Consider the following 112,942-nt stretch of genomic DNA (forward strand, 5'->3'; position numbering starts at 1 on the left):
GAAGAAGAAACAATGACCAATTCAATAGCAATAAACAACTCCAACATCCAAATGGTGGTCTTGGAACCCACAGAGTGGGAGAAAATCTTCACAATCTATACATCTGACAAAGGACTAATATCCAAAATCTACAGTGAACTCAAACAAATTAGCAAGAAGAAAACAAACAATCCCATCAAAAATTGGGCTAAGGACATGAATAGACAATTCTCAAAAGAAGATATACAAATGGCCAACAAACATATGAAAAAATGTTCAACATCACTAACGATCAGGGAAATGCAGACCAAAACCACAATGCGATACCACCTCACTCATGCAGGAATTGCCATAATCAAAAATCAAAAAATAACAGATGATGATGTGGATGCGGCGAACAGGGAACTTCTACACTGCTGGTGGGAATGTAAACTAGTACAACCGCTATGGAAAACAGTGTGGAGATTCCTTAAAGAACTGAAAGTAGAACTACCATTTGACCCAGCAATCTCACTACTGGGTATCTACCCAGAGGAAAAGAAGTCATTATAAGAAAAAGATACTTGCACACGCATGTTTATAGCAGCACAATTAACAATTGCAAAAATATAGAACCAACCCAAATGCCCATCAATCGAGTGGATAAAGAAACTGTAACTGTAATATATATATATATATATATATATATATATATATATGATGGAATACCACTCAGCCATAAAAAGGAATGAATTAATGGCATTTGCAGCAACCTAGATGAGATTGCAGACTATTATTCTAAGTGAAGCAACTCAGGAATGGAAAACCAAACATCATATATCATCATATGTTCTCACTCATAAGTAGGAGCTAAGCCATGAGGATGTGAAGGCATGTGAATGACACGATGGACTTTGGGGACTTAGGGGGGAAGGGTGGGAAGGAGTTGAGGGATAAGACTACAAATTGGGTGCAGTGTATACTGCTCAGGTGATGGGTGCACCAAAATCTCACAAATCACCACTAAAGAACTTATTCATGTAACCAAACCTGTTCCCAAATAACCTATGGAAATAAAAAAATTAAAAAAAACAAAACAAAACTATGGTCTTGGAATACCATTTCCCACTGAAAGAACATAAAACTTGGCCGGGCGTGGTGGCTCACGCCTGTAATCCCAGCACTTTGGGAGGCTGAGGTGAGTGGATCACAAGGTCAAGAGATCAAGACCATCCTGGCCAATATGGTGAAACCCCGTCTCTACTAAAAATACAAAAGTTAGCTGGGTGTGGTGGCACGCACCTGTATTCCCAGCTATTCGGGAGGCTGAGGCAGGAGAATTGCTTGAATCCGGGAGGTGGAGGTTGCAGTGAGCTGAGATCGTACCCCTGCACTCCAGCCTGCCAATAGAGCAAGACTCCATCTCAAAAAAAAAAAAAAAAAAAAAAAAGAACATAAAATTTTTTGGGGAAAAAAAGGCTGAGGATCAAGGCAGAAACTGTATAAGATGAATCATGTCATACCAGAAAAGGGGAAAAAAATCTACTAAAAACTGATAGACGCTGGGTGTGATAGCTCGTGCCTATAATCCCAGCACTTTGGGAGGCTGAGGCAAGAGGATTACTTGAGGCCAGGTGTTTGAGACAAGCCTGGTCAACATAGGAGAGCTGTCTCATTATAAAGAAACAAAATAAAAAATGGGTAGGATGATGTTAAAAGGATTTGGGATCAATGGCAGACTAGATAAAGAAAATGTGGTACATATACATCATGGACTGCTATGCAGCCTTAAAAAATAATGAGATCATGTGCTTTGCAGCAATAGGATAGAGCTGGAGGCCATTATCATAAGCAAACTAACACAGACACAGAAAACCAAATATCACATGCTCTCACTCATAAGTGGTAGCTAAATAACAAGAACACGTGGGTATTAGGAGGGGAACAACAGACACTAGGGCCTCCTTGAGGGTGGAGGGTGGGAGCAGGGAGAGGATCAGAAAAAATATCTATTGGGTACTATGCTTATTACCTGGGTGACTAAATTATCTGAACATCAAACACCTGTGACATGCAGTTTACCTATATAATAAACCTGCACATGTACCCCTGAACCTAAAATAAAACTTTAAATAAAAAAGGATTTGGTAGCTAATTTGAAGATGTTGCCATTGGCCATTGATGAAACAACTTGACTGTCAATAAAAATTAAAATATGGCCAGGCGTGGTGGCTCACACCTGAAATCTCAGCACTGTGGGAGGCTGAGGCAGGCAGAGCACTTGAGGTCAGGAGTTCAACACCAGCCTGGCCAACATGGTGAAACCCTATCTCTACTAAAAATCCAAAAATTAGTCAGATGTGGTGGTGGGCACCTGTAATCCCAGGTACTTGGGAGGCTGAGGCAGGAGAATCGCTTGAACCCAGGAGGTGGAGGTTGAAATGAGCCAAGATTGAACCACTGCACTTCGGCCTGGGCTACAGAGTGAGACTCTGTCTCAAAAAAAAAAAAAAAAGTTTAAGTTCATATGTTCATAATTATATCAAGGAAAAATTCGATCTTCATGGCAGGATGTTTGGGAATCAACTCTATATTTTGAAAACTGGTAAATGAAAGACTCAATAATTTATCTTGCCTTTCCTATGAATATACCATGGAGTAGTCAAGTAACTGATGAGGGGAAGTTTCTTCTTATGGAAGCATTCCAACAATAAATGAAGAAGGATTGATAGAATTGGAATATCATCATTTTGCAACCGTGATTAATTGCACTACAATGGAAGCTAGCAACACAAAAAGAGAACCAGCCAGATATTATATGCTTCTCGAAGAAGAAGACAACACCTACACAGGAGTCTTCTTTTCAAAAAAATCAAACCTGAATCTGATAGAACCTCTGGATTCTATTATCAATTTGTAGGAAGTACAGCAGGCAGAGAATAATGATAAACAAACTATATTATAAGGTTGCAATTAAGCTGGGCACAGTGGCGCAGGCTTGTAATCCCAGCACTTCAGGAGGCCAAGGCAGGTGGATCCTTTGAGTCCAGGAGTTTAAGACCAGCCTGGGCAACATGGGTGAAACCCTGTCTCTACTAAAAATAGAGAAAAAAAGTAGCCAGGCGTGGTGGTGGACACCTGTAGTCCTAGCTACGGGAGAGGCTGAGGCAGGAGAATGGTGTGAACCCGGGAGGTGGTGCTTGTAGTGAGTGGAGATCATGCCACTGCACTCCAACCTGGGCGACAGAGCGAGACGCCGTCTCAAAAAAAAAAAAAAAAAGAAAGAAAGAAAGAAGGTAACAATGAACATAAAAGTCAGGACAGCAAATAGTTTTTGTGGTGAGGGGATTTGTGTTTGGGATAGGTATATGAAAATACGAATGGCTTCTGGAGTGACTGGCAAGATTCTGTCTTCTTTCATGTAGAAAGAAAGAAGAAAACTAACATACGGCTTAATAAATTATATAAAGCAAAGTGTTTGCCTTATTTCTGTATTTGTGTTATGTTTTAAAAATTAAAAATCAGGGCCAGGCGCAGTGGCTCACGCCTGTAATCCCAACACTTTGGGAGCCTGAGGCGGGCAGATCATCTGAGATCGGGAGTTCAAGACTAGCCTGACCAACATGGAGAAAACCCATCTCTACTAAAAATACAAAATTAGCTGGGCGTGGTGGCGCATGCCTGTAATCCCAGCTTCTCAGGAGGCAGAGGCAAGAGAATCGCTTGAACCCAGGAGGCTGAAGTTGCAGTGAGCTGAGATCGCACCACTGCACTCCAGCCTGGGCAACAAGAGCGAAACTCCACCTCAAAAAACCCAAAACCAAACCAAAACCAAACCCAAAACAAACAAACAAAACAGGTTTAATACGTCTCCCAAAATGTAAAATGATACAACCACTTCAGAAAACTGGCAATTCCTAATGAATTTAAATGTATACCCTATGACGCAGCAATTCTACTCATCAGGTAATTTTCCAAGACAAAATAAAATGTACATCTATGAAAAGAGTTGTACACAAATGTTTATAGTAGCTTTATTCATAACAGCCTGAAAAAAATCTGGAAACAATCTAAATGTCCATCCATATGAAAATTAATAAGCAAATTGTGGTATATCCATACCGTAGAATACTATTCATTAGTAAAAAGAACTATTACATGCAACCAGGTGGATAAATCTCAAAAACTTGCTAAACAAAAGAAGCCAGACACAAAAAAACATATATTATATGATTCCATTTATATGAAGTTCAACATCAGGCAAATCTGATCTATGGTAATAGTACTCAGGATAGTGGTTAACTCTGGATGGCAAAAAATTTATGCTTCCCACGAAGTTTGGGGGCTTGGAAAATTACATTATAAATCCCTTAGTTTGAGTCATTTTTATTAATAGAAAACTAGTTTCTCTTCACCCTCACTAAGCAAATGTTGAACAAACACTGACAGTATAGTTGTTAACTAGAAGGGGTATCAAATTTTCAATCTGGGGCCAGGCACTGGGGCTCACACATGTAATCCCAAAACTTTGGGAGGTCTAGGTGGGTGGATCACCTGAGGTCAGGAGTGAGAGACCAGCCTGGCCAACATGGTGGAACCCTGTCTCTACTAGAACTATAAAAATTAGCTGGGTGTGGTGACGGGCTCCTGTAATCTCAGCTACTTGGGAGACTGAGGCAGGAGAATTGCTTGAACCCTGGAGGTGGAGGTTGCAGTGAGCTGGGGTCATGCCACTGCACTCCAGCCTGGGCGACAAAGTGAGACTCTGTCTCATAAAAAACAAAAAACAAAAAAATTTATGCCGGGCACGGTGGCTCACGCTTGTAATCCCAGCACTTTGGGAGGCCAAGGCAGGAGGATCACGAGGTCAGGAGATCGAGACCATCCTGGCTAACACGTTGAAACCCCGTTTCTACTAAAAATACAAAAAATTAGCCGGGTGAGGTGGCGGGGCCTGTAGTCCCAGCTACTCGGGAGGCTGAAGCAGGAGAATGGCCTGAACCCAGGAGGCAGAGCTTGCAGTGAGCCAAGATCGCACCACTGCACTCCAGCCTGGGCGACAGCGAGACTCCATCTCAAAAAAAAAAAAAAAAAAAAAAATTCTGTCTGTCCCTGGGAGTATCTGTCGTGAACACAGGCTATGGAGAAAAGAAAGGAACATACCGTTGAGGGGGTGAGGTGGTGGAGAGTGTCGTTTGAATGCAGAAATACCTTGCCTTCACCATGCCACAGTTCTCTTTCTAGCCAGTCCTCCTGAACTCCCTGGAGTTAAGAGACTGTCCACCATTTAAGTTCCTCCTGAAAGGGTAGCCAAGGAAGGAGGGAGCTGCTAGGCGAGTGCCGTCTTTCCAGTCAGAGATGCGTCTTACCGTATTATTTAACTTAATTAATTATTATTTTTTATTGTTATTATTATTATTATTTTGGGATGGAGTCTTGCTCTGTCGCCTAGGCTGGAGTGCAGTGGTGTGACTCGGCTCACTGAAACCTCTGCCCCGTGGGTTCAAGCCATTCTCCTGCCTCAGCCTCTGGAGTAGCTGAGATTACAGGCATGCACCACCATGCCTGGCTAATTTTGTATTTTTAGTAGAGACGGGGTTCCACCATATCAGCCAGGCTGGTCTCAAACTCCTGATCTCGTGATCCACCCGCCTCAGCCACCCAAAGTGCTGGGATTACAGGCGTGAGCCACCGCGCACAGCAATTATTATTATTATTAGAGACAGAGCCTCACTCCAGTTGTCTATTATGGAGTGCAGTGGTATGGTCTCAGCTCACTGTGGCCTCGACTTTCCCAGTTCAAGCGATCCTTTGACCTCAGCCTCCCAAGTAGCTAGGACTACAGGCGTGCACCACCACACCCGGCGAATTTTTTAAACTTTTTGTCGAGACCGGGTTTCACCATGTTGCCCAGGCTGGTCTCGAACTGCTGGGCTTAAGCAATCCTCCGGCCTCCGCCTCCCGGCGTGAGCCCCCACGACCGGCCATGTTTATTGTTATTATTTTTAGAGACAGGGTCTCCCTCTGTCGTCCAGGCTGGAGTGCAGTGGCGTAGTCACGGCTCACTGCAGCCTCGACCTGCTGGGCTCAAGCGATCCTCCTGCCTCAGCCTCCGAAATAGCTGAGATGATGGCTCCTATAGCGGCTGGCTCAGACACGTGCGTTTCCAGTTTCAGCTACTAGAGGGCAGAATTGTGGCAGCAGCAACTGTGAAATGTTTCCAGAAATGGAGACGCTGGAGGTTGAATTAGGCATCTCGCCAACTAAAAAGCAAGAAAAAATACGGGCCAGAAAAGGTACGGGAAGCAAGGGCTGGGCACAGCTGGTAGGCGGAATAAGGGTGTGGACAGACAGGGAGCATAGCGCTGAGGTGGCAGCAGGCTACTGAAAACTGCTGAGCTGCCGCATGAAAGAAACTCAGCCCCCACTCCCACTTCCCCCACACCCTCCCCACCCCCGACCCTGACTTTGCCTCTGACAAGGATATCCAAGGTGTGGCTACTGCAAAATAGGATCTGTAAGCCTGGACGTTTACATATCTCTTGGAGAGAGCCGGGTGAATCCACCCAGTGAAGAACAGTCTACGGAGGGATCCTCCCAGGAAAGTTGGAGGGAGCCCAGAAGCAAGTACAGACAGAAAATGGGGGTGGCTTGTAGAGATGGAGGTATGATTTTTCAGGGGAGTGGTGGAGAAATTCTCCTCAGTCAGTAAATTAATGTTCAAAATCTTACCAGCCTGCGCTTTCCTTACCTTAAAGCTTTGATCCCAGTTAAAATGAAATGCCCAAGAAAAATGGAACACTGGCCGGGCACGGTGGCTCACGCCTGTAATCCCAGCACTCTGGGAGGCCGAGTGGATCACCTAAGGTCAGGAGTTCGAGACCAGCCTGACCAACATGAAGAAACCCCGTCTCTACTAAAAATACAAAATTAGCCGGGCGTGGTGGCGCATGCCTGTAATTCCAGCTACTCAGGAGGCTGAGGCAGGAGAATCGCTTGAACTCGGGAGGCAGAGATTGCAGTGAGCCGAGATCACGCCATTGCACTCCAGCCTGGGCAACAAGAGCGAAACTCTGTCTCAAAAAAAAAAAAGAAAAGAAAAGAAAAATGGAATACTTGGAGTCACGTATGCTGTGGTGTGAATGACTGATTTATTAAATACATGTTAATAGAGCATGTGCTTTGTGGAGATGGGGTTTGATGCTAGTGGGGCTAGACCAACAATAAACAAGCAAACAAATACATAAGTAAAAAATCTCCGGCCAGGCGCAGTGGCTCACGCCTGTAATCCCAGCACTTTGGGAGGCAGAGGCGGGCGGATCACGAGGTCAGGAGATCGAGACCAACCTGGCTAACACAGTGAAACCCCATCTCTACTAAAAATACAAAAAATGAGCCGGGCGTGGTGGCAGGCGCTTGTAGTCCCAGCTACTTGGGAGGCTGAGGCAGGAGAATGGCCTGAACCTGGGAGGCGGAGCTTGCAGTGAGCCGAGATTGTGCCACTGCACTCCAGCCTGGGCGACAGAGCGAGATTCGGTCTCAAAAAAAAAAAAAAAAAAAGTCTCATAGTGAAAGGGCAATGAAGAAAATAAATCAGGTAACAAGAAAGAAGAGAGTCTTTCTTGTTGGTTGGAGGACTCTTCGGATTAGAGCTCAGGAAGTCTCTCTCAGGAAGGGTGATGTTTGAGCCAAGGCTAGACAACCTTGAAATGCCACGGAGTCTGCAATGCAATGATCTGTGGGAAGAGGAGCCAGCATTGTAGGGGCTCAGAGATACATTGTTTAGACTTTGTAGGCTTCAAAATAAGGGGCTGGGTTGGGCACAATGGCTCATGCCTGTAATCTCAGTACTTTGGGAGGCTGAGGCTAGAGGAGTGCTTGAGCCCAGGAGTTCAAGACCAGCCTGGGCAACATAGCCAGACCTTGTCTCTATGAAAAGAATTTTTTTTAATTTAAAATAAAAAATAAAAACAAAATAAGGGGCTGTATCTTATTCTATTTGCTATGAAAAGTCATTAGAGGGTTTTAAACAAGAGAGTGGTCTGACCTAATTTATATTTTTTTCCTTTTTTAAGAGACAGTGTGTTGCTCTGCCTACTCAGCTTGAAATGCAGTGGCACAATCATGGTTCACTGCAGTCTCCATCTCTCTGGCTCAAGCAATCCTCCTGTCTCAGCCTCCTGAGTGGCTGGGACTACAGATAGGCACCACTACACCCTGCTAATTTTTTGTAGAGACAAGGTCTTGCTTTGTTGCCCAGGCTGGTCTTGAACTCCTTGCTTCAAGCAGTCCCCCTCTTTGGCCTTCCAAAGTGCTGAGATTACAGGTATGAGCCACCACACCCAGACTGCATTTTAAATAGTGCTCAGTGGAGCATCAGCTCTAAGGAGGCAAGAATGGAAGCAGAGAAACTGATTAGGGAACAGTTGCAATAGTTTTAATGAAAGATGATGGTGGCATGGACTTGAGAAGTAGCAGAAAGATGGTGACAAGTGGAAGGAAGATAAAAGCTACGTTTTTCTCTTGAACAACTGCCTGGATGGTGGCGCTGTTCAATTAAATGAGGAAAACTGTAGAACCAGGCTGGTGGTATCGATGGGGGAAACAAGAGTTCTATTTTTGGGCCGGGCCTAGTGCCTCATGCCTGTAATTCCAGCATTTTGGGAGGCCAAGGAGGGAGGATCGCTTGAGGCCAGTAGTTCAATACCAGCCTGGGCAACATAGCAAAATCCTGTCTCTTAAAAAAAAAAAAGAAGTTCTATTTTTGTTGTTGTGGTTTTTTGTTGTTGTCTTTTGTGTGTGTGTGTGTGTGTGTGTGTGTGTCTTTTTTCTTGAGACAGAGTCTCACTCTGTCATCCTAGCTTGAGTGCAGTGGTGGGATTAGGGTTGACTGCAGCCTTGACCTCCCAGGTTCAAGCAATCCTCCCACCTCAGCCTCCCAAGTAACTGTGACTACAGGCGCGTGCCAACATGCCTGCTAATTTTGTTGGTTTTAGTAGAGATGGTGTTTCACAATGTTGCCAGGGCTGGTCTCGAACTCCTGGGCTCAAGCAATCCATTTGCCTCAGCCTCCCAACATGCTAGGATTATAGCACTTTGCCAGAAGCCACCATACCTGGCCAAGGGTTCTATTTTGAACTTGTTGAATTTGAAATGCTGAGTAGATATCCAAGGGAGATGTCAAGCAGGCAGCTCTGGAAGAGGTAGAACTGTAAATGCTGTTAGCATATGGATAGTATTTAAAGCCAACTACCTAAACAGGAGCACCTAGGAACAGAGTACAGACAAAGCAGAAGAGAGACCAGCCAGGGCTCCAGGATCCAGGACCCTGAAGAGTGAGGCAGGGGAGGTGGGGCCAGTAAAGGAGCTGAGAAAAAAGAATTTGAGAGGTAGGAGAGTCTAACATTTCAGAAATAAGGGTTGAAGGTATTTCAGGTCAAGAGGATATGCTCAACAAAGTCAAATGCTGCTGCGCTGTTAAGAGGAGAGAGAGAAGTGATCATGACCTTGACAAAGGTGGTTCCAGGGGAGGAAGGAAGTTGAAAACCCAATGGAACTAGGTTTTGATAGAAAGGAAAACTTCCATAAGGACAGATTTTACAGGAAAGAGAAATACCCACATATGTCAGGAAAAGTCCATGAGAGGGCACTGAAGAAAAATCTCAAATAGAAGCTTCCAACCTGGCCGACATCAGAATGACCCAATGAACTTTAAAAAAAAAAAACAACAAAAAACAGCAAAAAAAAAAAAACAGTTTCCTGGTCCTATGCCAAACCTATTAAATTAGTAGGAGAGGAAATTGGAATCTATATTGGAATTCTCAGATAATTCTGGTTTACCTGAATTCGAGCAGAAGACGAACCCATGAGGCAGAGGTTGCAGTGAGCTGAGATCACGCCACTGCATTCCAGCCTGGGCAATAGAGTGAGGCTCAGTCTCAGAAAAAAAAAGATGAACTGGGCAGAAACATTCCCACCAGTACCTTCTCCTTGTTTGAGAAAAGAAAAAAAGGTTAATAAGTAGAATTTTCTGATTTTGAGTTTATCTCCCTAAATTTTTTCTTCAATCTTTTGAACTTATCATTTGTCTTCTAGTGAGCTCTAGTAGGACATAAAATGAATATTTACAGAAAAACTCAAAAACAGATAACCACACTTAGACATCCTACTCTTTTTCATGGATATGTGTATTTGTGAATGTGATTTTAGGCTGCACACACAGAATTAGAGGGATTATTTTTTCTGCCTTATAAATTGGTTTTGTATGTAATAATGGAGTTGTTTTGATCAATTTGGATGCTGTTGTGCAAATCACACAGAGTATCCTGCAATCGGAATGGGTTTGAGAATAATTGAAAAGAGCCCTGAAAGCTTCATGCTTTCTCTCTCTCTCTGCGGCAAGTAAGCAGTTTCCTCAAGGGAGCCCTGAAAGTCAAATCCCTATTCCCCTTCGGTTTAGCTGGCTGGAAGAAAATCCCAAAATGGGAGTAATTTGATATGTCTGGAAGAAGCAGGGAAAACAAAATTTAAAACAGGAGCTTCCTTTATGGGAGGACCCATAATAAGGCCATTATCATAACATTCTACATGTGTTGTGCACAGTTCACAACGCATCATTATGCTTATCATCTCATTTGATCTTTATATCAATCCTGGGGAAAACTATACTATTGTCAATTTCCCATCATTAAAACAACAACGGCCGGGTGCAATGGCTCATGCCTGTAACACTTTGGGAGGCTGAGGCAAGTGAATCACTTGACGTCAAGAGTTCCAGATCAGCCTGGCCAACATGGTAGAATTCTGTCTCTATCAAAAATACAAAAATTAGCCAGGCGCAGTGGCTCACGCCTGTAATCCCAGCACTTTGGGAGGCTGAGGCGGGCGGATCACCTGAGGTTGGGAGTTCGAGACCACCCTGACTGACCAACATGGAGAAACCCCGTCTCTACTAAATACAAAATTAGCCGGTTGTGGTGGCACGCGCCTGTAATCCCAGCTGCTCGGGAAGCTGAGGCAGAAGAATCGCTTGAACCCAGGAGGCAGAGGTTGCAGTGAGCTGGAAATTGTGCCATTGCACTCCAGCCTGGGCAACAAGAGCAAATCTCTGTCTCAAAAAAAAAAAAAAAAAAAAAAAAAATTAGCCAGGCATGGTGGTGCATGCCTGTAGTCTCAGCTACTCAGGAGGCTGAGGCAGGAAAATCACTTAAACTCAGGAGGTGGAGGTTTCAGTGAGCCAAGATTGCACTACTGCACTCCAGCCTGGGATACAGCCTCCGTCTCAAAACAAAACAAAACAAAAAAACAACAAACAGATGAATAAATGGAGGCTTAGGTGGGTTAAGGTAATTTCAAAGGCCCTACAAGTAGAAAAGCACAAACTCCAAAGGTAGTTGTTTACAATCACAGAATAAAAAAGTGAATGAGGGCCAGGCACCATGGCTCACGCCTGTAATCCCTACACTTTGGGAGGCTGAGGTGGGAAGATCACTTGAGCTCAGGAGCCCAGCCTGGGCAACATGGCAAAAACCCATCTCTACTAAAAATACAAAAATTAGCAGGGTATGGTGACACACCCATAGTCTCATCTACTCATGGGGGGCTGAGGTGGGAGGATTGCTCTGGCCCAGGAGGTTGAGGCTACAGTGATCTGTGATCACACCACTGCACTCCAGCCTGGTCAACAGAGCTAGACCCTGTCTCAAAAAAAAAGCAAATGAACTCAGCAATGAGATGAAACAAGCTATCCATACATGCAGCAATTTGGATGACTCTCCAGGAAATTATGCTGAGTAGAAAAAGCCAACGCCAAAAGGTTACATACGCTATGATTATTATATGTATATACAATTTTTAAAGTGACAAAATTTTAGAACTTGAACGTGGTTGCCAGGTGTTAGGTATGGCGGGAGGAAGTGGGGCAGGAGGGAGATTCGTATGGTTATGATAGGGCAGCATGAAGAATCTTTATAGTGATGTAACTGTTCAGTATCTGGACTTGATGGATACGTGGACCTTCACTTGTGATAAAAGTGCATAGATCTGAATAAACACATACATGCAAATGAGTACAAATAAAACTGGAGAAGCCTGAATAATGGATTATATCAATATTAATAGCTGCTATGATACTGTATGACAGTTTTGCAAAATGTTACCACTGAGGAAACCTGGATAAAAAGTACACTGGATTTCTTTTTTTTTTCTTTTTTTTTGAGACAGAGTCTCGCTCTATTGCCCAGGCTGGAGTGCAGTGGCTCGATCTCGGCTCACTGCAAGCTCCGCCTCCCAGGTTCACGCCATTCTCCTGCCTCAGCCTCCTGAGTAGCTGGGACTACAGGTGCCCGCCACCATGCCCAGCTAATTTTTTGTATTTTTAGTAGAGATGGGGTTTCACTGTGTTAGCCAGGATGGTCTCGATCTCCTGACCTTGTGATCCGCCCACCTTGGCCTCCCAAAGTGCTGGGATTATAGGCGTGAGCCACCGCGCCCAGCCCAAAGTACACTGGATTTCTTTGTATAACTTCTTACAACTGCATATGAATCTGTAATTATCTCAGTAAAAAATTCTATTAAAAAAATGAATAAGTCAGGTTGTATCTCTGGCTCCTGGTTCTTGCCTGTGCATTATAAACTTTCCAAAGGCGATATGGTTTGGCTGTGTCCCCACACAAATCTCAACTTGAATTGTTTCTCCCACAATTCCCACATGTTGTGAGAGGCACCCAGGGGGAGGTAATTGAATCCTGGCGGCCAGTCTTTCCTGTGCTATTCTTGTGATAGTGAATAAGTCTCATGAGATCTGATGGGTTTATCAAGGGTTTCCGCTTTTGCTTCTTTCTCATTTTCTCTTGCTGCCGCCATGTAAGAAGTGCCTTTCACCGCCTGCCAAGATTCTGAGACCTCTCCAGCCATGTGGAACTGTAAATCCAATTAAACCTCTTATTCTTCCCAGTCTTGGGTATGTCTTTATCAGCAATGTGTGTGAAAACAAACTAATGCAAGAGGGTAATGAAAAGAGATCTGGCCTTGCTCTAACAGTCCACAGGTTGACTCACTGTGCTTTGAGTGAGTTAGAAATGGAGTATATCTATATTTGACCCTGGAAGGTTTAATTAAATCAGCCAAGCAACGCATTCCCCAAAATAAAATCTCAAGAGTGTCTCCTACCTTGACAGGCAGTAGAACCTAAATTCTACACTGAACTTTGCAACATTTTTATATTTCTGAGCCAACAGTTCCAACACAGACCACCATGAGTTTTCCCTGACTCTTTTGGACTAGCTATTGATGGGGGACAGTATTAAAGAGAGGCGGGCTGGGCTTGGTGGCTCATGCCTGTAATCCCAGCATTTTGGGAGGCTGAGGCGGGTGGATAACTTGAGGTCAGGAGTTTGAGACCAGCCTGGCCAACATGGTGTAACCCCATCTCTACTAAAAATACAAAATTTAGCTGGGCATGGTGGTGCATGCCTGTAATCCCAGCTACTCTGAAGGTTGAGGCAGGAGAATCGCTTGAACCAGGGAGGTTGCAGTGAGCTGAGATCACGCCACTGCACTCCAGCCTGGGTGACAGAGCAAGACTGCATCTCAAAAACAAAAAGGTGGGGAAGGAAAGGAGTGAAGAGTACTGGTGCCTTAGGTCTGTGGGGTGGGGCAATTGGGATTAATGGTGGGTATGGTGATGCTCTCCACATGATTATGGCTGCAACAGAACCAGATGGTAAGGGTGGCCTTTGACCAACAAGGCTGATACACAACGCTTATGCATTCCACACCTCAGATTTTATTGCCCTTTTCCTTCTCTCTTCTTGTCACATACTTTTGGTTGCTTCTCTCCCACCTTCTTTTCTGTCCCTTTCTCTTGATTTTTCTTCTTTTTAAAAAAATTTTATTTTTACTTTTGAGATTGAGTCTTACTCTGTTGCCCAGGCTTAGTGCAGTGGCAAATCATGGCTCACTGCAACCTCCACCTCCCAGGCTCAAGGGATCCTTCCACCTAGGCCTCCCGAGTAGCTGGGACTACAGGCACATACCACCACGCCCAGCTAATTTTTGTATTTTGAATAGAGCTGACGTTTCGCCATGTTGCCCAGACTGGTCTCTTACTCCTGAGCTCAAGAAATCTGGCTGCCTCAGCCTCCCAAAGTGCTGGGATTACAGGCATGAGCCACAATGCCCAGCCCCTTTTCTTCTTTTTCTATATGTTCCTACTATGATCACATTTTAATTAATACACAATCTTTTTATTTTATTCTATTTTATTTATTTATTTATTTAGAGATGGAGTCTCACTCTGTCATCCAGGCTGGAGTGCGGTACCTCAATCTTGGCTCACAGCAACCTCTGCCTCCTGGGTTCAAGCGATTCTTCTGCCTCAGCCTCCTGAGTAGCTAGGATTACAGGCACGCACCACCACACCACCCCTGGCTAATTTTTGTTTGTTTGTTTGTTTTTGTTTTTTTGAGATGGAGTCTCGCTCTATCACCCAGGCTGGAGTGCACTGGCGTGACCTCGGCTCACTGCAACCTCCACTTCCTGGGTTCAAGCAATTCTCCTGCCTCAGCCTCCTGAGTAGCTGGGACTACAGGCACATGCCACCATGCCTGGCTAATTTTTGTATTTTTAGTAGAGACAGGGTTTCACCATGTTGGCCAGGCTAGTCTTGAACTCCTGAGCTCAGGTGATCCACCCACCTTGGCCTTCCAAAGTGCTGGGATTACAGGTGAGAGCCACCGTGCCCAGCCTATTTTTGTAATTTTTAGTAGAAACAGAGTCTCAATATGTTGGCCAGGCTGGTCTCAAACTCCTGACCTCAAATGATCTGCCTGCCTTGGCCTCCCAAAGTGTTGGGATTATAGGCATGAACCACTGCAACCGGACAGTTTTATTTTATTTTTTAAGAAATGAGGTCTTGGCTGGGCACAGTGGCTCACGCCTGTAATTTCAGCACTTTAGGGGGCCGAGACGGGCCAATCACCTGAGGTCGGGAGTTTGAGACCACCCTGACCAACATGGAGAAACCCCGTCTCTACTAAAAATACAAAATTAGCTGGGCGTGGTGGCGCATGCCTGTAATCCCAGCTACTCAGGAGGCTGAGGCAGAAGAATCGCTTGAACCTGGGAGGCAGAGGTTACAGTGAGCCGAGATCATGCCATTGCACTCTAGCCTGGGAAACGAGCAAAACTCCATCTCAAAAGAAAAAAAAAGAAAAAAGAAATGAGGTCTTACTATGTTGTCCAGGCTTGTCTGGAAAACCTGAGCTCAAGCAATCCAGCCACCCCAGCCTCCCAAAGTGCAGGGATCACAGGCATGAACTACCACACTCAGGCCAATATGCAATTATTTATTTATTTATATGTTTATTTTTGAGACAGAGTCTCGCTCTGTTGCTCAGGCTGGAGTGCAGTGGTGTGATCTCGGCTCACTGCAACCTGTGCCTCCTGGGTTCAAGCTATTCTCCTGCCTCGGTCTCCCGAATAGCTGGAATTACAGGCGCCCACCACCATGCCCAGCTAATTTTTGTATTTTTAGCAGAGACGGGGTTTCACCATTTTGGTCAGGCTGGTCTCAAACCCCTGACCTGAAGGGATCTGCCCGCCTTGGCCTCCCAAAGTGCTTGGATTACAGGTGTGAGCCACTGGGCCTGGCCAATACACAATTTCTAAATATTAACAAAAATAGGCTGGGCATGGGGGCTTATGCCTGTAATTCCATCATTTTGGGAGGCTGAGGTGGGAGGATCACTGGGGCCCAGGAATTCTAGACCAGCCTGAACAACATAGCAAGACTGAGTCTCTAATAAAATTAAAAAATATATATATCAAGAAAGTCACTGAGGCCCAAAGAGACTCGTAAGTTGAAGACTAAAATAGATCTTGCTTTAAGGTTCCATGAACACCATACAAGACTGCAACTCTAGTCCAGGGCTGTCTCCACCGTGAAACAGCTTCCTGATGCAAGAGGGCTTTGTAGAAGGTAAGAAAACCTGTCTTATAGTCTGGACTCCATCAGCAACTTGCCAGTTAACCTAGAGCTATTTGCTTCCTCATGTACAAAACGAAAGGCATGGGTACAAAATTCCCTCTCTAGGCTGGCATGGTGGCTCACACCTGTAATTCCAGCACTTTGGGAGGCTGAAGTGGGCGGATCGCTTGAGGCCGGGAGTTCAAGACCAGCCTGGCCAACATGGTGAACCCTGTCTCTACTAAAAATACAAAAATTAGCCAGGCAGGCCTGGTGGTGCTTGCCTGTAATCCCAGCTATTTGGGAGGCTGAGGCACAAGAATCACTTGAACCTGGGAGGTAGAGGTTGTAGTGAGCCGAGATTGCACAACTGTACTCCAGTCTGGGCAACAGAGTGAGACCCCCTTCTCAAAAAAAAAAAAAAATCCCTTTCTAAAGTTCCTTTAAGTTTTATCTGAGTCTGGAGAAACAAGCCTTTCTAGCCAGGAGTGGTAGGATGCTGAAAAAGAGGCTGGTTAATCTAGGTGGAGAATGAGAAGTTAGAGAGTCACTTCATTTGGACCCTTTCCTTGAGGCTGGGAGTTTATTTTTGAGACAGGGTCTCCAAAAACAAACAAACAAACAAACAAACAAAAACCATCCAGTAGACATAGTGGTCATATGATCCAGGAGGTTATTACCACAACATCTGCCATCAACCCAAGACTGTGCAGGCCAACCCTGTAATTACACTTAGGCCTTAAGGGTAGGCAAGACCTGTAGGTGATGGACCACAAGAGGGGGTGGTTAGTGAGGTGAGGAAGACGGATCTGACCTAATCAGGAGAGGAGGAGGAGGGATTTGGCAGAAGGACTGTCAAACTAGAAAAGGGAGGTGATTCATTTCATGCATCTAAGCAAAGGCTTGGGTGGGGCTGACTCAAACAGCAACAGGGAGGGAAGGAAGTATTGGCTCTTACTAGGGACTGAATTAGGACTAGAAAATGGAAATAGAGTCAACTACTAGAAAACACTGATGAACAGAGACGTTAATACTCCCAAGTTTCATTCTCACAGCAATCACCACCACAACCCTTAGGCCCTAACAGGCTGGGCTAAAGTGGGATTGGAATTTATTGTTGGCTAGGGATATACAAACATTTATTGTGTGCTTAGTACATGCCAGACATTTCCATGGGTGTTATCTCATTTACTTTTCACAGCAATTCCACAAAGTAAGTATTGTTATCTTCGTTTTATATCTGAGGAAACTGAGGCTCATGAAGGGTAAGTCACAGAGGAGGGCCTTGGGCAGAGGCAGCAGTAAGGGCAGGTTTGCCTGAGTTTTGAGCCTGAGCTCTTCTACCAGGAGAGCTGAATGCTTCTTTTTCCGCAAACCTCCTCTGAAGCCTCTGGGCTCACATTGCCACTGACCATTCTTGCTCATACCATAATGATAGCTCTAAGACTCTGTATTATCTGACAGCGAGTGAGCTGTGGCCCAGACTTTGAGTCAGAAAATCTTGAATTTGAATCCTGGCTTTCCTAACTCAGTGCCTACAGGCAAGATGCAAAACATTGCTAAACCTCAATATTGATTTGTGTAGAATGGGAAGAATAATGCCAAAGTCCTATATGGAAATGCTAATAAGGAAGTTCAGTGTTTGGCACATTTTAAGTGCTTTATAAATAATAGCTATTAAGGCCGGGCGTGGTGGCTCACGCCTTTAATCCCAACACTTTGGGAGCCCGAGGCGGGCGAATCACAAGGTCAGGAGATCGAGACCATCCTGGCTAACATGGTGAAACCCTGTCTCTACTAAAAATACAAAAATTAGCCAGGAGTGGTGGCGTGCACCTGTAGCCCCAACTGTGGGGAGGCTGAGGCAGGAGAATGGCGTGAACTCGAGAGGCAGAGCTTGCAGTGAGCCAAGATCGTGCCACTGCACTCCAGCCTGGGCGACAGAGCGAGACTCTGTCTCAAAAAAAAATAATAATAAAATAAATAAATAATAGCTATTACATTACCTTAGCTTGAGCCTAAGCGGTGGTTCTCTGTCTTGGGTGCACATTGGAATCACCTGGGGTGCTCTGAAAAACATTGGGGCCTGGGCTCCACCCCAGATTTTGGTTTAATAGGTATGCCTGCCGGCTGGGCATGGGGAAATTGCAGAAACTCTCCAGGTGATTCTAATTTAGTTCTGTATACTTCTGAAGTCTTGAGAGTCATGCTTCAGAATCATCCAGAATACTGGTTAAAACTCAATTCACTGCCGGGCATGGTGGCTCATTCCTGTAATCCCGCACCCGGCTAATTTTTGTATTTTTAGTAGAGACGGGTTTTGTCATGCTGGCCAGGCTAGTCTCGAACTCCTAGCCTCGAGTGATTTCCCCCCACCTTGGCATCCCAAGGTGTTGGGATTACAGGCGTGAGCCACTGCGCCCGGCAGAGGTAATTTGGTTTTCAGATTTGACGAAGAATTGATAGATAAGCTTAGTAAGTCACCTAAGGTCACCTGTCTAGTGGTTGGTAGAATCAGGATTGAAGCCCAGCCTCTGAACTAGAGGGTCTTAGCACTGGGAAGACAGGTCTGTACTGATGACCAGGGACTTGGAAGTCGTCAGCAAATGAAGCCAGACAGTGGACAAGAGAAAGATGGTGCAGTGAGATGGGCATTCAGAGGAGGAGACACAGAAACGGCCACTACTAAAAAGGCCCAGCTTGAGAGGTAGAAAAAGAACCAGGACAGACTGTTTCCTTAAAAACTGGCCAGGCGCGTTGGCTGGCGCCTGAAATGCCAGCACTTTTGGAAGGCCAAGGCGGGCAGATCACTTTGAGCTCAGGAGTTCGAGTATTTTTTACCAGCCTGGACAACATGGTGAAACCCCGTCTCTACAAAAAACACAAAAATTAGCTGGGCATTGGTGGCAAGCGCCTGTAATCCCAGCTACTGGGGAGGCTGAGGCAAGAAAATTGCTTGAACCCAGGAGGCAGAGGTTGCAGTGAACCGAGATTGTGCCACTGCATTCCAGCCTGGGCTATAAAGCGAGACTGTCTCAAAAAAAAAAATTCATATTTAAACCTTCTTTAGTAAAAAATATCTAAATTACAGTTGCTGTGTCAAATGGCAGCCACAAAAACAAAATCTTGACATTTCTAAATGTTGCTCCAGAAGACTTCTACCTCTTTTCTTTTTATATATATTTTTATTAAAAGATAATATATTCTTATTTGTTAAAAATAAATAGAGATGGGGGGGGTCTCACTATGTTGACCAGGCTGGTCTCGAACTCCTGGCCTCTAGCGATCCTCCCATCTCGGCCTCCCAAAATGCTGGGATTACAGGCCTGAGTGACCGTGCCCTTCTTCCCCTTTCCACTTCCAGAAATAGTGGATAAAATGGTGGGTTGTTGCTGTTGTTCTATTACTCATTTCATAAGTAACTATTTCTCTCTCTATTGTATGTATCTTCATGGTTTCTCTCCAGCTGCCTTGAGTGTAGTATCCTTACACTATTATAAGCAGTTATCCTCTTCCATTTCTTTAACATATTTTATAAGCTTATAGCTTAAAATAACATTTTGTCATTAAAATATGTTTGAGTTATATTGGCTTTTCTCTGTCCATGATTTTGTTAATTGGAATTTTCCTTTTATTTTACTAAGCTAGTGATTTCTCATTTTTTCCCCAAGCCAGCTGTTAATTTGTTCATTGGTTATATAAGATAAAAACCAAAAATAGAATTGATAAGCAAACCAATGCAGCTCTTTAAAAATTAACAAAACTGGCCTTGTACCGTGGCTCATGCCTGTAATCCCAGCATTTTGGGAGGCCTAGGCGGGCAGAGCCCAGGATTTCCAGACCAGCCTGGGCAACATAGTGAGACCGCATGTCTCTTAAGAAAAAAATTAACAAAACTGATTTTTCAAGTCCCTAATTTTACATACAATGTGGCAAAATTTTAAGATATGGCAAAACTGGGTTGTAAAATAAGGAGATACTTTGTTTCTTTTTACAGTATTTAGAAAGATACTTAATTCATTATGCTTTAACAAAACTTATTACTACAAGTATCTAAGTGCAAAGAAATTTTCCTTTAGATAGTGATTTAACAGGATTTAATTTATATCTTATATTTTAATTTTTGTTGTTCACAAAACTGATGATGTGACCCAGATTCGCTTTATGATTTAGGTTTTAAGAGACTATATGTATATATACATATATATGTGCCACACATACACATACATACATATGCTTATTTATTTTTAAAGACATTGCATTGAAACACATTAAAATTTTTGTTTTGTTATAGTCTAAGAATGCCATATATAGAAATAATAACTTGAAGTATTAACTGTGTATATCTTTGTCCTACAATACAGGATGAAATTATGTGAATGTTACAACTGCACTTAGAATGTGTTCCTACATTCTATGAATAAGATCTTTTCACCTATAAATGCTACCGTAAGCTTTCCACTTCCGTAATCTCTTAAATTTTTTCAGTGTTATAGAAGTGACATTAACGTTTCTTTTCTTTTTCTTTTAGATGGAGTTTCCCTCTTTTGCCTAGGCTGGAGTGAAGTGGCGCAATCTTGGCTCACTGCAACCTCCAACCCCTGGGTTCCAGTGATTCTCCTGCCTCAGCCTCATGAGTAGCCGGATTATAGGCACCCGCCACAACAGCTGGCTAATTTTTTTGTATTTTTAGTAGAGACAGGGTTTCGCCATGTTGGCCCGGCTGGTCTCAAACTCCTGACCTCAGGTGATCCACCCGCCTCGGCCTCCCAAAGTGCTGGGATTACAGGCATGAGCCATTGCGCCCGGCCAATGTTTCAAATATACTGTATACTACTATGGCTCATTTTCATCTTTCACTTGGCCAGATTTGCAAATGAGTTTGGTGGCTCTGTGATTGGCTCATCCAGGTAGTGGGAACATGTGTGCAAAGGTAAAGAGATGCCACACCACACACCAGGGGGTACCTGTGAGTGGTCTGGCATGGTAGGAGGATAGAGAGGGAAGGAGAGGCGATGGCTGAGAGACTGGAGAAAACAGAGGCCAAGGTTTGGAGGTCTCGGTAAGATCAGAGAACATTGCATTAGGAGAAAAACAGGCCATACAGGGTCACAATTAAGAGGATGCACTTAGGAGCCCAAGTTGGCTCTTCCCACTTCTTGGCGGTGGGACCTGGAACAAGTCATTTAACCTCCCTGAGCCTCAGATTCCTGATCTGTAAAATGAAAAAAAATAAATTAATAAGGTTGTTATGAAGATTAAATGAGATACACTACCTGTAAAGCAGTTAGCATAATGTCCACTGCATCATAAATATTAAATAAAAATGTTATTTATTTTCATTAAGGAAACTGGAAAGCTTAGAGATGGAAAGATTTACGATTTCAGATGTAGAATTATAAAGTAATGTTTACTACATGTAAGTGCTTCCTCACCTTATTTTTTAGAAAAACTTCTACATCGTTAGAGCACTTGCCCATTATGAGATGTATTCGTTGTTTTTTGTTTGTGTGTTTTGTTTTGTTTGAGACAGGGTCTCACTCTGTTGCCCAGGCTGGGGTGCAGTGGCATGATCATGGCTCACTGCAGCCTCAACCTCATGGGCTCAAGTGATCCTCCTGCTTCAGCCTCCCAAGTATCTGGGAGTACAGGCATGCGCCACCAGGCCTGGCTAATTTTTTGTTTTTTGTCAAGACAGGGTCTCACCATGTTGCCCAAGCTGGTCTCAAATACCAGGGCTCAAGTGATCCACCCACCTTGGCTTCCCAAAGTGCTAGGATTACAAGCTTGAGCCACCATGCCCACATTGGTTTTATTTTGTTGTGTGTGTGGTGGGTTTTTTTTGGGGGGGGGGTGTTTTGTTTTGTTTTTGAGATGGGTTCTTGCTCTCTCAGCCAGGCTAGGGTGCACTGGCACCAATATGGCTCACTACAGTCTTGACCTCTCCCGACCTCTCCTGGGCTCAAGCCATCCTCCCACGTTAGCCCCCGCAGGCGTTCTCTTCCACACCTGGCTAATTTCTTATTTTTTGTAGAGACAGTTTCTCCCTATGTTGCCCAGGTTGATCTCAAACTCCTGTGCTTAAACAGCACACATTGTATTTTAATTATTTGTTTTCCTAATGCAGCCTGGGAGCTCTGAAACCTGAGGTGAGCTTCATTCTTGTTTATATTCTGAGTGCACGGGACATTCTGTAGGCCATTGATTCAACACCTGTTGAAGTGAATTTGGAAATCATTCACACAGAGGCTCACAGCTGAGGTAAATGAGAAGGATCTCCAGGAGAGAGTTCTGGGTGGCCCCCACCAGTCAGGAACTACATCTTTTGCTAAAAATTTGATTTCTGTTCTCACTAACTGTGCACTTACAAGTCTCACAGAAACATATTTTCACAATGTCCCTATCTGCTGGGTTCATTACTTTGCTTCTTGATGGTTGCTTATTAAATTGATAATAAAGACAGTGATGCTTTATTAAAAATTTAAAAAGAGCAAACCCAACAGTCTTTTGCTGCCTTATTGTTTACACACAGACAGAGGCAGCTGCCTCCTAAGAAGTCGGACCTTCTGGTCTCCATAAGGGGTAACGGGAAAAGCAACCAATTAGAAGTCGCAGCTGGGTTCCCAAGCAGGCTTCGCTGTTTACTAGCTGTGTGAACTTGAAGGAATCATTTAACCTATCTAAATCTCATTGGCCTCATCTGCAAAATGAAGACAATACCTGCCCTCCCTTCTTTTTTTAAAATAGATTTGAGTATCAAATGGAATATTGCATGTGAAATCCTTGAGTAGTTATATTCAAATATAAGGTAGTGTTCTCGCAAGAAGTCCACTAGAGAGGGTTTTGAGGCTCTTTCTAAACCGATGCTACTAATAGCCAAATAGAAATGCCTCAACTCAACAATGACTACTATGACATATATTGACAGCAAAGTTGACTTACTTGCTGCCATATCCCATGCCTCACATAATCCCTGGCAAAAAGCAGGTGTTCAACAAATGTTTGTTCAATTAATGAAAGAAGGAAGGACTCTGGGAAGGTAGGAGCAAACAGCAGGTTTCTGGCTTTGAACTGTGTGAAATTAGGGCCAAGTAGCCGGGTGAATGGCACATGAGGATCACCATGGGCTTCTAAAGCAGAAGGCCCAGGGGAGCAGAGCTGGCCAGGGCCCATCAGAGATGAAACTTTTACTTCTTGTTTTGTTCCAATTGGCACAGTCTCACTTGTAGCTTTTTTTTTTTTTTTGAGATGGATCTCGCTCTGTTGCCCAGGTTGGAGTACAGGGGCACAGTCTCGGCTCTCTGCAACCTCCGCCTCCCGGGTTTAAGTGATTCTCCTGCCTCAGCCTCCCAAGCAGCTGACAGTACAGGCGCATGCCACCACCTCGGCTAATTTTCATATTTTTAGTAGAGATGAGGTTTCTCCATGTTGGCCAGGCTGGTCTCAAACTCCTGACCTCAAGTGATCCGCCTGCCTCGGCCTCCCAAAGTGCGGGGATTACAGGCGTTAGGCACCACACCCAGCCTCACTTGTAGCTTTTGATTACACTAAGGAGACAGGAAAAAGTGCAGGGGAAAGAGACTGAATCTCTTCCTCACACCACACAGAAAAATGAATTAAAAATAAATGTCCATTACAAACCAGGCTATTGATAAAATAAAAATAAAAAATAAATAAAATGATGGACCAAAATGTAAGAGCTAAATCTATAAAGTGGGAAAAATGGAGTACATCTTCATGATTTTCTATCAGGCAATGGCTTCTTAAATATGACTTCAGAAGAACAAGCAACAAAAGAAAAAAAGGATGAATTGAAATTCATCAAAATTAAAAGCTTTAGTACATCAAAGGACATGATCAGGAAAATGAAAAGACACCCCACAGAATGGGAGAAAATATTTGTAAATCATATATCCAATAAGGGTTATAAGATTATTCTCTGCAAAGGCAGTGGCTGAGCACAGAGAAGGAAGGGCAGTAGGCTTGAGCAGCCAGCAGTTCTTGATTGGCTAGGAGAAGCAGGGAAGGAAGCAGTACAGGTAAGGGTGTTAAGGGCTGTGCTACCTACTAAATTTGCTCCATATTTAATTGTTGTTAAATATTGTTAATTCATAGTGTTTGGCTGACTAAAAGTATTTTCAGAGAAAATGACGATTCTGCCTTTGCAGAGAATAATCTTCCCTTCCAACTGCCTGTTAATGTCTTAAACTTATTGGATATATGATTTACAAATATTTTCTCCCATTCTGTGGGGTGTCTTTTCATTTTCCTGATCATGTCCTTTGATGTACTAAAGCTTTTAATTTTGATGAATTTCAATTCATCCTTTTTTTCTTTTGTTGCTTGTTCTTCTGGAGTCATATTTAAGAAGCCATTGCCTGATAGAAAATCATGAAGATGTACTCCATTTTTCCCATTTTATAGATTTAACTCTTACATTTTGGTCCATCATGTTATTTATTTTTCATTTTTATTTTATCAGTAGCCTGGTTTGTAATGGACATTTATTTTTAATTCATTTTTCTGTGTGGTGTGAGGAAGAGATTCAACTTTTTTTTTTTTTTTTTTTTTGAGATGGAGTCTGGCTCTGTCACCCAGGCTGGAGTGCAGTGGCACAATCTCAGCTCACTGCAAGCTCCACCTCCTGGGTTCACGCCATTCTCCTGCCTCAGCCTCCCGAGTAGCTGGGACTACAGGCGCCCGCCACCATGCCCGGCTAATTTTTTTGTATTTTTAGTAGAGACGGGGTTTCACCATGTTAGCCAGGATGGTCTCGATCTCCTGACCTTGTGATCCACCCGCCTCGGCCTCCCAAAGTGCTGGGATTACAGGCATGAGCCACCGTGCCCAGCCTTTTTTTTGAGACAGGGTCTGGCTCTGCCACCCAGGCTAGAGTGCAGTGGCGCAGTCTCACCTCACTGCAACCTCTGCCTCCTGGGCTCAGGCAATCCTCCCACCTCAGCTTCCTGAGTAGCTGGGACCACAGGTGAGTGCCACAAAGCCCTGTGAATTTTTGTATTTTTTATAGAGATGTTGTCTCACTATGTTGCCCAGGCTGCTCTTGCACTCCTTGAGCTCAAGCGATCCTCCAGCCTCAGCCTCCCAAAGTGTTGGGATTATAGGCATGCGCCACCTCACCCGGCGTCTTTGAATTTTTTTTTTTTTTAAGAATGTCTCGGCTGGGCACAGTGGCTCACACCTGTAATCCCAGCACTTTGGGGGGTGGAGGCGGGCAGATCACTTGAGGTCAGGAGTTTGAGACCAGCCTGGTCAATAAGGCGAAACCCCATTTCTACTAAAAATACAAAAATTAGCCGGGCATGCTAATTAGCCCAGGTTTGTAATTCCAGCTACTCGGGAGGCTGAGGCATAAGAATTTCTTGAACCCAGGAGGCAGATGTTGCAGTGAGCTGAGATCGCGCCACTGCACTCCAGCCTGGGTGATGGAGTGAGACTCTATCTCAAAGAAAAAGTCTTGTCCAAATGCCACTCTCCATGTCCAAATGCCACTCTCCACCTCCTGTCCCTCTCCCCCAAACTCCTCTGAATTCTCATGTGCCAGGCTCCAAAATCGTAGTACTTCGGGGTGTCAAGAAGAGGTATGTCAGTATCAGAATGGCCATCCAAGTCCCATTTCCTTCACCTAAGCTGCAATGAACAAGATCTGTCAACCAAGAATATCCTTTCCTTGCCCAAACCTTAACAAGATAACTATTTTTTTTTTTTGAGACGAGTTTTTTGCTCTTCTCGCCCAGGCTGGATTGCAATTGTGTGATCTCGGCTCACTGCAATCTCTGCCTCCTGGGTGGAAGTGATTCTCCTGCCTCAGCCTCCCGAGGAGCTGGGATTACAGGCACCTGCCACCACACCCAGCTAATTTTTTTGTATTTTTAGTTGAGACAGGGTTTCACCATATTGACCAGGCTGGTCTCAAACTCCTGTCCTCAAGTGGTCTGCCTGCCTCAGCCTCCCAAAGTTCTGGGATTACAAGTGTGAGCCACTGCACCCGGCCCAAGATAACTACTTTTTTTTTTTTTTTTTTTTTTGAGACAGAGTCTTGCTCTGCCACTCAGGCTGGAGTGCAGTGGTACGATACTCGGCTCACTGCAACCTCTGCCTCCCGGGTTGAAGCGGTTCTTCTGCCTCAGCCTCCCAAGTAGCTGGGACTACAGGCGAGTGCCACCACTCCTGGCTAATTTTTTTTTTTTTTTTTTGTATTTTTAGTAGCCATGGGGTTTCACCATATTGGCCGGGTTGGTCTCGCCCTGACCTTGTGATCCGCCCACCTCGGCCTCCCAAAGTGCTGGGATTACAAGCGTGAGCCACTGCGCCTGGCCCAAGATAACGAATTTTAAGCAAAACCAGATACACTGACATCTCCACATCCCATGTAGAAAACAGCATATTCCAGAGGGAGCACACTGTCTGGGTAGCCATGGACACAACAGGGAAAGAGCATTGAAGTGGGAGCCAGGGGATCTGAGCTTTGAGTACAGTCCTGCCACTAATTCACTGCGTCACCTTGGTTGGGCAAGTCACTTAACTTCTTCGGCCTCTTGTGAAATGAAGGAGTTGAAATAAAATACTAGTTTCTTCCAAATATATAGAAAAAGGTTTGATGACATATTTAATACGTATTCTAACTAATGTGCTATGTATAGTTATTGTAGATTGTCACTTAATATGTTTCCAGTGTTCTTCGTAATTCATGGCTATCTTATAAACAATCTGAGGGGATAACATGCAGGTTTTAGAATTTCAGATGTGATCTTATTACAACATTAGACTTACTGTGCTTTCACTTTTGTGGCTTGTTATTCGTCATGTGCATGTATTATAGTCAAGATCTCATAGGGAAGTGTTTTACTTTGTCATAGTCTGTCTTAGTTTTGTTTATAAGTAAGATTTTCCAAAATATATAAGGGGGTCATATTCAGCATGGCATGTTGGCTAAAACAGTCTCTGGAGTCAGACTGCCTAGCTAGGAATCCCAGTTCTGTTAGTAGCATCTATGCCATTTTTTTTTCTTTTCTTTTGCATTGGGGACTCACCCTGTCACCCAGGCTGGAGTGCAGAGGTGCAGTCATGGCTCACTGCAGCCTCAAGTTCCTGGGCTCAAGTGATCCTCCTATCTCAACCTCCTGAACAGCTGGGACTACAGGCATGCATCACCGTGCCTTGCTAAGTGTTTCTATTTTTGGTAGAGACTGAGTCTCACTATGTTGGCCAGGCTGACCAAGTTATTTTTAACTTCTGATTTTCTCCGTCGTAAGTGGGGCAAAAAACAGTACCTCTACCTCATTTGGCTATAAGAATTAAATGAGATAAGGGCTTAGAATGGTGCTTGGTACACAGTGTCTGCTTAACAAATAAAAGCAATCTTATTGTTTATGATATGTAAAGATCTCCTTCTCCTTTCTGCTGTCACTCCCATCAACTCTATGGCCTACTCCTCAGAGAGAATCAGTACTAATGGCTTTTTTCTTTTTCTTCTCTTTGTTTTTTTTTTTTTTTTTGAGACGGAGTTTCACTCTGTTGCTAGGTTGGAGTGCAGTGGTGTGACCTTGGCTCACTGCAACCTCTGCCTCCCTGGTTCAAGCGATTCTCCTGCCTCAGCCTACCGAGTAGCTGGGACTATAGGCATGCCCCACCACGCCCAGCTAATTTTTGTAGTTTTAGTAGAGATGGGGTTTCACCATGTTGGCCAGGATGGTCTCAATCTCTTGACCTCGTGATCCGCCCACCTTGGCCTCCCAAAATGCTGGGATTATAGGTGTGAGCCACCGTGCCAGGCCAGTACGAAAGACTTTCTATATTGCCCTCTAGAATATTGATCTGATTCAAAATATTATTTGAAGAAATGAATTCTGGATACAATATGATACTTTCTCAACTAGCTAAAGCAAGGATACACATTTGGACAAGAAAGGGATGTGCTATTACTGGGAGCAGTTTTTTGATTTCAGAAGTGTTTATTCTTTCCTCTAAGGACAGCAGAATTGATGGAAACCCCAGGCAAATCCCTTTTCCACTAAGTTCTAAGCAGGAGCAAGTTCTACTGCTTGTATACATAAAGAGAAGAATTTAACAATGGGCATGAAATAGGCCATGAGAAACATGACTGTTAATTGAGGGAGCCTAGAATTTTTTTTTTTTTTTTTTTTTTTTGAGACGGAGTCTCGCTCTGTCCCCCAGGCTGGAGTGCAGTGGCGCAATCTTGGCTCACTGCAAGCTTTGCCTCCTGGGTTCACGCCATTCTCCTGCCTCAGCCTCCCGAGTCGCTGGGACCACAGGCGCCCACCACCACGCCCGGCTAATTTTTTGTATTTTTAGTAGAGACAGGGTTTCACTGTGCTAGCCAGGATGGATCACAGGGTGACCTTGTGATCCACCCGCCTCAGCCTCCCAAGGTGCTGGGATTACAGGCGTGAGCCACCGTGCCCAGCCTGAGGGAGTCTAGAATTTTAAGAAAAGAAAGTCATTGCCTGCTTGAAATAAATAATGCAGAGTAGCATTTTAAGTAATATAGTCTATCTATGGTGGTAATCACTGAGGACTTGTCTACATGGGAAGCTTCATAGATAGATTGAGATTTGAGCTAAAGGGTGTATATTTTACTCCATAACTCCAATTCAATCTGAAAAGGAGAGCAACAAGGTTAAAGTAGGCTTTTCAATTTTTTAAAAAGTTTTTTTTTTTTTTTGAGACGGAGTTTCACACTGTTGCCCAGGCTGCAGTGCAATGGCGCAATTTTGACTCACTGCAACCTCCGCCTCCCAGGTTCAAGTGATTCTCCTGCCTCAGCCTCCTGAGTAGCTGGGACTACAGGCATGCACCACACCCAGCTAATTTTTGTATTTTTAGTAGAGACGGGGTTTCACCATGTTGGCCAGGCTGGTCTTGAACTGACCTCAGGTGATCTGCCCGCCTCGGCCTCCCAAAGTGCTGAGATTACAGGCATGAGCCACCACACCCGGCCATTTCACACACTTCAAACAGACATAAAACAGGGTGACAACTATTTCCTGGTTTTTAGGTTACATTTTGCCAGAATAATAAAATTGGCCCTTTATCAGCCAAATGGATGGGTGAGTAGGCAGGCTACAGGGATGCACAGGGCCTTAGGAAAGAAGAGAAACAAAACTTCCTTTCCTTCTTTAAACATTCACCCTTGTCAACCCCACCTTGACTTAAAAGATAAGGCATGCTGCTGTGCTTTCCTCTCTCTGGGCTTTGGAAGAGGCAGGGACTTACTCCTGTGCAAGGGGCTCGGGGACCGGGGTAACTGATACCTTGATGGCAAAAGGCCAGGAGTAAGGAGGGAGGAATTCTCTTGGTGGCATCTCTTTTTACCTGGATGCCCAGTTAAATGGGATCAGTTTTGTGATCCCCAAGGATCAGGGGGATCTTATAAGCCATGCTGTGCAGATTAATGGCGCATTTCCCTATTTGTATTTTTCTGTGTATTTCCCTATGACATAGCAGTCAGTAAAGTCTTGCTCAAATGCCTCAATGGTGTCTTTTGTCTATGCTAAGGCCAGAGAATCATCAGCCTCTGTGGTTGTCTTGAAAGAACCCTCCTCACTTGGACATTCCTTTTCAGTAGTAACCTTCCTGATTCTCGGGTTTGTTTTCCTTAGGGAAGCTTTTCTATGCAAAAATCTCTCTCCTTAAAACCTATGAAGTGTACATCATCAACATCCCCATTTTTACAAGTAAAACTGAGTTCTTGTGAGGTTAAGGAACATGCCTAAGGCCACAAGGTAGCAAATGGCAGATCCAACTATTAAATCCATACTTTTCCTCATGATCTGTAATAATCGCTATAATAAAGGTTCAGGCCAGTAATTTCTTTAAATGTGTAATGTACAGAGTATTGGATAATTATAATTTATTTATTTATCTTGACCATCACTTCTCCTTGCCTCTCCACTTCGGAGGCTAGACTTGTCCAGGGAGTATAAAATGTGGTGTCTTTTACAAATGCATTTAGTATGAATAACTAAGAATATCAGTGGCTTTTGGTAGCCTCAGAACACAGGTCTCTACTTTGATTTGCTTTTTAAAAATTGAAATATAATTCACATACCATAATATTCACCCTTTTAAAGTATACAGTTCAGTGGTTTTTAGTACATAAAAAGATTTGTGCAAGCATTGCAGCTATATAATTTGAGAATATTTTCATACTGTGATTCACTGTAGAAGATTTTGTTTTGTTTTGTTTTTTGAGATGGAGTCTTGCTCTGTTGCCCAGGCTGGAGTGCAGTGGCCCGATCTCAACTCACTGCAACCTCTGCCTCCCAGGTTCAAGTGAATCTCATGTCTCAGCCTCCCGAGTAGCTGGAATTACAGGTGTCTGCAACCATGCCCGTCTAATTTTTGTATTTTTAGTAAAGATGGGGTTTCACCATGTTGGCCAGGCTGGTCTCCAACTCCTGAACTCAAGTGATCTGCCCACCTCACCGTCCCAAAGTGCTAGGATTACAGGCGTGAGCCACCACGCCCAGCTTAGAAGATTTTCTTATAAGTACAAGAGAATAACTAAGTATGTGCAATTAAAACACTAACAAAGATTTAGAGGGCTGGGCGCGGTGGCTCACGCCTGTAATCCCAGCACTTTGGGAAGCTGAGGCAGGCAGATCACCTGAGGTTGGGAGTTCAAGACCAGCCTGACCAACACGGAGAAACTCCGTCTCTACTAAAAATACAAAATTAGCGGGGCATGGTGGCGCATGCCTGTAATCCCAGCTACTGGGGGGCTGAGGCAGGAGAATCGCTTGAATCCGGGAGGTGGAGGTTGTGGTGAGCCGTGATTGTGCCATTGCACTCCAGCCTGGGCAACAAGAAGGAAACTCTGTCTCAAAAGAAAAAAGATCTAGAGATCTCAAATGAACCTTGAGTCAGTAAATGTAGTGCTGCTATGTAGTCTTAAAAGGGGAACTGCACTGCAAATAATAAGATTATGACATATATCGTGATGGAGCTTTGCGTGGTCATATGGCCATCAGGATAAACACTTGAGTAACAGAAGGCTCTGTTCTGAAAGCATGAGTCTTATAGTTCCATTACAGCTTGGTCCAATACTTAAGAAAGGAAAGTACTAAACTATTAAACAAATTCCATTAAGAACTGCTGAAGAAAATTACAACTACTGGTTTCCTATTTTGTGTGTGTTGACATGATGGGAAAAAAAACACTGCAGTTCAATATGATAATCACATATTAAGACAAGAAAACCAGAAAAGCTAATGTAATCTTACAAATCAGGTGATGTATGTAAAATCATTTTGGGAGTTCCAAAGGATTTACAAACATGAGCTAGTGTTACCAGGTAAACAAATTCAAAATATATCATAGCTATATAATAGGAGCTATTGACCACACACTTAAATTATAATTTTATGGAAATAAAGATTTATAGTAAAAATAGTTGCACTTATATGGTATTTCTCATTTTTTTAAAGTTATACATGTACAAGGAAAAAAATTCAAATACTACAATAGTATAAACTATACAAAGTATTCTTTTTTTTTTTTTTTTTTTTGAGACGGAGTCTTGCTCTGTTGCCCAGGCTGGAGTGCAGTGGCACGATCTCCGCTCACTGCAAGCTCCGCCTCCCAGGTTCATGCCATTCTCCTGCCTCAGCCGCCAGAGTAGCTGGGACTACAGGCGCCCACCACCACGCCCGGCTAATTTTTTGTATTTTTAGTAGAGACGGGGTTTCACTGTGTTAGCCAGGATGGTCTCAATCTGACCTCGTGATCCGCCTGCCTCAGAGTCCCAAAGTGCTGGGATTATAGGCGTGAGCCACCGCGCACGGCCTATCTGTGCAAAATATTCTTGACACATAGGCCCTCAATTCTTATCCTCAAAGGCAACCTGAGTTTCTAGTTTTTAATATACCCATATGTTTTATGAATCTTATGTCAATATATCTGTTCACTTTTTTTTTTTTTTTTTTGAGATGGAGTCTCCGCCTGTCGCCAGGCTGGAGTGCAGTGGCGCCATCTTGGCTCGCTGCAACCTCTGCCTCCCGAATTTAAGCAATTCTCCTGCCTCAGCCTCCCGAATAGCTGGGACTACAGGTGCGCACCACCATGCCCAGCTAATTTTTGTATTTTTAGTAGAGACGGGGTTTCACCATGTTGGCCAGGATGGTTTCGATCTCTTGACCTCGTGATCCAACCGCCTCGGCCTCCCAAAGTGTTGGGATTATAGGCGTGAGCCACCACACCTGGCCTACCTTTTTTTTTTTTTTTTTTTTTTTTGGAGATGGGAGTCTCCGTTTGTCGCCCAGGCTGCAGTGCAGTGGCGCGATCTTGGCTCACGGTAACCTCTGCTTCCTGGGTTCAAGTGATTCTCCTGCCTCAGCCTCCCTGAGTAGCTGGGACTACAGGCATGCACCACCATGCCCAGCTAAATTTTTTTGTATTTTTAGTAGAGACAAGGTTTCACCATGTTGGCCAGGCTGGTCTCGAACTCTTGACCTCAGGTGATCTGCCCGCCTTGGCCTCCCAAAGTGCTGGGATTACAGGTGTGAGCCACCATGCCCGGCCTCACATTTTTACTTATATCTTTGGAATAAAAATAATTGAATCTCAAAAAAAATAAAAAAAGATTATGACATATAGGTACCACTGTGTCAACAGTGAAGCCCCAGCAGACACATTTGTATTCTGTCCAGTTCAAGAGCTGCTCTCTAAAAGTGATGAGAAAAAGGGTCAAAGGAGGGTAATGAAGATAATTAAAGAGCAGGAAAGTAAGATTCACAATGAAAACTTTAAAGAGTTTGTAGTTATTTAGTCTAGGAAAGGTGAGTTAAGAACAACCTTAAAGTATATGAAAGGATTACTATACAGAAAATGGTGACCTTTTCTTTCACCCTCTTTCATTCACTAAGGAAGAAACAAAGAAAATGGGTTTATTTTACAGTACAAGTAGTTAGATTAACAGAAAAAAAAGTCATGACACAGAGCCTTGTCAACCACCAGCAAGGCAGTGGCAGCAAAATGTCCTGAGGCTTAAAAAAATTATTTTTAATTTGAAATAATTTTAGACTTACAGAAAAGTTAAGAATTCCCTTATACAGATTCCCCAATGTTAACATTTTATTGCATTTGCTTTATCATTCCCTTTACATATATTTTGTCTGAACCTTTTGAGAATTACAGACATGATTCCTCTTTACCCCTAAATACTTCAGTAGATACTTCCACCAACAAAGACATGCTCTTTGTTGAGAGTGTCTTACCAACCACAGTAATATTACAACAAACGGGAAATTAACATGGATATAATATTATTATTTAATCTACAGACTTTTTTTTTTTATTTTTTACTTTTTCTGGTTCAGGATCATGTCTCTTAAAGTCCTTTAATCTGCAAAAGTTCTTCTTCAGTCTTTGTCTTTGATGGCTTTAATGTATGTAAGAGTACAGGCCAGTTATTTTATAGGCTGTTCCTCAACTTGGGTCTCTGGCACTTAAAAACAAAACAAAACAACAGAATCTCAGCGTTTTGAGAGTTTTAGGTGTGGTCCTGAGCCAATACTTAAATAAGCCTCTCTCCTCAAGGTTCTTTCCAGCCACCTTACACAGATTATCCTTAGTGAATTAGATTTATAGATGGTGGTGATAGACAGTAAAACATTTTTGTATTCCGAACTGTCTTGAATTACTTATATTCCAACCCCTCCACCACATTTTACAATTTTAATTTAACAAAAGTAAGTTTGTTGAAGAATTAGCACCTACTCTTTAAACATTTGAGTCTTAAATTACCTGTAGACTCCCATTTTGACAATCTCACCTCTGCAGTGATGACCTATGCCCTAGGCTCAGAAGACAAAGATCTGCAAAAATGGGTGTTACTCATTACAATCATTCAACAAATATTTGTTGAGTGCCTAGTAAATGTCAGACTGTGTTCTAAGCCCTGGGAATACATGTGAGAACAACAACAACAACAAAATCCTCATCCTTGAAAATCTAGTTGGAAAGATTAACCCTTTTTTTTTGAGATGGAGTCTCACTCTGTCACCCACGCTGGAGTGCAATGGCCAGATCTCGGCTCACTGCAACCCCCGCCTCTCAGGCTCAAGCGATTCTCTTGCCTCAGCCTCCCGAGTAGCTGGGATTACAGGTGCGCACCACCCCGCCCGGCTAATCTTTGTGTTTTTAGTAGAGACGGGGTTTCACCATGTTGGTCAGGCTGGTCTCGAACACCTGACCTCGTGATCCGCCTCGGCCTCCCAAAGTGCTGGGATTACATGCGTGAGCCACTGCTTCCAGCCCAGAAAGATTAACTTTTAAATTAAAAAAAAAAAAAATCAGAAACCGGGATTAGACTTCCTTAAGCCATTCATGCCGGAGGTTGCAAATTCTTTTTGTGAAAAATCACACCTTAGCGATGACCTTGAGCAGTAGGATGTAAACAACTCCCACAAGCTTAGCGTTCCAATAACGGAACACAAGGCATAAACTAAACAGGAAGAAGGCAAGTCTGTGTGAATATGGTCAACTCCAACACTCAAGATTCTAATGTGGATACTACTGCGGAATTCCTGGTAAACGCGCTGATTTAATAAAGTATTCGGTTTATCCAAACGGGCTACACAAATGATTAATCCAAACTCCAAAGACCTAGAAAGAACAGGCGGGGCCAGGTTTCCCCAAGTGTTCCAACCACTTTTTCAGCAACAGTCACCTGCTTGGCGACGAGCCTCCGGACCGCCTCGCGCTATCTGGTCCACCCGGCGGGGGCCACGCACCAGGTTCCGCGTCCCTGTGAGGCGGCACCTCCTGGGCCCAGCAGAGCTGAGCACCTGGGAACCGCGCACCTAGAGCCCCACGGGGAGGTGGTTAGGGGGAACCGGCTCCTCCAGGCGGCCTCGCCCACTGCAATGCAATCTGGGTGGTTTTTCCAGGTCCCTCCCTGCCTCGTTCCGCGCCCAGTCCCTGCCCCCGCGACGCCCGAGGGCCTGGACGGATAGCTCGGAGTTACCGGGGCTGGGGAGGAGCCAGGCTACTGCAGTAAGCCAGCCGGAACCCATTTATGACTCCGCACTCTGAAGTTCAGGACAGGGAAGCACCCACCTCTGGAACTCAAGCAGCGGACGAGGGAGGATCCCGAGCGCCGTCGCAGCGCTGCGAGTGTAGACCCCAGGCCTTCGCCCGCTCTCGGGGACGCGAGCTGCCACCTGCATCACGGGAGGCCCCGCCTCCGCCTGCACCTTCTCCTACCAGGAAACGAGACGGCGCGGGCCTCGGGCTCCTTTCCCCACTCCCGGGAGCCTGAACCCCCACTGGGAAAGCCAGGCCTCCAGCTTCCCTTGACACGCGTCCTGAAAGGTTACCGGATTTGTACCCGGAGTGGGTTCTGCAGGGATAGGTCCATGGTTGCCCGTTTCACATCATGAATATGAACGGGGCTGGACACCTAGAACCGAATTATTAATACTTCAGACAGAATTCTGTTCCCAAGAACAAATCGCTTTGAGATGTAAAACCCGAGAAAACTTCATCTCTAGCGCTTTTCTCTCTAAAATGCCAACAAGACCCAACAACATACTGACACCGATCTGGTGCCTGGGGGTGTTGGTGGGGGCACGAGCCTCTAGGCAGACCAAGCTGAAGTAGAGCAGGGAGGTTGTTTGGGAGCTTGGTCAAGTCAACACACTCCAATCCAATGCCAAAAGCATGAGCAGAGGGAATGGGGTCAGGGCGCAGAACCTGGGAAAAAGCCTGCGTGGCTCGATTTAAGAAAATTTTTATTAGGCATGCGGATGGATGCTTTTCATTTGGCGCCCAAGGCAAATAAAAGAAAATGGGCCCCAGCTCTGGAGGATGTTCCAGCTTCGAACTAGCAGCCAGGACCAAACCGGACATAGCATTCAGAGTTGAGAGAAAAAGAAGCGGGCTCCGTTGTGCCTGAGTTTCCTTGCGGGGTCCCCCAGCTGCTTTGCGCCTGGTAACTGCGTCCCGGGGAGTGACTAGGTGGTTGGGCGTCCGGCTCTGGCGTGCGCGGGGTTCCTCTCCGGAAGGTGGGCAGCGCGGCGGGTTTGGGATGAGCGTGCACCCGGGCTCCGGCCCGGAGAAGTGGGGGCTCGCAGGATTTCTCCTGCTGTTTGCACTGAAAGGTGTGTTGGCTCGGGAGCTGCTTTTCCGGGGATCTGCAGTTGCCCCCGCCACCTCCTGGCTGCGGTTGGCAGGTCCCTCCCTCAGCGGTTCGTCCTCCGCCGGCGCCGCGCCCTGGGCAGCTCCGCGCCCCGGGCCTCACCTGTGGCCTCCTTTCGCCTCCCTGCACCTGGCCTTTTCCTTTGACCCTTCAGAACCTTCGGCTTCGTTCCCCGCAGCCGGTATTCTCCGAGCCCCCCTGCACCTCTCAGTTACCTCCAGTGGGAACCCCTCCCCCCCACCGACTCCGCGCCCTTTACCTCTCTGAGCCCTTTCCCCGTCTGGCCTCGTCTACCCTCTGGGTGGCAACCGCCTCTTCCCCGCCCCTCGCGTCTCCCCTTCCTCCTCCCTCGCCCTCGCCTATCCATTCATCCAGCCATTGTCTCCCGCCTCTTCCTCCCCCTCCCCAAGCGGCCTCCTCCCCCACTGCTGCCACGTCGTGGTTTGAAGGAGCCAATGGGCCGGCGCCGCCAGGTGTCTCTTACCTGCACCACGTGGGGGAGGGGGAAGGGGCGGGCAGGTAGAGCCACATCCCAAAACAGAAAAGCTTTCAGCCATTGCGTGCCTCCCGGGGGTGCAGCCTTGCTCCAGGCTTTTTGCATAGACGCCCGGGCAACTGAATACAAAAAGGGCAGGCCTCCTGCGCCCTCCTTCCCACCCCCCTTCCTGCCCTGGGCGTGGAGCACCGACCAGGTGTGGGCTTGGGTGGTTGGTTACCGCCTTTTGCGCTAGCAGTAGCGAGGAAGGGGGGTGGGCGCTCTTTCTTTTTCTCTTAGAAGAGGGTTTAGCACAGGTTTTTTCGTTCTCACTTCCACACCACCTTACCGCCTCCCGACCCCCCCCCTTCTCCCCCTCCCCACCTATCGTCATGACTGCCTCTCCGGATTACTTGGTGGTGCTTTTTGGGATCACTGCTGGGGCCACCGGGGCCAAGCTAGGCTCGGATGAGAAGGAGCTGATCCTGCTGTTCTGGAAAGTCGTGGATCTGGCCAACAAGAAGGTATTTCTCCACGTTTTCGTCTAAATGCAAGGAATGGGGCAAGAAGTTTGTGGTAGAGGTTTGGGCGGGGAGGGGGGTGAAGGTAGATAAATAATTGCTCTTGTTTGCCCACTTGTGAGTCTGGACCCGAGGCCTAGGTAAGCTAGAGTAAAACCAAACTTATTGGCCAACTGCCTTGGAGCCATTTCAGTCCTCCGCAACTTGGCTCAGGTGGAGAGGCCGGCGCTACCGAGCCGGGTTCTTTGCCCGTCGGGGGACGCTCCGCCGAGACGAGGTGGGGTCTCGGAGGCCCTGGGGTCCACTTCCAGGGCTTTTCCGACCTATCGGGTGGGGGGTGGGGCGGGGGGCAGGAATGCACCGGAACCGATGGCGAGTCGCGAGCTTTGATTCTGCGTCCGGACCCCAAGAGAGGCTCGGGCCGCCCAGCAGGGGAGCGAGGGAGGAGGGTGCAGAAAGAGGCTCCGAAATTGGGGGAAACTGACCCCTGCTTCTCTACCTTCGGAGGTGGGACAGTTGCACGAAGTACTAGTTAGACCGGATCAGTTGGAACTGACGGAGGACTGCAAAGAAGAAACTAAAATAGACGTCGAAAGCCTGTCCTCGGCGTCGCAGCTGGACCAAGCCCTCCGACAGGTGACAACCCCGGGTCACGCCGCCCACCCCAGCCTGGGCCCAACCCCACCGCACCCTACGCCCTCTCAGGGCGGCCCACGCATGTTCCCGGAGCAGGGTGGCGAGACGCCCGCCCGGCCGCGTGGGTGGGAGCCCAGCCTGAGGGCCGGGGAGCACCGTTTGGGCGGGGGTCGCTGCTGCTTTTCACCTCCCAGCCTCCCAGGGTTTGGGACCGACATTCACTAGTTTTCGAGTTACTTGCTGAGTAGTTACTGGAGCCGGAGCGTCAGCTCCATTTTGCCAATTGATTGACGTGCGGAGTTTGAATCCTAGCGCCCCCATCTCCAGGTCCAGACCCCAGACGCGCCGCTCCCTTGCGGGGTTTGGGCCCACAGCCTTCGGGCAGGGGGCGCTGTGGCGTAGACGTGCAGGTGGGCCCGGCGGGTGTGCAAGAAGTAGCACGGTTTGGGTTGGAAAATGAAGGTGGCCGCCTGGTTTCAGGCTTCTGAACTCCCGACGAAAGGCTCGGTCCGTCATTATTTCTTTAGTGGCCTTGGTCCCAGTGCCAGGGAGGTTTTTCAGGTCCGAACGTGCAAGGCTGCCCGTTGGGTCACTGCGGAACTGATGGAATCCCTTTATTAGGACTGAGGTGACCTAAAAACCGGCTGTTCCGGGGTGCTGACGGGTGCCGGATCGGGTAGGGCGGGGCGCTAAACACCTGTTCACAGATGAATGCTCTGCGCTCTCACGACCTCTGCCCTAGCACACGAGCTTCGAGTTATAGGAGAAAGCTATCTTTTCTGGGGTGTATTCATCCAAGACTTTCTAGATCTGTATACCCAATACCCGTATTTATTAGAACCTGGCATCTTTCTTAAGCCTGGCACATCCAAACATATAAAAAGTAACACTAGGGAATGATGTAATCTGAAGGCAACCTGCTGATGAAATGAGACATCTGACTTAAGTGTTGAATGAATTTTTTTTGTAAAAACAGAAGGGAGAATGCATTGACAAGTTTCTCCTGGGCGCGAACTGCGGGTTGATTGGAAAGCTTCTCTACCTCGAGGAAGCTAGACGGTTCGTGGGAAAGGATTCTGTCTTTCCAAGGTTGCCCCAGCACCGGTGTCCCCCATCAGGGCCCTTATTGCGGTTTTCTCTGGCTATCACCAAGGGGAGCTACTTTGCAGTGTTTGTAAATCGTGCATCAGTTGCATCCCTGGGTGTATCTTGTTCTTGCAGTTTAACCAGTCAGTGAGCAATGAACTGAATATTGGAGTAGGGACTTCCTTCTGTCTCTGTACTGATGGTCAGCTTCATGTCAGGCAAATCCTGCATCCTGAGGCTTCCAAGAAGGTAAGAGTGCTGGCTTCTGGAAAAAAAATGGTTGGACCTTTGGGGTGACTGGAGGTTTTTAAAAATTTTTGGTTTATTCAGGTTTCTCTGTTCTTTAAAAGATGCATATAGGGAGCTATTTAATGAGTACAGAATTTCAGTTTGGGAAGATGAAAAAGCTCTGGAAATGGATGGTGGTTATGGTTGCAAAATATGTTAATGTACTTAATGTTTTACTGAACCATACTCTTAAAAATTATTAAAATGGTAAATTTGGTGTTAGGTATATACAAAGATACTCTTTGGTGACTTAAAATAGTCTCTTTGTTTACGTCCAATTTTCAAGATGCATGACACTCTTCCCTTTTCCAAAGCCAATACGGAGTGTGAATTTTTGACATTTAAAATAACTACAAAGAGAGGAAAGAACTATTCTTTAGTATGTCATAATATCCCCATTTGTGTTGAAAATGCTATATCCTAGAAAGGAAGGAAAAAAGAATTAAACATTTAAAGTTGTATTTCTAATAATTTCATTAAAAAGGCTACTTAAGACAACCTTATATCTAGTGAAACCACAATCGTAGCACTCTTCACTTTGTCTGATTTTAAGTAAATGTTCAAAACATTCTTGCATCAAAACAAAAGGGTCAGCCTCATCTTTTACCGTTGCTCATTTTTCTGACAGAGAGAGGATTACAGAATGAGAGAAATACAGTCTTATTAGGTAAAATGTGATTTCTCTCCCTGGGATAAATACTGAGGTGCTGTGGGAAAAGGGACAGCAGAGACAACCCACCCAGTGTAGCCAATCATTGTTAATACACTGTCTCTTAACAACTTAAATTAGTTTGACCTGTAGCTTTTTATTGTGGTAGGCAGGCACTGAGCTTGAAAAGATGGAAGTAGAATATATTTAGGTACCTGTATGAGGCAAGGCTTGCAATGAAAGATGTAGACTGACAAATGACGACCCAGGCAAGTAAGTGCAGATTTTATTTCGTTTAATATATTATGACAATTTAAAAAGTTTGAAGGAGTAACTCAAGTTGTTATGTCTTCAGAAAATCACTCCTTTTGTATGAGTCTTAGTAATTATTTGATAAAAGGGGAAGAATTTTTTAAAAAAATTAAATGCTAGATTAGACGCTACATCCTTACCAGAAATAGTGATATGTAAGGATTACTTTTTTACCCCCAAACTCACATGACAGAAGGACAAGACTTAATCTTTTCCCTGTTGGGCCAGAGGAAAATAGCTGTTTTCATTATTTAGGTGGACTGCTTTGGGTGTAGGAAAACATCTGGAGAAAAATTAAGACTTTTTCCTCAGCTACTGCTATTAGGATTTTGATTAAATACAGAAACTAAAACAATTAATGTTATAGTGAAAGTAATTCTGTATATTCGTTAAAGAAAAGGGTAAATGGCAAAACATGAAATAATCCTGCCACTCAACATATTAAAATGTTTTTCTCTAACACGAACGTATTTGAATATATTCTTTCAGGTTTCTGTAGACAAGCATTATTTACAAAGAGCATTCATACTGCACAAGCCTTTTAGCCTACATTTAATAGAACATCAACATTGTTATAACCACTAAATAAAACTCAGTATTTTAAATGGACACAACAATTTAAACTGATTATTGTTGAACATTTGAGTTATTGTCCTTACAGATAACTTTTAAATGAGCATTTTTGTAGGTAATAGGAGGTTTCATGGTTCTTTTGGTTGTTAACTTTTTTAAAAGCTGTGACCATGGTGCAGCAATACTGATTTCAAAATACAGCAGGAACAGGTCACATCTAATAAAACCCAATAGAAGGAACTTGGAGAGGAGACATTTTGCATGAACATTTAACATTTAAAAGTCTTAATTTCCTTGATGTTCTAATGTAAAAATGGGTAAAAATTCCCAGCAAATTAATACAATTTCAAAATTTTAAGAAAAATCTAAATTGAGTTTTAAAAAGTATTATCTTTAAAAGTTATCCAATGCTGGGTTATTTTGTTAAGAAACAATAGTGTAATATTTGTCCAGACAGTTGAGCTTTGCTTCGTTGCCACGGTAGTGGTCATAATAGCTAAGAACAGCAGGTAACCATTTCTCCTTTGCCTTTGGGATTTGTGAGTTTGTTTTTGTTTGAAGTTTAATTTGAGTTCACAGGTACAGCTACAATATTGTTCAAGAAGACTAATGTGGGACTATTATTTGGCACAAAAATAAGCCTTTTCAGTTAATCAGGAATTTACTATTCTAATCTCACTTATTACTGAAAATATGCATTATTAGAACCCAATAGTTAGAACTACCCAGTTTTACAATCTAATCCCACATCTGTATGAAAACTGAAAGGGCTGCTAGTGCTGCCTGAAAATACAGATGTTCTAAAATGGTTATGGCTGGGAAAAAGAGTAGTATTAACAGCCAGAAAATATGAAGTGTAACAGCACAAATGTATCACAGCTTCAGAACTGTTTTGAATGGAATGCATAGTAGAGCACAAACATTGTAATCCACTGCCTTAAAACAAGAGGAATTTTTTTTCATGAGACTTGTACATAGGATCTAATATAGAAACAGGACCAACTTTTAAAAATAAAGCCACTCTTACATTAATTTTAAATTTTTTCCATTGTAAAATATGCTTATATTCAATTTTTAGGTTCCTAATTGTGAGAGAAACATTGAACCGAATTCACCTAGTTAACATTATCTACCTTGTCCTTCCTCAGAATGTACTATTACCTGAATGCTTCTATTCCTTTTTTGATCTTCGAAAAGAATTCAAGAAGTGTTGCCCTGGTTCACCTGATATTGACAAACTGGACACTGCCGCAATGACAGAGTGTATCCTTTAAATCATTACTCAAGAGTCATTTGAAAAGATAGTTCCAGAAAAAAATGGTAATTCAAGAAACTTTCAAACATTTTAAATATTGTCAGCATATGGATGAAATTGGCCTATCCAAAATTTGTTTACTCTGCTGAGAAACTAAAATACAATTATAGACATCTTTGAAAGTGGTTATAATTAATCAGATGGTTGGATGGATTTGGAGATGGATTTTTTGGTGGGGTGATCACATGTAGAATATGGTTCAGTTTCAGTTTATGTAATGTGTGTGTGCTGGAGAAAGAACATGAAGACTTTAGTGCAGATTCTAAGGCCACTTTTTCTTGGTTACTGTGATTTTAGGGTTTATTTTGGCTTCTTTGGAATGAAGTCAATAATTTTTTTAATTAGTGGATATATCCCCTTTACAAGCTGCTGTTCACTGGTCCTGCTTTTAGCCTCTCCTGAATTTTTCAAATACAAGATTATGCTGATTATAATAAGCCATCTTTGGAGATGATAAAATGGGGTCTGGATTTTCCCCCACATTCTTTAGTTACCAAAATAATATATTTGATGCATGATATATTGTAAAAGTAATTTTATAATTACAAATCTATAATCATGAATGACCCATCTTACGTTCATTAAGTCTTTAAAATGCTAACTAATAAGCAGGCATGTGCTAATATATCAGATGTAAAGTTGAGTAATTGTTACCTTGAGTGGCTTCCCAAAAGCCACTGTGAGAGTCATTATGAAGTTAAAACTAAGTTACCTTCAGTAGCTTGTGGGTTGTAGATGCTTATTCCCAAACTTTCTCATTCATTTTCAGGAACTAAAGCCTGGTTTTTGTGTTACTTCAGGATTTTTTTTCCTGATTGAAGTTTGCTCGCATATATTTCATAACTACTTGTAAACAGGTCAAATTCGTTTTCATTTACCTTCTTCATTGAGTCAGTTAGCTGGAATTTTGGCTTAGCATGACCAGTAGTGTTGGGAAGAGGGTGGAATAAGTTCATTGTGACAGAATTCTTACAAGAATTTTGTTAAAAAGGTTGGTACACCAGAAAAATTCTCACTGGTTGTTCTGTTGGTTTGAATGTTGTATTAGACAGCTCAAGCTTCCATAACAAATACCATAGACCAGGGAGCTTAAACAACAGAAATTTACTTTCTCATAGTTCTGGAGGCTGGGTTGTCCAAGATCAGGGTGTCAGCATGGTCAGGTTCTGGTGATGGCTCTTCCTGGCTTGCAGGTAGCCAGCCACCTTTTCTGGGGGGATAGCAGGAGGAGTTATTTTCTTACAAGGTCACTGCCGTATCTAATTAGACCCCTCCACCCTTTGACCTCATTTAAACTTAACTTCTAAAGACCCTCTCTCCAGATAGTACATTGCGGGTTGGGCTTCAACATAGGACTTTGGGGGAGGTGGAGGACGCAATTCAGTTCTTAAGTATATATTAAACTTTTTAATGCAGATAGTTGGTCTTCTACAAAATAGAGAACCAGAGTACCTACAGAAAAATTAGAAGACAGTGGAGGAAAAATCTAATAAGCTATCTTAATTTAGAAAAAGACAACTTCTGGCTGGACATGGTGGCTTATGTCTGTAATACCAGCACTTTGGGAGGCTGAGGAGGGAGGATGGGTTGAGACCAGGAGTGCTGATACCAGCCTGGGCATTATTGGGAGAACCCATCCCTACAAAAAGTAAAATGAAATAAAAATATTTTAAAAAACGAAAAAGATAACTTCAGTAGGAAAAGAAGTATATTAAGAGTTGTTGCACCAGGGCAATATAGAGAAACCCCATGTCAACAAAAAATAAAAAAGTCAGCTGGACGTGGTTGCATAAGACTGTAGTCCCAACTACTTAGGAAGCTGAGGTGCAAGGATTGCTTGAGCCCAGGAAGTTGAGGCTGCAGTGAGCTGTGATTGTGCCACTACACTCCAGCCTGGGTAACAGAGCAAGACCCTGTCTCAAAAAAAGTGGATTTTATTTTTAAATGTTTTAATATTTAATATCGTACTTGTACATGTCTTTCTCATTTAACAAGTTAGAAATGCTAATAAGCTTTCTTAGCAACGGTTTTTGTGCTACATTGCTGCTGTGGTCAGTTATTTTATGACTGCTATTCAGAGGAATACTTATTTCCCTCACTAGGCTACCAGACCAATTTCTGAGGCTAAAAGCAATTATGTCCAATCTGAATATCAACTTGTGCTCATCTATGTAAAGTATTTCTACAGTGTCTGAATTGAATTGTTTTGTTCTTTCAGAGCATTAAACATTTTCCTTGCCAATATGGAAGTGACGCTGAATTGGGAGATCTGTAGTCATTAAACATTCTTGATGGTTTTGCCAAGTGGAAAGAAGGTCATTTGCTCTTGAGGAATTACCTGTTTCACCTGGTAAACCAGTTGGGGAGGGAAAGGGGCTTCTGTAAACACCTGGAGAAGAGTAGATAAGAGAATGTGCAGGTTGAAGTGTTTAATTTTTTTCGTCGTGAAATACTTGTATCCTTGATTGGTTGTTTTAAATGAGGATACAGAAATATCAATTTGGACCCTCAGTGATGTCACAATATTCTAAGTGTTTTGGAAACATGCTTTATTAACTTTACATCCAAGTAAATTTAAAATTTTTAATAAAAATCCAATTTTGGCTGGGCACGGTGGCTCATGCCTGTAATCCCAGCACTTTGGGAGGCGGGTGGATCACTTGAGTTCAAGAGTTCAAGATCAGCCTTGCCAACATGGCGAAACCCTGTCTCTGCTAAAAATAGAAAAATTAGCCGGGCATGATGGCGCACATCTATAATCCCAGCTACTCAGTAGGCTGAGGCAGGAGAATCACGTGAACCCAAGAGGCAGTGAGCCGAGATCACACCATTATACTCCAGCCCGGGTGACAGAGTGAGATTAAAAAAATATATTATTTTTCATTTTTTGGAGATGGGTCCTCATATTTTGCCCTGGCTGCTCTCAAACTCCTGGCCTCAGACCATCCTCCTGTCTTGGCCTCCCAAAATGCAGGGATTATAGGTGTTTGCCACCATATCCTGGCCTCATTTATTTTTTAATTAGTAGGCTTTATTTTTTTGAGATGTAGTCATGCTATGTTACCCAGCCTGGTCTCAGACTCCTGAACTCAAGCAATTCTACTGCCTCAGCCTCCTGAGAAGTTTGGATTACAAGTGCATCTGCTGTACCTGTAATCTCAACTTTTTATTATTATTATTTCTTTTTTTGAGACACAGCCTCCCTCTGTTACCCAGGCTAGAGTGAAATGGCGTGATCTCAGCTCACTGCAACCTTCGCCTCCTGGGTTCAAGCGATTCTCCTGCCTCAGCCGCCCAGGTAGCTGGGATTACAGGCACCCGCCACTATGCCTGGCTAATTTTTGTATTATTAGTAGAGATGGGGTTTCACCATGTTGGCCAGGCTGGTCTCCAACTCTTGAGCTCAAGTTATCCACCCATCTTGGCCTCCCAAAGTGCTGGGATTACAGGCGTGAGCCACTGCACCCAGCCCCAACTTTATTTTTTAAACCAGTTTTAGGTTTAGAGCAAAATTGGGCAGAAAGTATAGAGTGTTCCTATATAACCCTTGTTGCACACATACATACACACTCTCGCTCACTCACTCCCCCACTGTCAACATGCTGCACCATTGAGCAGAAAGTATATTCTTCCTATAGAACCCTTGTTGTTCTCTCCCTCTTCCTCTCCCTGCTCCTTCCCTTCCTCTCCTCCTCTCCCCATGCCGCCTCGCTGTCAAAGTGCTGTACCAGAGTGGTACATTTGTTACACCTGATGAGCCTACATTGACATGTCATTATTACCCAAAGTTCATAGTTTACATTGGTGTTTACTTTTGGTCTCGTACATTCTATGGATTTTGACAGATGTATAATGACATCTATCTACCATTGTGGTATCAAAATACATTGTAGCAATAGCATAGTATAGAATTTTTTTGTTTGTTTGTTTTTTTTTACCTGCTACCTTAAAGTCTTTTATCCCTAATAGAATAGTTTTATTGCCTTAAGAATCCTCTGTACTTTGGCCAATCATTCCTCTCTCTCCCTTAACCCCTGACAACCACCAATCTTTACTGTCTCTGTAGTCTTGCCTTTTCCAGGAGGTCATATAGTTGGAATCATGTAGTATGTAACCTTTTCAGATTGTCTTTTTAGCCAGTAATATGCATTTAAGATTACACCATGTCTTTTTGTGGCTTTATAGTTCCTTTTTAGCACTGAATTCCATTGTTTGGATGTATGGTTTGTTTATCCAAACGTGGTTTGTTTATTCGCCTACCGAAGGACATCTTGGTTGCTCTCAAGTTCTTGCAAATATGAATAGTGCTGTTATAAACATTACGTGCAGGTTTTCATGTGGACATAGGTTTTTTTAATCATTTTCATTTTTTTTGAGACAGAGTCTTGCTCTATTGCCCAGGCTGGAGTACAGGGGCGCGATCTTGGCTAACTGCAAGCACCAACTCCCAGGTTCATGCCATTCTCCTGCCTCAGCCTCTTGAGTAGCTGGGACTACAGGTGCCCGCCTGTGGCTAATTTTTTGTATTTTTAGTAGAGACGGAGTTTCACCATGTTAGCCAGGATGGTCTCGATCTCCTGACCTCGTGATCCACCTGCCTTGGCCTCTCAAAGTGCTGAGATTATAGGCGTGAGCCACCACTCCCGACCTAGTTTTTTTTTAATTTATTTTGGTAAGTACCAAGGAGTGTGATTGCTGGATCATATGGGAAGAGTGTCATTTTTTATATCTCACTGCAATTTTTGTGTTTAAGGCAGACTTTTTTCCAGGGGGAATGGTGAGGGAAAGCAATGAGGCTGGAGTGCATTGGTGCTGTAACGCTATTGTGGCTCACTGTGGCCTCAAACTCCTGCACCCTAGGCTCAAGTAGTTGGGACTACAGGCATGCACCACGGTACCGAGCCAATGTTGTGTATTTCTAATGGAAGAGGACACTAAAACCCAAGTTGTAGAATCACAAAGTCTGAGCTGAGTATACCCTGCTACACAGCAGCTTTGCTTTCCTGGGAGTTACTTGTGTCTACCGAGCCAAACTTTAATCTTGAGTATTCCAAAATGAAAGCTTTGTAAGTGAAGTGCTATGTAAATGAAAAAGTAGGACCATTTTGATGAAGAAAGGGTTTAGGAATTTTTTTTCTTTTTTTTTGAGATGGAGTCTTACTCTGTTGCCCAGGCTGGAGTGCAATGATGCAATCTTGGCTCACTGCAACTTCCACCTCCCGGATTCAAGTGATTTTCCTGCCTCAGCCTCCCAAGTAGCTGGGACTATAGGAGCCCTCCACCTCACCTAGCTCATTTTTGTATTTTTAGTAGCATTTAACCATATTAAACAGGCTGGTCTTGAACTCCTGACCTCAGGTTATCCACCCACCTCAGCCTCTGAAAGTTCTGGTTTTATAGGTGTATAGGTGTCAGCTGCCACACCTGACCAGGAATTGAGTGTAGTTCTGGTTCTTATTTTGGGCACTTCGTTCCCTCTTTTGTCTTTGTATTTGTTCTAAAGCGCCTTTTTTTTTGGAGACAGAGTTTCTGTCTTACCCATGCTGGAGTGCAGTGTGCAATCTTGGTTCACTGCAACCTTCGCCTTCTGGGTTCAAGCAATTCTCCTGTCTCAGCCTCCCAAGTAGCTGAGATTACAGGCATGCGCCACCATGCCCAGCGAATTTTTGTATTTTTAGTAGGTACGGGGTTTCACCATGTTGGCAAGGCTGGTCTGGAACTCCTGACCTCAGGTGATCTGCCCTCCTCTGCTTCCCAAAGTGCTGGGATTGCAGGCATGAGCCACTGCACCTGGCCCTAAACACATTTCTGATGTTGGTGTTAGGCCTTTGAGTTATTCCAGTTGCATTGTTGTCTGCTTTTGAATTATGTGATGCTAGCTGAGAAGACCTCATCTAGCAGGTAAACTGGATTGCATGTTGTAAGCTTTTTACTTAATCAAGTGAGGGTGTGAGATGATAGGGACTGGGGCTTCTGTGGTGTTTTTTTTTTTTTTTTTTGAAATTATCTTAGATCCCTTACGGAAATTAATACTAGTTGTCTCCTGCTGAAAGGACATTTGTGTAAATGGCTTCTTTTATTCATTTTCTTTTAAACCCATTTTTTTCCCCACTAATGTTGGATGGAATTACTTCCTGATTTCTTAACCTGCTTTTTGTTAGCTGTTTGTCAGGAACTTACTTATTCTCACTAATCAAGATTTCTAATATTGTGTTTACTTCCCTTTGCCAAGCATTTATTAAGATCTTATTTTTCTGAAAGTATGGTAAGGAGGACAGGTGAAAAAAACTATCAATTGACTGCTTACTATGTATGCCATGAACGGCTCAGTGGGGAGCTTTCATCCCCATTCTATCACTAGGGAAACTGAGGCTTAGAGGCTTTCTCTTTAAGTTAGATGCTCTAGCATCCAACAATATACAAGGTGAAATATTTTAGAGTGTATACCATCATTTGAGGCACGTTGGCTACCTTAAATAGGTTATCTCCCTTTTAAGTTAATATCCTGTGTTTCCTTGGCACATATCAAACCATAAAGCAGTAAAGTTAATTTTGTAAAATATGTATTCCATGATAGGGTATTGCATTTGTATGTGCTGTTTGACGTGATTACGATTGCCATTTCACTAGGGCAAATTTCCATTATCAGGAAAAAAAAGAAACCACTAAACTGCTCATGCCTACCCATTCAAAGGTTAGTAGGGTGTGTATGTTTCATCACTTCTTGGGGGGTGTAAAGGATTTGGGTATGTGTGCACATATGTGTGCTCTATTATCAGTGTGTGACATTAGCCTGTTTTTCCTATAGGTTACAATTGGGGATAACAGGATAGTAGTTAAGAACATGAACACTGGGGGCAACTTATTTGAATCCTCAGCCTCAGATTACCCATCTTAAAATGGGTAAGACTATTGTATAAGGATTAACGAGATAATGTGTGCTGTCACTTAGCTGGTGGTTGGCCTGCCCCACACTCTGCAATGCTGACTGATCCTGTGGACCCCACCAGGTTGTTGGGTGTCTCAGAACAGGAAAAACAGCTGGCAAGGGACTTTGAAAAGGACTTCCTTATTGTTTTAAAACTTTATATAAACCATTTTACACATATAAATTTTTTTAACCTTATGTGAGACTAGATGTAGACCTTTCAAAGCATCAGCTACATGTTAGTACAGGTAAACTTGAAGGTTAGGAGTTTATTCTAACAGTGAAATGAGCTGGGGCTTTATAATTGTACAAACCTTCCCTGCCCTGCTGTAAAGGTGAAGGCAAACACCGAATCCTCATTGGTATTTTTCTGTGTATGAAAGGGATTTATATGTATATATATATATATGTATATATGTGTATATATGTGTATATATATATGTATATATGTGTATATGTGTATATATGTATATATGTATATATATGTGTATATATGTATATATGTATATATATGTGTATATATGTATATATGTATATATATATGTATGTATAAATCAAGTATACAGTTAAGCTGGGCCAGTAGTTGACCTTGTTAGCTGGAGGTGGAAGGAATTATCTCTGGCATCACATTGGCATAACATGAGCCAAATCGGCACAGACACTGGCCTGTCATCTGCAGTGAGTGAAGTGACTAGAAATACTGCATATTCCTTGCCAGCCCTCAGACTAATGTTAATTATGTGTGGTTTGTTTTAGTTATAAAATATTTTGGCCTGGTACAGTGGCTCACGCCTGTAATCCCAGCACTTTGGGAGTCGGAGGCAGGTGGATAACATGAGGTCAGGAGTTTGAGAACAGCCTGGCCAACATGGCGGAACCCCGTCTCTACTAAAAATACAAAAATTATCTGGGTGTGGTGGTGGGTACCTGTAATCTCAGCTACTCAGAGGCTGAGGCATGAGAATTGCTTGAACCTGGGCAGCGGAGGTTGCAGTGAGTCAAGATCGCGCTACTCTAGCCTGGGCAACAGAGTGAGACTCCATCTCAAAAAAATAAAATATTTTACTTTTAAAATGGGAGTTTGGAAATTCCAAGTTAATCCTTTTGTTTTAGAAAGCTTCGGAAGACTTGTTATCAAGGAGTCTCCTTTTCCTAATTTGTTTATCCCATATAAATGTCTTTTTCCAAAGTAAAGTTTTTCATCTCCTTTGTTGAATGAGACCCTACCTCCATCTTATTTCTTCTAGGGTATAATTGACTTACTAGGTTTGTTGGAAATCCTTCTGCATGACTCTTCAGTACAATAATATCTCCAAAAAGTGATATTTGTTAGGCAGGGATCTTATTTTTTACCCTCTAAGAGTAACAGGCTGGGTGCAGTGGCTCATGCCTGTAATCTCACGACTTTGGGAAGCTAAGGCAAGACGATCACTGGAGCCCAGAAGTTCAGGACCAGCCTAAGCAACACAGGAAGACCCTGTCTCTACAAAAATAAATCTAAAAATTAGCTAGGTGTGGAAGCACACTCCTGTGGTCCATGCTACTTGGGAGGCTGAGTTGGGAGGATCACTTGAGCCCAGGACGTCAAAGCTATAGTGAGCCATAATCACGCCACTGCATTCAAGCCTGAAGATCCTGCCTCAAAAAAAAAAAAAAGCTGAGAAGTAAGGTTTAAAACTAAGGTTGTATTCAACCTGAGAAAGCTGGTTGGGAGAAGACAAAACTAGGGTTTTAAGTATGTGTTTTAAGTATGTATGTGAGGGTTTTTTTTTTTTTTTTTTTTTTTTGGATATGGCATCTCACCCAGGCTGGGGTGCAGTGGTGCGATCTCAGCTCATTGTGACCTCTGCCTCCTGGGTTCAAAGGATTCTTATACCTCAGCCTCCCAAGTAACTGCTGGAATTACAGATGTGCATCACCACACCTGGCTAATTTTTGTATTTTACTTTTAGTTTCACCATGTTGGCCAGGCTGGTCTCAAACTCCTGGTGTCAAGTGACCCATCCGCCTCTGCCTCCCTAAGTACTGGGATTACAGGGGTGAGCCACCATACCTGGCGTCTCTTTTTTATTTATTTATTTATTTATTTATTTATTATTATTTTTTTTTTTTCACTCCTCTCAGCTCATACCTAGGTTTTAGATTTCTTTTCCCCCAGCATTTTATTGCTGGTGTTAAATAGTTTTGGTTGTGTTGACTTCTCATTGTATTTTCTTATGGTGACATTTTTTGTTTCCTTCAAAGCTCACTTTAAAATATATCGGGTTATATGTAGAACTTACATTTAAAATTATGCAACCAAACTGGGCACGGTGGCTCAGGCCTGTAATCCTAGCATTTTGGGAGGCTGAGGCTGGCAGATCACTTGAGCCCAGGAGTTTGAGACCAGCCTGACCATCTGGTGAAACCCTGTCTCTACAAAAAATACAAAAATTAGCCAGGCATAGCGGCATTCGTCTGTAATCCCAGCTACTTGGGAGGTCGAGGTTGGACAATCATTTGAACCCAGGACGTGGAGGTTGCAGTGAGCCAAGATCACGCCACTTCACTCCAGCTTGGGCAACAGAGTGAGACCCTGTCTCGAAAAAATAAATTAAGCAAACAGCTAGGTTTGGTGGCACACTCTTGTAATGCCAGCTACTCCGGAGGCTGAAGCGGGAGGGTCGCTTGAATCCCAGGAGTTCTGGGCTGTAGTGCGGTATGCCCATCCAGTATCCACAGTAAGTTCATCATCAATATGGCGACCTCCGGGAGTGGAGTGGAGGGTTGCCTAAGGTGGGGTGGAGGGTTGCCTAAGGTGGGGTGAACTGTCCCAGAAACAGCAGGTTAAAACTCATGCCTCATGTGCTGATCAGTAGCGGGATCGCACCTATGAATAGCCACCGCACTCCAGCCTAGGCAACGTAGCAGGACCCTAGTCTCAAAAAAAAAAAAAAAAAAAAAAAGCAACTCTTTTTTTTTTTTTTTTTTGAGACGGAGTCATCCTCTGTCGCCCAGGCTGGAGTACGGTGGCGCGATTCCGGCTCACTGCAAGCTCCGCTTTCCTGGTTCAAGCCATTCTCCTGTTTCAGCCTCCCGAGTAGCTGGGACTACAGGCGCGTGCCACCACGCCCAGCGAATTTTTTTGTGTTTTTTTTTTAGTAGAGACGGGGGTTTCACCATATTAGCCAGGATGGTCTCGATCTTCTGACCTTGTGATCCGCCCACCTCGGCCTCTGAAAGTGCTGAGATTACAGGCGTGAGCCACCGCGCCCGGCCCATAAAGGCAACTCTTTTAAGAGTAACATCTCTATCACATGATTTTAGAAAATTCAGTTTTTAGATAGAAGACTAATCAACTTTTCTCTTTTTTTCTTGCTGTGTTTTATCAGCTACTCCTTTGTTCATTAGCATAGGTATTATAAGCCTGGAAGCATGAAATTGTGTTACTATACAATAAATGAAAGTAAACAAAAGGAATGGATTTAATGTCTTGTGAGGATTCTATGGCAAGGAAAAATGGCTTTCAGATGACACTTCAAATTGGAGTAATTATAAAATAGTTTAAACTTGTCTGAGTTAATGTATTACCTTATTAAAAACTTAGTTTAAAAAGATATTTACAAGTAAAAATTGGATGTTCTGAAACCAGATGTGACCATTTTTAGGTAGTTGGGAAGGATAACTTTTTAAAGTAGATAAGCTAATATTGATAAACCATAAAATTTCTCTCTGAATTATATCCTCAGCTAATGTAAGTGTGGATTAAGTCCTCAAGCCTGTTTCACCAGTGGTGGTCATAAGGAAAGTGTCCCTCCTGTTAATATATAGACAAGTCTCTCTAGACTCCTCTAACATGCATATAAAGTTTTACTTGCTCAGTTGCAGCCTGAAATGATGAGTTTTTTTCCCACTGCCTCTGCCTGTACCCTTCCTCATTTCCTTGAGGCATTTCTCATTTGTAAAGCTGGCTAAGCCTGTTTGTACTGTTGTGGCTGCCTTGAGGGCAGAATGAGTAAGTTACATGAGGAGTTATAAATCAGGAGGCACAGATTCATCTTTCCTTTCCTCAAGATCAGACGTGCAGCAAGTAATCCAATATATACTTATAAATTGATAGGGGAAAGAATTGCTACTAAAACTTTTTTTCTCATTCCTCTCTGTTACTCGTTTTCAGTGATGCTAAGGATCATAGATTGAAGAAACTGGCCTATTGAGGCTGTGTGTGTGTGTGTGTGTGTGTGTGTGTAAGGAGATGGCTTGGGCATTCAGGAGGTTGGGTGACTTTTACAAGTTGTTACACAGCTTAGCGCCGCTGATCCTGGTGTGTGACGCTGATCCTGGTGTGTGATGGCTCAAAGGGAGACATGTTGGGACGTGTTATGTGGCACCAAGGTAGCCAAATGTCAAGAACGTTTTCTGAGTTAAAAAGTAGAATTCATTAAAATGATTCTTCAGCTACAAGTCTATTTTTAACCAGGCAGGAATGCTTTACATTTTTACTTTTGATCTCTGTCGTCTTCACTTGGCTTTTATCAATGAATTAATAAAACTTCTCACACACTATTGCTCAATAGTCAAATCATAGCTGTTGTGTAATCCCACCTCCATTACTCATCAGCCAGGTGACTGGGTGAACTACTGAACATCACTCAATCCCAGTGGTTTGTTTGAGATGGTCTTGCTCTGTCACCCAGGCTGGAGTGCAGCGGCCATGATCTCAGTTCACTGCAACCTCTGCCTCCTGGGTTCAAGCGATTTTTGTGCCATAGCCTCCTGAGTAGCTGGGATTATAGGCATCCGTCACTACATCCGGCTAATTTTTGTATTTTTAGTCGAGACAGGAGTTCACCATGTTGGCCAGGCTGATCTCGAACTCCTGACCTCCAAGTGATCCACCCACCTCGGCCTCCCAAAGTGCTGGGATTACAGGCGTGAGCCCCCATGCCCAGCCTCACTAAATCTTAGTTTCTACAACTGTTTGGTTTTGCTGTAATTTATCTGTCAGGGTTATTATGAGAATTGGAAGAAATAGGGAGTGGTTGGCACAAAATGGTGTCCAATAAATGCCACCATTTAAGTCAGTAGATCCTTGGAAGCTATAGAGATGTTGATAGGTGGAAAGAGATCAGAGGAAGATGGGGGCCTACACCCAGGAAATGTTACGACAGTCAAGAAAATAGCATAACATTATAGGAATAGTATCTAATGAACTCTTAAATTGATGATTGTGGCCTAGAACAGTTTTGGTGGGTCATTTGTGGCCTAATTTGGTTAGGGGATTAAGATAAGAGTGCTTTCCTTATAGGGTGGTACCTGAGCAATGTTGAGAAGGCTAGGTAATCCTGTCATTAATAGATGAGAGGAAAGCTTAATTTGAATGGAATATACTTTTATACTCCTTTCAAATCTAAATTTTCCCCATATTCTTTTTTGAGATTGATTGACAAACATTCCTGTGGCATCCATTGTATCTGGCCATCTTTTTGCAATCTCCATTCTTCTGTAATAGGTCACAGGTCAATAACCTTTTGCTATAAAGGGCTAGAAAGTCAATGTTAGGTTTTGCAGAGCACATTAGGGTCTGCTCACACAGGTGCACCTTGTTTTAGTGTGCTTCACTTTATTGTGCTTCACAGTTGTTGTATTTTGTCTTTTTTTTATTTTTATCTTTTATTTTTGAGACAGGATCTTGCTCTGTCACCCAGGCTGGAGTGCAGTGGTGTACTTCTCAACCTCCCAGGCTCAAGCAATCCTCCCACCTCAGCTTCCTGAGTAGATGCAATGACAGGCCAATTTGTTATTTTGTAGAGATGGGGACTCGCTATCTCAGGCTGGTCTTGAATTCCTGGGTTCAAATGATCCTCCCACCTCGGCCTCCCAAAGTGCTGGGATTACAGGCGTGAGCCACCATGTCTGGCCAGTTTTGTTTTGTTTAAAAAAAAAGAAAATGGAAGGTTTGTAGCAACTCTGCATTCAGCAAGTCTATTGACACCATTTTTCCTACAACATTTGCTCACTTGTCTCTCTGTCACCTTTCAAACGTTTTCATTATTCTGTTGTGGCGATCTGTAATCAGTGATCTTTGTTACCAGTGTAATTGTTTGGGGCACCATAAAGCAGGGCCATATTAGGTGGCAAACTTAATTGGTCAGTGTTGTGTGTGTTCGGCTGCTCCAACTGGTGGTTACCCCATCTCTCTCCCTCTCCTTGGGACTCCCTATTCCCTGAAACACAATATTGAAATTAAGCCAATTAACCCTACAATAGCATCTAAGCATTCAAGTGAAAGTAAGAGTTTCATATCTCTCACTTTAAATCAAAAGCTAGACATGATTAAGCTTAGTCAGGAAGGCAGGTCAAAAGCTAAGGTAGGCCAAAAGCCAGGCCTTATGCACCAAATGATTTGTCAAGTTGCTTAAAGGAAAATTTCTTGAATATTCCAGTGAGTATATGAATGATAAGAAAGCAAAACATTATAGGGTGTTACCTGAGCAAAGATGAGAAGGCTGGGTACCACTTGTCATTTATAGAAGAGAGGAAAGCGTAATTTGAATGGAATATACTTACTGCCATGATATGGAGAGAGTGTGAGTGGTTTGGATAGATCAAACTAGCTACAACATTTCCTTAAGCCAAAGCGCAATCTAGAGCAAGGCCTTAAGTCTCTTCAATTCTATGAAGGCTGAGAGAAGTGAGGAAGCTGCAGAAGAAAAGCTAGCAGAGACTGGTTTATGAGATTCAAGGAAATAAGTCAGCTCTACGACATAATTCAAAGTGAAGCAGAAAGTGCTTATGGAGAAGTTGCAGTGAGTTACCCAGAAGATTTAGCTAACCAATGAAGGCAGCTACACTAAACAGCAGATTTTCAATGTACTAGAAACAGCTTTCTTTTAGAAGATGATGCCATCCTGGACTAACAGCTAGAGAGGATAAATCAATGCCTTGCTTCAAAAGCTGATTCTCTTGTTATAGTCTAATGTAGCTGGTGACTTTTAAATTGAAGCTAATGCTCATTAACCGTTCTAAAAATCCTAGCGTTCTGAAGAATTATGCTAAATTGGCCAGGGGTGGCGACTCATGGCTGTAATCCCAGCACTTTGGGAGGCCGAGATAGGTAGATCATTTGAGGCCAGGAGTTCAAGACCAGCCTGGCCAACATGGTGAAACCCCATCTCTACTAAAAAATACAAAAATGAGGTCGAGTGCAGTGGCTCACGCCTATAATCCCAGCACTTTAGGATGCTGAGGCAGGTGGATCAGCTGAGGTCAGGAGTTCGAGACCAGCCTGGCCAACATGGTGAAACCCCGTCTCTATAAAAATACAAAAATTAGCTGGGTATGGTGGCGCGTGCCTGTAATTCCACCTGCTCAGCAGTGAGCTGAGGTCATGCCACTGCACTCCAGCCTGGGCGACAGAGCGAGACTGTCTCAAAAAAAAAAAAAACAAACAAAAAACCAAAGAAACCCAATAATTACACTAAGTCAACTCTGCCTGTGCCCTCAAACAGCATCACAGGCTACCGAATCTTTGATGAAAGGAAGAGGTAATTGATGTGGCAAACTTCATTGTTGTCTTATTTTCAGAAATTGCCACAGCCATCCCAACGTTTAGCAACCATCACCCTGATCCGTGAGTAGCCATCAACATCTAGGTAAGATCCTCCACCAGCAAAAAGATTGACTCACTGAGGGCTCAGATGATTAACATGTTTTAGCAACAAAGTTGTTCTGTTGGTTTTTATTTTTGGAGACAGAGTCTACCTCTCGCCCAGGCTGGAGTGCAGTGGGGTGTTCTCAGCTCACTACAACCTCTACCTCCCGGGTTCAAGCGATTCTCTTGCCTCAGCCTCCTGAGTAGCTGGGATTACAGGCATGTACCACCATGCCTGGATAATTTTGGTATTTTTAGTAGAGATGGGGTTTCACCATATTGGCCAGGCTTGGTCTCAAACTCCTGGTCTCAAGCGATCCTCCCGCCTCGGCATCCCAAAGTGCTGGGATTACAGGTGTGAGCCACTGTGCCCGTCTGCAACAAAGTATTTTTGAATTAAGGCATGTACATTTTTTAAAAGACATAATGCTATTGAATACTTAATACAGTACAGTCAAAACATAACTTTTATATGTAGTGGGAAACCCAATAAATTCTGTGACTTGCTTTATTGTGATATTCACTTTAATGCAGTGGTGTAGAACCAAGCCTACCATATTTTCAAGGTATGCCTCTATTTGATGGAAATACATCCTTATTTTAGAGATTCGCAAAACTTCATGTGAATTCCTGGTTTCACCCTCAAACCAAGTTTGAGCTATGTGTTTCAAAGAGTATACTTTTGGTAAACAAGCACATTGGCCTGTGTTGGCTCTGAGTGCTTGAATTGTTTCCAAAATTTGCTGTCTAGAACTAGCATCTGCTGTCATCAAAGGTGGACTATCCTACAGGGCTCCAAAAGTGTTCTATAATAGAATTTCTAAGCAAAAGTGGCATTGTGGAAGTAATGTCACGTCAATAATCTGTGGTGTCCATTTCAAACATTAGGCCAAAAAAAAAAGTCATTTAATACCCTGTAGTGTTGATAATGTCGCTATATCATGAAGTCGGCATGGTCATTGCCTTGTGTGTGCTGTAAAGATTCAGAGGATGAAATATTCTAATTAACTTTGTTGCGTACTTTGATTCAAAACGAAATGAAAATGCTTAGTATTCATTTGCTACAACTGGGTAAATAAAAGTTGTATTCCTGGTAATATCTCAGCACTGGATTGATTTGGCTCTTTTACCCAAAAGGGCAGTTGGAGCCTAAGTTGAATGACTGACTGATGGGAGGCAGCCATTCTGAGATTTCTAAAGGAAGCTCAGCTAGATCCATCTTCCTCCTCTTGGCTTGGTATAGGTTTAATTTTGATTTAGAAGTAACCTGATTTTACCTTTCCAAAGTGTTTCCTTAATTTAATCTCACAGATTTAAATTTTGAGAAGAATAGTTCAGTCTCTCGATATGGAGCCTCTCAAGTTGAAGATATGGGGAGCATAATTTTAGCAATGATTTCAGAGCCTTATAGTAAGTATTGCTTTTATAGTAGTGCAGTCCCAGAATTCGTACTATTTTTCTCTTACCTATACTCAAATTTCCTCCTACAACTTTGTCTCCCTAATCACTAAAATGATGACTTGTATGTTCTCATTTTTAGATCACAGGTTTTCAGATCCAGAGAGAGTGAATTACAAGTTTGAAAGTGGGACTTGGTAAGTGCTTGAGTACTATTTATTTGAGCTTTTTAACTTGTTTTTGTTTGTTTTTGAGACAGAGTCTCGCTCTGTTGCCCAGGCTGGAGTGCAGTGGCACGATCTCAGCTCACTGCAAGCTCCGCCTCCTGGGTTCACACCATTCTCTTGCCTCAGCCTCCCGAATAGCTGGGACTACAGGCGCCCGCTACCATGCCCAGCTAATTTTTTTGTAGTTTTAGTAGAGACGGGGTTTCACCATATTAGCCAGGATGGTCTCAATCTCCTGACCTCGTGATCTGCCCGCCTCGGCCTCCCAAAGTACTGGGATTACAGGCGTAAGCCACCTCGCCCGGCCTTTAACTCGTTTTTGTTCATATTGTGCCTCTTAATTCTTGTTATATTTGAGAAACTTTACTAATCCTTTTAGCTATCCTTTCTTGCTGTTAGGCCATCTGTAGAAGAAGGTTGTATTACTTTGAGCTTGATATTGGGAATAAAATGTAATGACTTACTGGCATCTTTAGTCACCCTGACCTTAAATATATTTATTTTGGTCTCCCCAAACTATCCAATCTTTCACTTAGAAAATTTCCAAAGGAGAAATTATAGGCTTTAATAGAGTTCACAATTTTTACTGAGATAAAATTTTACGTACATTCTATAAGTACTTTATTTATTTATTTATTTATTTTTGAGGCACTTGCTCTGTTGCCCAGGCTGGAATATCGCGGTGTGATCTCTGCTCACTGCAATCTCCGCCTCCCGGGTTCAAGCGATTCTCGTGCTTCAGCCTCCCCAGTAGCTGGGATTGCAGATGTGTACCATCACACCTGGCTAAGTTTTGTATTTTTAGTAGAGATGGGGTTTTGCCATGTTGACCAGGCTGGTCTCAAACTCCTGGCCTCATGTGATCCACCCACCTTGACATCCCAAAGTGCTGGGATTACAGGTGTGAGCCACTGTGCCTGGCTATATAGGTTTCTACTTTAAAGCCAAGGAAATAGCTGGGAAGAAGTATGAAGTGGTGTCTGTTAGTGATCGCAGGTAGACCTGTTTGTAAATCACTCTAATGAATTGAGTGTGTGCTTGGTCTCTGAAGTGAATAGAAACTTCTGACATCTTTGCCCATAGAGACTTTGAGGCTGATTAGTTGTGGAGAAAGTGACTTATTAAGAAAATGTCCTAGGAGAACTGAAAATGTGAACGTGGGAGGGATAAGACATCAAAAGGTGTCAAAATATATAATAAGTGATTTGCAAATGAGTCATTAAGGTATAGGGACTCACAGGCATTTCTATGGACATTCTCTGGGATGGCTCCCTGGTTTGATCTGGGAGATATTTTAACAGCGGACTTCCTACCATGCACACACATTCCTCATGTGGGTTAATTGTCAGCTTTATTCTGATCCTAAATTCGGCTGCTAAACTGGATTTAAACCCCACATGTATACTGTCTAGATTTGAGAATGAATTCAAACCTATCTTTTGGGGTTCTAGGAACTTTCAGGACATAAGGGTGCCAAGCAAACATTTCCTCAGCTTTTTTTTTTTTTTTTTGAGATGGAGTCTTGCTCTATTGCCCAGGCTGGAGTGCAGTGGCACAATCTCAGCTCACTGCAGCCTCCACCTCCCAGGTTCAAGTGATTCTCCTGCCTCGGCCTCCCAAGTAACTGGGATTATAAGCATGCACCACCATGCCCGGCTAATTTTTGTAATTTTAGTAGAGACGGGGTTTTACCATGTTGGCCAGGCTGGTCGCAAACTCCTGACCTCGGGTGATCCACCTACCTCAGCCTCCCAAAGTGCTGGGATTACAGACATAAGCCACCACGCCTGGCCTTCCTCAGCTTTGATAGATAGATGGTTTGCTGAGTGACCTAGCTGTGTTGGGCCTGCACAGGCAGCCATCTTTCTATAATGAACCACCTAAACAGTACTTTGAGTTGTACCCACATACTTTTTGAGGTTATAAGGAAAATCAAGTAGTATTGCTAGTCTGTCTGAACACCAAATAATACATCCTGTGTAACTAGGCAGTTGTCTTGCAGGGGGTAATAGGTGTCTGACTTGCTAGCATTTATCATGCAACCTGAAGTTTTGCTTCATCCACAGCAGCAAGATGGAACTTATTGATGATAACACCGTAGTCAGGGCACGAGGTTTACCATGGCAGTCTTCAGATCAAGATATTGCAAGATTCTTCAAAGGACTCAATATTGCCAAGTTGGTTTTCTTAAATATTTATTTTACTTGACAATCCCAAAGGGATAATGGATTTTCTATCTTTTTTTTCCTCACTGTATTTTTTTTTTTCTACCTGCCGTCTGTTTTATTATTCTCAAAGGGGAGGTGCAGCACTTTGTCTGAATGCTCAGGGTCGAAGGAACGGAGAAGCTCTGGTTAGGTTTGTAAGTGAGGAGCACCGAGACCTAGCACTACAGAGGCACAAACATCACATGGGGACCCGGTATATTGAGGTATGTCCTCAAAACCTGAACCCCTGGACATCGTGAATGAGAATTAACATAGGACGGAAGGCTCAGAAACACTAACTTCTCTGTCTTTTCTCAGGTTTACAAAGCAACAGGTGAAGATTTTCTTAAAATTGCTGGTGGTAAGTGCCTTTTACATAATGTGGCTTTAGTTAATAAGAATCTAAAAATTTTGCATACTTAAATTTAGCAAGAGTAGATAAATAGGGTCATGAATGGTTTTTATTTTCTAATGGAACATGGGAATAGATTTTCTTCCCCAGAGGTAGAAGCTTCCAATAGTAACAGTGAACTTTATGTATAACACTTGTCCTAAGGCTTGAGCCAACTTACTATAGTTAAATAGCCATTAAAAATAGTACTATACGAAGGTGAAAAGGTGATATGAAGTTGTATGCATATGGAAAGGCTAGGTTTTTTTGTTTTGTTTTGTTTTTTTGGAGACAGAGTTTCGCTCTGTCACCCAGACTGGAGTGCAGTGGCACAATAGCTCATTGCAACCTCTGCCTCCCAGGCTCAAGCAATTCTTGTGCCTCCACTTCCCTAGTGTCTGGGTTTACAGGTGTGTGCCACCATGCCTGGCTAATTTTTTGTATTTTTAATAGAGACGGGGTTTCACCACGTTGTCCAAGCTGGTGTGGAACCCCTGGCTTCAAATTGATCCTCCTGCCTCAGCCTCCCAAAGTGCTGGGATTACAGGCCTGAGCCTCTGTGCCTGGCCAGGAAATGATATTCTTGAAAAGAGTCAGAAAACTGCTTTCAAACGGCTACGCTGCAATACCTGGGATTGTTGCACATGTGCTTCTAATTTTTCTCTAAACTTAACACATGAGTCACCAGAAACATGGTAGTTTTGGGTCTCATAGTGTTTTTGGATGTGTATTTACAGTAATATGGTTAAAAACAGGGTGGAACAGATGTGGTTTTTATCCAGTTATTTAGTGATTAATAACTTTAAAGGAAGCAACATGCTTAAAATGTTGACTGTGCTTTTTGTCTGATTTTTTTCTATACATATATCTACTTTGTAGGTTTCTGTTGCTCGTTCATATTGTTTTATAATTTCCTTTTAATGTATTATGAACATCCTACATTACTCAATTTTCTTAAATGTTCATTGCTACATAGTATTATATGTACCATAATATTTTGAAACATCCCTGTTGGAGCTGGGCACATGGCTTGTGCCTGTAATTCCAGCTACTTGGGAGGCTGAGACAGGGAGGATTGCTTGAGCCTTGGTGTATTTTGAGAATGGCCTGAGCAACATAGTGAGATTCTGTCTGTAATAAATAAAATATCCCTGTTGAGCATTTAGAACTCATTTCCAACTTTTGACTTTAATATGTTGTAAATATTTTAAAATCTCTGTATGCGCCACTCATTAGGATAAATCTCTAAAAGCAGGATAGCTGAATCAAAGAATTTTGGACCTTTTCAACAGCCATTTGACACCTATTGCCAAATTATATGAAGATGACTTTCACTGTGTAAAAGAACATTTGTATTCCTGCATTACGGAGCCTGGGTGAAAATTTTGCAGCTATAGAACTTACAGGAACAGCATCCTGTTAACACAATCTGCTGGTATATTTTTGCTCCAGTTCATCTTTAGATAAACTCTAAGGCTTCAAAATTCAGGACTTTAGGAGCATTTCCAGAGTTCCCAAGCAATGTTTGATATTGTTTGGGGTCAAATATATTTGGGGTTGCTGTGGTTTTACCTAAATCCTGACATTTCATGATAGATGCATTGCAACTTGGAGATGGCAAAGTCAATTAATGTTTATATCGTTTCTGGGATTTCATTGTATATGGACACTGCGATAAGAATTTGCTATTAGGGGCTGGGCTTGGTGGCTCATGCCTTTAATCCCAGCACTTTGGAAGGCCAAGGCAGGCAGATCACTTGTGGTCAAGAGTTCGAGGCCAGCCTGGCCAATATGGCGAAACCCCATCTCTACTAATAATACACAAATTAGTCAGGAGAGATATGTGTGTGTGTGTGTGTGTGTGTGTGTGTGTAATCCCAGCTACTCCGGGAGGCCGAGGCAGGAGAATCAACTTGAATCTCTGCGGCGGTGTTTGCAGTGAGCCGAGACTGTGCCACTGCACTCCAGCCTAGGAGACAGAGTGAAACTGTGTCTCAAAAAAAAAAAAAGAAGCAAAAAGAAGAATTTGCTGTTAGGGAAAATGTTACTAGTGTATGAGTTTCAGAGATATGCAGTTAAGTACTTGCTATATGACAACACTGTACAAAATGTTTTATGTTGGGCAGAATGTTGATCAATATTGAAAGTAGGTACCCCATATATTCATTATACTATTCTTTTTACTCAAGAATGTTTGAACCTTTCTTAATTTAAAAAAAAAAAAGTAATTGAGTTACTTGCAGATGGTTTTCTTGGGAGCAAAAAAGTAATCAGGAAAAGTTTTTTTTAACCCGAAGTGCTTTATATCTATTACCCTACTTAATTTTCATAATTTATGACATAGGCAATCTTACAGACAAGAAAAGTAAGGCACGGAGTTGAACTTGACTAAGATGCCCTAGTAAGCAGTAAAGCCAAGATTGGACCCAGGCATTCTGGCTCCAGGACCTGTGCCTTTAACTACCACAATGACTTACTAGTGATTGGCCCATGATTTAATTGTCTTGCCAGCTTCCTAAATTAAGAAGGATGTTTTATGAAAAAGGGGAGGAGTTTCAAATTTAGAAAATTCTGATTTCTAGGATGTTATTTTGCGTTCAGTAGGAGTGTGGGTCTTCATTATGAACTCAAGACATTGGCAGGACTTTTATCACTTTAAAATCGGTAAAGTTGATGTCTTAACTATTTCTCTCCCTGCTTCCTAATATTTGTTTTCCCTAGGTACTTCCAATGAGGTAGCCCAGTTTCTCTCCAAGGAAAATCAAGTCATTGTCCGCATGCGGGGGCTCCCTTTCACGGCCACAGCTGAAGAAGTGGTGGCCTTCTTTGGACAGCATTGCCCTATTACTGGGGGGAAGGAAGGCATCCTCTTTGTCACCTACCCAGATGGTAGGCCAACAGGGGATGCTTTTGTCCTCTTTGCTTGTGAGGAATATGCACAGAATGCATTGAGGAAGCATAAAGACTTGTTGGGTAAAAGATACATTGAACTCTTCAGGAGCACAGCAGCTGAAGTTCAGCAGGTTGGTTTTAAAAACGAGTATGTTGTACCTTTGCATTAATTTCTGTTCTTTATCTCTGAAAATAGTCCTACATTGCTCATTATGTTAAAATAAAACTGGTAAAATACTGGAAGTGTAACTGCGTGAAAATAGTCTTGATTCTATAACCAAGAGATAGCCTGTACACACACACAACACATACTATGTATTTTTACAGAAATGGGATACTGCTATAGCTGGATTTTTGTATTCTGTTTTAAAACTATACCTTGAAAGCTTACCTATGTCTGAAAAGTTTCATCTTTAAATATCTCATGGAAGTGCATACTTTATCTAGAAATTCCTCTAGTGTACACTTAGATTGATTTTTTTCTACCGGAAGAAATTTCTATGTAAAATGCTTAAAAACCTGTCATCAATTTGATTTCTGTAGCATTGGATATAGAGTGTGAGCTTTTAAGGTTTTTAATGTGTTGCCAAATGTTATTTCCCAAAAGGCTTCATCGGTTTCATACCCTGCTGGTGAGCTCTGCCCTGTTTTTACTAGCTTTCAGCGTTTGTGTGTGTGTGTGTGTGTTTGTGTGTGTGTGTTTGAGATGGGGTCTTGCTCTGTCATCCAGGCTGGTGTGCAGTGGCACAATCTCGGCTCACTGCAACCTCCGCCTACCCCAGTTGAAGCAATTGTCCTGCCTCAGCCTCTTGAGTAGCTGGGATTACAGCTGCCTGCCACCACACCCAGCTAAGTTTTGAATTTTTAATGGAGATGGGGTTTCGCCATGTTGGCCAGGCTGTTCTCGAACTCCTGACCTCAGGTGATCGCCCACCTCGGGCTCCCAAAGTGCTGGAATTACAGGCATGAGCCACCACGCCTGGCAACTTTCAGCATTTTTGAGGCACAAAATGAGGCAGTCACTTCCTCAAAATGTACTAAGATCTAGGCATTAAACCATTTATAGAATCTCAAGCTTTTCAACTGTTCTTGACTTACCAGCTGCCAATTGAACATGTCTTCAGGGGTCAGTTTGCCTTTGTAGCATAAATGGCATAGACTGCTTTTCCAACTTGCTCTTTACATAGCTTTTCCAACTTGCTCTATTTGTGTCCCATAGTAGAATAGTGATTCATATGATTCCACAGATCTGCTTTGTAAGTATTTAGGATACTTACTTAATTATTTCTGTGAGTTCATCAGAGTTTTGTGTAGCTTCTGCATCCCATTATATGTTGTGATTTTAAATAATTATGCAAAGTTAAGAACCTTTTTATCTACTAGAATGCCAAAATTATTTTTGTGCTTAAAATAAGTATAGTTGAAATTCTATATTATTTTTGTGTTCCATTGTACTGGTGCTCTTGAACCCTAAACTGGCTACATTCTTAAAATTTAAAATTTAAATCTGGCCAGGCGCAGTGGCTCACGCCTGTAATCCTAGCACTTTGGGAGTCCGAGGCGGGCGGATTGCCTGAGCTCAGGAGTTCAAAACCAGCTTGGGCAACAAGGTGAAACCCCATCTCTGCTGAAAATACAAAAAAAAAATTAGGCAGGCGTGGCAGTGTGCGCCTTTAGTCCCAGCTACTCGGGAGGCTGAGGCAGGAGAATCACTTGAACCCGGGAGACGGAGGTTGCAGTGAACCGATATCACGCTGCACTCTAGCCTGGGTGACCAAGCAAGACTTTGTCTCCCCCTACCAAAAAAAAAAAAAAATTTATACCTTTTTGAAAATGTCATAAGTGCTGAATCTCTAAAATGTGCTTGAGTTTTCAAACATGACACACATTCTTCCCAAACTGGGAGAAAAAACTCGATGTGGTTTCAGATCTTTATTTGGAAAGAGAGTTTGTCTTATGAAATCATGGCCTAGAATAAGCTACTGCAGAGTCTGGGCTACTCTGTGTTGGTTTGGAAATAGAGTAGGCTGCCTCTCTATGATTCTACTATGAGTTGCTTTTGGGTGTGCATTTTCTCTACTTCTCCATCCTTCTTGATTTATTTAATAAGTTTTGAACTAGTCACAGGTTCTTCCACTGTCTTTTCTTCATTACTAGTCATTTTATTCAATAAATATTTGAGCACCTCTTAATTGTCAGGTATTATGAGATGCTTCACCATTTCCTGTCATGAGTTTATCTATTACTACACTAATTTTCTATTCTTGTTCTTCTAATGTTTTTGCTGTGTCTGGACTGTTTATATAACTTCTTATTAAAGTCTTCTTGTCTCTTTTTCATGCCATTTCTCTGGTGGTGTGGTTTGATTTTTGTCCCCTCTTACTCAGATAGCAACTGAGCAGGGTGTGAGTGGGGAAATTAGTGCATGTTTTGGGGAAGGGTTCATTGATTCTTCTATATTGTCAATTTATGGAATGTTAAAGGCTAGAGTGATTAAGTTGTTCAGAAAACCTGGAGATGCCACAGATGGCATTTGCCTAAGGACTTCTAGTATTATGAACTAGTTGGCATGCTCTGAGACAAAAGTGGACAAGAGCCTTGTAATATGAGTGTTGCCTAAGGGCAGTCTGTTGTCTAAAATTCGCCTAACCTATCATCATCCATTTTCAGGATAGCTGAATTCCATGAATCTAGAAGATATTCAAGATCTTTTGTCTTACCACTGTCTCAAATTAACAGGGAAACTAAGCTACTATTCATCTTTATGGTCAACAAATGATTCTTTGCAGTTCTTTATATCCACCCATTCTGTCTTGTGCTATTATTCAGCATTATATTTTAATATAATCTAAAGTGATTGTTTGGCCTGTGATTCTTTTACTGGGTCATTCTCTATTTCTTGGGTTTGGAGGTGGAGTATGAAGGTAATGAGGGGAATACTGTGTACTTAGTGAAATGATATATTTCTACTTTTGCTACAAAAGTCCACATTTAGTGATATGTTCAGAATTGTATAAAAGTGGCAGCTTTAGGGATAATAGTCCCTCACAGATAGTGATACATTGTTACAGGTAGACACTAAGTGTTTAAGTGTTTTGTGTTGTGTGTGGTGTACGCCTCACCGTGTATTTGACAAAAATGAGTATCATGCTTTCCCTGCTGGAATGCATGAATCCCTTTCTCCATTACTTCTCAAACTTGCCTGTACTTGTGAATCACTTGAAGATTTAGTTCAGATGAAGATTCATATTTATTAGGTCTGGGTGAGCTGGATTCTGCATTTCTAACGAGCTTCCCAGTGATGCTATTGCTGATCTGCAGAAAGCAGGGGAGTAGCACGGCTCTAAATTACTTCTGTTTTGCTTTGAGTACAGGTGCTGAATCGATTCTCCTCGGCCCCTCTCATTCCACTTCCAACCCCTCCCATTATTCCAGTACTACCTCAGCAATTTGTGCCCCCTACAAATGTTAGAGACTGTATACGCCTTCGAGGTCTTCCCTATGCAGCCACAATTGAGGACATCCTGGATTTCCTGGGGGAGTTCGCCACAGATATTCGTACTCATGGGGTTCACATGGTTTTGAATCACCAGGTAAGAAAGATACTTAGTGGAAAACTTATTCGCTTTTTCTCGCTACATACGAGAACTATCTAATATTAGATATTAGATAATCTATTAGAAATATCTAATATTAGATATTAGTCTTTGATAAATAAAATTAGTCTGAGATAAATTTAGATGAAATTAGTCTTTGATAAATAAAATTAGTCTCACTTACATCTAATTAAAAAGTACATAATCCTCAGTTACACACTAAGTCTTTAAGGAAAGACTTAACTGTAAATACAAGAGGTCTTTAGAATGAACTGAAAATAATGCTATCATTAGTATAATAATTCAAATTCAGCTTTGATTCCTTCATCACATATATCCATCACATTATCAATAGCATCAAGTAGGCATGACATATATTATCAGTCTTGACACAATTTTTCTTATTTTGGCTGTTCAACTCTGTAACTCTGCTGTAGTGTTATAGCAATCATGGATGATGCTTATTTTAACAAATAATCATATCTGTTCCAGAATATTTTGTATCCATAGGCTATTTAGAAATGGCTTATTTCGTATTTAATATATACATGTTAGACATCAAATTACATTCAATAGGAACCAAACTCAATGAGGACTTGTATCCACACCACCTAGAAAGAACAGTATGTGTGGATCATAACAGGCTCTCAAATGTATTAATGAATGAGTTGCTGAGAAGCCTGTATAAAAATCTAACTGAATTCTTCCATATGCAAATATAAAGTATTTCCTAGCTTATTGTCACCTAATTTTTGGTTAAAGAAAATTATATTTGCTGGAAAATTTAACAGTATTTTGTGCTGTCATAAGCAGGATACAATTCTACAAACCCATAAGCCAGGTGGTTCTAGTTGAAACTTTGGAACTTTTTTTTTTTTTTTGAGACAGAGTCTCACTCTGTCATCCAGGCTGGATTGCAGTGGAGCAATCTCAGCTCACTGCAATCTCTGCCTCCTGAGTTCAAGCAATTCTCCTGCCTCAGCTTCCCGAGTAGCTGGGATTACAGGTGCCCACCACCATTCCCGGCTAATTTTGGTATTTTTAGTAGAGACAGGATTTCACCATGTTGGCCAGGCTGGTCTCAAACTCCTGACCTCAGGCGATCTACCCGCCTTGGCCTCCCAAAGTGCTGGGATTACAGGTGTGAGCCGCCGCACCCAGCCTGGAACTCTTTATTAAATGCAAAGCTGTATTAATTTTTGAAAATGTTTTCTGAGGATTAAGGGTTGAATGTAGGCTTATATTGAAAATACTGAATTTTTTATCCCTAAATTGCTAATTTCTCACCTTTTCACTTGGAGATTTGGTCACTTTCATAACTGTAATCTTGTCTCACTGGAAAGCCTGTACCATTGGATACAAGGAATCGGAAACCATCCTGAGCCCTTGCCTTCTATACCAGTTTTCTGCATCGGCACATGCTCATTCTAAATCTTCAGTCAATATTAATATTAAATTATACAACTTGTTATCTGACCCTCTCAGCATGCTTCACTGGTAGGAGTTCTTTTGAATAAAATTGCCCACATTTAAGCATCACCAGGGAATTATTTGGTTTCTTATTGAGTCACCACTTCTAATAACCCAGAGGCCATTACTCTTTGATTAACAACAGTATTTGTCTCTCTTTGACTCATGTGACCTATTGTGATTACACTTGGGAAAATGTTCTTAGATGATGCACAAACTCTTAGCTGCCTTGAAGATGTTAGGTTTCCATCTTGGACTGGGTTTGTTGCTAGTTTCCCTGGTATGGTAACTCTAATGGTAACTTGCATGGTAATAATTTCACAGTCCTTAAGACACTTATTGAGAAAACCATAAAATAAGAAAGTAGTCCTATAAGCTGATCATGTCTTTTTCTCCCCCATAAAACATTCATGCTCAATAAAACTAAGGCGTTCTACCTCTGTGGAACACAAATCTACAGGCTTGGTTTGAAATAGGGGATTTTAGCAAGCTATTACTAATAGAAAATGTCTATTGGTAATACCTGTTTGACCAAGGTAGAGCTGTAAGGAGTGAGAGAAGGGCTCCCAAGCAAGGCTGATGATACATACAGCTCTCACAAATCATCACTGGGCCTTGCATCTCCCAAATTCCTTGCCCCCAAGCCACATTCCAACCTAGGTCTCAGGGATGAGGGAAGATTGAAAGGGATATGGCGGGTCAGTGATGGACTAGAACTGAGAGCCAAAAAAGAATACCGGTTCAGTGTCCTGTAGGAGGGTACCTAAAGCTCCAGTGCTGGTTCTGTTACTAGCTTTTCTCAATTGAATGACATTTAATCGAATTTTTCAGAAGAGAAAAAAACTAATATATGATCCTCTATTTTGAAACAGCAGTCACAAGGAGACCCTTTCAAACCCTTGTAAATCTGATACTAATTAACAGAAGTGAAAAAGGCTCATTTTCAGCTATGAGCTCTCAAAACTGTTTCTTAAAGGTTTTGTTGGCCATTCTGGTGATCAGGTGATGAAATGCAAGTCAGGTTCCAGCAGATCACACCATCACCTGGATTTTGTGGCTAAAATATCTGTATTATGGGTAATTGTCACTTTGCATGTTTTGTAAGCAACCATTTCCTTGTTGAAGGAGACAGTCTCCTTTTGTTTTTATTCTTCCCCCACACACTCAGGGCCGCCCATCAGGAGATGCCTTTATCCAGATGAAGTCTGCGGACAGAGCATTTATGGCTGCACAGAAGTGTCATAAAAAAAACATGAAGGACAGATATGTTGAAGTCTTTCAGTGTTCAGCTGAGGAGATGAACTTTGTGTTAATGGGGGGCACTTTAAATCGAAATGGCTTATCCCCACCGCCATGTAAGTTACCATGTAAGTTTTTCTTGGGTCTTGGCGCTATTCTACGCTATATGCTGGTAGGTGCTTAAGCTGCTTTCGTAACTTTCTGTGCCCCTGGTTCTTTCTGAGGCAGGTGAGGTGGTTATATAAGGCTCTCCCATCTGTAATCAGTAGTATCTGGTAATCATTTAAGACCTTGGTTGTGGACACCCACAATTAGAGATGCTACAAATACCTCCTTTCAAATTATATTCCTGCTTTTCCAGTGATAAGCACTTGGTTTCTGAAGCTTAGTGTGCTCCAGATAAGCACTGACTCTGGGAGGCAACCTGGCTATATAGATAATTTTAGTATGCATTTAAAGGCAAAATAAAAGTATGGCTGGATTCTTTTTCTTTTCTTTTTTAAAACATATTAACCTTTAAGAAGGGCAGTTTGATGCATATGTTGCATTTAATTTTTTGAGCATCAAGTATTTTTTGAACATTTTTGGACATTTCTATTGCTCTCCAGGATATCTGGAATGAGCAAGTTAGCAAAAACAAAAAACAAAAACAAAAAAAGCCACATAGATTAATTAGCCAAAGTTTCCATTGGATCACAGGATCAGTGCTTAATTTCAAGCCATGCTCTTGCTCATTGGCACCTGGGTGCAAGCCATCTGGAATCCTATTTGAGGGGAATAAGCCCTGTAGTCTACGAAGTTCTAGTTAGTGAATAAGGAACATGTGGGGATCTGATGTTAAAATTTGAGTCTTTTTTACATGATTTCTCCTTTAAGATGTACCTTCTTAGGCCTGTTGGGTATGTTTAAAGAATATAGTATTTGCAGTACAGTTCAAAGATAACTAAGAAAGTGAACTGGATTATGTGCTTGATTCCAATAAAGCGGGGGATTTGGGCACCTCACTTTCTAATAAGATGGACCTATACTATTAATCTTGTTTGGTAAAGTATTATTTGTAGAACATTCAGTGGGGCTTAATCCTTTTTATCTTTTGAATTTCTAAATGCTAATATTCCATTTACCTGCTGCTTGCTGTTGGTGAATATCTTAGAGTTGATCATGAATAAGTATGACGTTTTGGAAATTTATAATTGGGTTAAGAGATCTTACAGTAATCTCAGTTGTATGTCTTCAGTATATAAACCACTGGTAATGTCAGTAGCTTTTACGATATCGTTTAGTGATAATCTGTCAAACATTGTAAGATAAAGCATCACGTGTGACCCAAATTCTGCTTTTGGAATATCCTTTCACTTGTCCCTGCTCCTGGTCATTACATATTTTTCCTCTGAAGACTTTCATTTTTACCCATTTTTCCTCACAAGCCCCCAAGTAAAAAAGATTTAAAATCCATGTGTCAGCCAGGTACAGTGGCTCACACCTGTAATCTCAGCACTTTGGGAGGCCAAGGTGGGAGGATCACTGGAGGCCAGGGGCTCAAGACCAGCTTGAGCAACATAACGAGTTTATGTTGCATTTAACTTTTATACAACTTCTTAAAGTTTGTTAACTTTCTTAAGAAGGAACGTTTTATGGTTAACTTCATTTTTGTAGTCAGTGCATATACACTCCTTTAGATATATGAGATTAGCTATCCTAGGCTGGACATGGTGGCTTACACCTGTAATCCCAGCACTTTAGGAGGCTGATTCAGGTGGATCACCTAAGGTCAGGAGTGGCCAACATGGTGAAACTCCGTCTCTACTAAAAATACAAAAAATTGCCGGGAGTGGTAGCGCATGTCTGTAATACCAGCTACTGAGGCAGGAGAATCGCTTGATCTTGGGAGGCGGAGGTTGCAGTGAGCTGAGATTGCGCCACTGTACTTCAGCGTGGGCGACAGTGAGACTCAGTCTCCAAAAAAAAAGAAAAAAAAAAACTATCCTTTTGTTTAAGGAATGCCCAAAACATCGCAGTCCAATCTATTTGGTTATCGAAAATTTCTACCTTTGTTTGGAAGCTGAACAGACTTACACCTACTATGTGTATGTGCGTTTTTTGGGGTTTTTTTGGGTTTTTTTTTGTTTTTTGTTTTTTTTTTTTTTTTGAGATGGAGTCTTGCTCTTCTGCCAGGCTGGCATGCAGTGGCGCAATCTCGGCTCACTGCAACCTCTGACTCCCGGGTTGAAGCGATTCTCCTGCCTCAACCTCCTGAGTAGCTGGGACTACAGGCGTGTGCCACCATGCCCGGCTAATTTTTTGTATTTTAGTAGAGATGGGGTCTCACCATGTTGGCCAGGATGGTCTGGATGTCCTGCCCTTGTGATCTGCCCGCCTCAGCCTCCCAAAGTGCTGAGATTACAGGCGTGAGCCACCACACCCAGCCATGTGTGTTTGTCTTATTGGTGTGAGGCACTGTCCTGTAATGAACTGCTTGATAGTTTTGAAATCAGAATATGAACCGGGTGTGGTGGCTTACGCCTGTAATCCCAGCACTTTGGGAGGCCGAGGCAGGCGGATCACCCGAAGTCAGGAGTTCAAGACCAGCCTGACCAACATGGCGAAACCCTGTCTCTACTAAAAAAAATACAAGAAATCAGAATATGAGCACAGGCTGTATAACTTTCTGTGAGACTTAGGTGCTTCAATTTGTATTGTTGGTCTTTCTTTTGCATGGTTTTTGATGAGTATGAAAGAGGCACTCAAGTTAAATATGAGATCAATATGTTGGTCTTTTGTCTATATGCCCATATTTAGCTTGCTGTCTTATTCATCTCCATGGAAATGTAGAAACTCATAAGAACAAAAGACAATTTGAAGTCAGCTTGGAGATTTTTATGGGAAAAAGTTATTTCTTGGGCCTCTGCTGATTGCAAAATGTGGTGGTTCTAGGTATGAAGCTTAAAGTCAGGGACCCCATATTCATTCAGCATCTCAACTTAACTCTTCTATTGGGTATAGATGGCCCGGACAGTTGTGTTCATTCCACAAGTGAAAGCTAGTGACCAGCAGCTGGTCTTCTGTTTCTAAACCTAGAAGATGTTGGATAACCAGAAGACAATGGAGTTTGGGCCCATTTTTTGATTTAATCTGAGCCAGCTTTTTATTAGTTGATTCCCAGGAAGACTTAGGCATCAATTCCTTTGGGACTATTTCCCAGCTTGGATTTTTTTCTTTTTAAAGGTCTGAAAATATAAATTAGCTTCAAAGCCCATCATGTGGCTGCCTTTAGGTGAGAATAATGCAGAGTTGATCTGCTCGTTTCTTTTAGGTCAGGTCCTTCTGGCACAGTCTGTGCTTTGATCTAATATGTGGTAGTGGCCAAGAGAGGTTTATCATAACACTTCTCATTTGATGCTGTACTGACGGGTAGACAGCAAGAGGGAGTAGAAGCATAACTTAAAATTTAAAATATTTAGTAGCCTCTAGTATGAAACTTAAATGTCAGTTCCACGTTTCTTTCCTCTGAGAGTTGGTTTGTAGTAACTGGCACTCAGGAACATGAGGGAAAAAAATTACATATTGTGAAATGATTGAGAAGACATGAAAATCCACTTCATGTTGGTGTTTCCGAATTTCAGGCTAAGAACTGTTTTTTAGGTTGACAGGGTGGAATTCAGATACTTCTATGTATTAACTATATAATCAAAAGGAAATTGCTTGGGATAGGATAAAGAACTGTGGTCTCTTTCTTTAAAATGTGTAGATGGAACAGTGACTCTATGTTTTTAGTGCTAGCATGTGCATGTCAGCTGTTACAAATATGTCTCAATCTCTCTTTGCATATCTAGGCCTGTCTCCTCCCTCCTACACATTTCCAGCTCCTGCTGCAGTTATTCCTACAGAAGCTGCCATTTATCAGCCCTCTGTGATTTTGAATCCACGAGCACTGCAGCCCTCCACAGCGTACTACCCAGCAGGCACTCAGCTCTTCATGAACTACACAGCATACTATCCCAGGTAAGGCTCTGACAGAAGTGGAAATGAGGGGCAGAAACAAAGGACTCCTTTGATAGCCAGTGCCCGAGCTCACAAAAGAATATTGTCTGCCATGTTGAAGGTTAGCGTGGCAGGCCACAGCCTCTGGTCATATCTCTGACCAAGAAGGTTGTTTCAAGACAAAGCAAAAGCAGTATAGTTTTTAACCATATGCTGACAGCATAATCTTTTAGGTCACCTGTGTCTACAGCTTTCCTCTTTTACCTCTCCTGTCATAGGACCCCAAGTGAATAGTGATGTAATCACTGCAATAGGATGGCAATATCAGATGAATGAATCATAAAACAGGAAAATTCATAACAGGAACAATGCTCTTTTGAAGTAGTATGAATTCATGTTATGGCACAGTGAATAAAAACTGTTGCTTTAAATATTCCAGGGCTTATATTCTTTTCCTCCAAAATCTTTAAACAAATCTATAAACCAATCCAGAATTAGATTATTTAGTGTTTTCTTAGAGTCTATATATTTTAAGTCTGTCTTTTTAGTTGTGTTCAATTTTTCGGACATAGCATACTAGCATATAATGGAGAGAATGTTGTCAGTCTGGGAGTTGGGAGACCGAATGTTAGCTTCTTTCCAAGCTATTTAGACGAAATATTTGGAGTACATGCACGAGCATGTAAATGAGGCTTATAATAAGTGTCTTGGACCTAACCTGTCTGATCCTACAGCTATGTTGCATTGTATTTTTCTTCCCTGTCCAATATAGAGTTTTCCACTAGGGAGTAAGAGTTAGGGGTCTCATAATAACAGGCAAGTTTGTAGCCACTTTTAATTACGTTTTTTATTTTGTTAGAAGTTTTTAAAACATTAATGCTATTGAAAATATTTTTTATTCCACTGGAGAAGAAAAGAAAAGGGCTATGACAGTTGTCAGCTAGCTGTCTTCTGAAGGTTTGAAAAGGCAAAGAAGCATGAGTTCATGATGGAATACTGTGCCAGACACGTAGCCCAGCCCCAATCTGCCACCCTCTCTGGACCCTGTGATAATTGCTTATGTCATCAGAATGTCAGGAATGGAATCCTTGGTGTCTCTGAATGTCTGCCAGCGTTCTTGTTCCTATAGTGTAATTGTAGAATATCCACTTCCATCACTACTTGCCACCTGAGTAGCGGTACAGGAAGGAGTTTCTTGGAAATGAGACCATGAATCTTGAAGCCCCAAAGGCAGAAGGAACTGACATTGATGGCTTAATAGCTCCTGTAATTTTGGATGTGGGCCTGTAGGTCAATTTTTTTTTCTACCAGTAGTTTTAAAATTTGTATTGTGCTCATTATTAAGTCTGAGTATAGGAGTGTGGTGAGTAAAAGTAAAGACTCCCATTTTATACACCTCCGAGTCTGGAAGTAACCGTTATTATCAGTTTGGTAATACACATGTATGCTTCTAAATAATGTGACATCTTAATGTGTACTGTCTAATCGTTCCTTCTTTCTTTTTTTAAAACTTGAAAATGTGTCAGTGACTACTTCTGTGTATATTTACCTCATTCTTGTAAATTCCTCAAAATGTCCAAAGGGTAAAAATATAAGTTTATTTGTAGATATCTGTACTTTTAATTTTTCTCTTAAAGCTCATGTTGATCTTTAAACACTTGATTTTATCTCTCTCTCTCAAACTTTTTTTCCCTCACTAGAGATGGGATTTTGCCATTTTGCCTAGGCTGGTCTCAAACTCCTGGGCTCAAGTGATCCACTGCCTCAGCGTCCCAAAGTGCTGGGGTTACAGGGGACATGCTTGTATTTCTGTAGGACAGTTTTACAGAAATGGAATTTTAAAAACGAAGGTCAGGTGCATTATATATAAGCTAATACTTCCAAATTAACCCCTAGAGTGTGTTATTTTATTTTATATTTCCCCACTTTTAGTGAAATTACCTACATAACAACATGAAAGCATTCAAACATGGGAATTATATGCTCTTATTTATGCTGTAAATCTGGTATGATTTAAAAAGCATATGCCAAAGATGTTTTATAATTTTGATAGAAAAACATTAATTTCTTTTTTTTTATTTTTTTTGAGTCGGAGTTTCGCTCTTGTTGCCCGGGCTGGAGTGCAACGGCGCGATCTTGGCTCAACACAACCTCCGCCTCCCGGGTTCAAGCAATTCTCCTGCTTCAGCCTCCTGAGTAGCTGGGATTACAGGCATGAGCCACCATGCCCGGCTAATTTTATATTTTTAGTAGAGAAGGGGTTTCTCCATGTTGGTCAGGCTGGTCTCAAACTCCTGACCTCAGGTGATCCGCCCGCCTCAGCCTCCCAAAGTGCTGGGATTACAGGTGTCAGCCACCACGCTCGGCGAAAAACATTAATTTCTAACCTGGCATAACTATTGGGCATTTGAGGCTATTAAAAAACTTTGTTATGTAAATGCTCAAGTATGTTTTGGCCTCCACTCTGATAAGTGGGAAATCTAAAACAGCATATTCTAGAGATACTATTAATCAGAAGCTCTTGTGTTTTTCTTTATTTTTAAATTTCCTCCATTAAAAAAAAGCCACAAGTGGTGGGTTATGCCTGTAATCCCAGCACTTTGGGAGGCTAAGGTGGGAGGATCACTGGAAGCCAGTAGTTAGACACCAGCCTGAGTCTCAAAGTGAGACCCTATCTCTACTAAAAATAAAAAACTGTGGCTCACACCTGTAATCCCAGCACTTTGGGAGGGCGAGGTGGGCGGATCAGGAGGTCAGGAGATCGAGACCATCCTGGCTAACATGGTGAAACTCCATCTCTACTAAAAAATACAAAAAATTAGTTGGGCATGGTGGCGGGTGCCTGTAGTCCCAGCTACTTGGGAGGCTGAGGCAGGAGAATGGCGTGAACCCAGGAGGAGGAGCTTGCAGTGAGCCAAGATTGTGTCACTGCACTCCAGCCTGGGTGACAGAGCAAGACTCTGTCTCAAAAAAACAAAAAACAAAAAAAAAAAAACTGGCTTGGCATAGTGGCTCACTCCTATAATCCCAGCACTTTACGAGGCTGAGACGGGCAAATCGCTTGAGGTTAGGAGTTCGAGACCAGCTTGGCCAACATGGTGAAACTCCATCTACTAAAAAATACAAAAATTAGCTGGGTGTGGTGGTGAGTATCTGTAATCCCAGCTACTAGGGAGGCTGAGGCAGGAGAGTTGCTTGAACCCAGGAGACGGAGGCTGCAGTGAGCCAAGATTGTGCCACTGCACTCCAGCCTGGGCATCACAGTGAGACTCCGTCTCAAAAAATAAATAATAAAAATAAATGGGCTGGGTGTGGTGGCTCACCCCTGTAATCCCAACACTTCGGGAGGCCGAGGCAGGCAGACCATGAGGTCGGGAGTTCTAGACCAGCCTGGCCAATATGGTGAAACCCCGTCTCTACTAATACCAAAATTAGCAGGGCATGGTGGTGGGCACCTATAGTTCCAGCTACTCGGGAGGCCAAGGCAGAAGAATCGCTTGAACCCGGGAGGTGAAGGTTGCAGTGAGCCGAGATCACGCCACTGCACTCCAGTCTGGGTGGCAGAGCGAGACTCAGTCTCAAAAAATAAAAATAAATGAGGTTGTCACAACAGCATCTGGAAGAGCAGGTGAAATGAAAGCATGTATGCCTCATGTGGTTTTGTTTTCTCTTTTTGGGCTTTTAACCCCCTTCTCTCCCTCAGAAGAGGGTTTCAGTTATCCAGTGACTCATACCTTAGCCTAGGGCAGAAAAATAATTAGAAGGACTTTCCATTTGGGTCCTCTCTGATTATCAATACAAAATCAGTTACCTCACATCTTTTCTCTTTCATTACATCAAGCCCTACTTTTTCTTCTGACCTCTCATTTTTCTCAGAAAAGAATATTCTCCTTTGCATCAAAGCTGTTGCATAGGTGAGAGACATGCTGATTCTTCAAAGACTGAATGACATACATACCTTCTATGCATCTCTTGCCTTTTGTATGACACTATAAATTACAAGTAACATCATCTTTTTTGTCTTTGTTTTTTGAGATGTCGTCTGGCTCTGTCACCCAGGGCAGAGTGCAGTGGCGCTACCATGGCTCACCGCAGCCTTGATCTCCCAGGCTCAAGCAATCCTCATGCCTCAGTCTCCCAAGTAGCTGCGACTACAGGCATGCACCACCTCCCTTGGCTAATTTTTTGACTTTTTGTGGAGACGGGGTCTCACTTTGTTGCCCAGGTTGGTCTCAAAGTACTGAGCTCAAGCAGTCTTCCCACTTCAGCCTCCCAATGTGCTGGGATTACAGGTGTGAGCCACCATGCCCAGCCAAGCAACAACATTTTGCGCCAACAAAGGAAGCACAGGAAGTTTCACTTTTTTTTAATGAGTGATGTAGTCACAAGTAAACTGTGCATGCTTGTATAAAAGCTTTATGGTGAGGAATAACCATTGTCTTTCTTGGGGTAACCATTTGTTTTAAAACCAGCTTTTGTTATAACCTAATGAATGAATATATATGTGTGTATATATATAATATATACATTATTCAATATATATATATTCATTATTCAATATATTTTATTTGTATATATATTTCTTTCTTTCTTTTTTTTGAGACAGAGTTTCATTCTTATTGCCCAGGCTGGAGTGCAGTGGCACAATCTCAGCTCAGCGCAGCCTCCGCCTCCTGGGTTCAAGCGATTCTCCTGCCTCAGGCTCCCGAGTAGCTGAGTTTACAGGCATGTGCCACCAAGTCCAGCTAATTTTGTATTTTCGGTAGAGACGGGGTTTCTCCATGTTGGTCAGGCTGGTCTGCAACTCCAGACCTCAAGTGATCCGCCCTCCTCGGCCTCCCAAAGTGCTGGGATTACAGGCGTAAGCCACCGTACCTGGCCTATGAATATGTATATTTAGTAATATGTATGTGTTACTAAACACATCGATCTTTGGTTTATTGTGTTACTGTGTCCTATCCTGGAATTCTTTGTAGTTGAACCAGAAGAATACCAAGCCTCTGAGAGATGCTTACATTTCCTGTTTTGAACTTGCTCTTCTTATTCCAGTTTACTTTTTTAATTGAAATTTTTATTGAGATTCACATGCAGTTGTAACAAATAATACATGGAGATCCCTTGTACACTTCGCCTAGTTTATCCCAATGGTAACATGTGGGAATCAGTTTACTTTCTAATTTGCTTGTTGTTGCAAGTGTTCTCATAGGACCAAGAAAAAAGAATTCTTGATTTAAAAGTTTTCTTACAAGTTAAATATTTAGTATCACAAATGCAAACAAGAATTGAGCATCCAATGAAATGATGCTAGAAATAATAGTAATAGTGATGCCATATGAAGCAATATTATAATATGAGAGAAGTGTCAGGTAATTTTTGTGGGTGGCCGTGATTACGATTATCAGGTTTTTTAGTTTGGATTAGGTTTCTAAATGATGTAAGGAAGAACAACTGCCGTGGGCAACTCACTCTCTACTACCAGTCAGCGAGAGTTCAGTATGGCTTTCAGGGAGGAAATGACCCTTTGCTAATGTAAAAACTTTAATGGCGCGATCTCAGCTCACCACAACCTCCGCCACCCAGGTTCAAGCGATTCTCCTGCCTCAGCCTCCTGAGTAGCTGGGATTACAGGCATGCGCCACCACGCCCAGCTAATTTTGTATTTTTAGTAGAGATGGAGTTTGTCCATGTTGGTCAAGCTAATCTCGAACTCCCAACCTCAGGTGATCCACCCGCCTTGGCCTCCCTAAGTGCTGGGATTACAGGTGTGAGCCACTGCGCCCAGCCTTGGGGTAAATTTAAGTTTAGTTACCAAACTTTTTTGACAGCACATAAATTTGCCAGCTATTTGGGTGAGATAGATTCTTGGAAGATTTATTTGTTTGTGCCAAAGTGTTTTCCTATTTATTTGTTTGGTTCCTTAGGCCTTCTCTGAATGGTAGAAGTGCAGGCCTGGAGAAGCCTGTATGGACTTTTAGGAGCACTAACAGAAATCCAGGGTCCAGAGGTAGTCATCAGTCCATAGACTGCTGTAGTTATTAAATCCATGAAGAATCTCGAAAAGTTAACCTTGTTAATTTCAGATGAAAATTAAAGTCAGTTTAAAGGTTTCCTACATGAAAACTGACTAGGTTTTACACTGGCAAGGATTGAAACAGTATGTCTCCAGTTACTTCCAAATATGTGGTATTTGCAACACTAGGGATGTTAATATTGATAAAATTGTTCTGTGTGGTCATTTTACAAAGCAGTGGAAATTAATTTTTCTGCAGGGTTTCTCAGAAATGTGAAACAATATGTAGTCACTCATTCAGAGGGGAGAATGTAATTCTCTAATCTTCCCACTTAATCCATTTCTCTATCCATACATGTGATACCTTGGCCTCTCTTTTTTAGTGAAATTATGGCAAGTCCGTAAGGTGTGGTGGCTCACGCCTGTAATTCCAGAAATTTAGGAGTCCGAGGTAGGAGGATCACTTGAGCCCAGGAGTTCGAGACCATCCTGGGCATACAAAAAATTATTTTTTAAGTTGGGATGGTGGCACCCATTTGTAGTCCCAGCTACCTGGGAGGCTGAGGCTGGAGGATTGCTTGAGCCTGGAGATTGAAGCTGCAATGAGCTGTGATCCTGCCACTGCTCTCCAGCCCTGGGAGAGAGCACAAGCCTGTCTCTTTAAAAAAAAAAAAAAAAAAAGCTGTATATATCTATATATGGCAAATCCTCAAATTGTGAATATTATCAATACTCTCATACTTCTGACTACCTTTATTTTAGAAAATCACCTGATAATATTAATTAGTATTACCAATGTTTGGACTTCATAATTATTAAATGGAGGAAGAGTATTATAAGTCTTGTTATCAATATAGTATATATTATGAGTATGTTGATGTGGTGGGCATCTTGGCATCCAGTATGTTCATATCTTGTTTTACATATAATTTTATATGATTTATTAGGCTACACTGTATATTATAAAACTAGACAATATATGTCAGGGTCTGGAAAATATAGCGCAGGGAGAAATTTGTGGATAGTCCAATAACAGAATCTTGGCCAATTAAATTGATATTGGCATACCAATGGGCTGTGTGGGAGCTTGAGGCTGCAGTGAACTGTGATTGTGCCACTGCACTCTAATTGACAGTGAGACCGTGTCTCAGAAAACAAAACAATAGGGTTGGACATGGTGGCTTTGTAATCCCTTTGGGAGGCTGAGGAGAGCAAATCACCTGAGGTTAGGAGTTCGAGACCATCCTGGACAACGTGGCAAAACTCCATCCTGAAAAAATTAAAAAATTAGGCATGGTGGCAGATGCCTATAATCCCAGCTATTTGGGAGGCTGAGGCAGGAGAATGGCATGAATATGAAAGATGGAGGTTGCAGATTGTGCCACTGCACTCCAGGCTGGGTGACAGGGAGACAGAGTCTCAAAAAAAAAAAAAAAACCAACAAAAACAAAACAATGAGCTGGGAGCAGGTAGTCAAAGCAAAGGAAGATTGAATGGTAAAATTCATAATTTTAAAGGAAAAGATATCATAACTTATCAGAGAAATGGAATTTTTATTTACTTTGTGCTTGGAAAAACTTAATACCTATATATGTTGTTTTGTTTGAGACAGAGTCTCCCTCTGTCACCCAGGCTGGAGTGCAGTGGTGCAATCTTGGCTCACTGCAACCTCTGCCCCCTGGGTTCAAGCAATTCTCTTGCCTCAGTCTCCTGAGGCACCCACTACCCTGGCTAATTTTTGTATTTTTAGTAGAGACAGGGTTTTACCATGTTGGCCAGAGTGGTCTCGAATTTCTGACCTCAAGTGATCCACCTGCCTCGGCCTCCCAAAGTGCTGGGATTACAGGCATGAGCCACCAGGGCTGGCCTACGTTACCTATATATGTACAGAGGATATTAAGTGCCTCAATGGAGGAAGTCTTCAGCAACTTTATAATATATTAACTCATGTATTTCATTCAGTAATTTCCTAGTATGATCTTGGTGCAGCTTACTGAAGGAGCCTTGGCTGTGATCCTAAGTAATTAATGTCTTTGCAACTGTGATGCTCTGACAGTTTTCTGGATACAAGCCTTTGGAACAGCCCCTCTAATATTACTTTCTTTCCCTTCATTTCCTCTCACATCCCCTCAGCTCTTTGTTCAGGCAACCCTAAGGTTGCTTATCCAGCTCAAGGACAGTCTCCTTGTTAGTTTATTTGATGTGGTACAGTCTCCAAAACTGTAGGACCTTTGAATACACTGTTAAATTGACTTGGTCATTTGTCCCTAATCCTTCAGTTCCTCTGTGGTCCTATCAATTTTTGAACTTTTATATCTTTTGAGTACAAGTTACATTATTGACACAATGTATATATGATATGTTAATAAATACTGGCACTTGAGAATCTGAAATGTAAAGGTATAATGGAGGTAAGAATCTAAAAGAGTGACATTATTGAACATAACTTCAGATGAGTTACTAATTGGCATAGCTCTTTTTTAAGAACTTTTTATTCTCATTTGGCATGCGATTAGAAAATTTCATGCTTAATCCTTACATTTCTCTAAACTACTGCCATAAAGCCAAATACACATGATTTTTATTACAGCTTTGAGATAATTTGATAAAATTTACCTATTTTAGGTGTTCGGTCATTTTTAGTATATTTACAGAGTTCCAAAATTTACAATTGTAGAATAATTTTACAATCTAATCTTTAGGTAATCATGTAACAGTCTAATTTTAGAATATTATTTCACTCCAAAAAGAAACCTTATGCCCATTAGTTAGAAACTCCCATTTGCCTGTCCTCTACCTCTTCACTGACCCCTCTCCCCACCCCTAAACAACTATCAATCCATTTTCTATTTCTATAGATTTTCCTATTCCAGATAATATTTCAGTTTTATTCATATTGTAACATATATCATCCCTTTTATGGTGAAATAATCCATTGTAGAGCCATACCACATTTGGTTTATCCATTCATCAGTTGATGGCTATTTAGAGTTGTTTACACTTTTTGTCTATTAAGAATAATGCTACTTGAAACATATGCATTCGCGTTTCTGTGTAGACATAGGTTCTCAGTTTTCTAGGGTATATACCTAGAAGTGGAATTCCTGGATAATACAGTAACTATTTAGCTTTCAAGAAACTGCCAACCAAGCTGTTTTCCAAAGTGGCTTCACCATTTGACATTCCCACTAACAATATATAAAAGTTCTAATTTCTGTAATTGCTTTCCAATTCTTACTGTCTTTAATTTTACCCATTTTCTTGGGTGTGGGTTTGCTATCTCATTATGATTTTGATTTGCATTTCCTTAATGAGCATTGATTTTGAGAATCTTTTTATGTGATTCTTAGCTATTTGCACATCTTTGGAGAAATGTCTACTCAAATCCTTTGCACATTTTAAAATTGGATTATTTTCACTTGTAAATTTTTTTCATATATTCTAAATATGAGATCTTATAAGACATCATTTACAAATATTTTCTCTGATTCTGTAGATTGTCTTTTCATTTTCTTGATAGTGTCCTTTAAAGTGTAAAAGTTTTTAATTTTGATAGTTAATTTATTCTTTTTTCCCTTACACTTTTGGTGTGACGTCTAACCCAAGGTCACAAAGATTTACTACTATGTTTTGTAAGTGTTTTGTAGTTTTAGCTCTTAGATTTAGGTTTAATTTGATTTGAGCTAATTTTTTGTATGGTGTGAGGTAGGGGTCTAAAATCATCCCTTTAGAGAAAAACAAAGTCATCGTTTTACGTGTTGATAGTCCATTGTTCCAGCACCATTTATTGAAAACACCTCTTTCCACATCAAATTGTGTTCTAATAACTCTTATCAAAAACCTATGACCAGCTGTTTTTGTGCCATCAAAATGGTGCACATGAATGTCTTGACCATTGCTCTTAAGAGCATCAACAATGTCAAAACGAGAGGCAAATATCAGGTTCTTAGAATGCGGTGCCCCAGTGTTATTGTCCAGTTTCTGACTGATGATGAAGCATGGTTACAAAGGTGAATTTGAGGTCATTGAGATCACAGAGCTGGGGAAATAGTTGTGAACCTCACAGGCAAATTAAACAAGTGTGATCATCCTCAGATTTCATGTGCAACTCAAAGATCTAGAAAAGTGGCAGAATTATCCACTTCCATGTCATCAGTTTGGTTTCATTATACTGACAATTTCAGCTGGCATCACAGACCATGAAGAAGCAAGATGAAAACACACAGGAGGGAAAACCCTGGGATTCATGCTCTTGGGGATATAATACATGCAAATAAAATGCCTCAACAGATGAAAACAAAACCAATTGATAATAAGTGTAAAGGTTTATTTCTGTTCTCTCAATTATATTCCGTGGGTCTATATGTCTCTCCTTATGCTAGTATTATACTGTAGTGATTGCTGTAGCTTTGTAGTACGTTTTGAATTTGTGAAGAAAACGTCATCCTACTTTTTCTTTGTTGACTATTCTGGATCCTTTTTATTTCCATATACATTTTAGGTTCAGTTTTGTCAATCTCTGTACAAAAGACAGCTGGAATTTTGATAGCTATTGCATTGCACCTGTAGATCAATTTGGTGGTACGGCCATTTTAGCAATATTAATTCTTACCCAGGCATGGTGGCTCACGCCTGTAATCCCAACACTTTGGGAGGCCGAGGTGGGCAGATCACTTGAATCCAGTAGCTTGAGACCAGCCTGGCCAACGTGGTGAAACCCTGTCTCTATTAAAAATACAAAAATTAGCCAGATGTGTTGGCACATGCTTGTAATCCCAGGTACTTGGGAGGCTGAGGCACGAGAATTGCTTGAACCCGGGAGGCAGATGTTGTAGTGAGCTGAGATTGAACCACTGCACTCCAGCCTGGGTGATAGTGAGACTCAGTCTCCAAAAAAAAAAAAAAAAAAAAAAAAAAAATTATATTTATGAACATGGGCTGCCTTTCCATTTATTTAGATGATCTTTTTTCTTTTAACAATGTTTTGTAGTTTTCAGTGTGCGAGTCTTGCACTTTTAAATGTTTTTCTAAGTCTATTATTTTTGATGCTATAGTGAATGGAATTATTTTATTTTTGGTTGTTGTAGTGTATAGAAATGCAGTTGATTTATTTTGTGTATTGCTCTTATATAACCTTGCTGAACTGGCTTACTAGATCTAGTAGTTTTTTAGTAAATTCTTTTTTATTTTTCTACATATAAGTTCATATTTGTCTTTATCTTGTCATTTTTATAATGTAAATTATTTTTGCTGCTTCTTATTTCAGTAATCCACAAGAGACCTTAAAATTATAGAATTTAGGGTTTTTTTGTTTTGAGACAGAGCCTCACTTTGTTGCCCAGGCTGGAGTGCAGCTGATCTTGGCTCACTGCAACCTCTGCCTCCTGGGTTCAAGTGATTCTCGTGCCTCAGCCTCCCAAGCAACTGGAATCACAGGCATGTGCTATGATGCCTGGCTTTTTTTTTTTTTTTTTTGACAGAGTCTCGCTCTGTTGCCCAGGGTGGAGTGCAGTGGCATGATCTCAGCTCGCTGCAAGCTCCGTCTCCCAGGTTCACGCCATTTTCCTGCCTCAGCCTCCTGAGTAGCTGGGACTAAAGGAGCCCACCACCATGCTCGGCTAATTTTTTTGTATTTTTTAGTAGAGACGGGGTTTCACCGTGTTAGCCAGGATGGTCTCGATCTCTTGACTTCATGATCCACCTACCTTGGCCTCCCAAAGTGCTGGGATTACAGGCATGAGCTACCATTCCCGGCCTAATTTTCGTGTGTGTGTGTGTGTGTATGTGTGTGTGTTTTTAAAGACAGGATTTCACTATGTTGGCCAGGCTGGTCTCAAATTCCTGGCCTCAAGTGATCACCCACTTTCGTCTCTCAAAGTGCTAGGATTACAGGCATGAGCTACAATGCCTGGCTAATTTTTTTTTTTTTTTTTTTTGTATTTTTAGTGGAGATGGGATTTCACCATGTTGGCTAGGCTGGTCTCGAACTCCTGGCCTCAAGTGATCTGCCCGCCTTGGCCTCCCAGAGTGCTGGGATCACAGGTATGAGCCACTGCGCCCGGCCTAGAATTTAGGTTGATGAAAAATTCTTACTTTCATGCCCTGTTAGGTAGATATAGGACTTTTTAAATTTTTCTTACGATTCCTTGTATACAGCAGGTAATCATAGTTGTGAAAAATAAGGGTAAGAATCCAAATTGTGTTGTGTTTAAGCTTCATCAGAATAGATGGTACCTTAGAGTTGGAATATAATTGTCATTTATAAGCTTAAATTTCTAGTTGTGCAACATTTACTTTGGCTAGTTTTATCTGGATTATATTTTGAGAGTACTAGAGACCTCAAGCTTAATTTATAGAAGATCTTTAGGCAAATGGAATAAAATATGGCAGGGTAAAGCTGTGAAAGTAAGTTGTATGCTGTGAAAATGACCTTTTATATCTAGTCTGGAAAAGTCTAAGTAACTAGTAATGAAATATGTGCAGAAGTCCTGGTGGTCTTTGAGTATTAGACTTGCTATCTATCTGAGCAAACACCATCTTTGAGTGAATGCTAGTTGTACAGGGGGAAAGCAATGAACCAGAAGTCAAGAGTTTGGGTGGTTCTTATAGTTTGGCAAGAGGTAACTTATGTGACCTGTTGAGAAATTATTTAACTCTTAGTTTCTGTTTCCACCTCTGCGAAAATGAAGAGGTATGGCTGAATAGTGGCTAATGTCCTACTCAGACCAAAAGTTTAGCATTTCTTCTTTCTCTAGTCTCACAGTTGCCCATAAGTTGACTTGAAATCTCACATTGTGACCACATAGTAGCCTTTAAAATATATTTATATCAATGTCTGGGTTTGGCTCTCTTGAGTTTCTAATTTTTAATTTGTTGGGGTAGTATCTCATAATAGAGAGTTGTTTAAAAAACAAACAAAAAAAAAACACAAAAACTCCTCTGGTGATTCTTACTTGCAAATTAGTTAAAGACCACTGCTTTAGCAACATAAAAGGTTAAGAGCAGCTTAATGTAAAGTAATAGTTCAGGCTCCCATTATTTTTAAAATGATGAAATATGACGGTGATGGAAATAGCAAGAATGAAGTAATGTTACAGCATTTTTATGGTTTATGAAGTAATTTGATATGTTAAGTCACTGAAGCTGAATAGCAGTTCTGTGAAACTAGGAAAGTGCTGATCACCCCCCAGTTAGCAAATGAAGGAATTAAGTAACTTAAGGTTGCTGTGCTAATTAGAGACAGAGTCTGGGACTGGAGGCACATCTGACTCCATTCCTATTAAGCCATCTGTTAGGATTATGTATGATAGATAATCTCAAAGACTTTTAGTCCCTTCTATTATGTGTTTAATTATCTTTGAAATGGGACAATTACCAACTCAGAAAGATGAATAAAGGTTAATAATCCAAAGTTGCAAGTCTATATTACTCTTTAGGCTGATGACTTTTAAAAAATTCCCTATATATTTTCAATCATGAATTTTAATTATATTAAACTATATATTATGTAAAATGAATTGTGTAATAAAAATTTTTAATAATGGCCACCAATTGAGGTAGAAAACAGACTGGGTGGCAACAGGGTGAAACTAATTGCATAATAATTGTCACATAAAGTTGGGTGTTTACTTGGCTGGTGTTCCTTGGAGGAACACCAGAAGATGGTTGCAGATATACCAGAAGACCCACTCATCAATTTTCTCCCTTGTGTTAATGGTGATTGATTTAATTTTTTATGTATCTCTTCCAACTTCCCCCACCCCCATTTTTTAAAAGGCAAGAAAATATAACCCATGGGCACTCTAGTACTTTGATTCGCCATAGTGCTGCTGTGCTATTCCTCATGCTCCTATATATGGGTAGAACAGTCTATTCTTTGGTGCAATCACTTTGGATACTTTTGGTCTCTGTGGCTGTGGTTCCCATTAGTTCTTTGTGTACGTGCCTCTTCATGCCTTAGTGTTCTTGGTAGCTAGCCGGTGAATCATCAGAGAGCTGGGCCTCGGAAGTGGTGCTTTGTGGTGGAGTTGACATGAGGCTTACTTCTGTCCTTCTTCTCCTCTTAAGAATCTCAGGGATGTGAGGAAGCCCTGTATGTAATTCTGCACTAATCTCACTGCCTTTCAACTTTGGCTTTCGTGGAAATGTGAGACAGAACTGCTGTGGTGTTTTCAACTGTCTTAGGAAAGACAGCTCTGAGAAGTATAAGAAAGGTTGCCTTGAGAAATTCTGTTTCCTTAAGTAACTAATGTTTTTATAGTAAGTATTCAACATTGTCTATTCCTATTGGTTCACTGTGCTTTCTCTCCCTTTAGCCCCCCAGGTTCGCCTAATAGTCTTGGCTACTTCCCTACAGCTGCTAATCTTAGCGGTGTCCCTCCACAGCCTGGCACGGTGGTCAGAATGCAGGGCCTGGCCTACAATACTGGAGTTAAGGAAATTCTTAACTTCTTCCAAGGTTACCAGGTCAGTAGCTTGAAGGAGAATAATCCTCAGTGCCCTTATTACTTAAGTTGATTTGCCTAAAGAATGCAGCCAGGAAAGAAACAGATTCTATGAAACTCGTGTGTGTATATATGCTAATGGATTTGCTTACGGAAACAAATAGATCTGGAGTCATTGTGGGGACCAACTTCAGACTCATCCCCTTGTCAAATATTAAGGCTTTTCCATGCTGTCTTAAGTCTTCCAACTTAATCTGTTGGTTATTTTTTGAAAAGTGAGCTCCTTTGGGAAAGCTCTTTAGGACATGCAGCAGTATGAGTGTTTACATCTAGAATAGGATTGGCTAAGGGGTTTTATTCAAAGTCAAGGGTCAAATCCTTGATTAAACCAATAAGTACTTAAACATGGGGTTTAAAGGTGAGTATTTAAACATGGCCAGAGGCCTCTGGATAACCTGAAAAAAAAAATTGCCTAACTCCTAGGACACTCATGAGTCTTTGGGCGGTAACACCTTAGAATGAGCTCTCAGGTGTTTGGCGAGCCTTTCATATTTATTCTTGTGACGCTAATGTTTGCTCTTGGCAGTTTTTTTCTACCCCAGTCTGTGTCCCTCAGCTTTTTTCTCACATATGCTAAAGAATGAGATGATTTTTAGTAAGAGTTCTTTAACAGTGAACATTGCCATTCCATCTAAGCAGATACATTTCTTTCCTCAAGTCACCTAATTACCTAAGTCTTGAATTCCTTCTTTCCTGCCATTTCTAAAAAATAAGTAACTTACAGTCTTTTCATTGTACTAATAGCAAAAATTGTCCTCTTTCCTCCTGAATCTGAACGTTGCTTGAGTCTTTGGAGTTGAGAAGCTGTTTTCTGAATAATAGTCACATTTTAAAATAGCCCTTGAGCATTTTCAGTACAGCATTACAAGGGTTGTGTCTGTAGAGGCTATTTGATGATTAGAATGGGTTTACGAGCTTGGCATCTATGAGTCATGGAGGACTATGATCTCAGCTAAAATTATCTCAGGGGTGATGCTACCAGCCCAAACCTACCAAGTGGCTGTCATTTTCTCGGGCTTTTAAACATACAAAGGATACTTTCTGACAAAGAAAATCTATGGCTGATAGTGAAAAGCTGAAGGAAGGTGGAGGTCAGTAGATACTCATTCCTCCCTAAGCAATTTTGCTGCCTTTGGAAGACTTTGAAAGGGATTAAAAAGTTACTTTTTAAACTTCCTATCTGATTCATTAGCTTATAAAAGGAAGATTTTACTGAAAGCTTATTGAAAAGGTTGCTTATTATGGAGAAAACATTTTGACTTGTGTATTTTATTTTTTCCATTGTTTTCCAAGTGAAGAAAGTTCAAAGAAAGTTTCAGGTTTTAGTACTCAGCTGAATTTCTTTTTCATTTGTTTGACTAACAAACTTTTACATTCACATTGAATAGAATTAGGTTGCCTTACATATAAATTAGTAATGAGATTAAGCAAAATTGCTCTTTATTATTAAGAGTGTCGGCCAGGCATGGTGGCTCACACCTGTAATCCCAGCACTTCGGGAGACCGAGGCGGGTGGATCACTTGCAGTCAGGAGTTCAAGACCAGCCTGATCAACATGAAACCCTGTCTGTACTAAAAATACAGAAACTAGCCAGGCGTGGTGGCATTCGCCTGTAGTCGCAGCTACTCAGGAGGCTGAGGTAGGAGAATCGCTTCAACCCAGGAGGCTGAGGTTATAGTGAGCCAAGATCACACCACTGCACTCCAGCCTGGGTGACAGAGCGAGACTCCGTTTCAGAAAAAAAGTGTCATGGCTGGCATTTGTGGGTATTTATTTTACCACAACCATGCAATAGGGATTATTTCTATGTTTATGACTAAAAGATTCACATTCTTCAAAATTGAGATAACATAACTTCTGTCTGTAGCAGTTTTTCTTTGTAGTAACTTCTTAGAACCATTCAAGGTTGGAATACAGTTGTCTAGTATAACCAGAAACATAACGATTGTGCAATATTATTTCATCTCAAGGCATTTGGCCTTCATTTCTGAAGTGCTTGGAAGTTATGAACTGGAACAGTGAGTCAGGATTACATAGGAACTTCAGTTATCTAATTCAACTATCAAATTATTCTGATATCTTCTTCAGTAATTTGAGCTTTGAGGCAGTCATAATGCATGCACTCAAAAATCTTTACACCTAACCCAAGTTTGTATCATTCTTACATAAAACGTGTATTTTCTACTGTCTTGAAGAGTCCATGCCTTCTTGTTTCATGTTCTCAGTTAAATTCACTATGGGGTTCCATCTTTAGATTTGGCAACCAAGATGATAAAATCAGTGGATGACATTTTTTAAAAACTGTTCACTTAAGTGTAATCTGTGTTTACCTAGAGTGCATATATTGGCTGTTGTCGGCTTAATGGGAGGTTTTAATTTTACTTCTAGTTATTTTATATAATTATATAATAACTACATAACTAAGCAAATATCCAGGCAATAATTGGTTGAGTAAATAAAATTTCTTTTTCTCTTTTTTTTTTTTTTTTTTCTGAGACAGAGTCTCGCTCTGTCGCCCAGGCTGGAGTGCAGTGGCGCAATCTCGGCTCACTGCAACCTCCACCTCCTGGGTTCAAGCAATTCTCCTGCCTCAGCCTCTCAAGTAGCTGGGATTACATGTGTGCCACCATGCCTGGCTAATATTTTGTATTTTTTTGGTAGAGACGGGGTTTCACCATGCTGGCCAGGCTGGTCTCGAACTCCTGACCTCATGACCCGCCTGCGTCAGCATCCCAAAGTGCTAGGATTACAGGCATGAGCCACCGCAGCTGGCCTATTTTTCTTTTCTACCTGTTCTGAAGCTGAAGAAATTTGATGGTCTCTGATTCTGTCTCTTAAAAATACATACCTTGATGTAATAATGGCATATATAATTTATAAGTTATCTTTATAATTTTTTTATGTATTTTCCCCCAACCTTTAACAAAATTTCTTACATAAAACTACTCTAGGCCAGGCGCAGTGGCTCACACCTGTAATCCCAGCAGTTTGGGAGGCCAAGGTGGGTGGATCACCTGAGGCCAGGAGTTCAAGACCAGCATGGCCAACATGGTGAAACCCTGTCTCTACTAAAAATACAAAAAATAGCCACGCATGGTGGTGCACGCCTGTAGTCCCAGCTACTCAGGAGGCTGAGGCAGGAGAAGTGCTTGAACCCAGGAGGTGGAAGTTGCAGTGAGCTGAGAATGCGACATTGCACTCCAGCCTGAGTGACAGAGCAAGACTCTGTCTCAAAACAAACAAACAAAAAACTACTCTTTGTGTCTTCCATACTTCATCTGGGGTGGAGGTAAAGCCACAAAGACCAAGGATTTACAAACTACCATGAAAATACTTGGTAATGAGGATGTCATTCTGGTCCATAAACGTGTGTATATTTTAGATAATGTGTTTTCATACTGAATGGACTCTCAGGTATCCTTACATAAGTCCTTTAACATTTTCGTTTGCTCTTTGTACTACCCTTTACCGTCAATGCCTTTTACATTTTCAATAGATGCTAGTTTTTGTTTCTCTTCAAGTACTGATTATTGTTTCTTTGGACCTCTCACTACTTGCTGCTCTGCTGAGAGAATTAGACTGATATTACAAATACATCTAACGCTATCTAAAATTCACTGCATTGTTTGGAGATACTGGGTATTGGGCTTATTGTACGATCCCTTGCAAATAACTAGTGCTCAAATATTTGATATTTAATCATACTCGCAGTAGCATGAAAACAGTACTAGGCAAGATTTGAAGAAATTGGCCTCCTAAGTTCTTGTGGTATGGTGTTTCGTGTGTTTGTGTAATCCATGTTTTCAATCTAATGTCCATCCTAGAAGGGACTTTTATGGTATTTAAACATGTTAAGAAATAAAGATTTGGGTTAGTAGATATGTATATGGCTTGTACCTGTGTTTGTTTCCTCCTATCTAAATGTCCTATACTTTTGTTGGTAGATCTATTTAGTTGAAATATTATCCATAGTGACAGTTTGTCCGTCTTTTGATCTTGTTTGTTTTAACTTGCATTTTAGTATGCAACCGAGGATGGACTTATACACACAAATGACCAGGCCAGGACTCTACCCAAAGAATGGGTTTGTATTTAAGGGCCCCAGCAGTTAGAACATCCTCAGAAAAGAAGGTAAGGCTTTGTGATGTGCAAGTTAAATTATAAAGGGCCAAACAAATAGAGATCAAGACTCTGAAGGCATTAGAAATCAACTGAGAGAATCATTCTTTTCTTTAGTGTAATGTAAAATATCAGATATCCTGGAAGGAATGGAGACTAGAATTAAGTTTGTCATCTAGGTACATAGAATCTAAGCAACGTTAATGGATGAGAGTTGTTTATTACTGTGGGGCAAGGGAAAACTTTTCCCTTTGGACATTAATTTACTGTCTCTCATGTGGAGTACAAGTTGGGTATTCTTTTTTTTAATTGAGGTAAAAATTACATAACATAAAATTAACCATTTTAAATTCGTTTACAACTCAGTGGTTTTTAGTATATTCACAAAATCGTGCAACTACTACCTCAATTTAGTTCTAAAACATTTTTGTCACTCCCCGTTTTTGCTCCCAATAGCTCCTGGCAACTAATCTGCATTCTGTCTCTATGGATTTGTCTATTCTGGATATTTCATAAAAATGGAATCATACATGTGACCTTTTCTGTGTTTGTCTTTTTAGGTTCACCCTTGTAGCATGTGTTAATGCTTCATTTGTTTTTATGACTGAATAATATTTCATTGTATGGACATACGACATTTTATTTATCCACTGGTGGACATTTTAATTGTTTGCACTTTCTGGCTATTGTGAATGGTGCTAATGTGAGCACTCATGTATAATTTATTTGAATATCTGTTTTTAATTATCTTTGGTGTGTACCCAGGAGTATAATCACTGAGTCATGTAGTGATTCTTTTGGATTGGGTATACTTTCTCCTGTTTCCTCTTTTATGTTGTTTTTGTTTTTTTTTTTTTTTTGAGACAGAGTCTTACACTATTGCCCGGGCTGGAGTGCAATGGCATAATCTCAGCTCACTGCAACCTCTGCCTCCCGGGTTCAGGTGATTCTCCTGCCTCAGCCTCCCGAGTAGCTGGATTACAGGCACCCGCCACCAAGCCTGGCTTATTTTTTTGTATTTTTTAGCAGAGACGGGGTTTCACTATGTTGGCCAGGCTGGTCTTGAACTCCTGACCCTGTGATCTGCCCACCTCAGCCTCCCAAAGTGCTGGGATTATAGGCGTGAGCCACCGTGCCCAGCCTGTTTCCTCTTTTAAAAAGATTGTTGTAAAATATACACAACAAAACTTAACAATTTTAAAGTGTCCAGTAGCGTTAAGTGTACATTCACATTATTGTGCAACCAGGTACCGCCGTCCAGCTCCAGAACTTTCTCATTTTCTCAAACTAACATTCTGTATACATGAAACAAGAATTCTCCATTCCTCCTTCTCCCCAGCCTATGGTAACAGCCATTCTACTTTGTCTCTCTGAATGTGACTATTCTAGGTAGTCCTTCCTAAGCACACTAATTTGTCCTTCGGTAACTGGCTTATTTATTTCACTTAGCATTATGTGTTTAAGTAGATTTGGGCATATGTTTAAATGTGCTTTAACCCAAAATCATTGGGAAGTTTTTGTTGTATGTCTTTTTCCTTTTCTAGAACTAAATGTAGACAAAAGGAACCCTGATAATTTTCTCTGAAAATAGTCTTCTAGATTAATGTTTTCTCCTCAGTCCCCATTAATCCACAATCTTTTCTTAAAGGATACTGGCATTCTTTGAGGCTTCTTGGGAGATATAGTTGTAGGGATGTGTTTGGGAATTTACACTGGTTTTTCATCATTTTTGATTGTTGAGTTTTCTGAAGTTGGCATGCTGGCATGTCATTTTCCAATTCTATTAACATTTTCATGGCTGAGGACCCTGTGGGTTTTAACCATGTGGATTCTAAACTGGAAATGATGTTGCCAATACTTTGTCATCATTGAGAAATAAGAATTTGCATCTTAGCCCTTTGCTCTGAAGTGTGGAAACCCCAGTTCTAAGTTGGAAGTGAAGATTTTTTTCAGATCTGTCATTTTCGGTGAGGTTTCAGTATATCTTGGTCCTACCAAGGAGTGTCACATATGAATCCTTTGTGGTGGTAATGGGTGTTCTCTAGTCTTTGTCTCAGTGGTGAGAACACATTGTTCTAGCCTGTTGATATCCATTTTGGTCCATATTTTCTTTTCACATGTTCACTGTTGAACACCATGTTTATGAATTTGATTAACACATAGTCTATATTTTTAAATGAGTATACTGAATAAGAAATGACTAGAAATGGAAGCTTTTGACATTACAACAGAAATGTCCTAAACTGACTACGAACCATTACTCACCACCTCTAGTTTTCTACCCTATGTTTATATATTTGGAGTCATGACAGAATAACAGATCAGGTGCTATGTTCAAATCCAGATGTCTGCATCTTTTCATCATAATAAAGTCAGGTTAATGTGCCTTTATATTGCAAATTTTTAAAAATACAGATCTGGCTAACAGCAGTGGCTCATGCCTGTAATCACAGCACCTTGGGAGACCAAGGTGGGCAGATCACTTAAGCCCTAGGAATTTGAGACTAGCCTGGGCAACATGGTGAAACCCTGTCACTACAAAAAAAAATACAAAAAAATTACCTAGGCGTGGTGGCATTTACCTCCGGCTACTCCGGAGGCTGAGGTAGGAGGGTCAGTTGAGTCCAGGAGGTCAAGGCTGCAGTGAGCCATGATTGTACCACTGCAGTCCAGCCTGGATGACAAAGAGCAAGACCCTGTCTCCAAACAAAAAAAGCATAGATTACTGTGTGAAATACTTGGCATAATTTATCTCATTTAATTATCTTACCAACTCTAGGAGATAGGATTATAAAAGTATTGGGTGCTCATTGCAAAGAATTTGGAACAGAGAGTCAGGTATAAAGAAGTCACTAATAATCTCACCACCCAGAAACAAGCATAATAAATACTTCCTCTCATCCTCTCATACCCTCATGTAATTTTGGACCTTGTTTCTTTCCCCTTAACCTTGTATTGTTATATATATTTTTTTCACTGCCTCCTTATCAATATCAAATTCATTATCATAACCAAGTTGCTCATGTTCTTATAAGTACTTATATCCACAGTTTCATTTGAGACCCACCATAAGCCTGCAAGGAGGCATCATGGGCCCATTTGACAGAGGAGGAAATGAAACCCAGAGAGGTTAGGCAACTTACGCAAGTCATACAGCTAATGATCAAGCTGACAAAAAGATCCAAGCCTTCTGCCTTCACTCTGAGGACGCTTTTCTGTTAACTAAACAGTAGCATGGCAAAGTGCTTCCAGTGGACTGCATGGTGGCCACCAAGATACGTCCACATCCTGATCCCTGGAACCTGTGACTATTACCTTCTATGGAAAAAGCTGTAATGAGGTTCTTGAGAAGAAAATAGATCATGAATTATCTGGGTGGTCCCTAGATACAATCACTCGTGTAAGAAAGAGGCAGAGGGAAATCAGACAGAGACACATACAGAAGAGGAGGCAGCAATGTGACGAGGGAGGCAGAGATGAGAGAGCTGTTGACACAGCCCAGGAGTGTTCCCAGCCACCAGCAGCTGGAAGAGGCAAGGACCTGACTGCTCCCTGGAGCCTCCAGAGGATGCGCAGCCCCACCGACACAGTTTCTCATTCCTGGCCTCCAGAATTGTTAGAGAATGAATACCTCTTATTTTATGCCACCCAATTTATGGTAACAGCAGTGACAGGAAACTAACAGTATTTTAAAAAATATGTTAAGAGGGCCGGGCGTAGTGGCTCACGCCTGTAATCCCAGCACTTTGGGAGGCCGAGGCGGGCAGATCACGAGGTCAGGAGATCGAGACCATCCTGGCTAACATGGTGAAACCCCGTCTCTACTAAAAATACAAAAAATTAGCTGGGGCGTGGTGGCGGGTGCCTGTAGTCCTAGCTACTCGGGAGGCTGGGGCAGGAGAATGGGGTGAACCTGGGAGGTGGAGCTTGCAGTGAGCCGAGATCGCGCCACTGCACTCCAGCCTGGGCAACAGAGCAAGACTCCGTCTCAAAAAAATGGGTGTGTGTGTGTGTGAGAGGGCCGGGCGCGGTTGCTCATGCCTGTAATCCCAGCACTTTGGTAGGCTGAAGCAGGTAGATCATCTGAGGTCAGGAGTTCGAGACCAGTCTGGCCAACATGGCGAAACCCTGTCTTTACTAAAAATAGAAAAAAATTAGCTGGGTGTGGTGGCGTGTGCCTATAATCCCAGCTACTCGGGAGGCTGAGGCAGGGGAATTGCTTGAACCTGGGAGGTGGAGGTTGCAGTGAGCCGAGATCACGCCACTGCACTCCAGCCTGGGCGACAGAGCGAGACTCCGTCTCAAAAAAAAAAAAAAAAAAATTGAGAGAATGATCTCATGGCTGGCTATAGGATCAGGTAAAGAAAGCTAACTCCCACAGCAAGGTCTGGTAAAGAAGTCACACTATTCTATCTTCTCTTGCCTTGTCCCATCAACCCAGCCAACACACATTGACTATCCCACTGAATCAGTGGAGATACGCCTCATTTAGCCATTCAAGATGCCCACAGGCCTTTCTGGGAAGGAGATTGGGTGTCTGGCTGGAAGAAATGCTTCCTCAGATCACCAGAAAGGGTGTTTTTCTCCAGTTACTGTTACATTCCAAGTTGCTTTCTTTTTTTGTTTGTCCCCATAGAGACAAGGTCTTACTATGTTGCCCCAGTCTGGTCTTGAACTTCTGGGTTCAAGCTGTCTGCCTGCCACAGCTTCCCAAAGTGCTGGGATACAGGCATGAGCCACTGTGCCTGGCCAAGTTCCAAGTTTCGTATTTGTTAGGTCTCAAAGGCAATGTCAGCCCCCAAATTTAAATCTATTAATGATATTTTGACTTGTACATGGTAGCTCATGCCTGTGCATGGAAGATTGCTTGAGCCTAGAAGCTCAAGAGTAGCCTGGGCAATGTGAGACCTCGTCTCCACAAAAAATTAAAAGATAGCCAGGTGTTGTCGTGCACGCCTGTAGTCCAAGTTACTCGGGAGGCTGAGGTGGAAGGATGGCTTGAGTCCAGGAGGTCGAGGTTGTGGTGAGCTGTCATCATGCCACTGCACTCCAGCCTGGACGACACAGCAAGTTAATGAATGAAAACAAGTTTTACAAACTGAAGTTTTATATTAACACACAACTTTTGCTGTTGTGATTATCATAATCATAGGGACATAGGGTTTTTTTTGTGTTTTTTTGAGATGGAATCTCACTTTGTCGCCTATGCTGGAATGCAGTACTTTGATCAGTGTTATCTTTCCCCTTTTTGTTATTGGACTGTCAGCCTTGAGCAACAGGGCTTTGCTTTTTTGAAAAGTGTGTTTTCTAGGCCTTCTATAGGATCTGTTGTAAAGAGTTCAGATTAAATAAACTTTCTAAATAACAAGAGAAATTCCTACTGAGAAATTTTATGCAAAAATAACACAGTATTTACCTCTGTCTGGAGGGTTACCAGTTAATTACATGAAAATATAAAAACTGTATTTGATCATTTTGTAACTTTATGTTGCAAGTTCTTGTGTAAGATGATTAAAAAGAACAAACTTTATAAGATCCTATTTTTTCCATTTAGATAATCTGAGTCCAGAATAACAGTAAAAACACATAGGAAGTACTTATAGTTTCCCGAGTAGCTGGGGCTACAGGCGCCCACCACCATGCCTGGCTAATTTTTTGTATTTTTAGTAGAGATGGGGTTTCACCGTGTTAGCCAGGATGGTCTCAATCTCCTGAACTCGTGATCCGCCCGCCTCGGCCTCCCAAAGTGCTGGGATTACAGGCGTGGGACACCGCGTCCAGCCTTCAAGTGAGCCTTTCACCTCAGCCTCCCTGGTAGCTGAGATTACAGGTGTTCTCCACCATGCCTGGCTGCAGAATGGCAGGGTTTTTAAGGGATTATAGGTTCATTCTGTAGCATATAGCACCAGTGGTGAAATCCAGATATCTTTAAAGACTTCCTTGTATGTAATACTTTAATGACAGTGTATTACAAAATAAAAACATGTTTCAACACAGACCTTATTTGAAAGGGAAATCAGATTTGTAAATGTCTGCAGTTGTAATTCTCAACTATCTTTAAGTGTTTGCTATAGCTAAACAGGAAGAGGAAACATTATCTCCTTCTGAGATTGATTTTTTTTTTTTTTTTTGCTAGCAGTTAGGAGTCTGCAGTTTCTTTTTGTTGTTGTTGTTTTGTTGTTGTTGTTGTTTTTGAGACGGAGTCTTGATCTATTGCCAGGCTGGAGTACAGTGGCACAATCTCGGCTCACTGCAACCTCCACCTCCCGGGTTCAAGCGATTCTCCTGCCTCAGCCTCCCTAGTAGCTGGGACTACAGGCACACACTACTACTCCCAGCTTATTTATTATTTTTAGTAGAGACAGGGTTTCACCATGTTGGCCGGGATGGTCTCCATCTCGACCTCATGATCTGCCCACCTCACCTTCCCAAAGTGCTGGGATTACAGGCATAAACCACCACTCCTGGCCTCAGTTTCATTGTTACACAGTCAAACTCCACTGGGATTAAAAAGCGGTTCGAGAAGGCTAAACGTTTAACTTTAACTTTTCCTGGCATTTCCACATTTTATCAGAATATGAAGGCTTAATTTTCAGCATCTACAAAGATGTTGTTTCCTAGTATAAATGTGATAGGAATGAAGAAGGTGGTACTCATTGACCCTAATAACTGACAGTCCCAGGGTTGACTGATGTAGCTGGATCCAAGGGTTTGCTCATCCAAGCTCACTCTCTGAGATACCCCTAGCAACACTTGGCCTTCACTGGCCTGGCTTACGTCCATCCTAAAACCACAACGACCTGGCATATGCAGGGCTCTAACTGGCCATGCCTGGGCCCCTTCTTTGGCTCAGTGGTAAAACTGTGATACTGATCAATAGTGTTGGGTCATTGATTTTCTTATCTGAATTTAGTATCAAAGGAGAAGCCTTTCAGCATGTGGTATTTTAAACTGAGTGCCAAATTGTGGTCACTTTGGAAACCACATTTAAAAGATGCATCCTAACCAGTATTTCCGTGTTTTTTAAACACCTGATTTTAGATTTGTACCATTTGTAGATCTCTGTTATTAAGGCAAATTTAATCTTGAAATAAATTAATCTTCATGTCCTTCTGAGACTTTTTTTTTTTTTTTTTTTTGCTAGCAGTTAGGAGTCTTCAGTTTCATTGTTAAGCAGTAAAACTCCATTAGACATTTCATACTGGCCATATGAAATAAGACTGAAGTCTAAAACATTCCTGTTTTTCATTTACATGTCAAAGTATGCATAACGGCCATGTGTGGTGGCTCACACATGTAATCTCAGCACTACTTTAGAATGCCAGGCAAGAGGAACACGTGAGGCTGAGTTTGAGACTAGCCTGGACAACAACATAGGGAGACCCCATCACTAAATTATATATACATATATACATATATATATATATATATCTTTTATTTAGCCTAGGGCCAGGTGTTGTGACTCACACCTGTAATCTCAGCACTTTGAGAGGTCAAGGCAGGAGGATTGCTCGAGGCCTGGAGTTTGAGACCAGACTGGTCAGGATGGTGAGAATCTCTCTTTACAAACAACTTGAAAATTAGCTGGATATAGTGGTGTGCCTGTGGTCCCAGCTGTTCAGGAGGCCGAGGTGGAGGATACCTTGAACCCAGGAATTTGGGGCAGCAACGAGCTCTGATCTCACCACTGTACTCCAGCCTGGGTGACAATGCAAGACACCATCTCTTTTTGGAAAAAAAAAAAAACTGCAGTGAGCTATGATTGGATCATATCACTCCATACTCCATCCTGGGTGATGGAGCTAGACCCTGTTTCAAAAATATATATAATGCCTACTAAAAGTTCTTATTTTAAGGTTGTATGGTATATAAGTAAAATAGCACAGTGGAACCAATCTGTATTAGTTTAAATCCTGCATCTGCCCATTACTAACTTAATCATTCTGTGCTTCAGTTTTTCCTTCTCTAAAATGGGGATAACAAGGTAATCTAAAAGGTTGCATGTGGGGATGAAATAAATGTATCCATGATCCATATAAAGGTGCTAATCATCAACTAGTCACAGGCATATAGAGCCCATATGTTTGCTGTTATGTCATGCCTTATTGCTTTTTTTTCTTTTTTTTTTTTTTTTTTGAGACAGAGTCTTCTTCTGTTGCCCAGGCTGGAGTGCAATGGCACGACCTTGGCTCACTGTAACCTCCACCCACCAGGTTAAAGCAATTCTCCTGCCTCAGCCTCCCAAGTAGCTGGGAATATAGGCATGCACCACCGCGCCCAGCTAATTTTTGGATTTTTAGTAGAGATGGGATTTCACCATGTTGGCCAGGCTGGTCTCAGACTCCTGACTTCATGTGATCTGCCTGCCTCGGCCTCCCAGAGTGCTGGGATTACAGGCATGAGCCACCATGCCCGGCCCCTTATTGCTTCTTATTAAGTGTCTTAGAAATTATTTGGAATTTCTTATACTAGAATTTAACTTTAAAATTTTGTCTAAATGGTTTTGTTTATTTTGGTAATGATATTGAACCTCTAAGGAATGAATGAAATAGTCTCTCCAGAAAGGAGCTGAGCCGAGCAGGGAGTCGGGAACCATACATGTTAAACTAAACACGTGATACTACAAAGGGTAGGAGTGGTGCAGAACGCCAACTACTGTGTAAACCATGGAAACTTCCTTGGCTAATGCTATACTCCCAAAGCCCTTGCCATGTAAATGCCAACTATGTCTGTGTGAAATAATAACTTGGACCATCTTAAAGCTTTTTTTCCACAAAGTCCTTGTGGAATTTGAAATCATTTTTGTGGCTGCTGAGAATGACATTTAGAGACTAATAACATTTCCTTTTATTCACTTTTTTTTTTTTTTTTCAGTGTTTGAAAGATATATGGTGATCTTGAAACCGCCAGACATGAGAAAACTTCTAGCAAATTCAGGGGAAGTTTGTCTACACTCAGGCTGCAGTATTTTCAGCAAACTTGATTGGACAAACGGGCCTGTGCCTTATCTTTTGGTGGAGTGAAAAAATTTGAGCCAGTGAAGCCAAATCCTTACAGCAAGCAGCATGCAGCATACCTGGCTCTTTGCTGATTGCAAATAGGCATTTAAAATGTGAATTTGGAATCAGATGTCTCCATTACTTCCAGTTAAAGTGGCATCATAGGTGTTTCCTAAGTTTTAAGTCTTGGATAAAAACTCCACCAGTGTCTACCATCTCCACCATGAACTCTGTTAAGGAAGCTTCATTTTTGTGTATTCCCACTCTTTTCTCTTCATTTCCCTGTCTTCTGCATAATCATGCCTTCTTGCTAAGTAATTCAAGCATAAGGTCTTGGAATAATAAAATCACAATCTTAGGAGAAAGAATAAAACTGTTATTTTCCCAGTCTCTTGGCCATGATGATATCTTATAATTAAAAACAAATTAAAATAAATTTTAAAACACCTGAAGATAAATTAGAAGAAATTGTGCGCCCTCCACAAAACATACAAAGTTTAAAAGTTTAGATCTTTTTCTCAGCAGGTATCAGTTGTAAATAATGAATTAGGGGCCAAAATGCAAAACGAAAAATGAAGCAGCTACATGTAGTCAGTAATTTCTAGTTTGAACTGTAATTGAATATTGTGGCTTCATATGTATTATTTTATATTGTACTTTTTTCATTATTGATGGTTTCGACTTCAATAAGAGAAATTCCATAGTTTTTAATATCCCAGAAGTGAGACAATTTGAACAGTGTATTCTAGAAAACAATACACTAACTGAACAGAAGTGAATGCTTATATATATATATTATGATAGCCTTAAACCTTTTTCCTCTAATGCCTTAACTGTCAAATAATTATAACCTTTTAAAGCATAGGACTATAGTCAGCATGCTAGACTGAGAGGTAAACACTGATGCAGTTAGAACAGGTACTGATGCTGTCGGTGTTTAACACTATGTTTAGCTGTGTTTATGCTATAAAAGTGCAATATTAGACACTAGCTAGTACTGCTGCCTCATGTAACTCCAAAAAAAACAGGATTTCATTAAGTGCATTGAATGTGGATATTTCTTTAAGTTACTCATATTGTCCTTTGCTTGAATGCAATGCCGTGCAGATTTATGTGGCTGCTATTTTTATTTTCTGTGCATTACTTTAACACCTTAAAGGGAGAAGCAAACATTTCCTTCTTCAGCTTACTGGCAATGGCCCTTTAACTGCAATAGGAAGAAAAAAAGGTTTGTGTGAAAATTGGTGATAACTGGCACTTAAGATCGAACAGAAATTTCTATATACTTGATGCCTTAAGATGCCCAAAGCCGCCCAAAGCTCTGAAAGACTTTAAGATAGGCAGTAATGCTTACTACAATACTACTGAGTTTTTGTAGAGTTAACATTTGATAATAAAACTTGCCTGTTTAATCTCAATGTTTGCGATTTTTTTTTGTTATTAGAAGAATTGTGGTACTGATGGAAGTACATAGATAAGACATCTCTTCCTAAGATGGTGGTAGGGTTTTTCTCTAAACTTATGTATAAAAGCTATCAGTGATAAATCTACTCAAGATGGCCTGGCATGGTGGCTCACGCCTATAATACTAGCACTTTGGGAGGCCGAGGCGGGTGGATCACGAGGTCAGGAGTTTGAGACCAGCCTGGCCAAAGATGATGAAACCCCATCTCTACTAAAACTACAAAAATTAGCCGGGTGCGGTGGTAGGCACCTGTAGTCCGAGCTACTTGGGAGGCTGAGGCAGGAGAATCGCTCGAACCCGGGAGGCGGAGGTTGCAGTGAGCCGAGATCATGCCACTGCGCTCTAGCCTGGGTGATAGAGCAAGACTCCATCTCAAAAAAAAAAATTTCTAACATTTTATAGCAACATATATTATCAGTATCACTTGACATGCAAACTCTGTTGTTAGTGTGTTTCAGTTCTGAAATTAGATTATAACCCCAAGGGCAGGGATTATGCTGTACCTATATTTCCCTCAATGTCTAGCACTTTTTTTTTTTTTTTACTTCGTAACATTTACATCAAATGTCTATATTTCTGTTAACCCAGAATGTTCTTCATAAGCATTCATTGAGTGTAGCTTAGTTAACCCAGGAAAGTCTTTCAGCCCTAGTCCTTGCCAACATCATCTTATAAGAATGAAGCCATTTTATATTAATACTTTTGGTCTTTGCCGTCACGTGTGGTAAAGTTCTCTAGACAAGCTGGAGTCCTCACCCAAGTTTTCCTTGCTCTAATATCTCTGGTAGGCATTTAATGTTTTTCAGGCTGTTACCTACCTTAAATAGAATCAAAGTTGCCTGAGCAAAGCTAGTGTTATTCATCTTGGTACAGCACCTGGTACAGCTGCTCTCTTCATGCAGAAAAGAAAATTGGCAGAAGGAAGTGGAGTAAGGGTGATGAGGAAGGATGGGAGAATGAGGGAAAAGAGGACTGGGATACGTGGAAGAACCTTAAAGTTCCACCTCTTGTATGTATAGACTTCCTCTCCCTGCATTCTCCAGCTCTCGAGGAAAAGTAGACAGAATGAACATCCATGTACATTATTTTTTTTTTTTTTTGAGATAGAGTCTTGCTCTGTTGCCCAGGCTAGAGTGCAGTGGCGTGGTCTCGGCTCACTGCAAGCTCGCCTCCCAGGTTCATGCCATTCTCCTGCCTCAGCCTCCGAGTAGCTGGGACTACAGGCACCCGCCACCACGCCCCAGCTAATTTTTTGTATTTTTAGTAGAGATGGGGTTTCACCATGTTAGCCAGGCTGGTCTCAAACTCCTGACCTTGTGATCCGCCCGCCTCGGCCTTCCAAAGTGCTGGGATTACAGGCGTGAGCCACCGCGCCCGGTGGAGGTCCCACTTTTTTACGTCTGTTACTATAATGCCGTGAATTCATAGGTTCCAGGAGCCCAGGCTTTTTTCCATTGGTTCTCACACAGTGTGCTGCTCTGGGTGGAGTGGGCTAGTGCTTCAGCTGAACCCAGGTATCTTTCTCTTTGGCTTCCTTTTCTGATCATTTTCCTTCGTGCATTTCGGGAGGCTATCTCAGTTCTTAGAGTGGTTAATATGCTCAATACACACACTGATTCTATTGGCAAGAATCTTACCCTTGTTTACAACAATGCCAACAGCATGTTGGGTAACATTACAGACTCATCCAGTTTTGCCACGGTAGCTTTTATGTGGCATTCCTTTTGTTTTGTTTGTTTTAGAAAGGGTTGCACTGTTGCCCAGGCAAAAGTGCAGTGGCACAATCATGGCTCACTGTAGCCTCAATTTCCCAGGCTGAGATGATTCTCCCACCTCAGCATCCCAAGTAGCTGGGAGACTACAGGCACGTGCCACCATCCCAGCTTTATTTATTTATTTATTTATTTATTTAGAGAAGGAGTATCACTCGTTGCCCAGGCTTGAGTGCAATGGCACGATCTCAGCTCACCACAACCTCCGCCTCCTGGCTTCAAGCGATTCTCCTGCCTCAGCCTCCCAAGTACCTGGAATTACAGGCATAAGCCACCACGCCTGGCTAATTTTTTTTTTTTTTTTTTTTTGTATTTTTAGTAGAGATGGGGTTTCTCCATGTTGGTCAGGCTGGTCTCAAACTCCCAACCTCAGGTGATCCACCCGCCTCAGCCTCCCAAAGTGCTGGGATTACAGGCACGAGCCACCGCGCCCAGCCTTTTTTTTTTTTTTTTTAAGAGATTGGGTTTTGCCATGTTTCTCAGGCTGGTCTTGAACTTCTGAGTTCCAGCGATCTTCCCACCTCAGCCTCTGAAAGTGCTGGGATTACAGACATGAGCCACCTTGCCCAGCCCCAGACTCTTAACCAGATCTCAAATGAACTGAGAACTCACTTATCACCAAGGGGATGGTACCAAATCATTCAGGAGGCATCTGCTCCCATGATCCAATCACCGCCCACCAGGCCCTACCTCCAACATTGGGAATCACATTTCAATGTGACATCTGGAAGGGACAAACATCCACACAGGCAGTGGCTCATGCCTGTAATCCCAACACTTTGGGAGGCTGAGGCAGGCGGATCACCTGAGGTCAGCAGTTTGAGACCAGCCTGACCAACATGGTGAAACCCTGTCTCTACTAAAAATATAAAAATTAGCCAGGCGTGGCGGCACACGCCTGTAATCCCAGCTACTCAGGAGGCTGAGGCAGGAGAATCACTTAAACCCGGGAGGCAGAGTTTGCAGTGAGCCGAGATCATGCCACTGCACTCCAGCCTGGGCAACGAGAGTGAGACTCCATCTCAAAAACAACAACAACAACAACAACAAAAAAAACAAAAAAAAAACTGAAAAAAGGGATCTGGAAGAGAAAGTAAGACTTGAAGACTGGTCAATGTAGTTAGTACTCTCCTAGGTGCTCCTTCATCTACTCTGGCTCTTTTCCTAACATTGCATAAATACAGCTCATTTGTTTACAGCATCAGAGTAGGGCTTCTAGTGCTCCTTTGGTCTGCCTTTTTACTTTATATCCAGCTTGCCATTAATTTGGCAGTTGCTTTATATTGTTGCTATTCTAAAAGTGAATGCTGATATATGGATAATAAATCTGCTAGTCTTACACTTGAATTTGAGCTAGTGTCTTATAACTGAAACCCTTTTGAAACTTAGCAGAGTCAACACTACAAACACATTTTTGTAGTGTACAAAAATACTCAACTTGTTCTGTAAATACTCAACTTGTTCTGGTTCTCAGTCTCCTTTGTGATTCATTCTTTCCTACATGATTGGTGTTAATCATGGTTCTATCCTCAGTCATCTTCATCTATTCATTCTCTCTGGGCAAATTCATTCATTTATTACCACACTCCTCTGTGGATCTATAGACTCCTCTACCCAGCACTGTAATGAACATTTCCATCTGATGTGTCCCACGCATTTCAAACCCAACATGCTTAAAATGGAACTTATCTTGCCACACCCAAAATCCTGCTGCTTTCTGGGTTCTTTTTACTTCACTAACCAGCACCATATACTGCCAGGTCTTAAGGAGGTCATTCTTATTTATTTTTTTTTTTTTGAGACAGAGTCTCCATCTGTAGCCCAGGCTGTAGTACAGTGCAGCGATCTCGGCTCACTGCACCCTCTGCCTACCAGGTTCAAGTGATTCTCCTGCCTCAGCCTCCGGAATAACGAGGATTACAGGTGCATGCCACCACGTCTGGCTAATTTTTGTATTTTTAGTAGAGACGGGGTTTCACCATGTTGGCCAGGCTGGTCTCAAACTCCTGACCATAGGTGATTCGCCCGCCTCAGCCTCCCAAAGTGCTGGGATTACAGGCATGAACCACTGCACCCGGCCCAGGAGGTCATTCTTTATTATTATTATTATTATTATTATTATTATTATTATTATTATTATTATTATTATTTGAGACAGAGTCTCGCTCTGTCACCCAGGCTGGAGTGCAGTGGTGCTATCTCAGCTCACTGCAACCTCTGCCTCCCGGGTTCAAGCGATTCTCCTGCCTCAGCCTCCTGAGTAGCTGGGATTACAGGCACCTGCCACCACATTCGGCTGGTTTTTGTATTTTTAGTAGAGACGGGGTTTCATCATGTTGGCCAGGCTGGTCTCGAACTCCTTACCTCAGGTGATCCACCCCTCTCGGCCTCCCAAAGTGCTAGGATTACAGGCGTGAGCCATCGCGCCCAGCCCAGGAGATCATTCTTAACCTCCTCTCCTTCATCATCCTAGACAATAGTATCTCACCCATCTTTTGCCTTAATATTGAACTCCATGCATCAAATTTTGTTCCCGTCTATTGGCAGTATGTTTTAAATAATTTTTAAAATTAAAAACACAGATCTGATCATGTGCTCTTGAAACCTTTTAATAGCTTCCCATTTGCTGTGGGAAAAATCCATACACGTACATCCTGCACGACATTGCATAAGCTGATTCCAGCCTTACTCTGTTGCTTTCTTGCAAGGCACTTTTTCCCCTCATGCTCTGTATTCTGTGATACATTTTCCAACTGTTTGTGTGGAAGTGATACACCTTTGTCTGTTTCCTCTACCTGAAACATTTTTTTCTGCTATCTCTCTCTTAACTGATGCCCACTTAGAAATCTTATCTTCCTGGGCAGACGCGGTGGCTCATCCCTGTAATCCCAGCACTTTGGGAGGCCGAGGCAGGAGGATCACTTGACTTCAGGAGTTCGAGACCATCTTGGCCAAATAGTGAAACCCTGTCTCTACTAAAAATAGAAAAATTAGCTGTGCATGGTGGTGAGCGCCTGTAATCCCAGCTACCCTGGAGGCTGAGGCAGGAGAATTTCTTGAACCTGGGAGCCAGAGGTTGCAGTGAACCAAGATCATGCCACTGCACTCCAGCCTGGGCAACAGAGCAAGACTCCGTCTCAAAACAAACAAATAAACAAAAAGAAATCTTCCTAAGGAAGACCTTTCCTGATGAAATAGGCTCACAGTAAGATCTCCCTGTAACCAGCTTCCCATATTGTTAATAGCAGTGTGTTTCTTGTTCCACACTAGTGACTAGTCAGTGCTTAAGATATATATAATATTTGCTGAATTAATAAATTTATATTTACTCCTCCATGTGGAAACTAATGTGATTTTATATATATATATATATTTTATTTTTATTTTTATTTTTTTAATTTTTTAAAAGGAGTCTCACTCTGTTGCCCAGGCTGGAGTGCAGTAGCCCAATCTCGGCTCACTGCAACCTCTGCCTCCCAGGTTCAAGCCATTTATCCTGCCTCAGCCTCCCAGGTAGCTGGGACTACAGGCGTGTGACACCAAGCCCAGCTAATTTTTGTATTTTTAGTAGAGACAGGGTTTCACTATGTTGGCCAGGCTGGTCTCGAACTCCTGACCTCCTGATCCATTCGCCCCAGCCTCCCAAAGTGCTGTGATTACAGGCGTGAGCCACCGCGCCCGGCCGATTCTATATGTTTTTTTGTTTTTGTTTTTGTTTTTTACCACGCCTGGCCGATTCTATATTTTTTTAAAAAAGAATTTTTATAAATGTAAATGTTGCTAAATAGCAAATACTATGTTTCTGTCTTTCTTTCTTTCTTTTTTTTTTTTTTGAGAGGGAGTTTCATTCTTGTTACCCAGGCTGGGGTGCAACAGCATGATCTCAGCTCACTGCAACCTCCGCCTCCCGGGTTCAAGCAATTCTGCCTCAGCCTCCGGAGTAGCTGGGATTGCAGGCGCCCACCACCACGCCTGGCTAATTTTTTGTACTCTTAGTGGAGAGGGGGTTTTACCATTTTGACCAGGCTGTTCTTGAACTCCAGACCTCAGGTTATCCACCTGCCTCAGCCTCCCAAAGTGATGGGATTACAGGCATGAGCCACCACACCCGGCCAATATTATGTTTCTTTAGCACCATTTTGTCAATTTTTAAAATGTTAGTGGTAATCTAATTATTAATGGTATGCTTTTACATGGGAATATAAATTCAAAGAGTCACTTTTTCACTGAAGTGCACAAAGAAGACAGTTTGGCATGAAATGTACCTCTACGTTACGATTTTGGCTGCGTCTGCCATCTACTGGACACATCATGCTGTTGGCTTTTCAGGTTTCTATTCTCAGCCAAGGTGCTCATCCAGGATTCTAACAGGATTTAAAATTTGTTCTGTTTTTAAATCATATTATAATTGATGGAAAATTGATGTTTTTTAACTGTATTTATTTTAGACTGATCAAATGAAGCAGTGTGAATGCAGAAGAAACAAATCTGTAACTGGTTGTGATCAATTAGTTGTGAACACCATGGCACTTGGGCCAGCCTTATACTGTATTTAAAAAAAGAAAAAGAAATGTCATAGTAGTTTCCATGTTACACATACTTTTTTTTTTAACTTTTAAGTTCAGGGGTACAAGTGCAGGTCTGTAACACAGGTAAACTTGTGTCATGGGGGTTTGTTGTACAGATTATTTCATCACCCAGGTATTTATCTTAGTACCCATCGGTTATTTTTCCTGATCCTCTCCCTCCTCCCACGCTCCGCCCTCTGAAAGGCCCCAGTGTGTGTTGTTCCCCTCTATACACATACATTTTTATAGTGATGTCACAAATTTGGTAGAAAACTTTTTTTTCCCAAAAATCATTGTGCTCCTTTGCTTTTAAGATACCTACAATTTGGAATGTGATGCATCCTCGATGCATCAGTCTGGACATGCCTAGTAAATGATCTGCAGTGGCTGTCTGGCTGAAGAGTACTTCAGGGACAGCTCCAGGACTGCGCTGGATCTGGCCTGAGCATCCAGGTCTGGCCTAAGCTCTTTGTAGGGTGGAAAAACAGCAGAAACAACTTCATCTGTCAGGGCTTTAGGAATAGATTTTTTTCTGAATTAACTGAATTGAGGTACTCAGAGTCCACCTGCTATCCAATTGCATCCCTTTTTCAAAATAAGAAAGTATTTAATCCACCATTTACATGTACCAAGAAGGCCTAAGTGCAATTAATAGCAGGTGTCTTCTAATGTAGCAGTCTCAATCCCTATAAATAGGGTTGTTTGAGTTAGCAAAAACAAAATACCAAACCAAAACAAAACCCAGGATATTCAATTACATAGAAATTTCTGAAAAATAACAAATCATTTTTGGTATAAGCATGTCCCAAATATTGCATGGGACATGCTCATACTAAAGCGTCCTGAATTTTTTATCTGGAAACCCTAATATAATTCACAAATATTTAAAGGGCTTACTATCTGAAAGAAGAGAGGCAAGAGTCTTGGTACAAAGTCAGCAACCTGTTTTCTAGCATAGAAGCTTTGCCTGGGACAAACTTGATAATAGACCACTTAGTTCCAATGATGTTTTGCTTTATGAGTATTGCTTCATATGACCAAGTTGATCAAAAATCTCTACCTAGAGTAGTTTTAACTATAAGAAAATTTGTTTTTCAAAAAAAGTCCTGACCAGGTGCAGTGGCTCATGCCTCTAATTCCAGCATTTTGGGAGGCCAAGGAGGGCAGATTGCTTGAGCCCAAGAGTTCAAGACCAGCCTGGGCAACATGGTGAAACCACGTCTCTACAAAAAAAATATATATATAATGTATATATGTATATTTTATATATGTATATATGTATATTTTATATATACACACACAGAATATATTCAGAAAAATACACACACACACACACACACACAGAAAAATTAGCTGGGCGTGGTGGCGTGTGTCTGTAGTCCCAGCTACTTTGGAGGCTAAGGTGGGAGGATCACCTGAGCCTGGGAGGTCAAGGCTACAGTGAGCCATGATTGCACATGTGCACTCCAGCCTTGACAACAAAATGAGACACTATTTCAAAAAAAAAGAAATAAAGAAAATGTCCTGAGACATCTAATATATCCAATTCAAGAATATTTAAATAGAATGCTTTTTTTGTTTGTTTTTTTTTTTTTTTGAGATGGAGTCTCACTCTGTTACCCAGGCTGGGGTGCAGTGGCATATTTTGGCTCACTGTAACCTCCGCCTCCCAGGTTCAAGAGATTCTCCTGCCTCAGTTTCCTGAGCAGCAGGGACTACAGGCACTCACACCACGCCCAGGTAATTCTTGTGTTTTTTTGTAGAGACAGGGTCACACCATGTTGGCCAGGCTGGTCTTGAACTCCTGACCTCAGGTGATCTGCCCACCTTGGCCTCCCAAAGTTCTGGGATTACAGGTGTGAGCCACCGTGCTTGGCCTTTTTTTTTTTTCTTTTTTTTTTTGAGACAGAGTCTCGCTCTGTCACCCAGGCTGGAGTGCAGTGGTGCAATCTTGGCTCACTGAAGCCTCCGCCTCCCGGGTTCAAGCGATTCTCCTGCCTCAGCCTCCCGAGTAGCTGGGACTACAAGCATCTGCCACCACGTCCAGCTAATTTTTTTATTTTTAGTGGGGACGGGGTTTTGCCATGTTGGCTAGGCTGGTCTTGAACTCCTGACCTCAGGTGATCCACCCGCCTCTGCCTCCCAAAATGCTGGTATTACAAGCATGAGCCACCGGGATTACAGGCATGAGCCACTTGGGAGCCCAAGGAGGGCGGATCACCTGAGGTCAGGATTTCGAGACAAGCCTGGCCAATGTGGTGAACCCCATCTCTACTAAAAATAGAAAAAACTTAGCTGGGCATAGTGACAGGCGCCTGTAGTCCCAGCTACTCGGGAGGCTGGGACAGAAGAATTGCTTGAACCCGTGGCAGAGGTTGCAGTGAGCCGAGATCGAACCACTGCACTCCAACCTAGATGACAGAGTGAGACTCCGTCTCAAAAAAAAAAAAAGATTTTAATCAACGGATAATTAATACTTTATTACATAATAAAGATGAAACACAACTCCATATCTTTTACAGAAGCTGAACCGACACAAGGATTTCTAACTAATTATGTTCTTTTACTACTAATGAGGTGAAGCATGTGCCAGAATAATGTTTCTTGTTTTTTGTTTTTTTGCTGTTGTTGTTTTTTTGTCAGGGTCTCATTCTCAGCCAGGCTTGAGTGCAGTGGCTTGATCATAGCTCACTGCAGCCTCAACCTCTTTGGCTCAGGTGATCCTCCCACCTCAGCCTCCCAGGTAGCTGGAACTACAGGTGCACGCCACCACGCCTAGCTATTTTTTGTATTTTTTAGTAGAGGTGGGGCTTCACCATGTTGCCAAGGCTGGTCTTGAACTCCTGGGCTCAAGCAATCTGCCAGCCTTGGCCTCCCAAAAAGCTGGGATTACAGGTGTGAGCCACCTTGACCAGCCTCAGAAGAATGTTTTAAAAATAGACTGCACGTATTTTTTTGGTTTCAAGTAGAGAAGTTTTAAGGCCTTTTGTTTTATATTGTTCTTATATCTTGGCAGCACTTTTTCCTGGGCACATAGAAAGCACATGATTAATTTCAAGATGGAAATATCAGAAATCATGTTTGACTCATCATTTATCACATCCAATTTGTCATCAGGCCCTGTAGATTTCATTTCCAGCATCTTTTGAATTCATTCTCTTTGAACATTTTTATTTTCATTGCCTCATACCAGGCCTTTATTTTCTTACTCAGTTTACTATAAAAGCCTCCTAAACTACATTTGCTAAAGACTTAACTTTTTAAAACAAAGAACATTTCACATTATGTCCTTAAAATATCCATTGCATAGAGAAGAGGTCCTCAAACTTCTAGAGAAGACAGAAAATCACACTGCTCTTTGAATAGCTCATAAGTAAAAGACAATTTGGGAAAATTTGGGTTCTTTAGGATTGGTCAGGGTGAGGCAAAATGTAATGAAATGCTCCTTCACATCTTGGATAAGAAACTAGCAGCCCATCGTTTTGCAGTCATAAAACAATCAGTATCGTCTGAAATCATCTTACGACCATGTGTCCACTAGCCATCTGGAAACAGCTGGCCTTAGGAACGAGGAAATGGCCTA

General features: G+C 42.0%; 1 protein-coding gene across 3 annotated transcripts; it reads left to right on the forward strand.

The window, feature by feature from the left end:
• The first annotated feature begins 36,722 nt into the window (after positions 1-36,722).
• Positions 36,723-101,927, forward strand: ESRP1 (epithelial splicing regulatory protein 1). 3 transcript variants are annotated; one of them, XM_009243960.4, is made up of 16 exons: positions 36,723-37,103; positions 37,608-37,736; positions 38,958-39,071; positions 41,793-41,907; positions 57,832-57,930; positions 58,061-58,115; positions 60,212-60,322; positions 60,444-60,576; positions 60,671-60,713; positions 63,465-63,766; positions 67,010-67,228; positions 69,870-70,068; positions 73,774-73,942; positions 88,247-88,397; positions 92,458-92,567; positions 101,430-101,927. In XM_009243960.4, exons 1-15 carry the CDS (start codon positions 36,972-36,974, stop codon positions 92,530-92,532), a joined length of 2,046 nt encoding a protein of 681 aa, XP_009242235.1. In that variant the 5' UTR covers positions 36,723-36,971; the 3' UTR covers positions 92,533-92,567; positions 101,430-101,927. The 3 variants fall into 3 exon arrangements, with proteins under 3 accessions (XP_009242235.1, XP_009242236.1, XP_054374653.1); XM_054518678.2 differs by lacking the exon at positions 88,247-88,397 and having other exon boundaries at positions 36,890-37,103; XM_009243961.4 differs by lacking the exons at positions 88,247-88,397; positions 92,458-92,567 and having other exon boundaries at positions 36,787-37,103.
• The last annotated feature ends 11,015 nt before the right edge of the window (positions 101,928-112,942 follow it).

This window comes from Pongo abelii, chromosome 7 (genome assembly GCF_028885655.2).
Source record: "Pongo abelii isolate AG06213 chromosome 7, NHGRI_mPonAbe1-v2.0_pri, whole genome shotgun sequence".
NCBI lineage: Eukaryota > Metazoa > Chordata > Mammalia > Primates > Hominidae > Pongo > Pongo abelii.

Bases quoted from the DNA above. Each gene is read 5' to 3' on its own strand.
- ESRP1 (XM_009243960.4), top strand. From the start codon at position 36,972: ATGACTGCCTCTCCGGATTACTTGGTGGTGCTTTTTGGGATCACTGCT. The intron at 37,104-37,607 runs GTATTTCTCCAC...CTACCTTCGGAG, and splicing joins TGGATCTGGCCAACAAGAAG to GTGGGACAGTTGCACGAAGT. The intron at 73,943-88,246 runs GTAAGGCTCTGA...CTCTCCCTTTAG, and splicing joins TACACAGCATACTATCCCAG to CCCCCCAGGTTCGCCTAATA.